Genomic DNA, 144,179 nt, shown 5'->3' on the forward strand with positions numbered 1-144,179 from the left:
ACCAAAATTGGTACAAGAATAATGTAAACTTGGCAAAAACATCAAGTAGGCGTGGGGCGGAGGGAGAGGGAGAGGGAGAGAGAGAGAGAGAGAGAGAGAGAGAGAGAGAGAGAGAGCATCTGATTGTGGAGGAAAAGAAGGTAACACTGAAATCACCCATAAAATAACTGATTTTTTAATGTCTCTAACAATACTACATGTATCACACCCTCCATCTTTTTATTCTTTTGATGATAGTGTCATAGTGTTATGTCTTTATTCCTGCAGTAGAACCAGAACGGCTTTCCTAGTTCACTCACCCAAATAATGCTAGACAAAGGTTTACTATTGTATTACTTGTTGTTGAAGCAGTCAATAACTTACGCTAGCAAGACAAATTACTTTAATTCTTCTAATTAAGAATTCTTGTCATTATCCCAATAAATTTATTTAACATAATATATGCACTGCATACAGAACAACTCCAACAATACAACTGTATTGTGTGGTTAGTGTTGTAGGAATTTCATGTCTATAAACAATTTGTGATTCAATTAACTATAACAAGAACGCATAACAAATATGCTTAAACATTTGATACATTACACTAACTTTTAGGTTTAGGCATTGGCTGGGGTACATATGATCAAGCAGGTAAACACTGTTCTCACAAGGTCCATAGTAATATGAAACAAAAGTAGATTTTTAGCAGTAAGGAACACACAATTTCATATAATTGCACACATCAATTAGCTACATACAGTTCTCAACTGGGGATTTCAATTTAAACCTCTCTGAAAGAGTTACAACTGACTATTAAACATATTACATTCTATCACATAATCTTGTCTTTTATTCTGTGAAGCAGTATAGTCAAATTTAACTTGTCATTATTAGGCCTGAAGTAACATTCACACATGTAGATAGGGGACACACTTCATAAACCTCATGTACTCCAAATATGCAACATAAATGAACATCACAAAATATACAGAGCACGAAACAGTGCAACCACTTTGCAAAAAAAAAGTCTGAAACTGTCTGTGTAAATACTACATACAAATTATTATAAAATATTTATGATGTTACACACTGATCAGGCTCTGTATATGTTACACACTGATCAGGCTCTGTATATGTTACACACTGATCAGGCTCTGTATATGTTTTCTTTTTTTTTTTCTTGGTGGGGAGGGAAGTACTCTGCATATTTACATATATTAATAAAGGTATATATAATTTTTCTCTTATTTACATTATCTGCTAAGCACAAATTCTGTACATCAAATGTTTTGTGGGATATGAACCTCAAAAATATGTAAAGTTCCATAATTTACATATGAACTCAAAATTCAATACAGATGTCAACTGAATCAGCAGAAGACTTATTTATTTTGAAAGGCTAAACTGACTGCATGTCATACCAATAAAGCTTGTAAAAAACCATAAAACAGATTATTAAAAGTGACTATTTCAAGTACACTTAATGTCTTTCTCTTATCAGTACAACCACTTTTGCATGGGTGAATACAGGATTCCTTTCTCACTGGACATAGTTTTGCTTAGGTACATCTCGCATCATTTCACTATTCCTAAAAGAAACTGGTTAAAGTTTAAAGAGAGTACATTCTGAATGAATTGCATAGGGTTGAAATTCATAAAAACTACTCACTTCTAATTTAAAAATCTCTGTAATCTACTGTATTTCTAATGCAGCACATAATTTAATACAGCAGTACCACATAGTTTGGTGGTTAAGTCTGACAATATGTCATTCCTCTCTGTCACCGTACAGGTCAGTAACTGTTACACACAGGGATATGATGGATGGGGGAAATCACAGCAGTGGAATACAGAGTTTAGTTTTTTTCAGAACATTATTTCTACTTTTTAGTAACAACTTTACAGGCTACTTACAGTCAATCACAGCTGTTTCCACACGAACAAAAATGGTTACAATTCTCAACAGAAGTGCAGGTAGTATTTTAGTCACTACTGATGGCAAATGTGAAAAATATGTTGTCTGGAAAATTGGTTTGTCAGCAGCAAAAGTAACAGTGCAATAAAGTGACAATTTTCAAATGAGAGACTTTCTCCTCTTTTCATTATCAAACTCATTAGACAATTCTTAGCCACTGAATTGTATAATAGTCAATGAAATCTCCTGAAAAACAGCTTACACACTTTATATTAGATTTCTGCAAACCACAAATGATAAAAAAATGCATAGCAGTCAAAGTCAAAGCTATTGGCATAATGGAAGTTATAATCTGTGGAAACTGTTGTGTAATGCATGGCAGTAATTGAGATAATAATGAACAGGGCAGCACACACACATAGTTAAACTATCTATGGAGCTGTATGATTAAGCATCCGCTAATGCTGCCGCTACAGTACATTTTCAAATCTTAAGATTTATACATATACTATAAACTACAGTTCACAGATTACTACTGAGGAACAAATGAAGTGAAACATTGCTTTTCTTCCCCGTGCATCACACTAGGAGCCTTAAAATGTAAATGATTACCTAATGAGGGAACAGTCACACATTTCCAGGAAAACAGTAACATGTAATTAGACACAAAAAATGCAGACAGTTTCACTTTAGCAAAAAATGTTCAACTGTAAGAATTACACTAATCTCCTGAACAAATATTTTATTTTTTTTTACATGCAGTGACAGAGAGAACAGGTCTTTTCAGAATTTCATTTACAACATAGCTATAGGTGCTTCAATCTCCATCCTTAATCACTAGGCACAGCCACAATCAAAACAACTTTTATACATATCATGCTATAGCTATAACGACATATGTACAACCGTCATAGAAACCGTTTTACTTAAGTAAATCCCAACAAGTGACTGACAAGAGTGCTCTTAACAGCACAACATTCAAATTAACGTGTTGTCGGAGGAAGGAGGGAGTGTACAAATTTCAGGAACACACCCTCTGAGTCCACAGTCCTTAGTGACCCAGTGCCAATGGGTTCATCGAAGCCAATGACTACCTCCGCTCCTTCCCCTTTGAGGATTTACGCTTCCGACATCTCATGTAGCTGCTGCACCTTCTCCCACCTGCGCCAATCGTGCCCTCAGTGCTGCATTTTCCCGTTTCAGCTCTTCATTCTGCCTTCTCAACTGTTCCAGTTCCTTTTCACGATGACGTGCAGTGTCTGTCATGTGGATGTTGGCTTCGCGCAGCTCATTTATGTACTCGCAGGCCTTCGCCAGAATTCCGCCTTTGCTCTGGTAGACAATACAGGAATCATAAATTTAGTATAAGCAGAACAATTTTATTCTTCATGCATATTTCATAAATCCACAGATGCAAGGATGCGGAACAAGTCAAAACACATATTTTATTCCTGCATGTCATTTATATATCATTAATATAGATATCACATATTGTGATACATGCAAACTGTTTATCATTCATACAAAGATAAAAGAGATCTAACTATGTGCTGCAGAATGTCATTAAGTAATTACATAAAGATTTCTCTAATAGTATGTTGAACTTAAGAGACTGGTAGAAGAAAGTGCTAATCTCAATTTAGCAGCAGTTACGATGATCACTTGTGTTTTCGTATAGTAACAAATAGTTACATATGTACTACTAGAATACGGCTGTCTAAAATATACATTGCTTTGTAAAAATGTGTGTGTGTGTGTGTGTGTGTGTCCATTTAGTTTATTATCTTTAGATCTATAAATGACATATCCTAATATAATAAATTCAAAGTGGCACTGTCAAGAGAGAGAAACAAAATTATATAAACACTGTCCAACAGCTAGTTAATTTTGTTTGTGTATCTTGATTATGCCATCGTGGCTTTGTTATATTAGGGTATATTTTAACAATATAGGAAAAGACAGATTGCTACTTGTTGAAAGATCAAGTTGCAGACAGGCACCATCAGAAGTCTTAATTGCGCCTGCAACAACTTAATGTGTAATCTTTACAGTAAGTCGCAATCTATCTTTTGCCACATTTCTGGTATTCCTAATTGGGGTTTCCACTGCAAGATTAGGAGGAATTAGTGAAGTTCAGTGGAAGGCAGGCCAGGTGAATACATGGTTGTAAATACAAAATCAAATATGGGTAATAAAGAATAAGAAAACAGGAGTGCGGGTAAGCTACTACGGGCAATTTAGAGAACACATTATTCTAGCCAAGACAGAAACAAAGCCAACACTTGCCATAGTAGTACAAGTTTATATGTCAACTAGCTATGCAGATGATGAAGAGGTTAGAGAAATGTACAATAAGGCAAAAGAAATAATTCAAGAAGAAGGAACAGATTTCAAACATTTATTGCTTCCAAACTACAGAAAGTAGGATCACAATCCAACATTCCTGGGAAGAGAAAAGTTCAAATTTTTATGCATTCAGTGTGAGCACCATGTGTTACTCGATAGATATGGAAATAATGGCTCAAATCCAGCCACACGCAAAGCAGCTGATCTCTTGTTATTGAATTCGTATGTTCAACAATGCAATGTTGCAGACTTTAGTGTCAGGAATGGGGGAATAAAAACACAGTCTTTTATGTAACCCCACAGATAGAAGTAACAAGGTGTGAGGTCTCCAGAACTCACACCTTGTGACTTAGCTGTGGGGTTATGTAAAAGACTACATTTTTATCCTCCTCAGTCATACCACTCTTTAAAATCTATGGCACTACATTGTTGAAACTGTAAATTCAGTGAGACCAAATGCTCCGTGTGTGGCAGGAAATGATCCACCATTTTGACACCTGTTGTGTAACATATGGTGCTCACATTGAATACATAAAAATTTGAACTTTTCTCTTTCCAGGAATATTGGATTGTGTTTCTATCTTCTGTAGGCTGGAAGCAATGAATGTTTGAAATCTGTTCCTTCTTTTAGAATAGCTGTCTTATTTTAAACAGATCTGAATATTTTCACCTCTAAGCAGAATTATACTCTGATAATTTTTGTCACCGCATACTGCAATAAAAGAAACAAATTTTACATTCATCATGATGTTACAGATTGTGGTAGTAGTATGTGTTGTAGAACGTAAACAAAGTGTTTGATACACCACATGCAACTAGCACAGGAACAGTGAACGGAAATGTGAAAAATATGTACCTGTCTCACTTCAAATAAGAAAATCACCTGCCTATACGATATGAGGTGTTTTCAAGCCCAAACTCTTCATGAAATTGTGAACAATTTATTACCTCCTAGGGCTTGTACCAATTTGAATTGAGTTATAGAATTTGGTGCTACTGTATTTCACACGTTTTTGAACTAAGTTGAAGTCACAGTGCAGGTCACATTTCCTTCTAGTATTATGACGTCTACAGCTTTTAGTCTGGTGGTTAGTGTCTCTGCCTCTAGATCGTGGGGTCTCTAGATTTTAAGAGATTTTCTTTGCTCGGGAACTGAATGTTTGTGTTATCCTCCCCATTTCACATCAACATGCAAGTCACTGACGTTGCATCAAATAGAGGCTAGAATCTTATGACCGAATAACTGCAAATGGAATCCAGCCAGTAATGCCATTCATTCTGTGGAATGTTTCATTTCTTTCATGGTGAGAATGGTTCCCAATTATGAAGTTCATGACTGAGTAGACTGTAGCAGGAAATTTTTTAAGGCACACCACACTATTCTGGTAAGCCCCTTATGTTCAATAAATACTTTTTTATGCTGGTGAGTCACTCCAAAACCTAATTTTGTAACACATAAGAGAGAAGAAATAACCAAAATAGGCAGAGCTTGAGATGTGTGTATCTCCAATGTTGGAAATTATCTACAGCTCCAACAATACTCCGCATGACACTTCACAGTGTCTGGTGGAAGATACTTTTCTGTACCAGTGTCACTTCCCTTTCCCTGTTCCAGCTGCAGATGGTTCGCAGGAAGAAGGATTGCTGGCAAGCCTGTGTGGGCTCTAAGCTCTCTAATTTTATCTCCACAGTCTTTCTGCGATATACATACAAGAAAACAACATATTGGCTAACTCTTTCAGGAACTTACACTCTCTGAACTTTAAAAAGGAAACCAAATTGTGATGCAGAACGTGTCTCTTGCAGCATCTGCCACTGGAGTTGGGTAAGCTCCTCTGTGATGCTTTCGGGCTTACTAAATTAACCTAAACAAATTGTGCGGCTCTTCTTTGGATCTTCTCTGTATCCTCCATCAATCCTATGTGGTATGGATCTCAGTTTGACAAGCAGTGTTTCCAGTAAGCTACTTTCTTTGTTGATGGAGTACATTTCCTGAGGATTCTTCCAATGAATCTCAGTCTGACACCTGCTGCACCTGCAATTTCATGTAGTCATTCCACTTCAAATCGCTCCGTATGCATACTCTTAGGTATTTTATGGAAGAGACCCCCTTCTAGTGGTTGTTCTGCTATTGCGTTTTCATTAATCACAAGTCTTTATGTATATGTACTCTTAATACATTACATTTTTTTTATGTTGACAGTCAATTGCCTCTCCCTGCAGCAAGCGCCAATTGTCAGCAGGTCTCACTGTATTTTGCTACAATTTTGTAACGTTTCGACTTCTCTGTACACAACAGCATCATCTGTGCAACGCCTCATTGTATTTCCGGTGATACGGAGTAGGCCGTGTGTGTGTGTGTGTGTGTGTGTGTGTGTGTGTGTGTGTGTGTTCTAAAAACAAAGATGATGTGACTCACCAAACGAAAGCGCTGGCACGTCGATAGACACAGAAACAAACACAAACATACACACAAAATACTAGCTTTCGCAACTAACGGTTGCTTCGTCAGGAAAGAGGGAAGGAGAGGGAAAGACGAAAGGATTTGGGTTTTAAGGGAGAGGGTAAGGAGTCATTCCAATCCCGGGAGCGGAAAGACTTACCTTAGGGGGAAAAAAGGACGGGTATATACTCACACACGCGCGCACACACACACACACACACACACACACACACACACACACACACACACACCTTAAAACCCAAATCCTTTCGTCTTTCCCTCTCCTTCCCTCTTTCCTGACGAAGCAACCGTTTGTTGGTTGCGAAAGCTAGAATTTGTGTGTGTGTGTGTGTGTGTGTGTGTGTGTGTGTGTGTGTGTGTGTACACACACACACACACACACACACACACACACACACACTCCCCTGGGGCACATCCAAATTTACTTTTATGTCTGAAAATAATTTTTTCCAGTGAGGATTACATGCTTCGTTCCGTTTTCTAGAATCTCTGAAGTTCAGTCGCACAGTTTGTCCGATATTCTCATTTTTCGTATTTTGTCCATTGGGCTGCAGTGCCGGACTGTATCCAAATCTTTCTGAAAGTCAAGGTACATGCTATCTACTTCGGCACCTGCACTGATACTTGGGTATATCATAATACACAAGCATAAAACAGGTTCCAAAATTTTATAACAGATGCCCTTCAGATAAAAAAAAGCCTATAGTTGTGTATCTTTTTGATGATAATTTTTGAAAATGAACTGACCTGTGTTTTTTCCAATTCTTAGGAATGCTATGCTTTTCTAGAGTCCCAAGGTACATTGCTGCTATGAAAGGAGAAAGTTCTTTCACATACCCTTTGTAGAATGTAACTGGTATCCTGTCACACCCAGTGGCCTTTCCTCTGTTGAACGATTTTTGTTGCTTTTATATCCCTTGGTCACTTATTTCAACATCTGTCATTTTGTCATTTGTGTGAAGATTTAAAGGAGAAACTACATTATGCTTCTCCTCTGTAAAATGATTTTGGAATAGATATTTAGTATTTCGGTCTTTTCTGTATTATCCTCCAAATCTCTTACAGTCAAAGTGTCTGAACAGATGGGTTTAATCTGTTTACCGATTTAACACAAGACCAAACTTCTTCATAAGACCAAACTTCTTAGGCCTCTCTGTCAAGTTTGCAAAGAGTGTTTTACTTTTGAATTAACTGAACAGTTCATGCATGGCCCTCCTTATGCTAATTTTGACTTCATTTGCTTTTTGTTTGTCTGTGTCTTTTGGTTATGTTTAAATTTGCAGTACAGCTCTCTTGGCTTCGTTTTGTTTTAGTGTGCAAAACACATGGCCATCTCAAACTGGAGAAAATGAAGAGGAATTAAAAATGACTACACATCAATCCCAATCAATGGAAGAGAAGACAGCTAAAAACAAGGACATGGAGAAAGATCTATAAACACACCCTAGAGAAATGGAGGTCCAGAACAAAAATTAAGTGGCCTTCACCATACTGCTACAATAGATAAAAAGTAAAATGTGGTCAACGGCCTGCACGTCATTTGCTAAAATGGCCGATAACTCAGACGGCAATCACAACTGAGAACATACGCGGTTAAAAAAAAAAGGGTCATTCTGCGAGGAAACTGCAGAATGGTGAACTGTCAAAAGCTGAGCACAATGTGCACAAAGTGGTGGGGGAGTACCACTTACCAAATGGCTGTGGCTCGAAAGACAGTGCCCAATAGGCAACCTAGTTAAAATGATCTCCTCGCGGCGAGAGGAGGTTGTCCAAGCTGATGGGAGAGGGTTAATTCCACAGAGCTTGTTCCCATGAAAGGAGTACGAGTGGTGATGCCAAAGTGACATCACTTGCTGGCAGACAGCAACACAGAGATCATCGGAAGGAAGGTAAGAACCAGTGGGCTGAGATTTGAGGACTGCAGCCTTGGCAGCAGTGACAGCAGCCTCATTTCCTGGCAGGCAGACATGACTAGGAACCCACATAAACATCACAGTGGCTCCACCAAGAGTGAGCAAGTGACATTTTTCTTGGACCCATTGCACTAAAGGATGGGCAGTGTACAGTGCACAGACTTTGAAGGACACTCAGTGAGAGTGAGCAGAGGACACAATTGAAAAAATGTGTGTCACCAGATGTACTCCGTGGCCTGACACAGGGCAAAGAGTTCAGTTGCAAATACTGAGCAGTGTACCAGTAGCCGATATTGAAAGACACAGGTGCTAATGAAGGCACACCCGACCCCACAGCAGTCCCAGAGCCATTAGTGTATACAAGGTACCATCGCGGAGTTCCATGCGAAGGTCATGAAACTGAAGGTGATAGAGCGAGGCTTGGAGTAGTGTCCTTACGAAGAGAATGAAGGCCAAGGTTAACATGGGCCGCTTCAAGTAGTGAAGATGTTGAAGGGTTCACACCCACAGGGAAAGTTGGAGGTAGCGTGAAGTTAAGCTGCCGTAGCATGTGCCGAAAGCGGACTCCAGGAGGTAACTGAGAAGAGGGACGTGCCCCGTACTGGTGATTAAAGGAATTGTCAAAGGAGGCGGCACAGGATGGGTGGCCACGCATGGCAGACAAATGGGGTGCATACCTGCCGAAGAGAAAGTCATGGTGGTAGTTAAGCAGCTTTGGCATACAGACTCTGAACTGGGATGGTGAAAAAAGTGCCAGTGGCCAAACAGATGCGACGATGGTGGATAGTGTTGGGATGGCATAAGAGGGATGGACATGCAGACGTACAAACAAAGCACCCACAGTTGAGTTTCGAAGGGAGCAGATACCCACACAAAAGGAGGAGGGTGGTTCAATTGGCACCCCCAGGAAGTACCATAGAGGACACGTAGAACATTGAGGAACCGTGGACAGTGGGCTGCCATGTAAGACACATGGGAAGACCAAGAGTGTTTCCCATCAAGCACGAGTCCCAGGAATCTCTTAGTTTCAACTAATGGAAGGGCAACAGGCCGAAGTTGTAAAGATGGTGGGAGAAACCATTTGCGCCACCAGAAATTCATACTGACAGTTTCGTCAGTGGAAAAACTACAGCCATTGCCGATGCTTCAGGAGTAAAGACGTTCAAGATATCGCTGAAAACACCGCTCAGTGAGACAGATCCGTGGAGAACTGCAACAGGTGGCAAAATAGTCAACAAAAAAGGGAGCTGGAGATGCCTGGCAGGAGACAGGCCATTATAGGATTAATGGCAACAGCAAAGAGGACGACGCTCAGGACGGAACACAGACACACCGTTTTCCAGGATCAAGGTGTCCAACAAGGCAGAACCCACACTCACCTTGAAAATGCATGTCTTTTAAAAGTTCCTGAAGGAACCAGGGCAGGCGGCCATGGAAGGCCCACATATAAAGAGTACGACAATACCAGTTCTCCAGCAGGTGTCCGAGGCCTTCTCCAAATCGAAAAACACAGCCACACGCTGGGATTTCCACAGAAAACCATTCATGACGTGTGGACAAAGTAACAAGATTGTCTACAGAACGCCGCACTCTAAATACACACTGTACATTCGTTAGTAAATTGCAAGACTTGAGCCACCATACCAGTCAGGCATGAATCATACGTTCAGTCACCTTGCAAACACTGCTGGTGAGAGAGATGGGGTGGTAGCTAGAAGGAAGGTTTTAGTTCTTATGGGGCTTAGGTATGGGTATGACAGTGGCATCACGACAAAGCCAAGGAAATGTGCCCTTTGCCCAGATACAGTTGTATGTGTTAAGCAGAAAGTGTTCTGCAACATCTGATTGTTAACATCATCATTTCACCCTGGGACGGAGGACTGGGATGAAGTGTGAGCGGGATCTAGATCCCTCATAGTAAAGACAGCATTGTAGCACTCACGATTCTGGGAAGAGAAGGGTGCTGCCCGAGCCTCCTAAAATCGTTTCCAATGGACGATGTTGGGAAGATAGTGGGACGACGGTTGAAAATGCGGAGAGCACATCTCCACGTGTGAATTGTGTTGCAGCATGCCTAAGTCACCCAAGAAACCGGACACTGTGCGGTAAAGAGGAAGTCCAAGGAATGGAACGTTCTGCGGCGGTAATGATAATGTTTGTAAGATATTCTACCTGGTCATGATGTTTGTCAAAGGTTGCCAGAGAGAAGCAAAGCATCCAATCGGCATTAGTAAGCTGCCTTTTGGGTGTGCATGTAGGTGGAGTAGGTGTCAGCAAACGGATAGCACACGAGAAAGGTTCGCTCAAGTATGTGTCAGAGAGAAAGGACCACTCGAGACGAAGGGCAAGCTGGGCAGAGCAGAAGGACAAGTCCAAATGGGAATGGGTGTGCATGGAGTCTGAAAGGAATGTGGATGCTCTTGTGTTAAGGCAGAAGAGGTTAAGGTGATTAAGAAGATCAGCCAAGAGGGCATCTCTCTGACAGGTGCTGGGAGAATCCCAAATGGGATGGTGCGCATAAAGTTGCCGAGCAGTGCAGAAAGGGGTGAAGTAGCTGCCCAATAAGCTGGAGGAAGTCAGCCCTGGCGACATTGAATGATGGAGTGATGTAAGTGGTACAAAGGTCAAGTGAGGAAGCAAAATGCTAACTGCAACAGCTAGAAGGTGGGCAGTCAGGGAGATGGGTTGACTATGAATGTCATCCCATATCAGCACCATGACTCCCCCACGAGTTGGAATGCCATCCTCAGGGAAGGTCAAAATGGACCGGGAAGAAATGCGGGAGCTCAAAGCACTCGTGAGGACGCAATTTTGTTTCCTGAAAGCAGGGAACAAGTGGATGCTGTGATTCTAAGAGCAGCCATGAATTATCTTTGTTGGATCAACAGGGTGTATACGTGGACAAGGAAAAAAAAATTCCCGGATTTTTCCCGGATTTCCCGGTTGAAAATGCACTTTCTCCCGGATGAAAATACACTTTTTCCCTGTTAAATGACAGTATACTTTTCCTCGGCACTGTAAAACTTATCAATCCTTAGAATTTTTATGGTTTTCTAAACAGACGTAGAATTTACCGGCACTTTAGAAAACGAAACCCAGGGGGAAAAAAACACGTTTTGGAAAGATCTTTGATGTGCAGCAACATTTACGCTGCATTTCTTCGTTTTACGGAGGTATAAATTCGAATTCCACCAAACACTGCATGTTACTTTCCAAAGCAATGAAATCGACATTGCGACGCACTTTTGTAAGTCAGTCATAGCTCATGTCACGTGATCTCGACAGCTGATGACAGTACAAGACACGTAGTGTAGTCAACCATCACTCTTAAGTAGCGCGAACACACAAAAAGAAAAGTTAATGGATTAAATTAGTACACATAGTTTTGATAGAAGAAAAACAAAGCTTTCACAAATAACATTGGTCTCTAAGATTAATAAGCTGCAAGAGAAGCTAAGCTTCCACATATAATGCTGATCATTTTGTGCGTATTACACTTTAAGATACATGACACAATTGTGCCAGTAAAATTTTTAATAACGACATAAATGTCTGATCTTCTAGGCTCTAAATTATTCTAGATGGTCGTCCTCAAGGAGTTGATTTTTACATGAGAGTCAAACGCTTTGTGGTTTAAGAAATTCATCGTACATGCTCCCACATAGTTCATCTTGCGTAAAAGGAAATTTACTTTGAAAGTAACACTTTTCGAACCATCATTCACAATATTTTCCCGTGACCTATTAGAAACTGGTTCGTTTCAGCAGTTGCCAGAGAGCGCCAGATAACAGGCGTCACCGCGCCAGCGCAGCTACGATGACGCAGGAAGCCCGTATGTTCGTACATGCAATCTTGCATTATGTCATAAAAGAAAAAAGACATCAAAGGATACTTCAGGAGCATCATAATTTTGTGAACCATACTAAAATGCGTAATTTGGCTTAAAGTGCAAAATGGTATGTCCAGATTTGGATGTAAATTTTCTAGAATACCAGTACTGTATTATCTCATGTTTGGTTCTTTATTATGGCATAATGTCATACGAGCTAGAAGATGGAAAATGTGCACTTGAAATGCAGCGAATAGTTGAAACTAGCCAACAGCGTGAGATTAAACACTTCGTTTAAAATAAATTGACTTCCTGAGTGCAAAATATTAATAAACGCCCAATCTCTTTAGCAAACCGACAAAAATAACTTCATTGCTCTGCAAGGTGATTAATGCTTGATTGTCAGAAAGGTGGAAACAAAACCTGGAACTAACAACATATTTTAGCCTTCCGTAATTATGCGGACGTATTTTAATTAATTTGGTAGCTCCCGGCCACAGAAATCCGTTTTGTTTTCATTTAATGTGAGAGCAATAAACGAAGAGGAAACAGCAAAATCACTAAACGTAAACACAGGTCACGTGGAGACTACCCACCTCCCCACTACAACTCAGACTGCTCTGTGCATCAGCCCTGGATCTACGATATTTACGAATCGGAGCGATTTAGATAGTGGCACTCAGCCACACATCTGTAGCCAGAAGCGGGAGAAGGTACTACCCATAGGCGACTCAACTGCGCATGCGCAAGAGCCCGCCCGCAACTCCTCAAATGAATCAAATGTAAACAGCTGTCATGCCACACTCATAGGAGGCAATTTGTTGTTAGGAAGCACTGCATATTCTTCCTAAAGCCTTTGACACACTTTGGTTGGCAGACGCTTGTATGAGCACTGTGTTTTGTTGTATATGGCGCAATTTCTTTGCCGCTTAAGTTTTATTTTCGTTTTTCTTCCTCTTGTTAATGTTTTGTTGCTGCAATATTATTCTGCAGACGTGGAATACAGTAATATCCTTTGTTGGAGTATTGGTTCTTACCAGTCAAAATAACAAAAATTCAACTGGTAACTAAAACAAGGAAAAGTTCCCGGAATTCCAAAAAATTCCCGGGTTTTTCCCGGTTTTCTCCCGGATGAAAAAATTCCCGGGTTTTTCCCGGATGTCCCGGGTCGTATACACCCGGATCAATTACCACGAACATTCCACTGAAGGAGAATCATGATGATGAAAAAATGAAGAGATGTTACCTCAGTGGCTGCCAAGAACAAGCCTTTGAAGACTCGCTGCTGCAGGGCACAGAGGGAAGAAGATACTGCTCGATGAGGTCTACAGAAGCGTCAGTATTCTCCTGTCAGCCTGCAAACTCTAGGGTAGAAAAATGGTTGGTGATGCGCAACGGTGACAAAGAGGTCAGCTGGGTGAGGGCAGCTGGGTGAGGGTATTACATGGCAACCCCGTCGAAGAGGATCTTTGAGTCTGCGAAGGAGATGACTGTTCGCCCTTGTTTGATTTCTTGGAGCTCTTCTGGTTGGTAGAAGACTCAAATGTTAGTTGGCTGGAGGGACGTAGGAAGTCTTCACGAGAGTATCCCTTCTGTCCTTTCCGGTCTGCCAGTTATGTAGATGGTGACTTCGCCCCATGAAGCGACAGTCTGGTGGCATGTTCCACGTCTGGAGGAGAAGACAGGGGCACTACCTTGAGGCTGGGTGATTTCACAACCACGGTGCTGAATTTGAGGTTGCACGTCTGCATGGCGATGTCCTTTGTGGACAAGACATAGCGAGAACAGTACTGAAGGTGCCAAATGGTATGTATGTATGTACCGAACTGGGGACCTAGAAACAATGGAGATGTTTCATCTCCGCTGTAGCCCACAGTGGTGCACAACCCCACAACAGGGTGCAGCAGTCCACTGACCCCACTGCTGCCCCACACCAAACCCAGGGTTATTGTGCAATTTGGCCCCCAGTGGACCCACTCCGGGAATGTCTCATTCCAGATGAGTGTAACTACAATGTTCGCGTGGTAGAGTAATTATGGTGTATGCGTACATGGAGACAATGTTTGCACAGCAATTGCCGACATAGTGTAACTGAGGCGGAATAAGGGGAACCACACCGCATTTGCCTTAAAAACCATCCACAGGCTGGCCAGCACACCGGACCACCAGGTGGATTTGTACCGGGGACCGGCACGCCTTCCTGCTCAGGACGCAGAGTGTTATACCGCACAGCTAGCTGGGCAGGCTGCCAGATGGTAGAATGCAGGGTTTCTGACTAGGCAACAACTTGTGAGGATCTTTGCTTTCATAGCAGCTTTCTAATGTTGAACCACGGTAGGTCTTTTCCATCCCTCACAACTTTGCTCCGCACATACCAGTCTAAAGCGTACTGATAATGCTCTTTAACTTTGCCCACTGATGCTTAACATTGTTAGTGCTGGAATGCAATGTTCAGGTAATCTGTCTCCTGTCACTCTTGCGAAACAGAAAAATCTTCCTGCCTCTCACTGTATTCGTATTTACAACTGTATTCAATGATGTTGCTAGGGCCTTATGATCAGCTTTCATGCAGAATCGAAAATTTGGGTCTGTGTAGCAGCTGATCTAAGATGATACCTTCAGAAGTTGGTTCTCTGAATACCTGCAACTGATTAACTTTTCGGATAAGGCACTTAGAGCAATTTCGCACATTACAACGTCCCTACTTCCTGTGCTAATCTCTGCCTGTTAGTAAAACTTGACCAAGAAATGTAAGTGAAACTGTAGTGTTGGCAGAAGAGCCAACACTGTGTTTCTAGAGGAGGCCGAAATGCACGCGTTTAATTACACGCTGACTGGCGTGAGGTCTGGAACAGGACAGTATCTTGAGAATTGCAAATAAAGTACGTAGATGATGTAATACTTAACTTTAATCCACAATTGTAGAACATCTCTCTTGACGGTACATGTTATAACCACAATATATATAGCAAAGGATTATGGCGCCTTGCTAGGTCGTAGCAATTGACGTAGCTGAAGGCTATGCTAACTATCGTCTCGGCAAATGAGAGCGTATTGGTCAGTGTAGCTTCGCTAGCAAAGTCGGCTGTACAACTGGGGCGAGTGCTAGTACGTCTCTTTAGACCTGCCGTGTGGTGGCGCTCGGTCTGCTATCACTGACAGTGGCGACACGCGGGTCCGACGTATACTAATGGACCGCGGCCGTTTTAAAGGCTACCACCTAGCAAGTGTGGTGTCTGGCGTTGACACCACAGAAACATTCTCCAAGCTTCCCCTCAACAGGTTTGTCAATACTGCTGCTGAGATGTGGGTCTATAAACACATCCATTGACCATATCTGATCCATCTTTAACACTTGTCTTCACACAAATTATTTCACGTTCTGAATCTGTAGTAATCTCAGTAGATATTATATTTTGTTTACTTCTATAAGCATGCCTCCACCATGATAGTTCTGCTTCTACTCTCTGCAAGTGAGGCTAGTTCTCTTAACCAAATCAGCTGGCCACCTGTAGGAACTGAAGATGGCCTGTGAACCCAACTGGTAGACATTCATGCTGTCATGAGCCCCAACTTGCAGCCAAGTGCATCCAGTGCACTCAATCACTGCCAGCAGAGCCTCTTTCACACCTCTGACAATATCCCCCAGCAAGCACAGTGGATACTGGCCTACTTTCTCGATGTGTTGGCTATTTCCCTGAGGGGCTCTGTCACCCGCCTAACATTGGAGATCCCAATGACAAGCAATCCCACCCTCTGCATTTATCTGGATATCTCCGGAAGGTCGGCCAAGGTTCCAATAGGCAGGGCAACTTGTGCTGGCTCAGACTTACTGTCAGCAGTCGGCAATACCTCAATCCCATTCTTGTCAGATTCCACAGCTGCCTATGGATATATAATCTATTCAAAACCTTTCGATATCTTCTGTCTCATTCACATATACCACCATTGCTTGGAATGACCTGCAAAGTGCAAAATTCTCTCCGGCATGTTCTCCTTTACCTCACCAAATGCATACTATCCTAGTCTTTTTTTCCCCTCTTCTTTTTCATACTAACAAATTCACGCCTCCGATCACAATTCGACTTTTGTTTCCCTTAATGCACTGAATAATTGCTCTTATCCCATCATACATTTTTCAGTTTCTTCACCTGCAGAGCTAGTAGGGACCTACTAGTTCTGTGAGAGCTCTTGCCTTCTTCTCTATCTTGACTACGATAATGAAATCACTATGCTGTTTATAGTAGTCAACCTGCATCTCTAGTTTGTTTAATTAGAGTCCTACACCATTTTGTATTGATAGCCCTATTTTCTCCTGCCACTGAACTTCAGTAATTCCCACTGTATCCAACTTAAACCTATGCATTTCTCTTTTCAAATTTTCTAACCTATTCACTCAATTAATGGAGCCAACATTCCTAACTCTAACCTGCGGAAGACCAATTTTTTTTTCTGATGACTACTTCCTCCCGAGGAGCTTTTGCCTGGAAATCCAATAGGGTAACTATTTTACCCTCTAAATGTTTTACCTGTGAGAACACCATCATCCTAAAGTACACAGTGTGTCCTTGTGAAATATTACTGCACCTACTGCAGCTCCACTTCAGAAATCATAAGTTAGCCTGCCCTCTCTACAGATACCTCACCAGTGTGGTTGCACCTACGGTATATTTATGAGTTATATATATTGTTGAAGCACACAAACCACCCCACAATGGCAAAATCTCTCTCTCTCTCTCTCTGTGTGTGTGTGTGTGTGTGTGTGTGTGTGTGTGTGTGTGTGTGTCTAGGGAGGGGGAGGGGAATGACACAAAGGTGCTGCCTTGTCAGTTATAATGAATAGCTATTTTTTCTTCTCTGTTGGTGATAAAGATTTACTTGACTGCACTGGTATTTTTCAAATAAAATTCTGAGCCCTGTTAACAGAACGTTTGATTTTGATGTAACTAAGGTGACAAAACAACAGTGGTCCTAGCCTCCTGTTGCCCACATTGAAACTGAGTTTATTGTGTAGTATCTCTTCCCATGTAATTTTAGAAAAGCCAACCATTAATACCAAATAGTAGTAGGAGCACCTCTGCTACATGTTAGCTACAATTTATTCAGAAATTAATGAACCATTTATTGTGTGTCTTGTCCTCAAATGGAATTTGGGAATGGAATTTGGGACATTACTGCTAGTCACACACCTGCTACCTACCATGTAGGTAACAGGACTTTTCAGTTCTTGAATGTAGACACTCAGTATGTTGAAAGCATTACTACTGAGGCACATTTGTAATTTTGCTTTGAACCTGTTTAAAATTCCTATTTCATGTTTTTTGTTAGATGGGAGCTTGTTGGATACAACTGTATCGAAGTCGGTAACACAACTCTAAGATCTAGACAAGGAAGTCAAGTCTACATTAATTTGTTTTGTATTGTGGTTGTGTAAGTCACAGTTCCTGTGAAAATGGTTTTTACTGCAAAAAGGAAGAGTAAATGTGGGGGGGGGGGGGGGGGGGGGGGAGCGAGAGAGAGAGAGAGAGAGAGAGAGAGAGAGAGAGAGAGAGAGAGTGTTACAAGATCCTTAGAAAGAACCCCGAAATATGTACAGTTACTTACCTCACGCCATACTGTTATTGCTCACTGCCACTGAATTATTAATACTATATTTACTTTGCATGTACTGCCTCACATGATGATTTCATATGGAAAATAGTAAAAGTATGCAACATAAGCCAACATCTTGTCCTTCGATGAGCACAATGATTTTGGTGCTTGGTTCCATTTAAGCTAGGAACATTGGACAGAAAAGTTTTGTTTTAGTCCATACCAGCAGCCATTTGTATAGCCATTCCGATAGCTGATTGTAGCTATGTTACAGTATATTAAGCAACGTTTTAATGTCAAACTGGAGCTGGTGCCAACAAAGAACTCCTCGACTGATGGTTCAAATTTGGTCCAACGGTGTATCCGACCTTCGTCTAAGAGAAGTTTAAATTGTTTGAAAAATCTGGCTTCTTTTGGATTTCATGTGCAAAAACTACATTTTTTGAGAGGTTCTTTACACACACCACTTCTATGCCTTAAACCTGTGTGAATCAGTTCAAATTTTGTAAGAAGTTAGACAAACACATGTAATTAATGGTTGTCCTGCACTGTGAAAGCTTTATCTGTCACAACAATATGACAATTTAAAGTTGCACATAAAATGTATGTAAAAACCAGATTCGTGCTAATCTCACATGCTGAGAAATTTTAAAGCAACACACATGATGATAAAAAATTATTCTTACAATAATTAAAGAAGCATTTGCAATAATCTTTCATCACTCAGGTTTTATGTGCGAAAAAGCATGCATCTGCACATGAAACAGTGTTTCATAGAAATACATTGCATTTTAAGAGTTGCATTTGGACATAACTGGTTTTTAATTATTACAGTTGATTATCATTTCACTTCTTATATGTTTAAGATTTTATTCACCAGTGGCTAAAAATCACTGATAAATTGTACAAGCACTGTTTTGCATGTTCAACCAAACCAGACTTATGCCCGGCCCTCTACAAAAAGATATATTGTTTAACAGAGCATTTAAACCTTTATCAATGACCAGGCATAAAATTGAACTAACCCAAAAATTGCTTCACAGTTCTTTTTTCAGCATTTAAGTTTGCTTTTTTGTGTGCACTGTATAAAGTATTTGTGGTTATTTTTGATATGTTTGTGTATACAGTCTCATGTGTATATGACTAAAATGTCTGTACAGAAAAAGAACAAAATTTAAAAAATTGAAACTAAAACATAAAACAACCTGCAGGAGTGTGACCTTGACGAGGGAGTAAAGCTTGTGTGCTCTGAGGACACATTAAGCTATACCGGACAGCTTCAGCTATAGCAGGCAGGTAACTGTAGAGACGTCAAAGTAACAATGCCCAGCTCAAGCAACATGGTCCAAAAGACAATTAAAGACTTGTACCCGATTGATTGTCATCTGAATGAACAAAAAACAACATTGGTTGCAAAGCTATGGTAGGCTAATATCAAAATTATGGTACAGTAAAAGTTGGGAACCACAATAAAATATTATACACTGTTTGCTACAGCTGGGGAATTTTCAGGATTTTGGGCACAGGATCAGGGACTTTAGGTGTACCAACATCTTGCAGCTGAGAGGTTAACTTGTAAAAAAAAGTGCAAATGTGTCTTTGAAGCTACCAGGTAAGTCAAAAAGCTAGTTCCCTTCTTTCATATCCCTAACTCTGCCCAGGACATGTTCACCTTTTTTGTGCTATGATAAAAGCAGTTTTCATTCTGGTTACTTTATGTTTCTGTTAACTTAAGTTGTAACTTGTTATCCAAATGGACACCAAGGAATTTTAAATAATCATTAACGTCTACTTCTGGTGCTGGCAGATAACTACTGTTTGTCTGAAATTGCAAATCTGAGTCTTTGGAAAATTACGGTTTAAACACTTGGCTGCTAACCACTAGTAGATCTGCTCAGCTATCATCTGAGCTGTCTCTGGCACAAGTTGAGTTTGTACCTTTGATTAGTCTGCTAGCCCTGGATAGTCTCATGATCCTGATTTCAGCCAAAAAGATGTATGTGCAGTGATTCATGATGAGGTGTGAACAAGTAGTGCAATATTAGTTTTGCAAGTAAATTGATGTGGCAAGTAATTACACCCCTGCACGTTTTCTAGCTTTTAATAATTTTTTGTTGTTTTATTAACTAAAATGTCTAACATTATTGTAAAATGATCTGTGGACGAATAAACAACAAATTTGTTGCCCCGCCTTATGAAAGTTATCACAAATAGAATTCCACTCATCCTGTCATTTAGTACTCAGTATATGTACACTCGACATTTAGACTTTAAAGTATCAATAACGGATGTTTACGCAAAACTGATCTTTTCGTGTCTCTGGCCTACAAAAGGATGTTCTGTATCATCAGAGTCTGAGTAACTCACAGTAGCTAATGATAAATTGTTAGTAACTAATTTTGCCTACTTCAGAAATTAACTGAATCACTGGAAAACTATAAAGAGCTTCCTGCTACTAAATAATCACTTATATTTCCAGCTATGATGACAAATTAATAGTGTACATTGGCTAAAGAATGACCTAACCTTTCTGCATCTCATTTCTTTTTTGAAATTCTGGACAGAACAAGGATACAATACAGGGAGCAAAAGGTTATATACAGCTTACACATAAACAAGACCACAGTTACAGGAGTCCAAGGACATGGAAGGCAAACAGTGGTTGGAAGGCAGTGAAACACTGTTGCAGCCTATTTCTGATATTGTTCAATCTGCACACTGAAAAAGCAGTAAAGGAAACCGAAGAACAATTTGGAGAAGAAACTGAAGATCACAGAGAAGAAATAAAATCTTTGACAGAATTACATTGTCAGGAGCAAGTGTTGGAGACAGCCAAGGACCTGAAAGAACGGTCTAACAAAATGAACAGTGTCTTGAAAAGGGGTTACAAGATGAGCATCTAAAAAAGCAGAACAAGGGTAAGGAATATAGTCAAATCAGGCAATTTTGAGATAGTTAGATTAGGAAAGAGATGAGATTTGCAATAAAGTGCAGACTGCCTATAGCATGGAAGTATTTCTGGGGGGAAGAAAAGTAATTCTTAACATCTGATACAAATTTAGTGTTTGAGAAGACTCTTCCCAAGTTATCTGTCCAGGGTGTAGCCTTGAATGGAAGTGAAAACGTGGATGACAAGCAGTTCAGACACACAGAGAATAGAAGATCTTGCAATAAGGCACTACAGAAGAACGCAGAAGATTAGATGGGTAACATTAACTAATGAGGAGCTATTGAAGAATTGATGGCAAAAGAAATTTGAGGCATAACTAAATGAAGGCACTGGATGACAGGACACATCCCAAGACATCAAGGACTTGTCAATTTGGTATTGGAGGATCGAAAATTGTAGAGAGATTGAGGGATGGGTACAGTAAGTAGGGTGAAATGGATGTAGGCTGCAGTAGTTTGAGACAAAGAAGCTTGCATGACAGGACACACTAGCACTGCATCAATCCAGTCTCCACACTGAAGATCACATCAACACTATCTGTACCTGCTGACCAAGTTAAATAACAATCTCCACAGCAGTATGGAGCTGTATGTTGTTTGTTTCATTGAGTTTTATTGCTAAACTCTGATTGAAACCACTCTGCGATTGATGTTTCAGCAAGTCAAGTGGTAGGGGGCCAGATACAAGCCGATCGTAATTTCTTCTCGAGTGCTGCAGGCTATCTGTGTTGCTAGTTTTGTAGGTACATGTGGAGCCCCACCTAGTGTGGCTGGCTCCACACTGGCAATATTGCCCTCATTCTGTATATCTGCACACAGCAATTTTTTCCTACAGTAGCATGAATGTCAGTTATGTCACCAGAATATCAATAAATAAAAAAGAATATTTGTACAATGAATATCATTAAACAGTGGCGTGTAATCTGTTTTGAAACATCCGCTTAGGTGGGAGTGAGGCAGGCAAATTTAAACTATCAGTCACGACTCATTGTGTCTGGATAGTTCTGCAGTCAGTACGAATACTGTCTGCTGACGAGAAGGGTTTGAGACCCTGTCCTGTGTACAGTTTTAATGTGACCAGAAATTTCAAATTATTCAACAAGGAATGATACTTCCTATAAAATTTTTTCCAAGCACAAAAATGTTCCAAACGCACCTATCGCAATCAGGACTTTGGAAGTAAATCATAGATATAACACAGAGACACTATTAGCCCTGTCAACTGAGTTCCTGCTACACCATTACTTTCACAACAGCTCCACCGATGTAGATTCCCACAGCTATGTGAAGGTTCATTCCCAACACAGGGTTCATTCTGTGAAGTGGTGTCAAATTCTATTCAAGTAATTGAATGCTTCACTCAGATTTAAAATGAGAGTTGAGAAATTATTATTAATAACATGGCAAAGATAAACTGTTACAGCATTACAAATTATTCTGAGACGTGTGCTCTTTAACCCCTTAACATGTTATTTCTCTTCAAATTATGTTCCAAAAAATGTTAATGTACTATGTCCTATAATGAATGACATTACATAGAGACATAGAAGGATAGTTTTTAAAAGCTCAAAATGATGAGTTACAAAGTTTTGAAGATCACCATTAATAAAATCCAAGTATACTTGTCCACTGGACTTTAACCAAAATATCCTGAAACTTAATAAATTTTAGTTTCTGGGTAGATATGAAGTCATACCATATATTTCACAATGATTTCCTGTGAACACAAATCTTTGAGGACCTGGGTAGAGAAAAGTGGATGTGTGTATTTTGTACCACTGGTGAACAGTTGTCAGTGAACTGATGTACTGTCGTGACTTTCAGTGACTTGTAAAATCACTTTCTTCTTAACTTTCTGCACTGCTAAATTCACTGGAAAACTCACAAGCACTGCCTAAACAACAATATAGGACACAGGCTGAAAGCACAACTTTTGTTGTAGGGTATCCATAGTTTCACACAGTAAAAACTACATTTTTGGTGGCAAATACCTCAAACAAAACATAGCAGTCAGGCTACAAACATAATACTGGATGTTCTCCAGTAGCTGAACATTTAACTATGAGCACTGAAATGCCTATAGTGAGCTATTCTTTCCAAAGTTGCCTGAGTATATCTGGAATTTTAAGTTTCTGTCAAAATAATAAAAAGCATACAACTCGCAATGTTAAGACGGTTAATGTTTGATTTTTCAATGTTTTAGTCACTGTTTAAAATTTTTATTTATTTATTCAGGTATGATCAGTCTGACAGCCCTGCAACCTAATAATTAAAGTGCGACTGAAGCCTGTATGAATGACTTTTAGGCATTTTTATGGCACCAGATAATATCCACAGAGTGACGTGCTATGAGCTAGATGGGCAATTTCCAGTTACCTTCTTGTTTTTCCTGGTCTTGTCTTGTGTCTTCATGGGGTCAGCATGTTATTCTGGATGTGGCAATGTTAGCGTTAGACGGTGGCCAGATGCCTCTGTTGGAATTCGTGCATTCCATCATGCTGCATTTATTGCTACCCCACGTGAAAGTGTGAACAAGTTTTCTAAATGTTTGCAAATCATTTAACTGAGGCATACTGTGGGTACCAGCCCGGTATTCACTTAGTTTGATTTGGGAAACTACCTAAAATCAATACCCAGGCCAGCCAGCACACTGGCCCTTTTAGTTAGTGTGTGCAGCCTATTGACAGATCAATGACCAATTAATACAGAGAAGATATAAATGATGAAACACTAATAGGGCTGAGGATTGTTACTTCTTTTTGGAAAGAGTCAGTGTGTAGTAGAAAGTTTGCCATGTGGTGAGAACTTTTAACTGCATAAACTTTAGTAAGGTCTGAGAATAGTAAATGTAGGGTTAACGAAGTAATGTCCATTTTCGGTCAAACATGGTATGTGGCAATATGTACCACTAAATAGGAGTGATGTGTGTCCCTACATATTCTTAATGACAAGTAATACTCGCAAATGAAAGCCTTAGAAGTTATTTTAAGAAGTGCACAAATATTGTGTGGACCTGTTATTTTTGCTTGCACATGGAGAATCATACAGAGATATGACACGTATCTTCAAGAAGGGATGGCAAAATACAGTAAGTTCCAGAGAGAAAGCACCCACAAAGACATGAATATAAAAAAGTTCTTATCATTACTTTGGATGAGACCTAAGTCCTTAGTGAATATATTGACAACAGTTTGCGGATGACGCTGTAGTATACAGAGAAGTTGCAGCACTAGAAAATTGCAGCTAAATGCAGGAAGATCTGCAGCGGATAGGCACTTGCTACAGGGAGTGGCAACTGACCCTTAACATAGACTAATGTAATGTATTGCGAATACATAGAAAGAAGGCTCCTTTATTGTAGGATTATATGATAGCGGAACAAACACTGGTAGCAGTTACTTCTGTAAAATATCTGGGAGTATGCGTACTGAATGATTTGAAGTGAAATGATCATACAAAATTAATTGTTGGTAAGGCATGTGCCAGGTTGAGATTCATTGGGAGTCCTCAGAAAATGTAGTCCATCAACAAAGGAGGTGGCTTACAAAACACTCGTTCGACCTATACTCGAGTATTGTTCATCAGTGTGGGATCCGTACCAGGTCGGGTTGACAGAGGAGATAGGAAAGATCCAAAGAAGAGTGGCGCGTTTCGTCACAGGGTTATTTGGTAATCGTGATAGCATTACGGAAATGTTTAGCAAACTCAAGTGGCAGACTCTGCAAGAGAGGCACTCTGCATCGTGGTGTAGCTTGCTGTCCAGGTTTCGAGAAGGTGCGTTTCTGGATGAGATACCAAATATATTGCTTCCCCCTACTTATACTTCCAGAGGAGATCACGAATGTAAAATTAGACAGATTCAAGTGCGCATGGAGGCTTTCCGGCAGTCGTTCTTCCCACGAACAACCTGAATAACAACTTTTTGCAGTGCAGACTGCTGTGAGACTAGTAGTATGAGAGTCAACGAGGAACCATGCCAACCCCAGGGCCATGCCCAGCTGCACTAGGTTTATCAGTGGAGGATCAATGATGCAAACAGCCCAATCGAAGTAGTCCCACACATTCTCGATTGGGTTTAAATCTGAGGAGTTTGGTGGCCAGGGGATTACGGTCAACTCATCCTGGTGTTCTTCGAAACATGCATGTACACTCTGAGCTGTGTGAAACATTGCCATCGTGCTGAGGAAAAACAAATTAAATGTAGGGTTGGACACGGCCCCAAAGACAGTGGCATGCTTGAGTCGATCCACTATGCTCTCCAGAATGACATCACCCAGCGAATGCCTGAACCCTTCTGATGATTGTTGCTCGGTGCTTGTTTTCAGATGTTTTACACCGTACATGCCAACGGCCACCTGTGTGATGGAGCACAAAACACAATTCATCTGAAAAGACCAGTTGTGATGTTGACATGCAAATTCCAATCTTTGTGATCAATGAACAACAGTCAGCATGGGTGCATGAACCAGATGCCTGCAGGGGAGGCCCATATGCAGCAACATTTGCCGAACAGTCGTGAAAGACACAGTGTTGGTAGCCCCTTGGTTCATCTGCATAGTCAGTTGCTCAACTGTTGCAAATCTATTTGCCCGTACACATCTCCACAGTCATAATTCATTCCTGTCATCCATGGTCTGTAGTGCACTACAGTCACCTCGGTGTCAGTTTTTTGGTAGTGCCATTTTGCCACACACAGTGACATATGCTCAGTTTACAAACTCAGCCATTTCAGGAATGCTTCCACCCTTGGCCCAAAAGCCAATGATCACGCTCTTTTGGACATCAGATAACCCACCGTTTCTGTATAACGACAACGACTGTACTGAGGAAATCGAATGATTTCTTTTTAAAATTTCGTCCATCTCAGTTGCACTGATATAAAATTCAGCTATAATAGTTATCAAATTCGGGCTGACACAACCATTTTCAAACCACAAACCTTGCTATTAATGGTAATTATTCTTATAAATTGGTGTCAGAAATCACAGCAAAGCATACAGTGGGCAAGAAGTGCCCTCTCTGATCTTAGTTCTGCGACCACTGCAACTGACTGACACAATCAAACTCCTATGAGCAGCATGCCTTGAATAAGCAAACAACTACACTGTTTTCTGCATCCCCTGCCATGCTTTCTATACCCTCCACTGCTAGTGCTACCATTTGCTGCCTGAGTGATTATGCACTTTGATGTCAAACATGGGCATTGTAAATATATTTATTTTCTAAACATTCTTTTATTTATTCTTTCCGTCAGGACTTTTAATACTGACCTTCACGCGAGTGGAAGAAGAGAGAAACTTCTCTGGCACACAATTATAGATACATTGTGACATTTAGGTTGCAAGCGGTTTTTGGTCTGTGTGCAGGGTTGTTGGTGGGCTTTCGTGTAACACTGACATCTGGTTTATTTGCGGATATGATAGCTATCGGTTTTCTGAGGCTCAATTTGGAGTTAGAAATGCCTAAAAGCTAAACCACACAGGTAGAATGGATGGAAATGCATTAGTTTAGTGTGATTAAATACAAAATTTCAGTGCGAAAGTTAATATAATAATCATTACACCTAGTAGACAGTTGCATGTGAAGAGTTTAGTGTAATTATCTTTGAAAAATAATCACTCTTTCTATACTAATTGTGTTTCAACATTATCAAACAGAACCTTTTGTGAACCATATTCCAGTAGTAAAGGATGCTGTGTACAACATTGGCTCTGTTTCAAATAGTGCAGTTCATGACAAGTTCATGGCTTGTAGAAAAAAAACTATGGCTAAATCACAGTAAGACTTAGTTTTTACAGTTTCTAACACACAATTCAACAAAATCTGATGTCTTCATTTCACACAATGAGCATTTGATTAGTGAAACTGAACAGATTAAATTTCTAGGTGTTCAGATAGATAGCAAACTGTCATGGAAAGCACACATTCAGGATCCTGTTCAAAGACTTAATGCTGCCATTTCTCTACTTGAAGAGTATCTGAAGTACGAGATCATTTGACACTAAAATTAGTCTACTTTGTTTATTTTCATTCATTTATGTTATGTGGTATTATATTTTGGGGTAAAACTTCCGTTTCTCGAACGATATTTTTGGCTCAGAAATGGGATATATATAAGATGCTGTGACTTACCAAACGGGAAAGTGCTGGTAGACACACACACACACACACACACACACACACACACACACACACACACACACACACACACACACACACATCAAGCTTCCGCAACCCACGGTTGCTTCATCAGGAAAGAGGGAAGAGAGGGAAAGACGAAAGGATATGTGTGGATGGATGTGTGTTGTGCGTGTGCGAGTGTATACCTTGGAGATTTGCTTCTCAATTTGGTACTATGGAGATAGACATGTAAATACAATAACAAAATTAAGCCGTCCCGATGAAAACAAAGAAATCTGAGAGACGAAAAGTCAACACTGACAGTCAACAATAGTTGGTAACTACAGGTAATGAACAGCCGGATAGTACTACAGCATACAAGGGAAGAGATGCCATCTTATACATTTTCGGTATAGACTTTCCATATCCAATTCCTGTATGTGTCATACTATTTGTGCTGTAAACAGTATATGTTGGCAACTCATGTTGTTAAGACTGTCAACTACAGCACAGTCACCCACTACATCTTACAAAGTTAAAAGTACAAGTTTCTTACCTGACCAGTTTTTGTAGATTCAGGCGAGCAGTTCGGTATAATCTTGCTGAGTTTCCCAATCCAGTTGTTTATTTTATCCCTGCGCCTCCTCTCAACTTCATTATGCGTTGCTCTTCTCCTGTCATCACGCTGAAACACACACTGATCATTTACTTAAAAATATCAACATGAACAGTACAATTTTTAAAATATTTACATTTGAGAAGCACTTCAATTTGCAATATCTTTAAGGGGAATTACATAGATATGATTTGTATAATACAGCCAACTGGTTGTAACAAAATTTCACTTTAACCTGGTTTCGACACCCACTATGAGTGGGTATCAGAAAATCCAAACAATTGCCTAAAAAACGATTACAAAACCATTAACACAGAGAAAACCAAGAATAGAGTGTTATTATACTGAACAAATTTATGAGAAGACTATACTAACATATAGAACAGATTAAGAACAAAAAGCTCTCATCATATAAAATAGATCATAAGAAGATAATATCTGAACTGCATACACTGGAACAGACAAAAACTTTGTAATTGTCAGTATAGTTATAGCTACATGGCATAGCACACCACACACCACTAAGGGCTGTAAGAGGAAACAGGCACTGGATGTGACATCAGACAGTCTCACTAGCTGAAGCTGCCACAATGTGGTCACAAAACAAGTTGTGCCATCTATTAACAGTTTAAGAAATCAGCTGCCGAAATTTAAAAAATAAACGATATACAGAAGTTTATCTCACAAGTCAATTGCCAGTAATACGCTAATTAAAATTTATACAGGCAATCCATAGCAATTATTCTATACATTTTGTATGAAAATGATTACAATGTAATAAATAAAAGGGAGAGAGGAAGGCAGTATTTTAAAGTCCGCTCTGACGAAAAAGACGAGTCAATTTTAGGTGTTTCTAAGTAAGGGCTTTATAATACTGGAGGAATTTTATTTTTATTACATAGTTGCAAACGTTCATTCAGAACTAAACTGTCACAAAGAGAAAAGTGTTTAAAAATTTTGTAACACTTTGAGTATATTAAGTCTAAAGTCATACTGTCATGAACTTATGGTCAACAACAGATGAGTTTTTGTACCTCTCCATTAAGGAGATGGGGCCTGGTTAAGTTAAAAGAGCCCGAGTTCGTTGAGGTTTTCGAAGTGACCTTTAGGCAACGATTAAAACAGGAAAAGAATGCATTAGAAGGTGAATGAGTGGTCTTGAGAGATGAAATAATGAAGACATCAGAGGATTGAACAGGCAAAAAGACAAGGCCTGGAGGTAATACTTGAAAACCGTACAAATCATTGAACTTAAATAACAAAAGTAGAAAATATAAAAATGTAGCAAATGAAGAGGGCACAAGAAAGGGAACACAGACCTCTAAAAAATAACACTGACAAGAAGTACAAAATGGCTTAGTAAAAATAGCTACAGGACGAACGTTGAACTGCAGATGTATGCAAGACTTTGTTAAGAAGAAATTTTTGGAGAAACACCAGTTTGGATATCAAGAGACTAGATCGTATTCCAGTACCAACCAACAGCGGAAAGGTTAAAGGAATATACAGGAGGGTTATAAAAAGCCAACATACTTGAAGGGAATATTATAGAAAGGAAAGAGGAAGATGAAATGGGAAATAATATATGAGAACATCTTTCATGATGATACTGTTGTGTAACACATTCTTGGACTTCTTGCAGTGTCAATTTAGGATAAAACCTCAAGCTTTTGATGATTACCTCATCACCTTTGTCAGGTGCCACTGACTGACTACACTGCTGCTGGGGTGGCTTTATATAGTCCATAGAGGGCTTCCAATTGATAGATAATTACATAATGCTGCCACAAATGGTATCAAAGCACGCACCTTTCGTGCCACTGCTCCCGTAATACCGTAAACATTGCGACTATTATATCTGCCCCTTCTCTGCATCAAGAGCTCGCTTCCATGCACCACTAAGATTGCATCCACTGTCACGGTTGGAGATCCTGTCATACATTCTTATTTCTACAGCCTCCTTAATTACAGAATCCCAGAATGTAAAAGTATAGGACAAAACCTTTGTTTTGTCAAACAGTATTTTGCATTTTCTGCGAGGCTGTGCCCAGCAATTGCAAATTTCTCCAGTTTTCACTTTTTAATAAGCCATTAATGTTCTGAACAGTGGTCAGAAATCGTTTGGATAAACTGAGTGATTTAATTGCTACCACACTCACAATGAATGTTACAAATCCCAGGGATCCTGAAGCTGAGAATATCATTAACAGATTGCAGGACCTCTATCTTCATAGGTGGTCAAAAAATAAGTCTTGTACCTCATCTTCCCACGATCCTGCCCGTTTTGCTCAATGTAGCACCGTAAAACGGAAGGAATACAGTCCGTAGCTCATCATGTGAACGTTTCAACATTTTTCACATGTAGTTCAGATGGTTGATTTCGGAATCCAAGTGGTCCTCAGCAGAAACAGTTTCTGCATGTGTACCCACATATTTACAATTGCTCTCTTCTGGATTGGATGATGAAAACTCTGAGCACTAAGATATAGATCTGTGTGTGTCGACTAGTTGTACACCGAGTGGCAAAGATGTACATCCAATTTTCATTGTACCAACAAATTTAAAAATGGCACATGTTTGTGCATACTGTTCATATGTTCAACAAAATGCTCAAGGGCGTCTCCATCAGGTGGCCAGACCATAAACATATTGTCAATGGAACAATAAAACAAAAATGGACATAGGGGAGTCAAACAAATTTGACGCACATTCCTGAAAATGTTCCATAAAAAAGTTGCTCACTGCAGGAGACAATGGAGAACCCATATACATTCCATCCACCATTTCATAAAATTTACCACTACACAAGAAGTAAGCATTCGTCATCCCATGTCTGAACAACTTTATCGTCTCAGGTGGAAAATGCTCTGACAACAGTTTTACTCTGTCCTCCACAGGAACTTTAGTAGATAGTGAGACCACATCCCGGCTGACTAAAATATTGTTAGGATCAACTCTTTACTTTTCTCGATGAACTTCTGAGAGTTTCTGATGTGAAGTTTGCGGCCAACTATCTGAATCATCAGCTTAGTTAAATATATGGCCGGCCCTTTAGTCTCAATAGAGTACCCTCCTTGTGGAATTCAGGTAATCTGTCCAGCCTTGGAGATATAGGAGCTCATACTCCAAGATTTTAGATGACATCCTCTGGTAGACTAGAGTTCTAGAGTAGCTCAACCATCTTTTCTGCTGCATGGCATATTTGAATACTTGTACATGCTATCTTTCAACAACAATACCAATTTTCAGTGATATTCAGTGGTACTAAGAACAACTGTGGCATTCCCTTTGCAGCCAGAAATTTGACAGTGTACTGAAACATGTAAGTTAAAACAAGGCCTCTGGAATACAAGATATTCCATCAGAATTATTAACATTCTTGGAAGAATTTACCTTGAAAAAACCAATCCACTTGGTGCCCAAGATATGAGACATGTAAAATTACTCTCAGACTTCAAGAAGAATGAAGGAACTACAGTTGCAAAATAGCGAGGTGCTCACAGGTGTTGTCAATATTACTGAACAATCAGTTTAATAAATCAAGGATACAAGTCCATTAACGAAGAATGGAAAAACTGATAGATTCTGACATTTGGTCAGATCAGTTTGAGTTCTGGAGAAATGTGGAAACACCCAGGGCAATATTGAACCTGTGAGTTATCTTGTTCAAAAAAGGCAAACTTACATTCGCACATTTATGAAAAGAACACACTCTTTAAAGTTCTGAAGGCAGTAGGGATAAATATAGGGAGCAGCAGGTTATTTACTATCTTACAGAAAATGATAGCTATTATGAGGGTGGAAAGACACGAAAGGGAAGCAGTAGTTGAGACTTTGAAATTCTGAAGATAGCCACGGTAAAAATACAGGGAATGAAAAGTTATTTACAACTTGTACAGAAACCAGATGGCAGTTATAAGAGTTTAGGGGCATGAAGGGGAGGGAGACAGGTTGTAGCCTACCCACGATGCTATTCAATATGCGCGCACACACACACACACACACACACACACACACACACACACACACACAAATGGAGTAGCAATTGAAGTTCAGAGAGAAGAAAAGAAAACTGAGGTTTGCCAATGATACTATAATTCCAGAGACAGCAACGGACTTGGAAGCGCAGTTGGACTGAATGGACAGTGTCTTGAAAGAATGATAGAAGACAAATATAAAAAAAAGCAAAACATGGATAACTGAATGTAGTCGAATTAAATCAGGTGAAGCCAAGGAAACTAGACTAGAAAACAAGACACTTAAAGTAGCAGATGTGTTTTGCTACTTGGGCAGCAACCTACCTGATGATGATCTAAGTAGAGAAGATATAAAATGCAGATTGGAGACAGCAAGAAAAGTATTTCTGAAAAGGTAAGTCTTAAAATTAAACATAAATTTATACATTAGGCACTCTTTTCTGAAGATATTCGTCTGGAGGGTTAATGGGGAACTTCCTGAGTTATGTAGGAATCATTAATTTTGTAATTTTGGGAGTGGGGGGTGGGGGAGGGAGGGGGTGGGGGAGGGAGAGAGAAGGAGAGGGAGAGGGAGAGGGAGAGAGAGAGAGAGAGAGAGAGAGAGAGAGAGCGGTTTTTTTTTTGTGTGTGTGTGTGTGTGTGTGTGTGTGTGTGTGTGTGTGTGTGTGGGGGGGGGGGGGGGGGGGTGTGTAAACATCGTAAAAGGAGACTAGAGGTTGATTACAGTAAGGAAGTTCAAACCGATGAATGTTGCAGTAGTTATGCAGAGATGAGGGTACCTGTGCAGTATGTATTAGCATGAAGAAATGCATCAAACATGTCTTCAGACTGAGGGCCACAATAACATCAAGGATTAAAGTTATGAGAAGTATATTATCACTATAATATCAGTAATGCTGCTGTACACAGCATTTAGTAATTATTTTTACCAGTGAAAGATCTTACCTTTAAGACATTCACACTAACATGAAAATACAGCCTACCAACTTAAAAAGTCAGTTCACAGCCATGCTTACATACACAGACAAATTATCACCAATGAACAGTCGCTTACAAAACTACATACCGTGGGCACTATCCCCCTTCCCAAACTTGATTCAGATGTTCGTGTAGCCACAGGCCTTGCTGTTTGTGTGGTGAATACCTCAGGTGTGCTGCCAATCACATATACTTGGCCTGCAATGAGGAAACGAAAGTTAATATTGTGAGCAGCAGGAATACATGTCCTGCTTAGATTCGAGCAGTTGAGAAGAGTACTGCACATAATAATTTCAGTTTTCAAATTACTTAAAATTTTCTTTACGTAATGTTTTATCTGCATTCAAACTGTTACTCAAATTCACATTTGTATCCATTTACAGTATCAACCAGGAGTGGGAGCGAGTCATAAGTAATAGGGTGGCAACTAATTAATTTTGATTGCACCCTTAATCATGCCATTTTGTGATTTCATCTACAGAGTCTGACAGAAAAATGTATACACTCTTTGTCAGGCTCTATTGAGATATCGATATTGTCATATGATTTCAGTTATGTGTGTGTCCTAATACGGGCTTTGGCTCAACAGATGTTAGTACTTTCATCTCAGTATTAAGAAAACAAGATAGCTGGAGCACACTTAACATTTGAGCAACAAAAATGTATTGGGAAGTGGTTTTAAAGTTTGATGATGCTGTTGAAGTGCACTGTCAGTGCAGGTGGGAGTTTGAAACAAAACCACCAACCAGCCTAACAATTGTAGTCATCATTGACCAGTTTGAATTGCATGGAAAAATTTGTGATATTCACAAAGTAAGATCAAGGAGACAGCATACAGCTAGCTACAAGCCCTGCTCTCGTGTTTGAAACTTTTGGTAATTCTCCATAGAAGTCTGCTACACAATATGCATGTGAAGTGAGGGTTAGCAGTACAAGTGTATGAAGAATTCTGAAACCTGTGAAGTGGAAAGTTGACATTCCACTATTACTGCAGGCGATTAATCGTGACAATCCTGATCGCCGAATGCAATTTTACGAATGGTATCAGCAAATGGTAACTGATGATGAATAATTTGTGATGAAGGTAGTGTGGAGTGGTGAGGCACAATTTAAACTTAATGGAACCGTGAATCAGCATAACTGTGTGTACTGTGCACTGGAAAATCCGCATGTTTATGTAGATAAAGCGGTCAATCTACCAGGGGCTCATGTATTGAGTGGACCATCATCTAGCCTCTTAGGACGACCCTTTTTCTTTGATGCTACTGTCACTGGAGAAATGTACCTGGAAATGTTACACACATCAATTTTGCCAGGTATACATGCACTTTATGGAGCTGATGAAGAGGTATTCTATCAACAGTATGGGGTGCTACCACACTACCACCTAGCCGTACAAGCTTTCCTGGATGGCGATTTTCCGGGACATTGGATTGGGCAACGAGGGCTCATCGAGTTCCCTCCACGCTCGCCGGATCTAATACCTATGGACTTTTACTTGTGGGGAACTGTGAAAGCTAGAGGAACTTTGCTGGGAGATTACAGTGAAATGTGCAGCAATTGCCACTGTAACAATGACTGACATAGTTGTGGTGACCACTCATCATTTTAAACATTTAAAGTAATGATGTGCTAAACTGAAGATTGTACAACATGTGTCATCAATCACTAAATGTAAAATAAACACTTTTTGTTCCTTGAAGTGTGTATACATTTTTCTGGCAGACTCTGTATTTCCTTAAGTATGAGGACTTGTGGAGACTCGGGAACAGCAATAATCCATGTTGTTACTGTATGGATTCAAATTGGATGGTTAACAACAGAAGGTATTAACAACATACACATTACTTAAAAGTTTAATCACTAATCCGATAAAACCTGCTGTCCATGATCTAAATACATCCATAACTAAATACATCAGAAATGACACCATACTTCCTAATATTTACAGAGAGCACCTTTGATGTCTCAGATGGATATTAGTATGAAGTGGATGCTACCACTGACCATCGCAATAACCAAACTTTTGATCGGAGATATGCCAATAATTTGTTCATAAACCATTTATAAAACATAACGGCTTTTAATCACATGTAGCATCAAGAATCAACTCTGAGCACCCGTCTACAGCTCCGGTATTTCTTCTTGTGATTTCACCGTGTTACATAAGTGAAATCTAGTGAAGACTATTTTGCATAGACAAAGAGGTTGTGCTAGTCTAAGTCATTTAATTTTCTAGCTGCCTCACAACACTCACAAACTCGTTTGAAAAGTGTTTACGAAGTCTGCATCTTACAAATTCAACCAATGGAATCAAGAATGGCACACTGGCAGTGTACAACGTGTGTTCAAAAAAAGTAAGGTGACTGTATTTTTATGAAAGAATATTTATTTATTCATCAATATTCATGTTGTTCCCTTCAATGCAATCACCCCACAGATACAACACACTTGTGCCAATGTTTATTCCAATCTTGGAAGCACTTCTCATAAGCACTTCCTGGTACAGACTCAACTAGTTCCAGCGTTGCAGTTTTTATTTCCTCAATTGTCGAAAATGTGTGTTCTTTCATAGGTCACTTCAGTTTTGGGAACAGGAAGTCACCAAATCTGGTGAATACGATAGCTGAGGCATGATTTTCGTGTTGTTTTTAGCACAAAAAAACACCCTCACAAGCAACGATGAATGAGAAGGTGCATTGTCACAATGCAGAAGCCATGAATTGTTTGTCCACAATCCTGGACATTTTTGCGTATTGCTTCTCACAAATGGCGCATAATGTCAGGGGTGCGGGGGGAAGAAGAAGAAACTTTGACATTTTATTTAACTTGGCATGCTTTTTTCAGTCTTTGCTCTCCGTGATGCTTCCATTTGGACAACTGGGCTTTGGTTTCCACCGTCATAACGATAAACCCATGTTTCGTCACCAGTTATGACCCCCCCCCTTTTTTTTTTTTAACTTAGAGTAGACTAAGCATATGCCACTGTCACCATTTCAAGTCTTTTAGAGCACTCGATACCATTTTTCACACGATCAAATTCTTTGCTCTATTTTTTATAATTGAAAATCGCCGAGTACATTGAAACATGTCTAACCTTTTTATTTGTCAAAAACAAACGAAGTATGCTGTACACCTTAAACTGTGAACATATTTCCAGGACGTGTAAAAGAGAGAGACACACAGAGAGAGACACACAGAGAGAGAGAGAGAGAGAGAGAGAGAGAGAGAGAGAGAGAGAGAGAGAGAGAGAGAGAGCAATTTGAAAAGTCACCTTACTTTCTGAACAGTCCTCGTATGTCACTGGAGTTTCCCTGTGTGTATGGGAAAGTTTTAACTGCAATTTAGTGCTGAATTTGAGGGAATTCTCAGTGGAAATGAGCATACAGCATAGTGGGCCAGGAGTTACCCATTTGGGGAAGTTCGGCTGCCGAGGGCAAGTACTTATTGCATTCGATGCCACATTGGGCGACTTGCACATTGGAGATGGGGATGAAATAATGAGGACAACACAACACCCAGTCCCTGAGCAGAGAAAATCTCCTGCCCCAGCCGGGAACCGAACCCGGGCTCCTTGGCGTGGCTTTCTGCCGCGCTGACACTCAGCTAACAGGGGTGGACAGGGAATTCTCAGTGGCTTCAGTACAAGGCATGGTAGTAGCTAATGGGGGAAGTGTACATTATGTAATGTCATGTCCAGTGCTGAGACTCGTTTACAAAGGACCTGAAATCTGAATTACTAACAGATGTAAATCAAATGTGTGCTTTCGGCTGATCAGTAAGTCAATTGATCCATTGTTGATGTGGGATAGCAGCTGGTCAAATATTCAACAAAGAAATTCGCCAAATGGTGGTGCAAATTGGGAAGTTATTTTATTTTTGTTACCTGTTTCGGTAATTTATTATGCCATCCTCAGGCCCCACATGCGCCTCTAAAAAATAATTGACACTGGCATACTGGAGCCATGTGTTCCTGGATGTCATGAATTTTCAGGTGCTGAAGCAGTCAAGTTTTCGAAGAAAGCACTTAATAATTCACAACATACGGAAACATATGGACCTAGTATGGCAGTATCTATTATTTTTGAGAGGTGCATATGGGGCCTGAAGATGGTATAATGAATTGGCAAAACTGGCAGCAAAAATAAAATAAAAGAACTTTTCAATTTGCACAGCAGTTTGGGGAATTTCTTTGTTAAATAAAGATCAGAAAAGTTGTTGATTCTATTTTACTGCCTGGTATTTCAACCAATGACCCAGTGATCTACATGTACTCCATGGACTCAAACCAGACTGGAGTAAACCTAGGAACACAGCTTGCAGCAAGTGAAAAAGTTGACTGAGCTGGTCACCGAAATATCAAGCAGAAAAATACAATCAATGAATCAGTTGAACACCGAAAAGCTCAACATTAATCAATCATGCCAAGGAATAGGGTGAGTAGCCACTATAATTTTTGTAATATTAAGGAGATAAAACTTAAACAGAACTCGCACAAACTTAGTCCTCTTACGCAAATGTTCCAAACACTGGCATAGGCCAAGAATGCAAACATTGTTATCAAAGCATTTTATACTAGTATGCAGCAGGACAGTAATTATGAATGTATGTTGACAGTATTAATTGAAAACTGTCAGTAAAATTCTGCAGAAATAAATTCAAGAAGTGGCTGGCTAAAACTGACACTAACTCACTGCACATTTATGAAACAAAAACCGACAGTTCTAGATATGAAGTTAATTATAATTAATTTCATAAAACACTTTGTTGCCTGCTGATACTTCTAAAAAGTACAGTACCATCCCTTTTGATCCCTGTTTATTCTGACTGCACACACATTTCCCACATCCTGGGATAATGGTAGATTTAAGTACATGTTTACCTTGAGTTAGAAATACTTCACTGCCTTTTACATATTTTTTGCTATCCAAAAAGAATGTTAGTATAGTCTCTGATGATAACTGAAGATCTCCTTTGAAGATACCATATTTGTTTTGTGTAGTGTTACACCACTGTTACCAATTTTTGTGTTTACTAGTATATTTATGAGGAAGATTATGCCGTATTTTCATCTCGTGCACTTCTTTTGTTAAGGGCAGATATAGGGCCAAGTTCTGAAAAAATTATTCATGCTTTCAGAATAACATCACAAAGTTTCATAATCTAATTCCGGCTAGAAATACATTTTTAAAAAGTTAGTTTGGGTGTCTGCACCTGCCAGATCCTCTCTCTCTATGCTGTGATCCACACCTTCTCTACACTAGAAATTTTTCGTGCATTAATTTTTTGTTCAGACCACCGAAACAAATTGCAGAGGAGTCTAAAAGGCTACAAGAAATATTATCTATGCTTGTTCCTTTGTTTGCAACATTTTAAAAAGAATGTGTGCTACAAACTTAAGTAAGTTTTTAGTTTTACATTCATCAACGCGTTTTGCTCAAAATGGGTCGTATGAGTGGACGCATATTCAAAGAAATGAGGAAATATCAAATGTCATGTGTACAAAGTACAGGAAATTTAAATAATGTTACGGACGGTGCTCCTAAGTGTGAAAAACAATTTTTGACAAAGTCACCGAGCTCATCAAAGAAGAAAATTAGTGAAGGAATGGAGGATGCCGCGTACAGTGCCGAAGACAAGTCTTCCGGTGGATTTAAATTGACTGACAAAAATACTTGCATGTGGTAACTGCGGGCCAAAGGACCCTTGACTGTACGACGACAGTGACAGAATTTGCATTGTTAAGTAATATACATATTTTGTGTAAAGTTTGTAAATATGGTGTTCAGTTCAAGACTTCTGCTCTCCATGGGAAGATGTTTGAGGCGAATACAAGATTGTGTTATGCCATGAGATGCTTAGGTATAGGCAGAGAAGGCACAAATTTGTTTTGTGGCTTGATAAACATGCCCGATTCAGTGATTACAACAGAACACTCCTCAGTCCTCTTGAAGTTAAGTGCGAGGAGAAGTGAAAACAGCTGCTGAGGAAGCTGTAGATATTAACAATGAGCTGTAGATATTAACAATGAAGGAGAAGAAGGACACTGTGTAGTGAAGGCAAATCGGTGTGTCTCTTGTGATGGAACCTGGATGAAGAGGGGCCATACATCACTTCATGGTGTATCACCTGTCATTAGTGTGGATACAGGGTAAATCTTATACTTCAAGTAATGAGCAAATATTGCTCTTGGTGTGACACAAGGAAGGACAGTGATGGCAGTGAAGAAGGAAGGTGGTAGCAGGAACACAAGGAAGTGTACAGAAGGAATTACAGTGGTAAAGTGGTGGGCTGGAAGCTGCTAGGATGAAACTAATATTCCGAATGTCAGCTCAACAACGTGGTGTTAGGTACGTGAAGTATCTATGTGATGGATATTTCAGTGCTTTTAAGACTGTTTCAGAGAGCAATACTTATGGCTCACAAACTAAAATTGAAAAACTGGAATATGTGGGGCATGTTCAAAAGTGAATGGGAGGTAGACTTCTCAGATTGAAGAATGAAATCGAAGCAAAAAAATCAGAGGATGAGAAGCCACTGTGATGCGTTACCACACTGGCAGGTATGGAAATTCACAAATACATTACGGAAAACTATCGGGGATAACTTACATATTGTGAAAACAATGCAGCAAGCCATGAGGGCAATGTTCTTTTACAAATTTTCCATATATGACCTCAACATTTCCTTTGTGACGTATTGTGTTGCAAATATCTTCAGGCAGTAGCAAGTGGAAGTCATACACCTACAAACATGGTTTGCTGCTTGCTGTTTTAGATCTTACAAAACCAACTTTCAGGCACCTAGCCAATCCCGAACTGTTGAAAAAATGTATACACAGAAAACACGCACACACGCACGCACAGAGAAAGCTACAATCACCTTATGTGGATGCATTGTACAAAAATAGTAATTGTGTCATCAATTGTTGTGAAGATAGCTGCATGTGATATCTGTCAACTGTTCAGTAGTGGAAACGTAGGTAGGATTAAGTGCCTGCAGAGACTAGGCTTCCATCCAGTGGCATTCACTATGAAGATACTCATAAGCACCAATGAAGTGCTACTGGAGAAGTTCAGTGAGCAGAAGCACCAATGAAGTGCTACTGGAGAAGTTCAGTGAGCAGAAGAAAAAAATGCAGAAGTTGGCTACCTGCGACTGAGCATCTTCGCTATATGGTGAGTAGCAATGTTTCTTTTCAGAATACTGTTACATTCCAGCCTGGATTTTCCATTGCTTAACTGTTGTAAACTGACTTTTCTCAGGAACTATACCAGCTAACATCCTGAAATTTGGCATACTTCTTGAGCGTTACTGAATAATCCCGTGCAGCACTTTTCAGTTCTCTCTTCTCTGAGAAAAGTTCTTCTTTAAAATTTGGGGAAAAAAGAAGCAATCCCGGATAATAAGGACTGAAGAATTAATTTCAAAGCAACTATGACTTTAAACAAAAATCTGTTCCACACATTTTATTGTCCTCTTATGCAGAAGTAAACTTTGAAATTCTCATTTTATGGAAACAATGATAATAACAAAATTAAAATCATTATAAAATATACGTCGATACGCATTTTCAAACAAAAATTTCACAGAATATCAATCATTATGTTGTACATAATAGTCTCAAGTTTACTATTTTAACTGTAATATTTTTGGAGACCTAAGTACAAGAATGCATTTGGTCCTATGTGTCTACTTATTTATAAATAAAGTGAAAACCGCGTGGCACTTTACAGTACCATCTGGCCATGTGCGCACTTTTTGTATACACTCTACACAAGCATAGTTTGTTGCTTTCTTTGAAGTTTTCCACTACATTTTACTAGCTTCGTCGATCTTGTGTACAGGTTTGGCTCCGTTTAGTCTTTGGATGATTCTCATCACTGGAAATGATATCTCACAGAAAAGCACACATTTTCATGTATCGACAATACTAACAGATGATGAAATTGTTGCAGCTCTTCTTGAAGGTTTGCCACAGTAATTACGTTATGGAAGTAGAGGACGACAAAGATGATGACTGCTGAAGCCAGTGATGCTAGTAATGTTGCAGCTTGAGGTTTGATGCAATTTTTGTAACAGCTTCAGGTTTTGATGCCGTTTTTGAGAAAGACGTGACAAGTTATGCACCAATTTTAGAGCAAAATCAGTTTACCTGAAACTGAATGAAAATGCAAAAAACGAGAGATAAATGATTACTAATATGAATACCCTCAAATACGTATAAAGATGCTATAGATCGAAACTGACAGAAGGTGAAGTAAACTAAGATAACTCAATCATATTCTTCAGTGGGAGAAGTTCATACAAACCTTACAGTCTAATGAAATCTGTATAACATGGGTACAAACTGTTGTGTATTGCAGAGAAGGTCACATTCATGCCATTCAGATATATCGAGGGACAAGTCAATCTGGAGAGGGAATCTGAAAACTATGTTTTAGGAGGAATGATTGTTTCAGATTTATCAAAGAAACTTTTTTTGGGTTGGGGGGGGGGGGTGGAGGAGGAGGGGGAGGGGGGGGGAGGATGAGGGGGAGGGGGGGGGGGAGGAGGAGGAGAGAAAAGAGAGAGAGAGAGAGAGAGAGAGAGAGAGAGAGAGAGAGAGACTGTACTTCGTCGACTACTTACTTTGCCCTGCCTCAAGACTAAAATCAGAGAAAACCTTGGCTTGTGGTGTAATGATGATAAAGAGGAAAGGTTTCACATTGGGCCATTCACTTTCTAAAGAAATGACTGATTATAGAATGTCAACCTCGAACCTCTGAAACTGGGATATTTTTCTGGAAAGTCAACTAAACAATGTGCCTTGTTTCCAATTACCATGGAATAGAAGTAACGTTTATGTGCAGAAAGCAGAAGCACAGCACTAAAATCAACATTCAGTGCTCTTCTGCAACAAAGGACTAGAGTTGTAATACGGGAGTTATGAACCACGCCAGCAGACTTAAATATGCTCATGGGATGGAAAGGAGAACCAAAAAGTATTTGTAAAACCATATGAACTGTGTTGTGAGCTGTATGGAAGGATTCAGCTTCTGGAGTTTAGCAGAAATGTTGCCCAGGACTGCTGGTTAGGACAAATGCAAAGCACACCAGTACCAGAGCTCCAAGGCTGTGTTCACAGAAAACAACAAAAGGGAGAGATCAGTCCCAAAGGATGTAAGATTAGAAAATAGAGAGATCATTTGGTCACTTTTACAGTGAACAGAAGGATATGAGGCAAGAATTTCAATCAAGGTTCAGTCTAGACAAAATTCAAAATGGTTATTTTATGGAGTATTTTTCAGCTGCAAAGCAAATAAAAATATGTTTACGGAATTCCACTTAGTAATTGTGTAATTGCCATCCTAAATATAACTGTAAAGGATGAGCCAGACAATAGGAGATTTTACTTTATTATGTGAGCCTCCAACCAGTAACTTCATTTCTCCATTACGGCCAAGCCACGGCCGGCAGTGTTAGCTGCCTGTAAATTCTTTCGTCCCACGGTCTAGTAACAGGAAGTCAGCACCGAGAAAGGGCACCTTGTTCACGCGCCTCTCTCGTGTGCTGACGAGGTAACGCCGCCCCAGGCGTCGCTTAGCAGGCAACGCTCTGGAAAGTTCCATGCCGCCCGCACGGTTTGCTCGGTCCTGACCAATCAGGGTGGAGGAAGCCGCGTGGTGCGTCGAACATACCCGGCCGCCCGTCGCCGGGCCCGCTCTCTTGTATTCTTGCTCACCCGCGAGTCGGATGCGCGCCCTGTAGCATTGATCATCTCCCGCTTCTCCCGGTGCTGCGGCACTGTGGACTTAGTTTTGGCAGACAACCACTTTCGGTAGCTTCGCGAACAATGTTCGCCAAATTGCAAGCTCTGGCTCACCCTCACCTCCCTAGGCCTATGTAGCCCCTTTCATCATGCTTTAGCCAATAAATGGCCTTTCTCTAAAAATTACACTATTATTCCATAACGCCCACCGCCTGCCCATACCCGCCATCCTGTACAATTGGTGTCAGAAGTTTGGATCCGTTCCCGTAGTGACTTTGTCGCTACACTAAATTTCTCCCGGCAAGACGCCGTACACTTCGCGCATGGAATGCGCCAACCGGCCGCCACGTTTGCTCCACGTGGGCCGTGGCTGCTCCACTAAACACGCACAGGGCGCGCGCTGCAGCGAGGCAGCCCACGCTAGTCAGCCACGTGAGCTGGACGCCGCCGCGCTGACCGCTGCTTGAGTTGGAGGGGCCTGCGCTGCGCTGCGTTGCGCGACGGGGCCGGGGCGCCGTCATCCGCCGTCGCCGCGCCGCCCACCGTCGCCCGCCGCTGTCAACGACGCGCCAGGGGCCTGCCGCCATCGCCGACCGGCCGAGCCAGCGCCGTCCGCCGCCAACACATTTGCCGCCGCCCACGGGTCCGGACGCCGCCGCCCGCCGACCACCGCTCGCCGCCACTGCACCATGCCGTCGCCGCCACCAATGCGTCGCACCATCGCCATCACCATGTAAGTCGCCGCGATGCTTACAACTATATCTTCGACGATCTTCCGCCGCTGGATTGAGAATCTTTGTGGCCGTCCTTTTTTTGTAACAATCATTACTTTTTTCTGGTCACTAGCGTCCCATAAAATTGTAAACATGCCGATGGGAACACGAGCGACGGAACGGGATACCCCCGTAGAGGCACCCGCCTCGCAAGACCCGCTCGAGGCCATAAATGCACAAATGCGCCAGTTATTCGCACAAAATCAGGAGCTACTTGAGCAAAACCGCGTCTTGAAACAGACTCTGGAAGCTAGTGCGCGAACTTCCATACCTGTGGCTAGCTCCGCCCCTGCAACTAACACTAATTCTGTCTCTAATACAAACGCCACAATTTCTGCTAACATGGCGACTGTAAGCAATTTTCCTGCGGCTGATTTCATTCCCACCTTTTCTGGGAAGTCCCACGAAAATGTGGCTATGTTCTTACAAAATATTCGTGATGTGGGTCGCACGTGTGCCTGGCCGGATGATCTATTGGTCAATGTAGCCAGACTCAAGTTGACAGGGGAAGCACGAATGTTCATAGAAACGGTGGACGAATTGCGTGACACGCATGAATTTGAAGTATTGGCCCGCGGATTGACTACGCGTTATTCCGATACCAGAGGTACCGCATATTACAGAGATCAATTATCAACCCTTAGGCAGAAGCCTAATGAGGATTTTGATGCCTTTGCAGATCGCATACGAGCAGTATCTTGTCGTACCTACAAGCTAGGTGAAAATGCCAGTGAAAACAGAATTTTGCGTTCAGAAGCCGAAGCGCGTGCAATTGATGCATTTGTCCGCGGTATTGACCCCCGCATCGGAGGAGAAGTCAAAGCTGCCTCCCCCACTTCTCTGTTTGAAGCTGTTCGTTTGGCAATGCTTCGCGAAGAGGTGTTGCGTTTTTGCGCTGCCGCCCCGCGCCCATCGGACCCAGTACCGGTCCCAGCAAAAGAAGTATTTTGTCAGCGTTGTGGGAAGCCCAACCATACGGCAATGCGCTGTCGCGCGCCGTATTGCACTATTTGCCAGACAGTAGGTCATGCTAATAATGTTTGCCCCACAAAGTCACCATTCTCTAATCAGATGCGCGGCCACCGCCGCAACGCAGGGTCGAATCAGGGAAACGCTTGGGGGGCAGGTTCCGCCACCCACCCGCGCCCCCGACAAAAATAATACACCCGGTTAGGACCGAAAAATGTAAAGAGGTGGAACACGTTAGTCTATTTGGCGTACTCGGGAACAAATCAGTTAGAATTTTAGTTGATACTGGTGCTCAAGTTAGTGTATTGTTTGTGGAGAAAAATGATCGAAGGGTGTTACAGCCACCCCGGTACAATATCAGTGGCCTTGGAGAGGAAGTAATTGTCCCTGCAGGTTCGTGTGTGGTGAATCTGCAAATAGACGGTGGTAAATACAGTCAGAGGATGGAGGTAGTGAGGCTAAAGAAGGGTGAATTTGACATCATACTAGGGAATGACTTCCTGCACCGTTATCAGGGGATAGTGGACTATCGAACGCGAACTGTGCAGTTCGGCGAAGCAATTCACCGATTTGGCAGTGCGCACCCCCGTCAGACGCGAGGGAGCTGCGAAAGGCGCCGTTCACAGTTTCCCATAAAACCGCAGATGTGGGCGATAAAAACCACTAACCCTGTGAGGATAAAAGGCGGAAGTGGAAAGATTCTCTGGATAGATGTCAAAAATCAAGAACGCCCCAAGACAGACATTCTGGTTGACCCGCTCACCCAGAATGATGTTTTAGATCGTCAGTCAGTACATATAAAGAAAAGTATCTGCCGACCGGAGAGGAGACAGAAGGGTTTTGCGATACCAGTAAGTATAGATAATTTTGGTATAGAAGATGTTGTGATACCGAAGGGTACTATTGTTGCCAGTGGTCAGGAAATTTTTGAGGAAATAAGAGGAGCTGAGAAGCAGCGAAATAAAGATAAGAAAGGAAGGAAAGGAAAGAAATGTTCAGTTAGAGAAGTGCGATATGTCGCGTCGACGATAAGGAGTCAGTTAGCAGAGAAGTTAGGTCATTTAAACAGTGAGGAGAAAAGGATGTTGCAGCCGGTATTAGAGGAATTTTCGTGGTTGTTTGAAGAGAGGCAGTTTCTACCGGCCACGGATTTGGTTCAGCACGGAATTCCGACCGGAGAAGCTCGGCCTATTACGCCAGTAGTTCCACCCAAAAAAGCAAGAAAGAAGGTAATACAACCGCCTAGACAGCAACGTAGATATGCTCTAAGGTCAAACCCCTATGATTTGCGTTCCAGAAAGTAGGTCTGAAATGGTATGTATACAGTTGAAAAAGTCCTGCATGAAGTAAGAGAATCAATTGACGGAAAACACCGTCGTTACTATACCTTTAATTAAATTGTGCATGTTACTTATAAGTAGACATAAGAATTGGCAACCATTGGTAACTGGTAATAGAATTTATGATGTCACATGCTAATGGAAGTGATTGAAGTTATGTAATCATTTTGTCTTGTCATTTAACGTCTCCAGTAATGTTATCGTAGCAGTCGAGAATTAAAACCACAAACATTCTTTAATCATGGAATTAAGGGAAAGTTGTCCTTTTCAACAGAACACTTAGAGAAAGAATCAGTAAATCTGGAATATATCAAAGGGATTCACATTTCACCTGTTAATTTAGTGAATAGTGCACGAACACAGCTATTAAAGCTTTACCATAAAAACATGATACTAATACGCCTTCGTAACTGCCAGTAGATCAGTGACTACATGCAGCCGTCTACCTGTACTTTGAAAGACGCCCTATTACATGTATGTTTTGCTAAATGATCACACAACGATAAAAACATGAATAAATACGTCCAAGTTAAACAACAAATAGGCTACTCTAAAGTAAAAGGAGTCTTCCTCAAGTGCTACTTTATTGTTTTCATGATGCGATGTTGAACAGACAACGAGGTAAGTTTTTTGGTACCACGTATTTCTGTATATTAAATGCCACGGAAGGAGTGCGTAAATACCTCCACTGTGGTCTACAGCTGTTCACATGCGCCGAGTCCCGCCCCTCCCTGTCAGCTGGCGACGCGGCCCCCTCCCCTCCCCATCCACCGGCCTGCCGAGAGACCGGCCATTGCAGTTCCCCCTTTCCCCACCCACCGCCTCAGTCCTTGGTGCGTGCAGCATCTGCACCTCTTCCCTCGCCCCTCCTCACCACCCAACCATCGCCCTGCAGGCCACCTGCCTCAGCCACGCTACACATTCCTATATTCGTACGTTGCAGTTTAAACAGCAAACCTAAAGTGATAGTTATAAAAATAAAATCACCAGCTTAATATTGCCCTACAGATTTTATTAGTCTTATCTAAAGACGGGAATCTATGTGTATTGTCTATTTGAATTTTCAGTATGGAACAAAAATCGTGAGAGAGAACGTTTCCTGGTACACATTGCCTAAACCATCAGGATTGGTAAATGTTGGAATTTCAGATCGATCTCCGGCTATGTTGTATTACCACCACGGTTAATAAACGGATCTATATGGCGTCAAGAAAGCCGGCACTTGCCGCTATATCTGTCCTGTAAACGACCGCTGTGTGGGGAACGCGTTAGCCAAGGAGTTGGGTTTGGAATGCCATTGCAAAATATAGTTTATATAGAAGCCTAACACCTGCCATTTACCTAAATTTTGAAGAACAGAGTGTTTAAGTAAAATAGTTGTAAGCCGATAGTTTTGTGACCTCTAGCGATTGAAGTTATTAGAGTCCCTTAGAAAAGAACATCCTCCATGCATAACTGTCGTGAACAACATAAGATAACTTTGGAAGGAAATTTTGTGACTGTACCGAGAGGTTAACTCCACGCGTAGTAAGAGGACGGACCCAGCATGAACGCCAGTTATGCTGCCGAGCCAGTGAAACCGGACGCAGCCGTACTGTCAGCTGTGCTGTCAGCAACTTACAATCTCACGAGCGCGACGCGTGTCGCACCTTAGCACCTCAAGCTGCACTGAATCTCAACACAGAAATTCTTAACCATGATATAACGAACCCTTTGAATAACCTTGCGCACATTTTCAATAGTAAGGAACATACTTTGCTCCCTACACACTCTTTATATGACAACTGAACTCTAATTTTATAAAAAACCAAAGCACCGACAGGTAAGTCATATCGACGTCTTCGAGATGCAACTAGCTTCGTCGAGCCGCCAATATTGATTATATGGAAGCAGGTAAGTGAGAGAATGAACAAAAGGAACAACCAATACACACCGGAACGATTGGTTGGGTGACTGATGATCGTCAATATTTGCAAATACAAATCAACACAGGAAACGGTTTATCACACGTTTAATAATTATTGGTCTGTCCATTGAAGGAGACATAAAATCATTTTTCATCAGAATCTTGTTACAGGAAGTATTAACGTGACATTACACTATTCCACAGCATTACACATAACATTGCCATGACTTAACGACAGTTTTCTTCTAGGTAAAAGTACCAAAGCCTATTAGTTGGTATGAAGACACAAACGAGAGCATAAAGGAATACCAAGGGATGCTTACATTCATTTTGCTACGAAATGTAACTGGAGAGTAAGGAAGTTTTGTTTGAAGGAAATAATATTTTAAACTTTTGCTTTTGTTACGGTTTTGCCACCGCTTATATCACTATGACGAGTTGCCAATTACTTATGTCAAATTGCTTGTGTCTAATTGATTACGTCCAATTACTTATGTCTAATTACTTGTGTCCAATTACTTAAGTCCATGTATTATTGTTGTTCATTTTGACTGTTTTATTACTACCTATTTAGAGAATTTTGCTAAAGTTTTGCCAGCACCAGTAATTTAGTATTTGTATCAACCTAGTGTTTCCATGTGTCGCTGTGTTACTATATTGATGAGGATAGTCATTTTGTAGGATTTCAAGTATGCTAGAGTAAGTTCCCGAGTACTGCCAATTATTTGTTTAATAATAATGATGTCTTAGGTAATAAATTGTTTTGGAAGGGTAATTTAGGATGTAACCATGCTTTATTTTCATTTGTATCTGAATGTTTATCTGGAGGGATATACCACATGCCTGCCGCCGTGATAGGTAACATAAACAGAGTGAATCACGCCCACAGAACGAGCAAGCTTTGGCTATATACCTAGTCTGTTGGATGGACAAGAGAACCACCCGCAAGGGCACGTACCGTACGTGACGCGGCTGGCACCCGCGCGGTCCCTTAGCTGTCTGTGTCGTTCCTTCACTTTTCCGTTTCGCGGCATAGTCCGTTCTACCCACTTTGATCTGTCAACTTTCAACACACAAAACTATTCAGCCCAGACTTTGATCTTCCATCTCGAAGAAGAGTTCACGAGAACAGTGTTCCGTGCTCTCTGACGACAGCTGATCAGGCAACGTCAGACGCTAACCGCGTCTAGCCCGCAGCTAAACGCCAGTAAGCGGAAATCTCTGTTCAAAACCTTGAGCCTTCTTTGTTTTCCCGTTGTATTTTCCGAAGGAATACCGACTATTGAAGTAGTAGCATTTAACTGTATGACGTGTCCCAGGACACTGCGATACAAGCAAGGATAGACGGAGTTTTAAGCAACCAGCTGGGCCCGAGGAGGCCAGCACTACGGAGTTACAGAGACGGCGAGTTTAGTCGCAAAATGTTGAGAGGATGAAGACGGCGAATTTTGTCGCAAAGTAAAGTTAGTCGCAAGATGTTGAGAGAATAAAGATGGCGAATTTTGTCGCACAGTAATGTTTTTTTTTATGTCAGGGAAGTCGAGTTTGACGAAGAAGTATGAAGCAACTATTTTGGAGTCGCAGAATTGTCATTTACACAGTTAAGTAGGCGATAATGTCGTGTCAACGATGCGCCGTGCACTAAACCTTCATAAAGGGAAAGTCCTTCAGAAATGACGCTCAACTTAGTCTTTTCTAATCCAATTCCTTATACTCTCTCTGTCCACTATGGACATCGTCGTGTTTTGTTTCTCTCCTCTCGTGAACAACAGCGTTGACATCCAACGACACAATCTACGCCCCACCTGCACCAAACTGGTGTCACTTTTCTTTGTCAGTCTCACTTTATGGTGTTCAGCAAATATATTGAGTTACGAGGAACTTCTTATCAAAATGTGAACCTTATTACACGTAGAGGGTCAGCCCTAAGAGGCACTTAACTTTCTTTGTTTACCTATATGGAATATGCAGTAAATTTAATATGATATTTGTGTACTTCGCTTTTATATTTTCATGTTTTTATAACAATTATGTTTGGGCTAAAATGGATTTCATAGGAACTTGGTTACGAACCAACTTACTAATGCATAATGTAATTTTAAACAGAACCCACTGAACAGCTCATCTAGCGTGATGACACGCGTAATCCCACTTCTATTTTGTTTGTCATCGGTGAATAAACCATATCGATTACGCATATCTATTTCCCTTTGGAGAGAGTTTAAAATACAGACAGCGCAATGAACAGCGTCGGTAAACTTCATCGCTCTCTCTCACTCTTACACCTGACGCTTGCTTACTGCACGTAGCCGCCTCGGCTTCGCTTCTCAGCTGCCGCGTGCAGCTTTGACGCGGCGCTGCCCTTGGAAGTTATCTGCCGCGCGCCTTTCTGGCGCAGCGCGAGATTCGGCCTTGCAGTCAGCTGCCACTCTGACGAAGCCTCCGCGCAGATCTTTAGCAAACGGTTCCTGTTGGAACACCACTTATAACCTTTCATGCCACTACGCCTTACTTAGTATTCGCACCCCTTTAATTATGCTTTTATACCTGAAAGCTCATTCATGATTCCCTTGTCAGCTAACGCTCAAGTTTTACCTAAAAAATCAAATAATCACATCCTAACGTCAATTGATGATTTGCTAAAAAAATGAAAAAAGGACAAATTTCTTACGTTCGCCTGTTGGCACACTTAAATGAATGGCAAACAGTCGCAAATTAAACCAAACAAAAAAGAGAAAACAAGAACCTATCAGGCATGTGCCCTCCCTCAGTTTTAAGAGTGAAACTGAGATATCAGTTAATGTGGAAAAACTAGCGTAGTGTAGTGAAGTGTTCCCTTAGTGATAACTCCCTTTTCAACTGTGTTTTGAAACGTGTGGACCTCCCTTCATACCCCCCCCCCCCCCCCCCCCCTGCGCTGAGTTCCAGTGCACGGACCTGGCCACGGCCACGCCCCCTTCCCGCCGGCAGCCTGCGCGCTGCCCGCTGAGGACAACACACCACGCCGCCTCGCGTCTGTCGCCCTCGCCGTGACTCATCAGTGGTGATGTGTTTAAATTTTCAACTTATTTTAACAAAAGGAAAAGAAAGACATTTTTACTTCAACTTAGCAACAAGAACACTTGGCATGTTTACCTAATTCACACTGTTATGTTTTGTTCTAATTTTGTGATGATTTTATGATGTTTTGATGTTTTATGATGTTATGATGTTCTGATGTTTTATGATGTTCTGATGTTTTATGATGATTCTTGTATACACACAATATTGTTGACAAGTGTAAGCTCCCTTGCGACCCTTAGGAGGTCTCTAGAGTCTCTATACCCTCCCATAGATTAAGACCCCTGCCGTCTTCCGTGAGAGCCAATGTTCACTTTCTCTCGCAAGATAAATTTGTTTACATTCAAATAATAATTGCATTGAGCGAATTCACATACGTTCTCCGCTCCCACGGAAGGGGGAGGAATGTAAAGGATGAGCCAGACAATAGGAGATTTTACTTTATTATGTGAGCCTCCAACCAGTAACTTCATTTCTCCATTACGGCCAAGCCACGGCCGGCAGTGTTAGCTGCCTGTAAATTCTTTCGTCCCACGGTCTAGTAACAGGAAGTCAGCACCGAGAAAGGGCACCTTGTTCACGCGCCTCTCTCGTGTGCTGACGAGGTAACGCCGCCCCAGGCGTCGCTTAGCAGGCAACGCTCTGGAAAGTTCCATGCCGCCCGCACGGTTTGCTCGGTCCTGACCAATCAGGGTGGAGGAAGCCGCGTGGTGCGTCGAACATACCCGGCCGCCCGTCGCCGGGCCCGCTCTCTTGTATTCTTGCTCACCCGCGAGTCGGATGCGCGCCCTGTAGCATTGATCATCTCCCGCTTCTCCCGGTGCTGCGGCACTGTGGACTTAGTTTTGGCAGACAACCACTTTCGGTAGCTTCGCGAACAATGTTCGCCAAATTGCAAGCTCTGGCTCACCCTCACCTCCCTAGGCCTATGTAGCCCCTTTCATCATGCTTTAGCCAATAAATGGCCTTTCTCTAAAAATTACACTATTATTCCATAACGCCCACCGCCTGCCCATACCCGCCATCCTGTACATAACTGAGTTGTAGCCTTAGTACATTCTAATGCATTTTAACTCATTACCAAGGAAAAGGGCTGTACTCAGAACTTTGGTCGGCAAGCCACTGGAGGGCCAGATGATACTTTGAAGCATCAGCTTTGTAAAATGGCGAAAAAATTTTAAAAAAATGTTGACTTGCTTCTACTTTCTACTGTGATCCACAACAAAACTGGAAAATCTGTGTTTTAGACAGTTCAGGCAACAAACATTTGGTGCTCGTCATATGCTGTCCAGTTGCATTAATGTGATCATCTGTCTAAAGCCTGAATAACCACATATTTAAAGTGAATCACTACAAGATGTGCAGGAAGAGAGTCAGCGAGTTTCTGGAAGCTATCAACTGGAATGTGGAGCCACGCTAACTCCAGCTGTGCTAGGTTTCTCGGCTGAGGATCCATGGTGCGCATTGCCCAATCAAGGTGTCCCACAGATTTTGATTGGGCTTAAATCCAGGGAGTTTGGTGGCCAGGGTAGTATGGTAAACTCATTCTGCTGTTCTTTGAACCACACATGTACCCTGCGAGCTGTGAGATATGCTGCATTGTCCGGCTGGTAGATGTCATCGTGCTGAGGAAAAACTAACTGCATATGTCTATTGATCCACTATGCATCACAGAATGGCAAGATCACCCAGGGAAAGTCCCAAAAACATACTACAGACCATAACGCCCTCTCCTCTGGCCTGGACCCTTCCAACTATCAACAGCCATCTGTCTGATGGCCACCACTCAGTGGAAATCCAATTGCGGTATTGGTGCGCAAATTCCAACGTTCATCGCTAGTGAACAGCAGTTGGGATGTGTACATGAACCATGAGCCTGCTGTTGGTAGCTCCTTGGTTCACCTGGGCAGACAGTTGCTCCACAGCTGCATGTCCATTTGCCCATACAGTTACCTGCAGCTATCAGGCCATCTATGGCCTGTGGTGCACCACAGTTTTCTCAGTGCTAGTTTTGGATAGCACCGTTTTGCCATGGACACACACAAAAGAGAGATTTAAAGCACAGTTCCAAGCACTGTGAGGAATGGGCACTGTGACCAGAGGAAGAAAATCTTTTTCAATCGGGCAGGTAGACACCCCCCACCTCCGCTACGCCCCCTTGAGGTCACCCAACCACCAAGTCTAGCAATCTTTCTACCTTGTTTGTTTGAAATACAGTTTGCGTGCCTATTATATACTAACAATGGAATATTACAAGTACGGAAATAAACAACTCATCATTTCCTTCATACATTTAAAAAAATCATGTGATAGCATACATACATCCACACTTTTAAAAATCCTCACATCACATGGTCTTCAGCAAAGATTAATGCGAATTATCAAACTAATTTCAGCCAACACAAATTCCAATGTAACGTTCATATAAGAAATTTCAAAAGCTTTCACAATAAAAGCTAGTATCAGACATGGTGCTGGATTATGCCCATAGCCTTTCAATGCAGCCCTCTATTGCACCATGAAGATTTGACAAAAACAAAACTCACCTAAAATTTAAACTGGAGCAACGTCATCAATAAGAAAAAACTGTGTAGGGTTTGTGTATTACTTAGCTCTCTTCATTGTCAAAATGGAAAAACTTTGCGGCTATATCACCAGTCCCTAAAAATATCACCTAAAATAGATGAAAAGTATCCCTTTGGGAAACAGACTGTGCCCAAGAAACCCTGTTTATAAGTAAAGTCTTCATAAGCAATCACAAACTTAAAATATCTTTGAGAGATCATTAAGCACAACTTACATGAGAAAGAACCACAGATAAAAAGAACCAACAAAATGAAAAACGCTCAATTCCAAACATGGTCACTGTATAATAAGAAATTTGTATCAACAGACTCGAGATCTAACACTATAAAACCATAAATCTCCTGGAAGCCACTTTGCTTGCCACACCCTGTTCCAAATTCAGAATGAAAGAACTGTCCAGCTCCTCAAGACTGAAAAAGGACTAACCAGAAGACTCATTTAAAAAAAAAAAAAGCACCCATGAAGGAATCTAGAGAATCCTCCCCTATGAAACTTCTTATTAAGATATCGGCCTAATAATCAACCAGAAAAATGAAGAAGAAAAATCTTTATTTCACATCTTTAACATTTAAGAAAACAGGATGTTGTGACAAGAAATCTTACACAGAAGACAGGAGGACAATAGATCTGAGGAGTCAAGCAAAATCTTAAGGGGAGTTTGCATGCAAAAATTCGAAAATTTTCACATTTTACAAAACATGCCCTAGAATATTATGTACTCTTTCCTGCTCAAAATAATGCATAAATAATCTGTGTGTGATGTTCAGAAGTATTTTATTTTTAATTTTGAAGTCTTACATGCTTATCTGCGAGATCACCTCACTTTGGATGTGCATCTGTTTATATGTGAATACCTCGGAAACTACATTTTATAGAAGGTTGTGATTTTCATCCCTGACAGAAAACATGTGGCGCTCTATGTCAATCACACTGCTATTTCGAAGTTGCTTGGAAACTGTTTGTTTTGTGTGAAACAGTGACTTTCGACGTAATCTGGTGCAGTTTGACATAAGATAAACATGCCTAGAAATGCTAGTCTATTCAAGAAATGCAAGTTTGGTGGAAACCAACACACTAGAAGTGTAAAACCGCGTGTTGTTCAAGAGTTGGAACATACAAGCAGTGTAAAATCAAATAACCTTGATGTGCCACCAGAGAACAAGGGAGATGCGACCTCACACAATGCAAGTAAAATTAACTTACATAAACAATTCGAGGAACTAGGATTACTGCAGAATAATTTAGTACTTCTGGTCTGGGCTATGTTTTATGCGATATGAACATTTTAATTCAGATGTGTGATACGTTGTGCTGTAATATTTGTGGTGGAAAAGTAATTATTGAAGAGATTTTTCTGCAAGAATAGGGCTGCACTGGCTGTGATAACAAAAAGTAAATTGTAATGTCAAATGAATGCAAGAATAATTTTTATGAGGTAAATATAAGACTTTTCTATGCCATGAGAGCTATCGGAAAAGGTCTTAGTGCAGCTCAGTCTTTCTGTTCGGTTATGAATCTACCACCACCACCACCACCACCACCACCACCTACAAAAATTCAGAGGTATACTGAAGTTAAAGAAGAAGCTGTTGAATCTGTCACTTACCTGTCAATGAAGGCTGCAACAAATGAAGCTGTTGAAGTGAACAAAGGCAACAATGATACACCAGTTGCGTTTAATGGGACATGGCAAAAGCGTGGTCACACGTTGAAAAACTCAGTTGCCACAATCACAAGTGTAGACACAGGTAAAGTAATTGATTTTGAGGCACAAAACATTGCTATAGCTCCTGTGACAAAAATGGAAAAAATGAACAAGAAAACTGACAGAAAAATTATGAAGGAACTAGCGGAGGAGTGGAAGCTGATGCCGCAATGAAAATGTTTAGCAGATCACTGCAGGAAAGGGGTGTATGATACATCCAATTACTTGGGGACGGAGATTCTAAGGCATATAAGTGTGTTATTGAAGCAAATCCGTATGAAAATATTGGGATAAGGAAATTGGATTGTGTTGGGTATGTGCAAGAGAGGATGGGCACACATCTCAGATAATTAAAAATCTCTTCACACCACCACACTGTCTGATGGCAAGCCACTTAGAGGTCAGCTGACTGATAAAACAATAGATCAGCTCCAGAAGTAATATGGAATGGCCATCAGAAACATCATAAAGGATATAGAAAGTATGAAAAAGCAGTCTGGGCCACATACTTCCACAAACTTTCAACCTACAGAAAACCGACACATGCACTCTGTCCACCTGGACCTGAATCGTGGTGTAAATTCCGGAAGGCTGAAGTTTCAGGAGTTTCTTTTGAACACAAGAACTCTATTCAAATGGTTCGAATGGCTCTGAGCACTATGGGACTTAACATCTATGGTCATCAGTCCCCTAGAACTTAGAACTACTTAAACCTAACTAACCTAAGGACAGCACACAACACCCAGTCATCACGAGGCAGAGAAAATCCCTGACCCCACCGGGAATCGAACCCGGGCGTGGGAAGCGAGAACGCTACCGCACGACCATGAGCTGCGGACAAGAACTCTATTCCTCAAGCTGTTATGGATGCAATAAAACCAATTTATAGGGATCTAGCACAGCCAGACCACCTCCGAAAGCGTCTACATAGGCAAACACAGAATCGTAATGAATCATTGAACAACATTATCTGGACACGAGTGTCCAAAAATGTTTTTGTAGGGCTCAATACACTAAAATGGGGAGTTAGTGATGCTGTATTGAACATTTATTGATGGAAATATGGGAAGAATACGAGTTCTAAAACACCTTAACATCACTCCAGGCTACCACATACTGTAAAGTGCTTGAAGTTATTGGAGAAGATAAGACTTGCCAAGGCACAGCATGCAGCTCAGTTCACCACCAAAGAAGCAAGATCAATCAGAATACAGAAGCTTTTGGAGAAGGAAGCTCACAAAGATGGTGATGCTGACTACACTGCTGGGTGTTTTTGAGACTTAATTTAAAATTACAAGCCAATTTTTATCACTTTATACTTTAAATGTGATTTTCTCAAAATAACATTTTTTATGCTTTATGTTCCTTTATATCAAAACCTACTTGTGATAGTTATATAAAACTTTGGCACCTATTTCATTATAATATATTGTACCTACTGAAGCACAACTATAGTAATAGCTTGAATAGAAGGCCATCCAGGGAATTATGTTACAATTATTTCTAATAAAAAATAGCATAATGGAAAATACATACATATATCTCTCCTTTTGTACCTCATCTCTTAATTCTGGTACAGCAGACATAAATAACATGGATAAGACAGCTGTAAAATTGTACAGTGTTATCTTCATTGGTTCCAGAGATAAAGGTACATGAAGTAGGGTAAATTAACTTTGCCCACATAGACCCTGCAAACTCCCCTTAAAGCAGATGTACTCCAGATAATAGATGCAAAAAAGATAAATTACAAATTTTCAGCAGAAATGACATGTAGGAGGACTACAGAAATTTCAAATAAATTGAGAAAAATACTCTGAGAAAGATCAAAACCGAATGAGCACACTGCAAGAACTGAACAGTGCAACCTCCAAAGAAAAACTGAATATGATCAACTGAAGCAGACCAATGTAGCTAATTAAGTTAATAACGTACAGTGTGCACTTTAAATCTCTGCATGTTATCTTATATGTAGAATTATGGGCAAAGAGAATGGCTAACAAACTAGAGGCAAAATTCCATTCCAACCAACAGACACATTTGAATGCATATAACACTATTTACAGCTTTACGTGACATTGGTTCCTTTCTCTAAATGGAAAGGTCAGTCTGGGAAGATTAGGAAGGAGGGGCAGGTCACTGAGACAGGCCTTCACCTGTCGTGGGCGTGAAGAGATACAACGGTGATGAGCGGGCGTCAGTTTTCTACTTTTAAATGTAGCCTTTGGCAGCATTGGAATTTTAGCTCCTGAAGAACATTTGCTTTGTCTCTCTCTAATTTTTCAGTTTCCCTTCTGTGCAATATAAACTTCCCATATCTATAAATAGGTTTAACTGCTTTGTACTTGTGAGAATTTTTGTCATAGAAGTTGCAGACAGACCATCTTATATAACCTCTTGTTTTTATATAGACTATGTAACTTATGTATCGTGTGATGAAATAACAAATATATCAAGTAACACAACTTACCATTGAGAGGATTCGTCAGCACAGCTTGGATGCCTGGAGTTGCAGGCCCCGCTGTAGCAAACGTTGTGCCATCCCCTGCAGTTGCCACAACCTGTGGCATCTGGTGCTCCGGGCTGTCCCCACCTGTCACCTGGACCACTCTGTACGTAACTGTGCCTGCATTAGAAAATTTTCTGCATTACACACCACTCATTATCTGTAATGTTCTGCTTCCATAAAGCAATCTACCCTTTATGAAAATAATGCAGACATCTATGCTGATGTCAAGATATGCCTTTAAATGAAAATTTTGTCACTTATTAAGACATTACACCACAGGCTGAAATACTATAATACAAAAATTAACTTTTGAGCTGAATGAAGATACCTGTTTTAAGTATTTGCCCTTCAATCATTTCCACATAATACAGGACGTTTCAAGAATGTTACTGAAGTATTTGCGTACAGGTTGAGGCATAAGGTTTTCCCCCAGTTGCTGGAGGTTATTCCTTAGGTTATTTGGAACAAAAAAATGTAAATACAGTAATGTGATCAGATCCATAATTAAGGAGTTACAAAACATGCCACGGTGTATGTGTTCACAGGACACACGATCAGTCTTAGGTAGACAATTGCAGCGAGTGGTATGTTTGCATAACAACCATGCTGTTGATACTGCAGTCACTGCTTACTGTTATTGTCTCTTGTGTACAATACACTTTCTGATACAGTACAAGTTTTCATCGCAGGAGTATGGAGAGATGGTATACATTTTGGGCTTCTGTATTGGTAACGCAAAAGATACTGTTGCCGAATATCACCATCGGTATCCTAATAGCAAGATTCTGAGTGCCAAACTATTTAGCGGAACATATCAAACATTGCTAGAAACTGGTACTCTCCCCAGAATTCGTATTCACTCCAAAAGACATTGTGGCATCCAGAAAGAGGAAAACATTCTTAATTCAGTAGAGCGCAGTCCTCGTTCAAGTACAAGATGCCTAGCTACTCGACTGAACATTTCACAATCAAAGGTATGTAGGATTCTTCATGAGAATGGGCTGTCTCCTTTTCATGTGCAGAAAGTTCACCATTTAGAGCTACATGATTGTGCCAACTGTTTGCACTTTTGTAATTGGTTAAATGGAAATCGGCAGCTGTATCGCCTCAATGTTCAGTGATAAGGTAACCTTTACAAGATATGGCAACAACACGCATGTCTGGGCAAACGAAAATCCCCATGCTACGATAGTATCTCAATTTCAATGCAGATGCAGTGTCAACGTCTGGTGAGATTGTGTGTGTGACCAATTACTGGGGCCGTTTATTCTCCCGGGAAATTTAAATGGTGAGAAGTATAGTAACTTTTTACAAGAAAACATACTGCTGCTTCTTGAAGATGTTCCCCTGGAAACAAGACACCGCATGTATGTCCAACATGACAGGTCACCTGCACACTTCCGCGATGTGGTAACAGCTTATCTTAATCAGCAATTCCCACATCAATGGATAGGTCACAGGGGCCCCATCAACTGACCAGCCAGATCCCCAGATTTAACATCCCTACATTACTGCATCTGGGGTGGATGAAATACATTGTGTACAAAGTGGAAACATGAGAAGAATTGATACAACGCATTTTCAATGCCACAATGTCAATAAGGAAAAAGTGTATGCAGTTACAAAATGCTACTACCGTGGTTCACTCCCGTGCGAATCTTTGCCTTCAAATGCAGGTAGGAAATTTTGAACACTTGCTTTAAATCCACTCTGTGCGTTTTTGATAGTGAAATCTTATAATAAGAGTTTTTTTCTGCCATTTTCCCGAGTTTTTCAATTACTGTAGCTCCTTAATTATGTATCTGATGCCATTACTTTATTTACATGTTTTGTTCCAAATAACCTAAGGAATACCCTCAGCAAACCAGGGGAAAACTTTGTGACTTACCCTACATTTGACTTACAAGTCAAGAGGGAATCTTGTAGCATGTAGGGCAAGGGAGGAGAAGGAAACCAACTGTGGCCTTTCCCACGGAATCATTCTAACATTCACCTTAGCAACTTAAGAAAAGTTTGGAATGAGATGGATGTGGGTTTGAACTCATCTCCTGCCGAATGAGAGTCGAGTTCTAAGGCTAACCCACCCCTCTCGGTAACATTCTATAATGGAGGATACACAACAATGGACATTTGTGATACATTAAAGCAGCTATTGACAAACTGCAGCTCTAAGTTGGACTGCAAAATGTGCTCACACAGATAGAACATTTTGATAGAGCACTGTCCAAGAAAAGCAGATTTTGGTTCAAGTAGTCTTGATCCATGCATGATTTTTAGCTTACTTGTAGTTTTTAGATGCAAAGGAAATATCTACGCATCTTCTAGATGCTACTATTTGTTAATGTTTTGACCTATGAGTGTTTCACTTTATGGGACAGTACAAGTAAGAGATACTATACCTTTACTGTCAGCTTAGCTACAGAATAATGTTCAGGATAATTTTCTCAATTGATTACAGAAGTCGGTTGTGAGGGAATGTCACAGATCATGTTATGTGGGTACACTAAAGAGGCTATGGAAGAGAATTGCAATACTTATATGAATGTACTTGTAACAATGATCTTTTGTAAACCACACCTTTCACAAATCCAATATTTACCCCAAATAAAATGTAATACAATATTTATGTACTTCCAAGTAAATAACCCATGCTGCATGGTGGTACAGGTAAATATTCTTGTCAGTCAGTGGACATAAAAAGTTTTTCTGGGCAACGAGCCACAACATGTTCTAATGTAACTGTCACTAAACAGATAAAAAAAACAGACATTATGGGCATACACACAGTGGTCATCATCAAAGCTGTCCATTGCAGACCAGTTACTAAGTGGATAAAAACTGATTTGCGGGCTTTGTTGTACTGCCCGAAACATGGACTTTACAACATGACATGGCCCTGCACATACAACACTTGTGTTACACCAAACAACAGTTTGATTAAAACCAAATACCTGAGATAGTAACAATGTAATCACTGCCAAGTCTATATAAATGTTGTAACACTGGTGTGTATAGAATGTGCATAAGCAGTCCTTAACAGCAAATTTAAATTCACACTAAAATAAAATCAAACATTACTTATCTTTAAGTAGGATCTCAGGCTCATAAAAATGGTTACAAGCATGACTTTTTCAACATTTATGTGGTCTTATTTTTTGCAACAGTAATTTTAATTAATCCAGAATTCTCTGTTAGTTTGAAAAAGTTTCTTATATGTCACACAAATTATGTGTAAGACGTCTCACTGTTTCATAGAGCAATGGATAGATGTGCTGTATATGAAAATGTTTTTCTGAATTGTGGGAATAGAATTAAGCATTGAACTCCTTTTGAATTTGCACGTGACTGAATTATTATTCAGTGATTTCTATAAATTAATAACAACATGGTTAGATTCTTAAACATTGGAAAGAAATCTTCAGACAAATCTGTCTATGAGGGACAAAAGTGAATCAACAGATAAGTTACTGCTACAAGTAACTCTCATTCTCCAATTCACAAACTGAGTCAACAACAAGAAAGCACATCAAGTTCGACAAAGTAACTATATCAGTGATATGCACTCATGAGCAGTGTCTACATAATTTTTTGAAGTATATACAGCAATAACAAAATCAAAGTCACTCTGTTCTATGGATAAAAGACACATGTATATTTAGGAAGGCAATTAATGTTGTACGACTGTTCAAGGAACGGAAATGGGGTCAGACCACAATCTAGTAATACGCACAATGAAAATCTAATTGAGGAAAGAACCTACAATGAAAATCAGACCTGGAAAAATGACCAAATTTGATCAGGAAAATTTAATAGGGACAGAAGAAATACCACAATACAAAGTTGGGGATTCAATTTGTTTCAAGTGAAATGAGAGAAAAATATATCAGTAATAAGTGTTGCAATAGAATAAAAGAAGTCATCTTCACAGGTACAAGCAATTACCTGAAGATAGTAAACAAACACAGAAAGAAATTGTTTGATAATTAAGAAAGTGAGGTAGCTGAAGACAATGGTATGAAATTACGCAGGAAATGATTAAAAGCAAAAGAGAATCCTGAGATAAAACTTGCTTATCAGCAAACATCACATCTCAAGAAAAAGGAAGAATACCTAAAACATGAGATTTAATTTATTTACAAATATGATTAAAATATTAACACTCAGAAAATACGTGGCTCAGTCAACAAAATTAGAAGAGGTTCACTTTATAAAACCCATATGATTCAGGACAAGGATTTTGGATACAGAGAAATGTTTGTTTGAGTCATTGGCTTTGATCAAATACACAGGAAACATACAACAAATGTTGTAAATAATAAGGAGACTTAAATGTGATGCTACTGGTGATTTTTTTTCAAATGAGCTAAGCTACAGAGCAGTCTGTTACCACAACCATGTTTCCTAGTAAAAAAATGCCCGTTTGTAAGCTTTACCAACCCACAACCAAACTGTCACCTTCCCACGCAACCTTGACCTTGGGCACAGCTACAGATTATTCAGTTGCCACAACCGGATTCTTCTTACTATGACATTTGTTGGCTTTGCCAGCATACAAAACTGTGAATATATGCACTAAAAGTAGACATGACAGCAGCCATGAACATTATGTCACAGGTCAAAGCCAACGACTCATACCGAACATTCCTCTTGACCAAACGATGGAAATTACTAAACAGAACAAAATTTTATTGAAAAGCAATAAATATTTTAACAATTTGTTTGAATTGTTCTGATTCAGTATTGCCAACTCCAAATTACAGCAGCAGCCTTAATAATGACCAAATACCAAAACCCACACATGGGAGGAGGTGGAAAGCATGAGACATCTAAGAAATGGCACAGCAGTCTTGAAAGATGCCAGCTACCTAGGTACAAAAATACGGAGAGGAAGCAATGTATAGATGTTTGTTTTGTTTGATACAGGTTATCTGGAGAAGACAGCACTAACAGAATAGAAAGAAACAGTAATCGTCCCAACATATAACAAGACAGGGAAGACAACAGAAACTACGGAGAATATTTTACAGTTAACAATTCATTGCTACACGATGTGAAATGATATGCAGTAAATATAATCACGGATTATCAAAATCAACTACTGACAATAATCTACATAATCAGAAAAATAAATGACAAGTATGGAAATGTAAACAAAAAATACATAACTTGTTTACTGATTTTTATGAAAGCATATCATTCCATTCACAGTCAAACATTAGCAACATAATGATGGAATCTGTAATTTTAATTATACTTATAAATCTTCGTAATATGTACATGGATGATAATATAAGAATGGTTTTGCTAAATGGAATAAAATCTGACCATTTTAAGAATAAAACTGGACCAAGACAGGGAGATGCTTCGTTCCCTTGTATATTTTGGAGAAAGTTGTTAAGAACTAAACTAGTACTTGCTAGGGCTCTCCAGACAAGGTTAAAGTGTACAAAGTAAAACAGAGATTATATAATTATTTGTACTCACAAAATGAACCTCCAAACTGTGTTAAAGCAAATGATCAGAAACAAAATTCTTGATAGAGAGATTTAGAGCTGAACAAAGCTTCAGCACTGAACAGTTCAAATTCCTGGGTGCAAAGATAGGTGAACAAATTGAGAGACAAGCTGAAGTGATAATGACAGTGCAAAATATTAATAGAGCCTACTATTCCATACAAAAACTTGTAGTATCTAATCTACTGACAAAGGAAACTATGAAGAAGTTCACTTCACTCTACATCTCACAAGGAGTTCACTGTAAACTAGTTTCGTTTTCAAGATCATATTCCACTGACAACAGTTACAACAGCTTAACTGAATAAACGATGGAAAACAAACAACCTGACCATAGTTAAGGGATAAATTGAACTCTGGCAGTTACATAGATTTCTGATGATGAGAGGATGAAGTGGCGTCTTCACATGTTACCAGTTCCCACACATACATACACGAAACAGCTACTCAGAAAATGTGTGTATCAAGTTTGTTGACAATTGGTCTATTTATTACAACAGAACAACTTATTTTATTTGCTGTTACACATTATCCAACAGATAACCCACAATAAAAGTTGTTAACAGCTGCTGCGGAAGATGGCCACGCAAGCAGACGTATTATTTTATTTATATTTCAGAACTCTTTTTTGAATTTGAAGAAACCTACACTAACATCTTTTTAATTCTCAAAACACTTTCAATTATTTTAAAACAGGTATTGTTACCATAGCCTACAGAATTGAGTGCAGTTACAAAGAGAGGGGGCATTTTGGATGAATTGTAACTTCAGTTACATTAAACTGTCAACAAAATATAATGCGTACTGTGTATAACACATACTGGAAAGGTGCGAGGTAAGAAGGGGGGAGGGGGGGGGGGGGGAGTGGAGATTTACACTGTCAAGAAACCAAACAAAGCCCCCTCTTCAGGCTATTACTGTAATCATCTAGTCTTTAATGACAATTGTACTAACACAATACAAAAGGAAACAATGTGTTTGCATCTGCTTACACAACAGGTTTTCACACTGCTCTAAAGCCACACAGCATGAGAGGTCCTCAGGATCATTCACTGAACGCATAATTATATCTCAATACAGTTAATCACCAGACCAGTCCTAACCTACGAGAGAGAAATGTGGAGTTTAACTAAAACTGACGAATGTTACTAATTTTTAAAAACAGAGTTTTATAAAAAAATCTTTGGTCCACACTATGACAATGAATTGCACAACTGGAAACGAAGACAACACAGATATTCACATGCAATTACAACAACTATAATGAATTCTGAAAGAGTTCAATGGGTAGGCCATCTGATGAGAATGGCAAGCGGTGGCATTTGGAGGCAGCCACTAAGATTGGCACGGATGAAATTCAGTATTATCACCTGCCAACATTACTCACATCAGCAAGGGAAACATTCTCACATACACTCGGTCATACTTAAAATTCCCCTGGCATCTGATTAAGATGCAAAAATAAGTAGTATAACAAATTAAATCCAACAGAAAATATACTTTAGGCATGATTAATAATGAAGTAACAGATTTAATATGATGTGTGAACTGAATCCACGAGAGACCGTCTATCAGTGCACATTTCTGCCGGTATCTACTGTTGTAAAACACGTTTTTATGTCTTTTTACACTAACTCACCTGAATCTGCTGCTCTAAACTGATATTGTACTTCTTCATCACCGGCTTCCAACAGCCCTTGAGTTTGTGCCAGCTCCGCCACTGCACTTTGATCTTCCACAGACCCAAGCGATCCATCCTCTTCGACTATTGTCAAACTCTGTGCAGCTATAATGTCTTTTGAGTCAGTTACACAGTCTTCACTTCCATCACCGTCCTTCTCCTGACTAGTTAAAAAGATGAGGGGAAATCTTTCAGATTCCATTGTATCAGCCATACGCTCACATAACTTACTGCACCATTAACCTAAGAATTCACATTTGAGTCTCAAATTTGTACACGTTTATCGCTATCTTACCGCAAGCGTAACACAGACTTCATAATTTCCGACTCAAGTGATATCTGAAACACAGTATGAAGCTCATGGAGGAAATTACGTAGTACTATCAACAAACAGCTCAGGCAGGCTTATCAGGACTGGCCACCCAACTATTTATGTCAAAACTCATTTTTAAACAACACAAGGTGACCTTCAGCGGGAGATTGAAGATGATAACGCCCAAGATCCATCCTTAGTCTGTCTTATCACTCCCTGTCAATAAACATACCTGTTCTCCAAATCATGATCGAATATATCCATCGTAAACACCTCACAGCAATTTGAATTTGCCAGGAACGTGCCGACTGATCACGGGGCCAAACAACAGGGTCATGTGAGCAGCATGTAATGGCTACCCGCCCTATCGATGTAAGCAACAACAGGAATAAACGTGCTTTCAAGGATTTAACACATTGTAATCATATGCGCATCATTACACATTCCAGGATCTCATTAACTTATATGCTTCTACTTCCATGAACATTCTGCACTTCAACTCATAATTTATCTGTAAATACGATTCGCAGCCGCCCTGACCACTGCAACCACCGTTTGCACATAAACCTGTCATGGTTACTAGAACTCCTTCAATGTTGGGCCCCAATAAATGTTATAGCAACCCGTGTTGCTGACGATAATCCTTCAAGTGCTTGATGCAGCCACAAAATCAAAATTTTGTGACTTTGAACGACTATTTTGCGAATCAATCGTCAAAACTATAAAGAAAAGAAATAAAGGACTTCATTAGCAGTGCGTGGTACATCAAATTTCATATAACCATGATTTTTTAAAACTTTTGATCATTTAAGAACGTCTATGCGCGTTTTCGAAGTACTGACAAAATTACGGAACAGATTTGCTAACGGCAAATGCAGCAAAACTTTTTGTATTATTGATGAACATATGTTTTTATTGGATGGTGATATAAGATCAATTTTGGTGAAAGTGGTTGATTATAAATTAGGTCAAGAGGCAGAGCTTTTCCTGTTTTTTATCATAAATTTAAGTCTTATGTTTTGGCAGTAGCCTGAAATTAATAAAAACTTAATGAATTATAGATTGCCTTCCAGAGGTTGGCTATCCTGGCGGCATTCCTTCTCGCGTTGCTGGAAGCTAGGCGGTTGTTGAAAACCGCTGTGACCTGTGAATACGCGCGGTGGCTACGTCCCCATAAACTTCGTTTATGATGTTGCCCACGGTTTTTTGTAATTTTTATGGGACTTCATATGATTTAAGAATAAACATATGTTGTTGTGTTCGATCACAAAAACAAGACCGTTAAACCGATATAGACTAGGAAGGAACGAACGGAACATGTCAAAAAATTAAAAAAAAGGGAGTCTTCACCTGAGTACTTTGTTTTAAATTATTCACAACTGTATATCGCGGTTACGTAGCTCCTTTCGCAGTGTAAATCTACGAAAATAACTACGTAACCGCAATACATTTCCGCGCAACAAAATTGCGTTCATAGATTAAAATGATGCGTCAACTCAACAACCAAACTCTCAATAGTTACTGATGGATAGCTATTGAATAATGTAAAGAAGGTCCTTAACAGTCCAATATCTAGAAACATCTATAAAATAAGGTAAAAATCACAATAGACATAATACTGTTTTAGACTTATTTCGTTACAAAATTATTACTTAAAATATTTTTACACGGGTGCAGATCCAGAAGGAGAAGGGCCAGTCTTGGCATCTATCCCTATCTCAAAAAAAAAAAAAAAAAAGACATAGAAAAATACTATACTGACCACTGACATAAACAGCTTGTTATGACAATATTACAACACTTTATAAAATTCATTTTTCTTGTTATTAATATCCAAGGTGTCGGTTATGGACTTACATGTGGGTTTGGGGGTAAGTTATATTTGATGGTAGGGGGGGGGGGGAGGAGGGGGAGAGAGATAGTAAAAACCTGTTACCAATCCCTCACCCCTCACACAGCCGAAACCTGCATCCTTGACTGTTTTTGCATTTTACAGAACTGAATAAAATTACCCACTGAAGCTGGCACAAAGGTGCTGAAATATGTTTGAGTACTGAAAAGAACTGCTGTTTGCATAACAGAACCTGAAATTCCATAGTGTAGCCTTCAAATACAGCTCCTGTTGGAGCTTCAAAACTAAACGATGATTATTGCTCACTTTTATTTTTCCTGTGTGAATAATGTTTCTGCAATCTGATGAGCAAATATAAAATCAATAATTTGTGTAATATATGAATAAGTTTTAAGGGTCTGCTTAAATTACTTATCTGTAGCTTAGCAATGTTGACACTATTTTCAGCAGTATTCCACCAGCTTGGCAAAAAGCAGCCGTATAATTCTAATATGAAAGAACGAAGTTTCTGTGCCATCAGAGGTGATGTGTTAACTGTTCTTCAATAGGTCAACAAACTTGTCGACCTCCACACTTGTCGGATCAAGTACATGGAAGTAAGTTTTTGCACTGGCAAAGATAGGTTTCATGCCTTTCCTTGCATGCATTATTGCGCTACACACATCACTGTTTATGAAATTGAAGAGAGTTGTCCTCAGAAATACTTGAGTTAAATGGTGGCAATGTAACCCTCCATTTTCGAACATAACAATGGGAACCTTGAAGCTGCCTTCAGCTTACAGCCACTGCAGGAAGTAGATTATTTTTTCAAAAGTCCTTTCCAGTATTATTACAGTTTCTAGAGAAAGTTTACCCACAAAGTTCTGATCACTAGAGTTTTCTCAGTCCTCTTTAAAACTGCGCAAATAATGTAGGACTTGCGGAGAATTGATCTGATGCACAATGGAAAATATCTGTGCAAGGGTGGCACCACACACATTAAACGGTGCACACCTGCACAGAATGTAATGGAATGTTCGTAGATGCACACTATGGTTTCAGTGCGCCTATGCGACAGTAAAACTGGAGGATGAAACACTGAAAACTGCAATTTTTTTGTAGTTGTTTATCATCATCTTAAGGTGGAAAAAACATAGAAAATGTCGTCAGTGGGTGGCAAGTGCTACAAAGGCGAAGGATATCTGGCAGAAAAAGTCTTTTAAGTGGTTTATGTGTAGGTAGTGATCAGTAGGATTTCAAAGGTAAGATTTACAGATGATAGTGCTGTCCTCAGTGAAAGCGATGAAGACTTATAGGACTTATTGAATGGAGTGAACAGTCTGATGAGTCTAATGAGGATTAGTACAAATGAGATTTGTGAGAAACTTAAAATGATCAAGTAGACAAAGTGAAGTGATTCTGCTACCTTCGAAGTAAAATAAAACGTGACCAACGACGCAAGGAGAACATAGAAGACAGATTAGCACAGATGAAGAAGTCATTCTTGGCCAGAAGGTGTCTGTTGTAGTGTGTGGAGAATACTGTGGCCGCTAGATGCACAGACAACAAGGCACACATGGGAAGAGCGGTAGTAGTGGGGGTTACAGGCAGGCGCTGTAGGCGAAATGCTGAATGCTGGAGGGGTAGTGCCATTCTAAACTGAAGCCTACGCTCACATTTAGTGTAAATATTAAGTGGGGGCCCTCGACACCCTACTTGTATGGTGGCCATTCAAAAAAGTCTACCATCATCTCTGCTTTGGTTAGTTTCAAAAAAGAATTTCGCCGAAAATGCAGTGATTTATTTTCTCCTGACTTGTTAACCATTAGTAACTTTCAGAGAAGCATGATGAATGGCGAATTTTGAGTAAAACCTAGACATTTCTCTTATTATCATGTTAAAATTTGCTGCTAAAACACAGTGGAGTTTACATAGCCTCATCTCATTACCATTTCGTGCAGACGCAATTGCGAAAGAATTCTGAAAACGCGGTTTGTTAAGTGAGGAACTCAGGAAAAATAAAGTCAGTAGCTTATGAGAAAGCACGTTTTCGGTACAAAATAAACGTGTAATGTCTTCACCTATGTTGTTACAAAGCACATAGCATTTCCCTTTTCACCAGCTCTTGATGGTCCTTAAAACTTGCATTCTTTGATCGAAAAAGTCTGTAGTTAGTGGAGTAACATGTTAGATAATGAAGTTTGCATAGTAACCATACAGAAAAATACTCTCCTCTTTGCATGCTATTATTTGCCAAAATCTCATTTCGATATTTCAAACCGTTTACGTATGATTAATGTTGTGGATATTTCATTCTGCCTTTATCGGCGAGATCGCAAAAGAGTGTGCTGTGTCAGATCAATTTATCCCAAGATTTGTGGTAGGTGACAGCCAAACATATAGAAAAATTCAGTATGTTAGCTAAATTCCATACGCTGCAACATATTATGCAACATGCACCAAATACAAAATCATAACGACCACTATTTTTCATTACAAATATTTTAGAGTTTCGCGCAGTGTCTTACTTCCACGTAAATATCACAATGGCTGTCACCATTAACGAAATGATGGGCATGCCATCATTAAATTGACATATAAAGTTATAAGTAAAGCAAAAATGGTCTTTTTTTTACCAAACAGTTTCTGTAAAATCGTCTGAGAAGGGCAGGTGGGCGTGCTCCTCGTTTCTGTCATCGCCACGTTTAAGACACTTTGGACATTTTGGACGAAAATTGGTCACTGCCCATCAGCCACCATTAACTGCATGGGCTGTAGTTTCAAACAAGGAAGAAATTTGTGAGAATGTGGATTTGGTGCACAGTGTTGCATCAGAGTGAATCATGGACTTGTGAGAACATGAGAAAAGAAGAGAATTGAAGGGTTTGAGATGTGGTACATTGAAGGTTAGGTGGACTGATAAGGCAAGGAATGAGGAGGTTCACTGCAAAATTGCCGAGGAAAGAAACATGTAAAAACACTGATAAGAAGAGGGGACAAGAATATAGGACTTGTTAGGACATCAGAGAATAACTTCAATGCCACTGCAGGGAGCTGTAGAGGAGAAAATCAGGAGGGGAAGACAAAGATTGGAATGTGTTCAACATATAGCTGAGGGTGTTGGGTGCAAGTGCTATTCTGAGATGAATTAATTGGCACTGGATAGGTATTCATGGCAGGCCACGTTAAACAAGTCAGAAGTCAGATGACAATCTTCCCCCCCTCTCATTCCCCCTACCAAAAAGAGGTGATGCAAATTTTGAATATTTTTATTGCATGGCATCAGAAGATATCGATCACTTGGTCAGTTGGATTGAACCCATAGGAGACCATCAAAAATTTTAATATTTACAGAGCGTATTAATGTGGCACAAAACCAACCATTACCATGCTGGTTCATTTCAGCATTAATAAGACTACAACACACTGCTAGGATAAGGATTCGGACTTATAAAATTTTGGGTTTTTGAGACCCTATGTCATGTGATTGATAGCATCAGCTGAGTTCACTGACCATACATCGAGAACCAGCAGCTCAAGGATGCAACATTATAAAAGGCCAACTGACACTGACTGCCCATCAGTCTGGGTCTGGTTGCTGCACAGGCAACTGTGTTGAATGGAGTCAACAGGCCTCACTACAGGTTGAGAAAATAACGAGCACTGTCTACAATCTACAAGTCCACAGATAACATCAAAATTAAACCCAAACCATATTGCTCATGATTCTTCTTGCTGGATCCACTGTATTTGTTGGTGGCATTTTGAATTATAGTCTTATTAATGCTGAATTGAACCAGCACAGTAATGATTGGTTTTGTACTGTAGGGGAGAAAATCGGTTGGAGAACACAAAGACTGGAATATATCTAACAAATAGCTGACAGCATTTGATGCAAGTGCTATTCTGAGATGAAATAATTAGCAACAGATAGATATTCATGACAGGTCCCAATGAACAAGTCAGAAGTCAGATGACAACTTCCCTTCCATTCCTCCCCTCCCCCCAAAAAGAGGTAATTGAAAGTTTGAACATTTTTATTGCACTTCTTTGGATGATATCAAATTCTTGGTCAGTTGGATTGAACCCATAGGCGACTGTAAGGGGATGAGGAGGGGGGAGGCAAAAGTGGGCATTTGGCTCCCTCACCCCTGGAATTTGGAGTACTGAAATTTAATTAATTATATAATTCTCATAAGCTATGGAGAACCATCAGTTCTTTGGGATTACAATAAGTTTTTGTGACACATATAAAATATAGTTCTTGTGGCATGACACATCTCAAAACTGACCAACTCATTTATAAAAAAAGGACATCCTGTCCTCCCTCCCCTATCGATAAATTTCTGTGAACTCCCATTACCAAACCAATAATGAAGAAACATGACATTAATTGTAGAAATGCAATATGTTGCAAACAGAAAATGGCAATAACAGTGTACTGTTAGAATCATTTGAAAGTCTGATATATGTATTCAAAGCAGCCAAGCAAAGCATCTCAATGGTTGTTCCTCAAGTGTGTGGGGCTCTTCATGATGCACTGAAGAAATACGTATTCTTTATGTCTTGAACATTTGATTTAGACAAAATCAGTGAAAGGACAGTCTAGATGGCGATGGTACTTTATTAAAATGAGCAGTTTCGGCCTAGGCTTAGGCCATCTTCAGACAGCCACATCAGCTGAAGTCGATGAAGTGTAGAACAGTCAGCTGATCTCAGTCGCCAAAAAGGAGCAATCTAGACTTTTTTCACTGGTTTTATGTATATTAAAAGATCGCTGCTACGCGGAAATGTTACCAAAAATTTTGAATTTGATTCAGAGATGTTCAGCTCCATGACTCATTGTGATTTGTGACACATCATTTTCACACTATGGCCACATACCCACTACTGAACACTGCCTGCTCACAACTGACTGGGCAAATGCATATCTTTTGTACACAACTGTCAGTTCAAGCTGCCACTATAGTTACTGTGATAACATCACTTATACTCCAGGAATAAAAGTAGTCTCAGAACTTTTTGGAGAGGCAGTGTAATGCCAAGAGATGACCAAAATCAAGTCCAAATACAAAAGCAAGGTCGTCTATGAAGTACAGCACTTTATTACGAACAACAGCTTACAACCAGAACTGAACTAATCTCCTGGATGCAGAATACAACTATTTATGGAAACACTGAATATTCCACAATGTTAAGAAACTTCTAGAAACTTCAAATAACAAATAGAGTTAGTAGTTGGGATTGAACTGGTGACATACAGTACATGAGCCAGTGACACTAAGCACTACACTACACTGTGTACAGCACAGGTGGCGGAATTGGTTCCTCTCCTGCTACCCACTGTTTCAGAATTTCTCACTGGAGTCGATTTCAGCACCTTGGATCTAGATCTTGCCAGTGGCCATCTGAATGGCCACATGAGCGGATTCTCGCATTGTGATCTTGTTGTCACATCCTCTTCACTACGGTGGGCATTGAAGACAGCCTCTCCCACTGAAGCTTATCCTGCATCAAGCAGGTCTCTAGTTTCGCTGAACGAGAAAGCCTCAATGTCGATTTGTCCATCAGGATTGTAGTGGGGTTTCGTGTGGAGGACATGGTCGACATCCCTGCAGTTTTGTCTTCTTGATGAAGGATCGTAATTCTCGACTTAGTATGTGAAGTCAGACAAGAGATGAGCAATACGATATGGGCCAAAGTGCCACATTAGTAGCTTTTACAATTCTCCCACTTTCTGCAGAGGCGTAAAAATCCATACCAAGTCTCCTGGGCTGTATCTCATTGGGTGTCCATGGATCGTATGTGTTAGGAATTACAGGAGCTAAAAATTATAGGTAACATTCCCAGACAGAGACAAAACACTTTATTTTAATAAGCATAAAATTTATGATTCACAATTAATGTCCATAAATGTACCAACTTAGCATATTAGCTGGACACTAAGAGCCATATTCTTTATTGATACTTAATGATTGTCTCCTACAGTCTGTATGAAATATGCTAACACTTGTCTGAACTAGATGTCAATCATTGCAATGTGTATAGCAGTACAAGGCTAAGTCCAGACTGATGAAATGTTTGATAGTAGTCCTTGAACACAATCACAAATGTCAATATCAACTAGTGGATACCAGGTGCTAATACCCAGAGTCCACAGGAGGTCAGTGTCAGAGAGGTACAGGCTCGGAGATGATGGCTGGCCACTAGTAGTAGCTGCAGACTCATAACCTCCAGGTTGGCGTTGTGACTGGACCTGCATCCTTTTTTGGCTCAACGAACTGAACTGACTTCATAGCAGCCACATGGCGTCCTAAATACATGTCAGGCAGATGGTTGTCTGCTTGGCGTTTCGGAGGCAAAGTAGAGGCTGAGACCGCAATGTTGCTGCCAGTGATACTCGCACTGCTGATGGTGCGGTCGGTGCATCTCATAGTTAAGCCAGTGCTGCACATTTCCCCGGTATATGCTGGAGTTTACATCAACAAACTGATATGTTGATGCTTTTGGCTGGAATGTTTATGTTCGATCTTCCTGAAGTAAGGTCGCCAGTGGGCTGGAGCTTTGGCTACCCACATGCCTGTATTGCTGGAAGCTGCCATCATAAGCGACAGTGTGAGAATGTGGCCTCTCTCCCTATCCCCCCTCTAAGAAAAGAGACGGCAGAGCCACTTTTGTGTCAGGTGATAACTTAACTACCTTTTCACTCCCTTCCAATGGCGATGGACAACAACATTATTATGATGATGGAAACTGTGGAGCTGACAGGATGTTCTCACAGAGGAGGCACCCTGGGATTGTCATAGATGTTGTCTCACACCTCTGTCTCTGCTCCCAGGTTCTTCGAATTGACCTTGGGAAAAACCTTCAGATGCTGACATGAATGGCCTATGTATGGCTGAAAAAACTGGAGCACGCGTGGATAGAAACACCTGGAGCAGATCTACAAAGAGAAAAATAGTAAGATATAAAACGCATATCTGAACCATTGGTTGTTTTTATTTTAAACCCAAATATCTACCGGTTTTGGTCTTGGACCCTCTTCACAGATGAGGGTTGAAATGATTAAAAGCCATTATATTGCATTAATCATTACTTAAAAAGTGTAGTGTCTGGCATGAATGTAAATATAAGACACAGGACTTTAAAATGAGTACTAGAGCAGTACTGAAATGAAGATCAGGACTGTAATACTCTATACAAAATTTTGTAAAATATAAAAATGAGCAAAAAATTTAAAATTTATTTAAAATTCAATAACATCAATAGGATGATCTTCATTTTCTTTTTTACCTCAATAAATATAATATAATCCAACACTTTTTTCTAATTTATCATCGTCATTTGTAATGTTCAGGAAGAGCAATTTTAAATTTATCATCTAAGAGTAATGAAACTTTTTCATCAAATTTAGTAGATAAAATTTCAACTTTTGAAATGATGTAAGATTTATGTTTTTCAGCTCTGATATTTAGTGAACACTTCTGCACAACCATTACTATAATTACTAAGTTCTCTTAATAGATTTTTAATACTACCATTCATGTTCATTTTTGCTTATATAGAAAGACTTCAAAATTTTCAAACATTAAAACGTTTTTCAAACGCTTGGAATATGTTTTAATTTTTGAAAATTAAAGTTTTCAGTTTTTATATTATCTAGTTTTATGAAAATATTTCAAAAGGAAATGAAAACATGAAGTTAAAACTTCTTTAATTTTTTCTAATTTTTCGTTCATTTGTGTAATTAAAAATTTTCAATATATGTTCTTTTTACCATACATATGCAATTATATCATTAGGTATACTTTCATTATGGTTGCACATAATTTCATTGTTGTTTTTTGATTATGTACAACATTCATTCTTCTAGACATATTTATGAACTAGATAGGATAATTTTGAATAAAATTGAATGAACTTACATTTACATCATTATTGAACAGATTTTTTTATTAGTTTGGAAAACAATGAAAATAAAGTAAGGTATATCAAATTCGGCAGAATTATAATAATTAGTAATATCTAGTTCAATTTTTATTTAAGCCAGCAAATTCAATTGTTTGTAGTTCAAATAAAGAAATTGGAGTTTTTGGATTTTTAAGTCCTTCTCGTTCAAGTGAATATTCAGGTTCATATTGAAACAGGAACACAAATTTCTTTACTTTTAACCACAATTTTACCTTCTTTTGGAAGTATATTACTATTATTATCAGCAACTGAATGAAGAATAGAATCTTTTTGACCCTTTCTAGAACTCAAAGTAATACAATTAGGATGAATCCAACCCTCACCAATTTTAATATTAATTTCTGTTTCCTTGTTAGATTTTTTGTTTTCTCATTAACAGGAAATGAGAAAAAATTCATAACTTACGATTTTGGTTGCATAACTTATTAAGGGAAAAATTTATTAATTCATTTCTAGAAAAAACATAAGCACCATTGAAATTAATCAAATTATCATTTTCATCAGTGACAGTTATTTCTATATTCTGAATAGTACCAAAAAGTGGAATATATATATGATGATTTAGTTCATAAATCTTTGACCTAGCAGATTTATCATTAGGGTTAAACAAAGTAATTATATCGGTTTCTCAATGAAAGTGATCATTAAGTTCATCAAACATCCCATCAGCCAAATTAAAATTTACATTAATTAATTCAAATGGAATAATTTTAAGAACATCATTAGAAACAGTTTTTCATTACTTTCCAAAATTTGATTATTAAATTCTAAAACTTGACTAACACAACCTTTTTTTCATAAATAATTTATCATAACATTCAGTAAGAAATCTGTTTAAAATTTTATCTTCATTAATGCTTATATTAGGTTTTTTCGATTGAATAATTTTTTCTAAATTTTTCAAACTTAAGTGACCTACAGTAATTTCTATCGTTTGTGCATTAGTATATAATTTATTATTTTTTGATGTAATATTTGGAGTTAAGAGGGTTGAATAAAACCCAGTTAGAGAAACACCTTTATAAGTTTATTTTATTGGAAAAGTTATCTTTTTGTCAGAACAGATGAATTATCACTCAGTTGTAGTAATCTACTCATTTACATTTGTAAAAATTGTGTAAATAAATGACGGATTTGGAACCAAAATTAAGAATTCCAGAAAAGAAATTAAAAAAATAGTCATGATAAACTTCTGCCAAATTCTATTTGATGAGTAATCATAGGACCAAGTAGTTGTGGAAGAGAGACTTGAATGATTGATGATTATATTCTAGCTCCAGGAAGGCTGAATTGGAATAAAATTTATCATTTATGCAGTCATTCTAAGAGTTTAGAGCAATCAAGGTATCAAGAAATTATAAAAAGGTGTGAAAACAATTAAGGTGAAATTAATGAAGATGGTGCTGCTTTTATTGAAAATAATGATAAAATAATTCCATTAAATGAATGTGAAAAATATTCAGCTGCCGTTTTGATAAGTTCTTCTTAAAAAACCAAAATATAATTAGAGAATATTTTGCTAGACGTAAATATAAACGAGTAGACTGTTCTTATGTAAGTAAAATTTAGTGAAAAGTGTCAAAACAATTAGTTAGAGATAATTTTAATTATTTAAATATTTTGTGAAAAGATGATGCAAATTGACATCATATTTATCATGATTTTGTTGGGTGAGATTTAAATTTTAATGAATTTAAAGAATTGTATAGTAAATGTTTGAATAAAGATGATTTTGGTTTTATTATGATAGATATGACAAGAAATTTTAATGATTGTAAATATCCATAGAAGATTTAATATTTTTAAATTGTGAACATAAAAAAGTTAAATACAAAAACGTTGAATGTAAATGTTGAACATAAGCATTGTACATAAATGTTGAACATAAAATGAAAATGATTATCATAGTTATTATTCTTAAAAAATGTTTGCCAAATACAATCCAGAAGTTGTTAAAAGCGCCAGATGAAATACAAGGGTAAAGGAACAATTAAAAGAAGTGTTTAAGAAATGAACAGAGCCAAGAACAGAATATGACAAATTTAAATAAAGAAGATCAACCAGTTATCGAATTGACAGCTTAGGAAAACATAATTTAAAAGCAATTAAAGAAAATAGATATGTTAAAAAATAAATGGTTCCTTATAAAGAAAAATATGATGATTTGTTTGCTATTCCATCAACACTGTTGGAATCTTTGTTTGAGGAAAGTTTATTTCATACTGAAAGGCCATCACCACAAAGACAAATATAATTCCAAGAACTGTAGGAAAACGTAGAAGAAAAGGAAGAAGAGAAACATATTTTACCTAAAAGTACATATATTAGTCCACGAATATCGCAGTATATTGGGGTTTGTATGACAAACTTTTTGGTTTGCATTTCAATATGGTAAACTGAAGTTAAATTTAACAATGATAACATTTTATCATGGATAAAAATTATACAGCAAGTGATGATTTAATTAAACTGTTGACTAAAAATGAAGTTGGAGATGAATATTATGAGGAAGATTTAGATAAATATGAAGATACAATAGTACCAATAAATGCTATTTTTCATAATAATGATCCTCATACTAATCAACCTAAATCAAGTATAGGTGCAAAATATGATAGAATAATCATACCACATGGCAGAAAATAAGAAATCAACAAGCCCCAAAAAGAAATTAGGTAAAGGTTTAGTAAAGAAATGTTCAGAGAAACCAGGTGAATATGTTTGGATGAATGATGTTAGAGATGTAATCAATAGATTAGCAGTATTTCATGATGTAGAATTAGCTGGATATTAAAATTATCATAATGAAAATGTTGAAATAACTCAAATGTTAACTAATAAATTTAGTAATTTTATTATTAATGATCCAGAAGGAATTCCATATTGAACCAGAATTTTTAATAATTTACACATACGTTTTCGAAAAGTGAAAATATGGAAAAGGATTTGATAATACATTGATTAACAAAGTACCATTTTAAATGAACATTCTATGTTATCGATTATTTGGTTTGGGATTGAAATTAGTAGGAAGATAAGCTAGCACATGACATTTCTTATAACGATTTAGAAAAAATACAGATAAAAAACCTCAGTTATTTGCAAAAGAACGATGATATAATTTGTGGAAATTTGTGTCTATTTGTTTTAAAAATCTATACGATTTATTCATAAATGAAATTAAAATTTAATAAACAGACATTTTTGGAAATATGTTATATGCTAAACTCATAAACGATTTATAAAAAATAAAAGATTTTCAATCATTACAACCAAAAAATAATAATAAATTATTTTCGTAATTTGAAGATTTTCAATCAAAAATGAAAAATATTGAATCATCAGTAGACTGAAAAATATTTAATATATTTAAACAATTTCAAAAAGAATTAAATGCCATTTTTAAAGTAACTAGAGGTAGCATTGCTTATAAAGGTAGATGAATTGGGAATGTAAATCATCCAATAGATGCAAAAGATGTAGTGAACAAACAATACTTGCAAAATGAGTTATCCAATCTTGTTACAAAATCCAAATGCACAAGTACTCTAACACAGTTGAATAATTGTATTACTAACCAGAACTAAGTAAATACTTTACAAAAAAGGAAACTGAAGACGTAATTTCAAGAACAGATTTTATCTCATACTTAAATGAATTAAGAAATTTTTGTCGAGATTATACTATAAATAAGTTATTGAATTTATCTTTATGATTGGAGGTGAGCGAAAAATTCACTATTTCACTGAATATGATTTTATTCTTGAAAAGTGATTTAACATTTAATGATTTTGATATTTGGATGAGTGTTCTTGACAATATTACCAAATAACTCCTGGTGTCCAGTCGGTAAAAATAGAACACAAGCAAAATTTTCTAACTGTCTCATTAAAACATTCTGTTAAAACTGTACCAGTTTATGATTGCATTTGATAAAATAATGGAATTTTTTTATTCTAAATCAATGAGGAATGTCAATCACATTTACTGTAGGTGTGCAAAACGTTTACTGAAATATATAATCCTCATAGATTAGAAACTAAAATCAGGAAACAGAGGAGAGAAGGCCTTCGTCTAGTATGTAAAAGTAAAAAGAGTATATTTGTTGAAAAAATTTTGTAGGTGATGATCTAAATATCAGTGAAGAAATTATTAATGAATTACATAAACCAAGGAAAAAAGTTTAAAAGTAATAAATGTGATTTGTTTTGGAATAGATGATTTATGTCCAGCTCATTTAGTCGAAATGGATTCAAGTAACCTGAATGGAATTACAAAAAAAAAAAAAAAATACAGGATGTAAATATTTAATAATGTTATACATATTTTGACAAAATTTTCTTGAGCTATTCCAGTCAATGATAAAACAAGTTAGATTATAGTTGATTCTTCCAAAAAGGTGTGCATCACTAGAAACAGATAATGGTAATGAATTTCATAATTATGAATTCAAGAAGTAATGAAAAAATTTAACATTCATCATTATTCGACTTTTATTAAATGAAAAGCATCTGTTGTTGTATGATTTAATAGAACATTGAAAGAAAAGCTGTGGAGAGTACGTTGGAGGCCAATGTCAGAGAGACAGAGGGTTGGAGACGGTGGCTGGGACCTCGTAGTGGTTGCAGAGGCGCAAGTTTCAGGTTGTTGTGGTGGCTGGAACTGTTTGGAAAATGTGTTAAGACCCTTGTTTGGCTCCACGAACTGCACTGACTTCACAGAAGCTGGATGACGTCCTAAACACACGCTGGCGAAAGTGTATCCACTTGGCACTTGGAGTGGACGTGATTCATAGATGAAAGTATTGCCTGTGAGTGCAACATTGTTGATGGTGATATTTGCTTCACTGGTGATGAGGCTGGTGTGTTCGTGGCAAAACTATCCCCACATGGTTCTGTGACAGCTGCTGGATTTCCCTCGACAACAAACTGGTATACTGACATTTTGCTCCAGAATGTTTATGTTTGGTCTTCCTGAGGTAACATTGCCATCAGGCCAGAGCTTCAGCAACATGCTGAATATGCATTTATCGCTGGTAGCTGGGGATGTAGCAGTATGTGAGTCAGCTGCGTTGTTTCTTTGTTGCTGGTGATGAGGTCTTTCATGTAGTTGTGCTGAGCATTGTTCAGTTGGAATGGGAACGGTGTATCCATTGTGGTTTCAGTCCCTTGGGCACACAGTAGAAAGAATGGTGTGAAGCTTTCTGTTTTGCTTCACTGTGTTGTGTGTGAATGCCTTGATGCACAGTATTATTTTCCAGTCTCTTTGTGTGACATCAACATATATTACGAACATATCTGGCAACATCCTACTAAAAAGGTGTCTCCAAAATACGACCAACAGGCTGCATCCATTCAATGAAGAGATTTAATCCAGCTCATGCAGTAGGGAAAGTTTTTTCTTAAAGTAATGCGCTATTCTTCTCACTTATTTATAGAGGCCGCTGATAACACTGCACAACTGAAAGCACGTAAAATCTGCTTCACTTCTTTATAAATAACAGAGATCCAGCAGTGTGCCCTCTGCCTGCAACTGTATGTGACTTCCTGACTGTGTTTGTGGCGTTGTTATTTCACTTTTTTTCGTTAGAATACATGAGCAATATGTCTGTTCAAACCAGAAAGAGAAAAGTCGATAATGAGTATCGTATCTTTTGTACAACTTGCTGTGAATTATTTTGCTGTAGAGAAGAGAAGAAACCTATTTGTGGTATATGTAACGAAGTTATTACTGTTCTTAAGGAAGAACAAGGTGCACAGTTTATAGTGCCATTGCTAGGTATTTTGGTGCCTTAGGCCAGAACTGAAAAATGATGCTCTTTCTTTTTTACTACAATCAGTCTCCCCAACACCCTCCCTCCCCACTCCACCACCACCAATATCCAATGGCACAACAATGCAAATCTGCCATTAATCTTTTCATCATTAAACTAAGGTGACCAGACTTGGTCATTTTCATTCTTTGTCCTCAATTCTCTTAAAACTGATTAAGGATAACAAAAGTGCTCTGTTTGTTATTTTTTGCCCTCAATTTGCGTTGAACATTTTAAACTAGAACTCAACAGAGTATACCTGTGCAATGAGATTAGGTATCAATTATATATTTAATTTTATTACAAGAAAATGAACTAATAAAGGAGGCAAATTATTATGTGGTATGAATGAATTTGTCCTTGATTTAGAAAATATGCTTTATTGATGGGAGACATGTTGAGCATCAAACTAGGTTTATCGATTTCTGTTTTAACTGAAATATTTTTAGAATGAGTAATAAATCTCATCTTTTTCAACATCCACTTTCAATCGATTAAAAAAATTCAATGACGTTTTGTTTTCCATTATCTATTGAGAGTTCTGCAACTTTTATTAGCGGCCCCAGTGATGCAGTGATCTAAGCGATTTGTGTTTCTTACTCAGTAGTGGCTGCTTCAGTTTTGAGATAGGTAGAGGCGACGTGATTACTTTTGTCTAAGCAAGTAAGAGTTCTTAAGTAACTTTTCTGTATGCTTTTGGAAACAGTTCGATATTTTAATTTTTCCTCTTTTCCATTTTCTCTCCTCATTTGCTCAATTTTTTCACTGTTTGAACTGAAATTAATTGTTTCTACCCACTGCTGCACCTACAATTTGGAGCCTTAGGTGGTCATCTAGTCTTGCCAGTTTCTTATTTTTTGCCCTCAATTTTTGAAATTTTCCAAAATAACTGAAGTAGGAAGAATGTCTTTAACATTTTAAACTAGAAAACATTTTGCAATAAAACATTTTTAGGAAGCATGTTCTGGGAAGTGAAGCCATTACGAAAGTAAGTTTACAAATTGCCAATGAAATCACCAAACTAGTCAACCATTCACTAGTGGGGATTACATAGAGACAGTCATTTTCAGATCAGCTTAAGAAGAACCTGCCAACAAAACCGAACAATGCAAATCAGTTACTCTTTCAGTAAATACAGTGGCGTGTTGCGTTGATGACATTTCTTGTAATTTTTCAGATCAACTACAAGAAAAGGTCTATATTTTTCGATGACTCTCCAGACATCTCTGATACTATTCAAGTCTGGTTCCTTGTTTTAGAGATGTTAACATAGATTTCGAAGTTAGTAAAGAACAGCAGATCTGGTTCCCTTGTATGAGACAACATCAGGTGAGGAAACTTGCAGGTGGAATTTTTGCCAAGCGTTCTCCCATACCACATAACAGTAAGGTGGTTAGCATGGAGGACAATTCTGGATAGTACCTTTTCTTTCTTCACCACTGCAAATGGAAATCAATGATCTTCAACTGTTGATGACATGGACCAGTTTGAAGAAAGAACCCTTGCTCGATTTTAAAGTTTCCTCCAGAACAAAACTATCCCAAGATTAAAGATTTTGCATGAAGGCACTACCTACAGATGTGAATAAACATGTTCTTTCAGAAATTTAAAAATATCTAAACACAGAAGTGACCTGGGTAACTAACATTTAAGACATATTTTACTCATATGACAAACCATGTTAGAGGCACAGTTTGAGAAAATTTTCGATTCAAAAGATAAAAATATGACTTCACAGTAAGAGTACTAAAGAGCAATCAAGTCTGCCAGATGTTTCGAGTGAATGTTGGGTTTGTAACAACCAACAATAAATTTCGTTATAATTTTCTTCTTTAATTTCTGTAGCAATGTGTTACCTGGCCACCTCACTGAAATCTTCAGCTTGATATGTGGCTTTTGTGATCGAGTAATTTGGATACTCTTGTACTAATGAGTTCTGTGAGGCCATTCTTCTGCGGTGGTAGGTTGTTATCCTGTGGTTGCTGCTGCAGTACGAAATTACCTCTGATACTAGTCTCAACTGGAAAACTTTTCCATGATCAGAGATCATCACACGGGAAACTCTGCAGTTCACAATGATATCTTCTGTAAAGAAACCTTCAAAGTTCCAGAGGTTCAGCAGTTCGTGCAACCTTGGTGATGGCATAGCAGGAGAGGTAGTCAGTGTACAATATTACACATCGATTTCTGTTTGGGAACCACACCAAGAGGTCGATTCCAGTGCGATGGAATAGTGCTGCTGCGACTGGTGTAGCATTTCCTGGGGCCATAGGTTAAGAAAGGTCGGAGATGACTTGCTGAGTCGCAGCTACATAAACACATCGCACACTTGTTAATATTGTCAGTAATTTACAACCTGTACTCTACACAATTTCTCTTAAAATTTGCCTACACTACAAACATTTAGCAAATTAATAAAGCTGAACCATGATGATTACTCACTGCAGGAATCCAAAAGTAAGCAAACTTTCAACATTGCTCAAAAAACTAAATGTGACACTTATCCTGGAACCTAGAAGATCTATAGGAAAAAAAAATTTCTTAAATTACTTTAAGGGGAATAAGAAGGGAAGATTTACTCTCAGCTGAAACCTTACAAGGATGAAAGTAAATTGTACAGAGCTCTACAGACTGTTTAACTCACAGATAAAAATTCGAAATGGCTTGCTATAGCATCCACTAGTGAACACTGTGTAGAAGTACTATTTGGAACGGTTCCTCCAATTTTCGAACAGCTTGTTTAGGTTGGAGGTGCTGCGTCGTTATGTGCAGTGGTTATATCACCAGCCTTCGAATTCCTTCATACAACAGATAGAACAAGCACTACAGAGTTTCACTGATACATGCGCCCTGCACAAGCGTATTACTACCTAAGAAATAAGCAAGCATACAATGTACATGCTTTAATGACATATCTATAATACCACATACATAATCTGGATACTACTGAGTAGTTTAAATCAGGCAAATGGCTCTGTAATAAAGTGTGTACACAGAAGTAGTAAATCTCTACAGCACAAGTAGCACATGAAATGAATACAAACTGTTACATGAGCGAATAACAGTACACCATAAGAATGGAAAATCGTGCAATGGCGACACAACCATTACAGTACGTAGCACCTGAAAGAAATGAATGACCAAAACAGTGTCGACATACAATTCCCAAGTGCTCGGCTTATTCACATTCCGTAACTGCACACTGCACTCGTGTCAAGAATACATAATCACAGTCCTCCGTGTGGTGGACCATGTACTACTGAAAGTATCAGCAGCCATTGACATTTCCCATCAGAGAATAAAGAGAATGAAGAATGCGGAGGGAAATGTTGTTACAGGGTTCTTTGCTCCACGAGACTAATACATAATGTTCCCGTGACACAAATAAACAATGTCTAACATTAAAGTCACTAGTTCTGTTAATCAAAGAAAATAACGTGACTTAAAGGAAACATTTCATAATTATGGTCCCTATTACATAAGTTTGTCTACAGGTACTCTTTTGTTCCTATCTCACTGCCACGGATTTCTTTTCTCCCCAGTTCTGTTCAGCACCCACACATTAGTTATGTGATCTACCCACCTAATCCTCAGCATTCTTTTGTAATACTACCTTTCAAATGCATCTACTATCTTCATGTCTAAACTGTTTATCATCCATGTTTCACTTCCATACATAGCTTCACTTCACAGAAATACTTTCAGGAAAGACTTCCTATCACTTAAAAGTATATTCGATGTTAATAAATTTCTCTTCTACAGAAAGCTTTTCTTGCAATTGTCAATCTGCATTTTATATCCTCTCTATTTCGGCCATAATCTAATAATTCAACTAAACTAAACTCCCTGCGAATAGGCCTTGGAAGGCCCATCGGTATCGACCGATCGCCGTGTCATCCTCACCAACAGGCGTCACTGGTCGTGGACATGGATGGGTATGTGGTTCACACACTGCTCTCTCAGCCGTTTTCGTGACCAGAGTCGCTACTTCTCACTTAAGTAGCTCCTCAATTGGTCTCACACGGGCTGAGTGCACCCAGCTAGCCAACAGCACTCGGCAGAACATGACAGTCACCCATCTAAGTGTTAGCAAAGCTCGACAGCATTTATCTCTGATGACCTGATAGGAACCACTGTTACCACTTCAACAAGGCCGACGGCCGTTATTACTTTACGTGTCTCATTTTCTAATCTAATTCCCTCACCATCATCTGATTTAATTCGATCACAATCCAATATTTCTGTTCTATTTTTGCTCATGTTCAGTATCTTCATATCAAGACGCTGTCCATTCCATTCAACTGCACTTCCAAGTCCTTTGCTGTCTGTGACAGAATTGCAATGTCATCGGCAAACCTTAAAGTTTTTATTTCTTATCCCTACTCCTACTCCAGATTATCCTTTGTTTTCCTTTACTGCTTGCTCATTTTACAGATTGAATAACTTTGGGGATAGGTTACAGACCTGTCTCACTCCCTTCTCAACCAATGCTTCCCTTTCATGCTCCTCGACTCTTATAACTGCCATCCCGTTTCTGTACAAGTTGTAAATAGTCCTTTGCTCCCTGTATTTTACTCCTGTTTCCTTCAGAATTTCAAAGAGAGTATTCCAGTCAACATTGTCCAAAACTAAGTCTACACACGCTACATGCTGCCTTTACTTAACCTAACTTCTAAGATAAGTTATAGGTTTCAACATTTTCTGGAACCCAAATTGATCTCCACAGAGGTCGTATTCTACCAGTTTTTCCATTATTTGTAAATAATTAATCTTAGTATTTTCCAATAATGACTTATTAAACTATTAGTTCGGTAATATTGGCACCTGTTCGCTCTGGAATTTAAATTTTTACGTTCTTCTTGAAGTCTGAGGGTATTTCACATTTCACATAGATCTTTGCACACGAGATGGAAGAGTTTTGTCATGGTTGTCTCTCCCAAGGCTATCAGTAGTTCTGACAGAATGTTGTCTTTTCCGAAGCCTTGTATCGACTTAGGTGTTTCAGTGCTCTGTCTTCTCGCAGTATCACATCTCCCAATTCATCTTCATCTATGTGCACTTCCCTTTCTATAACATTGCTTTCAAGTTCATCTCTCATGTGAAGGTCCTCTATATACTCCTTCCACATTCAGCTTTCTCTTCTTTGCTTAGGATTGGTTTACCATCTGACCTCTTGATATTCATACAGCTGCTCTCTTTTCCCCAAATGCCTCTTTAATTTTCCTGTAGGCGGTATATATCTTTTCCCTGGTGAAATATGCTTCTTAATTCTTACATTTGCCATCTAGGCATTCCTGCTTAGCCATTTTGCACTTCCTGTCAGTCTCATTTTTAGACGTTTGTAATTCCTTTCGCCTGCTTCATTTGCTGTATTTTTATATTTTCTCCTTTCGTCAATTAAATTCAATATCTGCCGTGTTACTCTAGGATTTGTACTAGGCCTTGTATTTTGCCTATTTGACCCTATCCTGCGTTCACTACTTCATCTCTCAAAGCTATCCATTTGTCTTCTACTGTAGTCCTTTCTCATGTTCCACTTAATCGTTAGTTAATGCTCCCTCTGAAACTCCCAACGAGCCCTGGTTTTTCGTCTTATACAAGTCCCAAATCCGTAATTTCTTAATTTTTTTTGCAATTTCTTTAGTTTTAATCTAGAGTTCATAACCAGTAAATTGTGCTCAGAGTGCACATCTGGTTCTGAAAATGTCTTAGAATTTAAAATCTGGTTACAGAATCTCTATATTACCATAATATAATCAATCTGAAAATTTTGGGTGTGTGTGTGCCACATTATTTTGCGCGACCTCTACCTGCGTTGGTCGAATGCTGCGTTGTCGTTTGATGACTGTGGCGTAAGTCCGAGTTGGCCAATATCATTCTTCGTGGCGTGTCCGACGAGCGGTGGAAGTTGGAGCCAAAGACCGATGCAATTCTTTAGAACTGGCTATTACCTCCTGACGTATGTAGATCGAGTGTCATGGCCTTTATCTCTTGTATATTCGGTCCCGCAGTTTTGGCTGCCATAAAATGTGATATCTCTTCTCTTACAAACTGGCCTCTGGGAGAGGCGAGGTGACGGTGGTCTTCCACGTCTGACTGGGATCCACACACGGGAGTTAACCATTCTTCTGAAGTTCGACTCTTTCTTGTTAAAGTTCGTCGGTAAGGTGGCACTATTTGGTGAGTTCTTCTGTTGTTGTGACATCCTTTCCCAGAAAAGCTTGGTACATATCTTCTGTGACACCCTTCATCAAATGTTAGGTTCTGTCGGCTTCTGTCATATTCAGATTCACGACGGTGAAAAGGGACGAAACGTTGTCGGTATGAGTGCGCCGACATGCTTACGAATATGTTCCAAAAAGGCCGCGCTTAAAATAGGGGTTTTTTGGTGCCCATACCTTGGGTTCTATTGGTGATAAAAAGGTAGGGTCAAGTGTTTTTTATAGCCTTTGGACTAGGGACCATTTGTATTCTCAAGAGAAGAATCGTCTTAGTGTCACTGTACTACAGTACAGGGTCAAAGTATGAATATTATACACTTCTTCTTGCTTAGACAAATGGAGTAAATCGGTTGGTTCCCTTTGCATTTGATGTGGTCAACGGTGGGCTTGATGGGACTTATGGGAGGCACCATTATTTCATGGACGGTTCCTCGGAAAACCCCAAAAAAGGGTTTTTTACTATATTTTCTGTTGTGACGTAACAAGACTGTTACGCCACTTGAAGTAGCCGTAGGATAGGCACGCGTACACACACGCCGACGGGCGTCAAGTCTGGAACAGGCTACGTAATTAATGCTATGAAGAAAAGTACGTAGCTGGATTAATACTTATCTTTAATCAATCATTGTGGTACATCGCTCTTGACTATACACAGGAGACTTTAATTACAATCACTGTAAGGCTAATGGCGCCTTGCTAGTTCGTAGCCATTAACTTAGCTGAAGGCTATTCTGTCTCTCGGCTAATGAGAGAGAAAGGCTTCGTACATCTAGTCGCTAGCTAGGTCGTCCGTACAACTGGGGCGAGTGCTTGTTCGTATCACGAGACCTGCCTTGTGGTCTGCGATTACACAGTGGCGACACGCGGGTCCGACATGTACTAAATGGACCGCGGCCGATTTAAACTACCACCTAGCAAGTGTGGTGTCTGGCGGTGACACCACATTTTCGCCGTCACCACCGGACCAAAAGCCAGCCAGGGATTCGAAGACGGTAATGTACAGACAATGGCTGGAATTTTTACGATGTATTCCTAATATCCCGTTCTCAATATGAAAATTTTCTTGATATCTGTATTCTCTTCCCAGGTACAGAGGTTCAAAGTTATCCCATTCGTTAGGTAGATTGATTGGTGACTGGAATACCGATGATAAATCCGTGTTTTAATTAAACTGACAGGTGTATCAGTGAGTGAATGAATGAATTATGCAATTGTGTAAATTCGTTGTCGGTTACCGAGGAACTCCCCCCCCTCCCCCCCCCCCCCAAAAAGCGTCATCCACCATTTTTTCGCCGTCAGCAGTAGGCCAGATCCGAGCCGCGGATTCCAAGGCGAACGACCATGAACATTTTCTTGATATCTCTATACCTTTCCAGGATACAGAGGTTCAACTTGTATAACTAAAATAACATGGAAAAATTATTAAATAAATTAATTGATGATGATGGCTATATGTGTGATATTCCCTGATTTAAATTTAAGGGTATACTCGCGATGAATGACTGCATTATGCATTTGGATTAATTTTGCGGGTACATTTCGTCAAAATTGTTAAAAATATGACTGTTTGGTAAGAAATCCCAGACGCGAGTTCCAAGACGGCTATGCACAGCAAATAAGTCTGTCTCTCATCATCCCTGGCGCTCACCCACTCCCATTGCCTCCTCTTCCACTGGCACTGTCTCCTCCACTCTTTACCTAGCACTACATCACAGTCACTGTTCACTATCTTCCATTATTTACCACTTTTCCATCTCTTTCCCATTGCCACTGCCTCTTTCTCCAGAACAAAAAAGCACGAATATTTTTGCATGCCAAAATTTTTGGGTACATTTTAAAGGTGCTGAGAAAGATAGAATGAGGCAGCTGTTACCGCACCTTTCAGTCAGAGTGTATTTTTAAAGAGGAGCATATTCACCTTTTTTGTGTTCCGACCTATCGGTCGGTATATGTATGACTGTATCATTTCACCATGACGTTGGGCCACTTTTTCAGTATTGTTCTTCTGATAACCGGACTTCCTATTGAGTGTCGTCACTGGCTGGAATCCATACGAACTGTTCAGATTCACTTCGTTGTTCTCGAACGGTTGCTCGGCTGTGGCGTCTAAAAGTATGCATATGCCAAACACGTCATGTCACCTGACTGTCGTATTTGCAAATTCTGTCGAGTTCTGGTATTCCGGCCAGCCTGTGGATGGTTTTTAAGGCAGTTTCGATCTACTTCGGCGAATGCGGGCTGGTTCCCCTTACCCTACCTCAGTTGCACTATATCGGTGATTGCTGCACAAACACTGTCTGCATGTACACGTACACCATAATTAAATTACTCTACCATGCAAACATTTGGGGTTACACTTCGTCTGGTATGAGACGTTTCAGGGGGGGTGGGGGTGGTCCACTGGAGGCTGAACCACGCAATACCCTGTTGGGTTCGGTGTGGTGCGGAGGTGGGTGGGTGTGCTGGTGTGTGGGTGTGCTGGTGTGGGCTACGGCGGGACAAAGCCTGTCCATCGTTTCTAGGACCCCGTTTAATACACAGTACACACACCTCCTAACGTCGTGTCGGACTAAGCGCAGCATCTCAACGAGGCATAGACTCCCCTTCAGAAATACCGAGCTGTGCTACCTCTATAGCTGTCCATGATTGCGAAATTGCAGCTGGTGCAGGATTTTGTGTACGAATTGAACTCTCGATTACGTCCCATAGAAGTTCGATGGAATTCATGTCTAGCGATCTGGGCGGTCAAATCATTCACTCTAATTGTCCAGAATATTCTTCAAATATTTGTGGCCTGGCGACAATGCGCCTTGTCTTGGGAACACTAAGTCCATAATGGCTGAAAGTGGTGTCCAAGTAGCCGAACATAACTATTTCCATCCAATAGCTGGTTCAGTTTGACCAGAAGACCCAGTCAATTTCATGTAAACACAGCCTACACCACTGTGGAGCCACCACCAGTTTGCACACTGCCTTTGTTGAAAACTTTGGTCCATGGCTTCATGGAGCCTGCGCTTCACTCCAACCCTACCATCAGCTTTTAGCAACTGAAATCGGGACTCATCTGACCAGTCACCGTTTTCCAGTAGCCTATGGTCCAACCGATTTGGTCACGAACCCAGGAGAGGCGCTGAAGGCGATGTTCTGTTGTTAGCGAAGGCTCTCGCGTCACCATCTGCAGCTATAGATAACGCCAAATTTCGCCGCACTGTCCTAATGGATACGTTCGTCGTACGTTCCATATTGATTTCTGCAGTTATTTCACGCAGTGTTACTTGTCTGTCAGCACAGACAACCCTACACAAAAGGCACTGCTCTCGGTCGGTAAGTGAAAGCCGTCGCCCACTGCATTGTACATGGGGAGAAGTGATGCCTGGAAGTTGGCACGCTACATCTACATCTACATCTACATTTATACTCCGCAAGCCACTCAACGGTGTGTGGCGGAGGGCACTTTACGTGCCACTGTCATTACCTCCCTTTTCTGTTCCAGTCGCGTATGGTTCGTGGGAAGAACGACTGTCTGAAAGCCTCCGTGCGCGCTCGAATCTCTCTTATTTTACATTCGTGATCTCCTCGGGAGGTATAAGTAGGGGGAAGCAATATATTCGATACCTCATCGAGAAACGCACCCTCTCGAAACCTGGACAGCAAGCTACACCGCGATGCAGAGCGCCTCTCTTGCAGAGTCTGCCACTTGAGTTTCCTAAACATCTCCGTAACGCTATCACGGTTACCAAATAACCCTGTGACGAAACGCGCCGCTCTTCTTTGGATCTTCTCTGTCTCCTCCGTCAACCCGACCTGGTACGGATCCCACACTGATGAGCAATACTCAAGTATAGGTCGAACGAGTGTTTGTAAGACACCTCCTTTGTTGATGGACTTGACACTGTGGATGTGTGTCCCATGCATCTAGCTCCAACTGACATTTCGTTTTCAAAGTCTGTTAATTCCCGTCTTGCGACCATAATCACCTCGGACTCCTTCTCACTGGGTGCAAATGACAGCTTCGCCAATGCACTACCATTTTATACCTTTTGTACGCGATACTACCACCATCTTTATTTGGATACGAGGCATGCTTTTTAAATAAGGTCCGTTTTGTTGTAGACACTAGCAGTTTGTACGCATACGGCGAGCTTGTGCGGCAAGCCTCGGTAACAACTGTGCTCAGTTTCAGTTCTGTAGCTAACCTGCACGATTCTGTTCTGTGCTTTCAAAATGTTTAAGGCTATCAACTCGCCCGCCGCGTGTGAGGTTCGCTCAGTGATACGGTTTTTGTCAGCAAGGAACCTGTCTGCTGCAGAAATTCGTCGACAGATTTGCGATGTTTACAGTGATACTGTTATGAGTGAAAGCAAAGTGCGTAAGTGGGTACGAAAATTTAATGATGGCCGCGACAACATCCATGATGAGGACCGCTCCGGTCGCTCTTCTTTGAATACAAACGATTTGGTGGCTTCAGTTGAAGCGAGGATTCGTGAGAACAGGCGCATCACAATAATAGGTCTCTCAAACGAATTTACTGACGTATCGAGATCAGTGCTTAACAACATTGTTTCTGAACATCTAAAGTATAGGAAACTGTACTCCAGTTGGGTCCCGAAACTCCTAACAGAGGACCACAGAAACCAAAGATTAAGTGTGCGATGAAGTTCTTGACTCGTTATCACGAAGAAGGTGACGGCTTCTTGAGTTAGATCATAACTGGAGATGAAACATGGGTTTCGCTTGTCACACCCGAATCGAAGCAACAGAGCACGGAATGATGACACACACACTCGCCCGTGAAGGTGAAGGCCAAACAGACTCTGTCCCAGCGCAAAATCATGACGTCGGCGTTTTGGGTTCAAATGGCTCTGAGCACTATGGGACTCAACATCTTAGGTCATAAGTCCCCTAGAACTTAGAATTACTTAAACCTAACTAACCTAAGGACATCACACACACCCATTCCCGAGGCAGGATTCGAACCTGCGACCGTAGCAGTCCCGCGGTTCCGGACTGCAGCGCCAGAACCGCTAGACCACCGCGGCCGGCGGCGTTTTGGGGTAGGCATGGTGTTTTGTTGATCGACTTAATGCAACGAGGAACTACTATCAATGCAGAAGCAGTCTGCGAAACCCCGAGAAAGCTAAGCAGAGCAATTCAAAACAAAAGACGCGGCGTGCTGACAAAGGGAATTGCCCTTCTCCATGACAATGCATGACCTCACACTGCAGGTCGGACCCGCGATTTATTGGACAGTTTTGGCTGGGAAGTTTTATACCACCCACCCTTCAGTCCTGATCTTGCGCCGAGCGATTACCATCTGTTCCACCACCTCAAACAACACCTCAGTGGCAACCGTTACAATGATGACGACGACGTGAAAACGGCAGTGAACTCTTGGCTGTCGGAGCAGGAGGCAAGTTTTTATGAAGAGGGTATTTTAAAATTGGTTAAGAGATGTGATACGTGTTTGAACAAACTTGGCAACTATGTCGAAAAATAGAATGAAGTATGTACTTTCTGAAAAGAAATTTACTTTTTTGAAGTAATCTTTCGTAGTGTACTTATGTTCAAACGGACCTTACTTAAAAAACACGCCTCGTATGTGGGTTTCGCTATCGCATGACTTTTGTCGTCTAAATATAGAGCTGATCTGCTGGAGGAGAGGGCAGTTATTTATACCAACATCAAATATTTCAGAACGCTGGTATTTATACAGACATCGAAAATTCCAGAGAATACAAACATGATATTGTAAGAAATGCAACTTTAAGAACGTTAAAAACATTTGTTTTGACAGAGCACAGAGAAACTATGTGATTGTGAAACTGTTGCGTTCATTTGTTGCAGTTTATAATAAACTGTTATGCGTTCATCATTTCCTTGAGAGTGATCACATTCAAATTCATACGAACACCTAACTCGGGGAAGCAGGCATATCTCACTCGCGTACCAGGCGTACAAATTAGGTGCGTCGATAAGAGATTCCTATCATATGACACACGTACCGTCACTAATGCTGTGTATGACACACAATACGTGTTTTCCGGTGAACGATTCGGTGGACTTGTCGACTGTTCCTCAAACGTTTGCGGTTCCCATTCCAAAGCCACTTCTTTTTGCCTGCTAACAGAATAGTTGTGCAGAATCAACTGTCATTGTAGGTCCCTTCCTTACACTTCGCTATTGCAAACGGAAGTTACACCAAGACATAGACACAAGTCTGAATACAGCGAACAACGAAAAAAAAATCTGGCAATTTGGAGGCTCGAATATGCATCGCCTGCACGGCAATTCAACACTGTGACCACTCCACCGTGATGCTGTTACCATTTTGTACTCCTCTATATTGCACTTCTTGTCGTTGGAGCGTTCACTGTTTCTATCTTGCTTTTTTTTCAATGCTCAGTACGCCTTCTTCCTGTTTTCATGCTTGATCTGTGTTCAGTTTTTGAATGTGCTGTCCATTGGGCTCTCTTATGACTAAATCTGAACGGGGTGCGTTGAGGAGTTTCCCTTGTAAGCATCGCTCATCCTCCTCAACGATTTTTATGTATTTCTGCTCTGTTCGCAGTACACGGGATGAACTGCTGTTACAACCCAGTATAGGAGCTCTGAAAGCAAAAAGTAAAGTGTTTTGTTAACCTTCCTTGACACGTACGCTATCGATATTGCAACGGTAAGCCTCGGCGTAGAATTAAAGTATACGTTTGCTGTTATAAAGGTATACACTAACGGCAGTGTTATATAACTTCCGTTTAGGGCGAGAGACTATTACACAGTACGGAAGTGACGTCAAAGTGACGTATCACTCGATGCCGGAGGCGCCGTATTGATTTTTGTGTACTTCGCTGTTTCGTATTATAACTTGCAGTATGCTGTTTCAAGACAACGGCGCATTGAAGATTTATCACAAATACAGCATCCTTATAATTAAATGTCAATTAATGACGTGTGAACGATGTAAGCCATGAATAGATACTACATTGAATGACACGCAAGACGAAAATCGCATGTCTTTGATGTAACTTCGTGAATAAGTATATGGATGACGGAGCCCAAGGGCGTCGGTTCGTGCCCTGCTGTATATTAATTTATTCTTAGTTTTTGCGTTTTTAATACATTGTGGGACTTTCCTGTGAATATATTCTGCAATATTTGATGTCATTTTCACATAAATACGGATCCCCTTGATCATAAGTTTCTTTGCACTATTTAATTGGGAAACGAATGACGAAATAAATATTTGGCTGTTTATTTTCGAATATGTGGCGATTTCCGAGTGTGTGGTTATTAAGGTACCTAACAGGACAGCTTAAAGTGCAGCAAGCGAAACGAGCGGCAATAAAATCCATATTTTTCCTTGCCACAATTAGGTGGCTATTTATTTCCGAACGCAAAGATCATGAAGAGAGAGGCACTTCACATGTCACAGCCACTTACAGGCACTTCCGGTGGTATAATTCTGCCGGCAACGACTAGTTTGTATCAAATGCCTCTCTTATAGCGCCTGCCGCGGACTTGACGAGTATCCAGATGTCGTCCTCGCCATTACTAAACAGTAACAAAATGACCGCTGTTCTTTGGATCTCCTGTATCTGTTCTATGGATCAATGCCGGTAAGAATTTCTGGCCGACGGGCTATACTTAAGGAATGGCTACACTAGTGATTATTTTCTTAATAACCCCTTTCTTAAGTATATTTTCTTACATCCCTGTCATGAATGGCATATATCATCCCTACAACTACATTTCTGGTCATTAAAATTGCAGCATCATCAGTTTCTTACATAAGCATACGATTAACATTTTGGAATCGTCGCAAGAAGTAGACAGGCTATACAGGATGGTCCATTGATCGTGACCGGGCCAAATATCTCACGAAGTAAGCATCAAACGAAAAAACTACAAAGAACGAAACTTGTCTAGCTTGAAGGGGGAAACCAGATGGCGCTATGGTTGGCCCGCTGGATGGCGCTGCCACAGGTCAAACGGGTATCAACTGCGTTTTTTTAAAAATAGGATCCCCCATTTTTTTTACATATTCGTGTTGTACGTAAAGAAATATCAATTAGTTGGACTACTTTTTTCACTTTGTGATAGATGGCGCTGTAATAGTCACAAACGTATAGGTACATGGTATCACGTAAGATTCCGCCAGTGCGGACGGTATTTGCTTCGTGATACATTACCTGTGTTAAAATGGACCGTTTACCAATTGCGGAAAAGGTCGATATCGTGTTGATGTATGGCTATTGTGATCCAAATGCCCAACGGGAGTGTGCTATGTATGCTGCTCGGTAACCTGGACGACATCATCCAAGTGTCCGGATCGTTCTTCGGATAGTTACGTTATTTAAGGAAACAGGAAGTGTCCAGCCACATGGGAAACGTCAACCACGACCTGCAACAAATGATGATGCCCAAGTAGGTGTTTTAGCTGCTGTCGCGGCTAATCCGCACATCAGTAGCAGACAAATTACGCGAGAATCGGGAATCTCAAAAACGTCGGTGTTGAGAATGCTACATCAATACCGATTGCACCCGTACCATATTTCTATGCTCCAGGAATTGCATGGCGACGACTTTGAACGTCGTGCACAGTTCTGCCACTGGGCACAAGAAAAGTTACGGGCCGATGACAGATTTTTTGCACGCGTTCTGTTTAGCGACGAAGCGTCATTCACCAACAGCGGTAACGTAAACCGGCATAATATGCACTATTGGGCAACGGAAGATCCACGATGGCTGCGACAAGTGGAACATCAGCGGCCTTGACGGCATTACGGGAGGAAGGATAATTGGCCCCCATTTTATAGATGGCAATCTAAATGGCGCAATGTATGCTGATTTCCTACGTAATGTTCTACCGATGTTACTACAAGATGTTTCACTGCATGACATAATGGCGATGTACTTCCAACATGATGGATGTTCGGCACATAGCTCGCGTGCGGTTGAAGCGGTATTGAATAGCATATTTCATGACAGGTGGATCGGTCGTCGAAGCACCATACCATGGGCCGCACGTTCACCGGATCTGACGTCCCCGGATTTCTTTCTGTGGGAAAAGTTGAAGGATATTTGCTATAGTGATCCACCGACAACGCCAACGCCTGACAACCTGCGCATGTGCGAACATTACGGAAGGCGAACTACTCGCTGTTGAGAGGAATGTCGTTACACATATCGCCAAATGCATTGAGGTTCACGGACATCATTTTGAGCATTTATTGCATTAATGTGGTATTTACAGGTAATCACGCTGTAACAGCATGTGTTCTCAGAAATGGTAAGTTCACAAAAGTACATGTATCACATTGGAACAACCGAAATAAAATGTTCAAATGTACCTACGTTCTGTATTATTTTAATTTAAAAAAAACCACCTGTTACCAACTGTTCGTCTAAAATTGTGAGCCATATGTTTGTGACTATTACAGCGCCATCTATCACAAAGCGAAAAAAGTGGTCCAACTAAAACATTCAAATTTCTTTACGTACTACACGAATATGTAATAAAAATGGGGATTCCCATTAAAAAAAAAACGCAGTTGATATCCGTTTCTCCTATGACAGCGCCATCCAGCGGGGCAACCATAGCGCCATCTGGTTTCCCCCTTCAAGCTAGACAAGTTTCGTTCTTTGTAGTTTTTTCGTTTGACGCTTATTTCGTGAGATATTTGGCCTGGTCACGATCAATGGACCACCATGTACATAAGGCTGTATATAAGGAAAGATTCCGAAGAGGGTTTCCAAAGCATAAATCACATTTGAATGTTGTTTATTCGTGAGAAATAGTGTTATACCTCACGTAATATATCAGGCTCGAGGAAAATTTGAGTAATGGAACCCACTACCTTACATCGGACGGCGAATGTTTCACAGAAACGAAAGTAACAGAAGGTGTACTCCAGCGAAGCGTAGAGGAGGACCCTTCAAAAAATAAGTTATACGGCGTCATGTCAGACAAGTAAGTTTTACTGGATGCTCCACTAATAGCCCTTTTATACATTGACGAAATAAAACGGCAATATCAAATTTGGGGAATTCATTTGTCTAGGTAACATATTTAAGTCATTAACGTTGCAAGACCACAGGTTAATGTATATGCGAGGTAAGTCATTTCAATACGTTAATAACCAGTGTAACCGCCAGACTGTTAAATGCGTGCATGCATTGTGTCGTACAGGTGCAGGATGGAGTTCCATGCCTGTTGCACTTGGTCGCTCAATACAGCGACGGTTAAATACAGGGACGCTGGGGGTTGTTGATACACTATAGTGAATGTTGGGTTACAACAGCGGTATGTGGGCGAGCGTTATCCTGTTAGAAAACACCCCTGAGCCGTGGGTGGCTGGGTTTCCCGCCATCATGTATTTTACACCCTGTTTTTAACATACTTCCACCTCACCACGTTAATTTAAATTACTACTGTCACTGAGTGGTTGCTTTGCCTGACTGTGACGGGTGCTAGCAGCGTGTATCGGTATATCCCCTCAGTAGTATCTGCTCGACTGTTATTGCTTCCCGGTCGTTGCCTGTCGTAAGAGTTCGGCAAGTGAGTTCAGGTCTGCCAGTCAGTTGGAATGTGTCTGGAGCGCAGTCCGGACCTGCCAGTCAGGGAGTTGCATGTGGCACTAGTGCACTAGTGGAGTCGGGTTGGAGCAGTGAGGTCTGCGCCAACATGGCTCGCCCGACCATTGCCGCCACGCATCACTTGAGCCGGGCCACGGTCTTGAAGGATCGTCGGTCGGTCGTCCTACTGGACGACGCGGTTTGGCTCGCCGATGGTTCATCAGTCAGCTGTGTGTGTGAGCATCGACTCCCGATTTGTCTTCGTGTGTGCTTAGTTGCTGTTGTATCGTTCAGGTCATCGTTCAAGTGTTTGTCAGGTTGTGTGTGTAGTTGGCGTTAGTTCCATTGACGACGATTTTAAATGTTGTCGACATACTGGCTCTGAGAGGTCGGTCGCCTCATCGGGCGTCGCGTATCTGGATCTCTGAGCGCTTCTGGGCCCCTTCAATTACCGTCTTGTGGAACTTGGATCTGTCCTTTCCTGGTGCAGGGATGTTGCTTACCCTGTGGGCGTGTTTCGTCTGCGTGGTTGGGTCTGACCCAGTATTTCTGCCATCGTGTGTCTGGAAGTAAGTGGGAGACGGACCAGCAGTGCAGTGGTGATGGAGTAGCGGTCGCGTATGGACCAGCAGGAGTCGGTCGGTAGCAGTGGACCGGGAAAGTTATCTCCACTCGGTGCAATCGGCTGGGTCCGCTGGCGGACCTGCGCAGTGATGGAGCGTGTGTGGAGCTGTCCAATTGCTACGAACTTTGTGGTTCACCAACCCAAGACGTCAAGGTTGAGTAGTGGTTTCAAGTACCCAAACCACGTCCATTCATATTGTGGTTAATCTCGGTGGTTGGCTGTTGGGGAGGTTTTCCTCTGAGCAACACTGTTTGTGTTTCTGAAATTTAGCTGCCATGCGGTGGAATTAACTATATTGGTTGACCAGTCAAGTGCATCAGCGGAATTTTCTACCTTGTGGCCGTTAGTGTTCCGGTTACGTGCCCTGGCCATTAACATAATTTCAGGCAGTGTCCTTTCCTCACCTGTTGTTGCTGTCCAACATGGTGTGTAGTTTTGACAGCTTAATGCATATACATATTTGATTGTGGATAGTCACGCCCATAACATTATATGTTTGAGTTCTCATGTTCCGATTGGTGGCAAGCAAGTCGTTTGTCGGTCGGTCCATGGCTGTCCCTTGGTTGGGTTCTGACGGATCAAGTGTAGTTGGGCTCACCACCTGTCTCACCTAAGTGAACAAGGGCAGACTGACCTCCCTGGAGGCTTCTGTGCCATGTTCTTTATTGTCCTTCTCACCGGCGTTTAATTGATTGTTTATAATCTATCATAGCGAATTATTTAAAAAATTCTTGTTTTTACTGGATTTTATGCATTTTTGAAATTTGAAAATTCAATTGTGGTCCTTCAGCCACTTAAATCCTTATTCCAAAAAAAAAAAAAAAAAAAAAAAAAAGTGGCCTTCTGCCTTTGAAAGGGTATGGTAAATTATTTTAAAATCTTGAAAATTTTATTGTGGGCCTTCAGCCGTTCGTACTGAATCTTGTTTATGTTTGTCTATTCACCCTTGCCTTGAGGTTCTCAGCCTCACTGTGTATATTTATGTGTTAATTATTGTATTTGCAATTTTAACTGAATGTTTTTACCACTTGACATTCATCTGGTTGATTTAAGGTTGTTGTTTGAAGGTCTTCAACCATGAAATAATTGCCTTTTCAACCTCGTAGTTCTAAAGGTTCGGATATGCGCCGTTTTGGTTTAAAGGTGTTATTAAATTACAATAAATTACAATTTTCAGTGAACCTGACTGACACCTTGTTTGGCCCTTTCCAGAGTCCTAATAATCTGTTTTGCCCAGTGGGTTTAGCAAGCGTTTTAACCCCCTTGAATCCTGTTCACAAACGGCAGCACCACAGGTCGATTCACCAGATCGACGAACATATTTGCAGGAGCATGTGTGGGATAACCATGCGAATGCTCCTGCTGTCATAGGAAATCATACCTCAGACCCTCAGACTGTAACTCCAGGTGTAGGTCCAGCGTGTCTTGTACGCAGACAGATCTCTTGCAGGCCCTCAACTGGACATGCTAACCAACACACGCCGTCATTAGTAACGATGCAGAACAGCTTTCGTCAGAAAACACAAGAGATCTCCACTCCGTCTTCCAGTGAGATCCCACTTGACACCATTGAAGTCGCAACTGGTAGTGGTTTGGTGCCAGTAGAATACACCCTACAGGTCGCGTGGCTCTGAGCTGTCGTTGAAGTAACCGATTTGCAACAGCTGTTTGCGTCACTGTGGTGCAACTGCTGCTCAAATTGCTGCTGTAGATGCAGTATGATGTGTCAGAGCCATACGCCGGACGCGATTGTCTTGGCATGGGACGAAATGTCTGGCTTACTTTCTGAAGCTCCTATGTGCTAAAAGATGGCCAGTGGTTATATATCATTCAATGCTGAAAGTCGCAGGAATAAATGGCCAAGTCGTATGGCCTGTTTTGCAAGCGAGTCGATGTAAGGAGACGTCGAGATTTTCGTTGAACTGGAAGATATGGATTGGCTCTAGAGCACTTGTAGAGGTTATAACACTATACCTCAACAGAACAAATAGTCCTGCTACGGGAAAATACTATTATACCAGGAATTGTGCATTTATTATACACCTGTTGTATAATGTAACCCCTTTTACAGGAGTTGACTGTGATGTATGACTGATGGATATGGAAATGAGACTATTAGTTCTTTTCTTAGGAGTTTTCTAGCTGTTAGAAAGCAACAGAGTAAAAAATGGAATAATACTGAATCTAGGACCTTTCTGTACCTAGTCCATTAAGTGGTTTCTCTAACGGATTTATGATCGCCAGCCTATCTAGGCAAAGAAATAGTTAAGATTCAGAAGAGCAGAAGAAGTAAATTTGACCTATTTTTCTGCTGTTCCCTAACTTAATTTCACAAATAAATATAACTTTTCAGAATATTGTTCTGAGAAAGACACAGAATTCTTTTAGCTGTTACACCCACATACATACATAGTTTTGATCTCGAATTTTTAGTCATCACTATGTGCTAAAGAAATTTGGCTAGAAAAATCTACATTTAAATGTACTCAGACACTTTGTTTTTATCATTCTCTTAACAGATGATCTGTCAAAAGCCAAAGGCAGAATGCGGTCACTCTATATAGTCATTCAGTATTTTTTACAACCCTACTTCAGTGTTACTGGACCACACAAGCGACTTCCTTTATGTAACTCTGTACTTTACTGAATCGCATTTATAACTGAAAGAGTTTTATCTTTACTTTACTCAAAGCTTATTTACTAATTTTCACTTTACTTATTGCTACAAAGAGTGTAAGAATATTAAAACTGTTAAATTTGTCTGAAAACATCTACTTTAGTACTGAAGCAAAATTTCACTTCAGCACTTCTACTACGTAAATCAACAGTACTTTTACCTTCACTTTAGAAGTTAGTTCACAACCATTATTTTCAAACATTTATTGGAAGGTGAAAATTAGTGCTTATTATTTTTATTATTATTCACGTGTCAGAAACGTAGGGGTACATGTACATAGATTTTACGCAGTTATGATCAAATTATTTTTGACCAGAACTTAGTCACTTCCAGTGCATTTTCTGTTGCTTGTTGAAGATCATCTTCTGTACGGGAGACTGGGCACAATCGAACCGAAGCATGTGCCAAACTGTCTGTTCTTTTCCACAGTTACACCGAATATCATTTGAATCAGTGTATCTCCACCCTGACAAATTAATTTTTGACCTTCCAACTCCGGGTCTCAGTCTGTTCAGGGACTTCCAAGTTGTCCATTCCCCGCCATGGCCTGGAGGTAGAGCTTCAGCAACTCTTTTCCAACCAGGCGGAAGCTAGGTCGTAGCTGTCCATAGTTGTAACCTAGCTTTTTCAGCAGTGGCTCCAAGTTCCTTTGATGTATTAAGGAAACTCTTCCTTGACTTCAGTCGTTGCGGGTGCGGTTCATGCCCGCACAGAGGATGGGTAATTTCCTGTTCCACTGCCTTTCTTTCCTTGTTCGCAGCTATCTCTCTTCGAACAGGGGGTAGTGCTATTCCTGCGAGGTGGTAAAGCCTTTCGACTGGAGTGAATTTCAAGCAACCTGTCATAGTACTGCAGGTTTCGTTGAGAGCTACATCCACCTTTTTGGCATGAGTGCTTGTAGATACTGTATGAAGCACTTTAAATATTTTTATAACAGATTTACTCGGAATAATCAAACACCAGGAAAGGACTCTATATAGGTCAATGATTAGGAATAAAACAAGTGGGTGGACCAAATGTTGTTTGTTGTTGTTGTGGTCTTCAGTCCTCAGACTGGTTTGATGCAGCTCTCCATGCTACTCTACCCTGCGCAAGCTCTTCATCTCCCAGTACCTACTGCAACCTACATCCTTCTGAATCTGCTTGGTGTATTCATCTCTTGGTCTCCCTCTACGATTCTTACCCTCCACGCTGCCCTCCAGTACTAAATTGGTGATCCCTTCTTCTACCAACCGATCCCTTCTTCTAGTCAAGTTGTGCCACAAACTTCTCTTCTCCCCAATCCTATTCAAAACCTCCTCATTAGTTATTTGATCTACCCATCTAGTCTTCAGCATTCTTCTGTAGCACCACATTTCGAAAGCTTCTATTCTCTTCTTGTCTAAACTATTTATCGTCCATGTTCCATACATGGCTACACTCCATACGAATACTTTCAGAAACGACTTCCTGACACTTAAATCTATACTCGATGGTAACAACTTAATCTTCTTCAGAAACGCTTTCCTTCCCATTGCCAGTCTACATTTTATATCCTCTCTACTTCGACCATCATCAGTTATTTTGCTCCCCAAATAGCAAAACTCCTTTACTACTTTAAGTGTCTCATTTCCTAATCTAATACCCTCAACATCACCCGACTTAATTCTACTACATTCCATTATCCTCGTTTTGCTTTTGTTGATGTTCATCTTATACCCTCCTTTCAAGATACCGTCCATCCCGTTCAACTACTCTTCCAAGTCCTTTGCTGTCTTTGACAGAATTGCAATGTCATCGGCGAACCTCAAAGTTTTTATTTCTTCTCCATGGATTTTAATACCTACTCCGAATTTTTCTTTTATTTCTTTCACTGGTTGTTTAACACAATAATTATTCAAAAAAAGTTGCCTTTGAATTATTGGTTCATTCTAATCATACAGTTCGTAACCTGTTGGCTGTAGGCGTTGGGTGTGGAGGGTACTAGTGGCGGTTAAACTACACATGTTACGAAGTAGGGACTAATTAATTATTCTGAGCGTCGTTTTAACGTCCGTAACTTAGCCCAACAACTAGTACCAACGCCGTAATAACTCAGTAGTCGCCATCTGAGGCTACTGGGCAATAATTTCCAGGCAAGGCATTACCTGCGCAGTCCGAGTGATTTCTCTTTCTCTGCTGCCTAGACACTGCGCCTTCACGTTCCCGCTCGCTCTATAGGTAGCGCACCAAAACCTAAATCACGATTTACGCTTCCCACAGGAATTCCTGTACAGTACAAAAGCACACCATCTTTTACATATCACACATCCTACACATCCCTAAGCGTGCACCATTTGATACAAATGACAACTTGCCAAATATATAAAATTACATACACGAACGTTTTCACTTCATTAATCCATATCAAAATATTATTTAGTAAATTGTACATTTCACATATTTCTTTACACAAGTTACAAACAGACGTTAGCAAAGCATTCTAACATCACATGTATCATGCTTTCCAAATAATCTTTGCGTATTACTCTTTAAAAGCAAAAACATTATAAATTAATGACTGACTGGATAATACTGTTAGAAGGTGAATTGTAAATCCAGGTATTCCTTTATCTTTTTCCTCTAGCCTTGGGGAAATTCTAAAAACTGATGGGGAAAGGAGGGAAATCGGCACTAGTGCAACCAATCAAAATGTTGAAAACTTGATGAAGAAATGCAGACAGTGGCAGAAGGAAGATATGCACTTGCAACTCACGCGGTGCTTATTTCTGTCTTGCGGTTATTTTATATGCAAAAACTACTGTGAGGACGAAACTACTGATTCAGAGAAAATATACAATACATAAAACGACTAAAAATCACTTTTTTTATCACAGATATACTCAAAACCATCTGTGAACTAAAAATCGCAACATAGCTAATGCTTTTATCTGTTTCGATTTGCTGTGCACCTATTGTACTATGTCTTTTGTTAAGAAAAAAGTAATGAAGTTTGTTACAGTTAATCGAATGGTTTCATTCCGTCCAAGACTATATCCACGATTTGAATTTATCCAAACAGAAACAGTAAATGAATATCAGAGATGTCCTGCGATCATTAATAGTAGACCAAAGAGAGAACTGGCCTATTTTGGTGCTGTGGGTTGCCCACATCAGGGACAGGTATGCACTCAGGGGCAAACCTATTGTTGTCCTTTGATTGACAGATATTTAACCTATTGTTCTCCTTTGATTGACAGATACGTAACCTATTGGAAATGGAAATGCCGTGTGGCTAGGGTCTCCTGTCTGGTAGACTGTTCGCCTGGTGCAAGTCTTTCGAGTTGATGCCATTTCGGTGACTTGCGTGTCGATGGGGATGAAATGACGATGATAAGGCCAACACAGCACCCAGTCCCTGAGTGGAGAAAATCTCTGACCCAGCTGGGAATCGAACCCGGGCCTTTAGGTATGACATTCCATCGTGCTGACCACTCAGCTACCAAGGGTGTACACTTAACCTATTGATCTCCTTTGATTGACAGTTACCTAACCTATTGTTCTGCTAAAAGTATCATTCCTTTTGATTGACAGCCACTTAACTACTGTTCCCCTGCCCCCTCACCATCCCCCCACCCCTCAGGAAACCTCCCCCCTCACAGCTACAGGTACACTTTCAGGTCTGAGTCATTTTAATAGCCCCTCTCACTCTTATCAATTTGATTGACTTTTTCATTAAATTGATCAATTAATTAACCTCTCCCCCTCTGGTAAACCCCTTCACCTACCACCATCCATCCTGGCAATCGGTAGGAAAAAGACTCAGTAGATTGGTCATTTGGAGGGAATTCGGTTGCAGACAATGTATAGAATATTATTTAATTATTTATGACAGTGTATGGAATATAGTTTATTTATTCAGTTAAAGAATTTGTCTGGAAATCGATTGCTATGTATGGAATATTGTTTAAACAATTTAGACAAGGTGTGTAATACAGTTTATTTAAACAATTTTGGGGTTCAAGGCACTTTATGGGATATATAGAAATTGGTGGCTCCTTGGTGGAGTGGAAGAATCTCATAACAGGAAATTCTAGGGTATATTGTTTATTTATAAAGAATTCACTTTGTGGGGGTTGGATTTCTCTTGCTCATCATTCTGTGCTGATTGGAAACATGTAGGTGTTGTAAGAAGTAATTACATGGGGCAAACATGTTGCATAATCTACTGCTGGGCACTGTAGTCTGGGCATCTTAAGCTAATGTTCGGCCCTTTGTTGGCACCTAACCTATTGTTCTGTTAAGTGGTTTTCCATGTCACCCCCATTTCCTTAAACTATCGTACCGCCTTTGATACCAAATTAAGTAATTAGTTATGTCCTCCCACCATTTTCTGGTACTCTTCGAATTTCACATGCTTTAGAACGCCATTTCTGCTGCATTCTTCTTTGTCACCCACCACCTTAAACTAATGCACTGTGTTTTACATAAAAATTATGCAAATTAACCTAGTATTCTGCACTACCTGCTGTTCTGCTTCATGTCACCCAATCACCCCCCCCCCCCCTCCCTCAACTATTGTACCACTAACACCATGCTGATAAACAAAATTTATGCAAATTAATTAAATCGATATTCTTCACATGTATGGGGTAGTTTCTTTAATTTGCAGCATCCTATTTGTTGGTAAAATCGATGAAATATAGTTTAGACAAAATATCGCTAATAAAAACACATCCCACCACCCGACGGCTGACGCCGCCGACTCCGCATGTGCCCGTGGACTTGGGGTGCTGTAGACCTGAGTTAGCATTCAAGGGTGGCTCCAAGCATGCAGCAGCAAGAGGTATCCAAGAAAACATCATAATATGGCGATGTGTATAAAATAGTTTTTTGCTGCTGAAAGAATCGCCTGCAGAAAGAAAAAGGCCAGGCAGTGCTCCCACACTGGCAAAAGCAGCAGTTTGATGGGTAAACTCAGTGATGAACGGTGTGTCCCATTAAGATTGCTAGGAAGAATGCAGCCTGTGCTATTCTGGGGAGCATTGCAACGTCTCTCTTGGCACTGGACCCGCATCGCAGCTATGCGTCATGGCACCAGCAACGCTGCCTAGGTGAACAAATGTTTTGACACGTATTTCTTGGGTGTCATGTATGAAAGAGATGCCACTACCTCATCCTTGCAGGGCCTGAACTGACACCTACACGTGGTTTGGCAGCTTACGGCCACGTCATCACTTCGCAAGGACTGCCAGTGCATCCCAACTCCTGGGGGCATGTGTGGAGTTGGTGGCGTTCGCATTGGGGGTTGAGTGGCAGAATGTGTTTTTTATTAGCGATCTTTAAAGTATATTACATCTATTTCACCGACCAATAAGCATCTGCAAATTAAAAAGAAACTACCACATACATGTGAAGAATATCAAATTAATTAATTTGCATAAATTTGTTATATCAACATGGTGTTAGCAGTAAAATAGTTAAGGGGTGCGTGGGTGTAAGTGAGTGACATAGAGCAGAACATCAGGTTAAGTGCAAAACACTAGGTTAATTTGCAGAATTTTTATGTAATACGCAGTACAGTAGTTTAAGGGGGGTGGGTGACGAAGAAGAATGCGCCACAAATGGCGTTCAAAAGCATGTGAAATTCCAAAAGTGTACCAGAAAATGGTGGAAGGACATAAATAATTACCTAATTTGGTATCAAAGGTGGTACAATAGTTTAAGGAAATGGGGGTGACATGGGAAACCACTTAATAGAACAATAGGTTAAGTGCCGACAAAGGGCGAAACATTAGGTTAAGACACCCAGAGCACAGTGCCCAACATTAGGTTATGCAACATGTTTGCCACATGTAATTACTTCTTACAAGAGCTACATGTTTCCAAACTACAGTGAATGATGTGCAAGAGAAATCCAACCCCCACAAAGTGAATTTTTTATAAATAAACTATATATCCTTGAATTTCCTGTTGTGAGAACCTTCCTCTCCACCGCCAGATTGCCATCTTGGATTATGTCATAGAAGGGACAAAAGTGCCCTCTGGTGGCAGTACTGTGTACTAGGTCAGTTGGACACACTTGATGGTGGTACTGCCTTTAATTGTTTAAATAAAGACTGAAAATTAACACTTATGCCCAGCACAGCCTGAGTCCTTCTCCAGCCAGTTCCTAGGAAGAGGTGGTGGTAGGGTGACTTAGGTTAGTGGAGGTAGCCCAAGTGCCCTCTTTCCCCCCGTTTTTGTACGTTAGTGAGGGTAGCTGTGGTGCGTTGCATTCTCCTGATGGAATTTGAACTTCCGCCATTTTCTAAGGGAGGGGTGGGGAGGGGAGGGGAGGGGAGGGGAGGGGGGAGGGGATGGGATTTACCAGAGGGACGATAGGTTAATTAATTGCTCAATTTAATTAAGTATTCAATCAAATTGATAAGAGTGAGAGGAGTTATTCCAATAACTCAGACCTGAAAGTGTACCTGTAGCAGTGAGTGGGGAGATTTCTGAAGGGCGAGAGGAATGTGACGGGGTGGGGAACAATAGGTTAAGTGCCTTTCAATGAAAATGAAGGAACCTTTTAGCAGAACAATAGGTTAAGGACCTGTCAATCAAAGGAGAACAACAGGTTGCATACCTGTCAATCAAAGGAGAACAATAGGTTTGCCCCTGAGTGCATACCTGCCCCTGATGGAGGCAACATGCCTCAACAAATGGACCAGAACATAGCTTGTCTCACTACTAGGAACCAGGTTTTAAATTGTAAGACATTTCCAGGGACAGATGCGGACTCTGACCACAATTTATTGGTTATGAACTGTAGATTAAAACTGAAGAAACTGCAAAAAGGCAGGAATTTAAGGAGATGGTACCTGGATAAACTGAAAGAATCAGACGTTGTAGAGTGTTTTGGATAGAGCATTAGGAAACAATTGAGAAATACAGGGGAAAGGAATACAATAGAAGAAGACTGGGTAGCTTTGTAAGATAAAATAGCGAAGACAGCAGTGGATCAAGTAGGTAAAAAGACGAGGGCTAGTAGGAAACCTTGGGTAACAGAAGAGAATTTAGTTGATGAAAGGAGAAAATACAAAAATTCAGTAAATGAAGCAGGCGGAAAGGAATAAAAACGTCCTAAAAACGAGATCGTTGGGAAATGCAAAATAGCTAACAAAGGATGGCTAGAAGACAAATATAAGTTTATAGAGGCATATATCACTAGGGGTAAGATAGATACTGCCTATAGGAAATTAAAGATAAGTTTGGAGAAAAGAGAACCACCTGTATGAGTATCATGAGTGCAGATGGAAAATTTTGAGTTCCAGACTTCAGCAATCGATGGCGTACAAACGACTGAAGGTCTAGTTCTGTGGTCCCCATTTCCAGAATCGGCATACTGTTTGCCAGCTTGGCCTAATGGTCAGATCGTTCATTTCCCGAAATCCCATCATGACTGGGGATCACACTATAACTGTCCTGGCCAGCAAGATCAGCAGATCGCTCGCCAGCTGAACACACATTGGACATCTGCAAAGAAGGAAAGCAGAAAGGTGGAAGGGGTATATAGATGGTCTATCTATATAAGGGTAATATACTTGAGGACGATGTTTTGGAAATGGAAGAGGACGTAGATGAAGATGAAATAGGAGATATGATACTGCGTGAAGAATTTGGAAGAGCACTGAAAGATATAAAACAAAAAAATGCCACGGAAGTAGCCTTGGGAGTGCCAGCCATGACAAAACTCTACCATCTGGTGAGCAAGATGTATGAGACAGATGAAATACCCTCAGACTTCAAGAAGAATATAATAATTCCAATCCCAAAGAAAGCAGGTGTCGATAGGTGTGAAAATTACCGAACTACCAGCTTAATAAGTCATGACTGCAAAATTCTTACGCAAAATCTTTGCGGACGAATGGAAAAACTGGTAGAAGCCAACCTCGGGGAAGATCAGTTTGGACTTCGTAGAAATGTTGGAACACGCGACACAATACTGACTTATCTCAGAAGATAGATTAAGGAAACGCAAACCTACGTTTCTAGCATTTGTAGACTTAGAGAAAGCTTTTGACAATGTTCACTGGAATACTCTCTTTCTAATTCTGAAGGTGACGAGGGTAAAATACAGGGAGCGGAAGGCTATTTACAACTTGTACAGAAACCAGATGGTAGTTATAAAAGTCTAGGGGTATGAAAGGGTGATTGAAAAGGAAATGAGACAGGGTTGTACCCTATCCCTGATGTTATTCAATCTGTATATTGAGCAAGCAGCAAAGAAAACAAAAGAAAAAATTGATATAGGAATTAAAATTCACGGAGAAAAATAAAAAATGTGAGGTTTGCCGATTACATTATAGTACTGTCAGAGACGGCAAAGGACTTGGAAGAGCAGTTGAACTGAATGTACAGTGTCTTGAAAGGAGGATATGAGATGAACATCAACAAAAGCAAAACGAGGATAATGGAATGTAATCGAATTAAGTCGGGTGATGTTGAAGGTATTAGATTAGGAAATGAGACACTTAAAGTGTAAAGGAGTTTTGCTATATGGGAAGCAAAATAACTGATGATGGTCGAAGTAGAGAGGATATAAAATGTAGAGTGGCTCTGGCAAGTAAAACCTTTCTGAAGAAGAGAAATTTGTTAACATCGATTACAGATTTAAGTGTCAGGGAGTCTTTTCTGAAAGTGTTATATGGAGTGTATCCATGTATGGAAGCGAAGCATGGACGACAAATAGTTTAGACAAGAAAAGAATAGAAGCTTTCGAAATGTGGTGCTACAGAAGAATGCTGAAGATTAGGTGGGTAGATCACTTAACTAATGAGGAGGTACTATATAGAACTGGGGAGAAGAGGAATTTATGGCACAACTTGACAAGAAGAAGGGATCAGTTGGAAGGAAATGTTCTGAGGCATCAAGGGATCACCAAGTTAGTACTGGAGGGAAGAGTGGAGAGTAAAAATCATAGAGGGACACCAAGAGATGAATACACTAAGCAGATTCAGAAGGACGTAGGTTGCAGCAGTTACTCGGAGAAGAAGAAGCTTGCACAGGATAGAGTAGCATGGAGAGCTGCATGAAATCAGTCTCTGGACTGAAGACCACAACAACAACAACAACCAGTTTCTTCGGAGCTTCAGTGTAGAAGCACCCAAGGACGGAAAACATGCAAAATCGCTATCTAATTATTTGTTTAAATAATAAATGGAGGGGGGGGGGGGCTCTGAAGGGTCCATGACCCCAATGAACCTTGCCGCTCGTACCGTCTCCCTGGACTCGTATCTGTTGTTTTTTAAGAGAGAGAGAGAGAGAGAGAGAGAGAGAGAGAGAGAGAGAGAGAGTGAACATATTTCAATATTAATCATGGGAAAACAAGAAACAAGTAGCTAATCGTGTAAATGGTCGTGTGCAGGCATATTTTTTAGACTAAAAAACTGTAATACAATACCGTAAATCAGAGAAGTTCAACTCTATAGCGAGAGGTCGCAGTTATGGACCAAGAGGCATGGAAAAGATTGAACGAAACTACAGTTACACTGAAGCGTGTTTCACCCTTTAATTGTGGTCTGTTGTCGCCTCAGGAGCGGATCTACATCTACACTCTGCAAACCTCCGTCAGGTGCACAGCAAAGGATACGTCCCATTTTACCAATTATTACGGTTTCTTCCTGTTCCATTCACGTATGGAGCGCGGGAGGATGATTGTTTGAATGCCTCTGTGCGTGCAATAATTATACAAGTCTTATTCTCACGATCCCCCTGTGAGCGATACGTAGGGGGTTGTAGTATATCCCTAGAGTAATCTTTTAAAGACGGTTCTTGAAACTTTGTTAAAAGACTTTCTCGGGATTGTTTACGTCCGTCTTCAATAGTCTGCCAGTTCAGTTACTTCAATATCTCTGTGACACTCTCCCACGGATTAAACAAATCTGTGAGCATTCGTGCTGCCCTTCTCTGTAGACGTTCAGTATCCCCTGTTAGTCCTATCTGGTATGGGTTTCACATACTTGAGCAATATTCTAGGATGGGTCGCACGAGTGACATGTAGGCAATCTCTTTTGTGCACTTTCCCAGTATTCTCCCAATAAACTGGTCTACCACATTCTTTACCCAGCACTGAACCTATGTGATCATTCCATTTCATATACCTACAACGTGTTACACTCAAGTACTTGTATGAATTGGCCGATTCCAACAATTGGTTGGTTGGTTGTTTTGGGGAAGGAGACCAGGCAGCGAGGTCAACGGTCTCATCGGATTAGGGAAGGACGGGGAAGGAAGTTGGCCGTGCCCTTTGAAAGGAACCATCCCAGCATTTGCCTGGAGCGATTTAGGGAAATCACGGAAAACCTAACTCAGGATGGCCGGACGCGGGATTGAACCGTCATCCTCCCGAATGCAAGTCCAGTGTCTAACCACTGCGCCACCTCGTTCGGTACTCCAACAATGACTCATGCACAGGATACTACACTTTTCATTTTGTGAGGTGTAAAATTTTACATTTCTGAACATTTAGAGCAAGTTGGCAATCACTGACCACGTTGAAATCGTATCAGGATCTGACTGAATATTTATGCAGCTTCTCTCAGATAGTACTTCATTATAGACAACCGCATCATCTGCAAAAAGCCCGATTTTGCTGTTGCTATTGTCTGCAAGCCCATTAGTATACAACATGACCACAAGAGTCCGAACACACTTCTCTGGGGCACACCCGAAGTTACATCTACATCTGACAATGACTCACCATCAAAAATAACAAGCTGTGTCCTCCCTACCAAAAAGTCCTCAATCCAGTCACAAATTTCAGTTGATACCCCATATAATCGTACTTTTGACAATAAGCAATGGTGTGGTACTGAGTCAAATACTTTTCGGAAATCAAGGAACACTGCGTCTACCTGGTTGCCTTGATCGAAAGCTTCGAGTATGTCATTTACTCACTGAAAAAACTGTGGACAGGGTGAATTGACCTTAAAGGTGACTACGTTGAAAAATAAGGAAATTTTCGCCCGATAGCACTATTTTAAGTTGAGAAACTGAGAAATTTTCAGCTCGTGTTCCTCGTTATTTTTTTATCCTCTCTTCCGTTAATAAAGAGAATGGTGGAACGAGTCGTTTTGCTTCAGACCAATGTTCAGAGTTCGAGACTCGTTGCACGTGAAGAATTGATTGTCTGAGCAGCCGTAATACCGTCCTCACATCGACAGGCTTTCATCGAAATGTCCCGCATCGACTGCCCTCAGGCAAACCGCAGGGAGCGGTCACTGGCGCGTGTACACTCTTGCTCATAAATTAAGGGTGATTACAGAATGTGGTGCCACACAACGTGGCACTACACAAAACTGGCGCTAATACCGTAGGCACATAGGGAACACACACGACACAGATCTGTAAGTCCACGGTATTGGTGATAAGTTGAGAAAACCGTCCCGAAACACATGTGCTACAAAACGCCACTGTTTCCTGAGCATGTACCCTGACATCAATATGGGATATGATCACCGTCCACATGTACACAGGCCACACAACGGGTTGGCATACTCTGGATCAGGTGGTCGAGCAGCTGCTGGGCTATAGCCTCCCATTCTTGCACCAGTGCCTGTCGGAGGTCCTCAAGTGTCCTAGGTGTTTGAAGACGTGCAGCGATACGTCGACCGAGAGCATCCCAGACGTGCTCGATTGGGTTTAGATCTGGAGGACAGGCAGGCCACTCCATTCGCCTGATATTTTCTGTTTCACGGTACTCCTCCACGATGGCAACTCGGTGGGGCCGTACATTATCATCCATCAGGAGGAAGGTGGGACCCACTGCACCCATGAAAAGGTGGACCTACGTGTGCAAAATGACGTCCTCATACACCTGTGCTGTTACAGTTCCTCTGTCAAAGACATGCAGGAGTGTACCTGCACCAATCATAATCCCACCCCACACCATCAAACCACAACCTCCATACAGGTCCCTTTCAAGGACGTTAAGGGGTTGGTATCTGGTTCTTAGTTCACGCCAGATGAAAACTCCTGTTCAGACTATACCTGGACTCGTCTGTGAACATAACCTGAGACCACTGTTCCAATGACCATATACTGTGTTCTTGACACCAGGCTTTACGGGCTCTTTTGTGACCAGGGGTCATTGAAATGCACCATGCAGGTGTCTGGGCGAACAGACCATGTCTGTTCAGTCTGTGTCTCCGGAGACAACTCTTTCAGTGTCTGCAGTAAGGTCCTGAGCAAGGCTACCTGCAGTACTCCATGGCCGTCTGCGGGCACTGATGGTGAGATATCTGTCTTCTCGTGGTGTTGTACACTTTGGACGTTCCGTACTGTAGCGCCTAGACAAGTTTCCTGTCTGCTGGAATCGTTGCCATACTCTTGAGATCACACTTTGTGGCACACGGATGGCCCGTGCTGTGTTTGACCAGCCTCCAGTCGCCCTAGAACTCTACCCCTCATAACGTCATCAATATGTGTTATTTAGCGATTTTCAACACACAGTCACATTAGCACGTCTGAAAACGTCTGCACACTTACTCGCTGCATAGTTCTCTGACATGCACCAACACACCTCTGCGTATGTGGACTGCTGCCAGCGCCACCGTGCGACGATCACAGGTCAAATGCACCACATGGTCATACCCCAAAGTGATTTAAACCCGCAGACCGCTCACCAGAGCGTTGTTTCACCATGTATCAGCATTATCCTTAATTTATGAGCATGAGTGTAGATCGAAGAGTCGGCTCAACACTCAGGAGGTGGGTTCAGAGCACATACACACGGCCCTCCCAACTCGTTTTCTGCACAAACCCAGCAGGGTGGCTGAGGAACTGGTATAACGCAGGCTCTGGAGTCACGTTGTGGTGGATTACAATTAGAAACTGCTTAAACAGGAACCGTCATAAAGAAATCGATTTGGGGAAGGCGAACCAAAGACTGCATGTGGCCAGCAGAAAAATTAAAAGAGGCAGTAAACCTACTAAAGAGATTGCTTGAACTACGCTTTTCCGTTCTTTTCTGGAGTATGCTGCGCTGTGTGGGATCCTTCCCACACAAGACTTGAAAGTCGGACGTTCATATTCTTTTTTTGGAAAGTTAACCACTGATTCTGTTGTCGCTTGCAGACACAAACTGAGTCCGAGATATTATTATCACGAGTGGTAGCGAGCGAACGGTTGTTGGTAACAGGCCGCGCACGATAAGATGGCAGATGTGGAGATACAAGTTTTCGTCCAAAGAGCTGGGCGAGTTCATTCGTTTGTTCAGAAGGGGAGGCCGACAACCGTTTGCCGCCTATCGGCCGGTCGGCGATGACAGAATCGACGCGCACGATTTTACAGAAACGATTCGGTAGAAAAGATCATTTTTGCGTTACTTGTAGCTTTATATGTCAGGTTCATTATGACCTGACGATCACTTGACCTCTTGACCCTTTATACCTCTTAGCAACAAATAATCCTGAGTTAATAACGAGCGTCAAAACCGATTCAGGGATTAGTGAACACAGGGTTGTCGTAGCGAGATTGAATATTGTAATCCCCAAATCCACCAAAATTAGCGAAAAATGTTGTTGTTGTTGTGGTCTTCAGTCCTGAGACTGGTTTGACGCAGCTCTCCATGCTACTCTATACTGTGCAAGCTTCTTCATCTCCCAGTACCTACTGCAACCTACATCCTTCTGAATCTGCTTAGTGTATTGATCTCTTGGTCTCCCTCTATGATTTTTACCCTCCACGCTGCCCTCCAATGCTAAATTTGTGATCCCTTGATGCCTCAAAACATGTCCTACCAACCGATCCCTTCTTCTGGTCCAGTTGTGCCACAAACTACTCTTCTTCCCAATCCTATTCAATACCTCCTCATTAGTTACGTGATCTACCCACCTTATCTTCAGCATTCTTCTGTAGCACCACATTTCGAAAGCTTCTATTCTCTTCTTGTCCAAACTGGTTATCGTCCATGTTTCACTTCCATACATGGCTACACTCCATACAAATACTTTCAGAAACGACTTCCTGACACTTAAATCTATACTCGATGTTAACAAATTTCTCTTCTTCAGGAACGATTTCCTTGCCATTGCCAGTCTACATTTTATATCCTCTCTACTTCGACCATCATCAGTTATTTTACTCCCTAAATAGCAAAACTCCTTTACTACTTTAAGTGTCTCATTTCCTAATCTAATCCCCTCAGCATCACCCGATTTAATTTGACTACATTCCATTATCCTCGTTTTGCTTTTGTTGATGTTCATCTTATATCCTCCTTTCAAGACACTGTCCATTCCGTTCAACTGCTCTTCCAAGTCCTTTGCTCTCTCTGACAGAATTACAATGTCATCGGCGAACCTCAAAGTTTTTAATTCTTCTCCATGAATTTTAATACCTACTCCGAATTTTTCTTTTGTTTCTTTTACTGCTTGCTCAATATACAGATTGAATAACATCGGGGAGAGGCTACAACCCTGTCTCACTCCTTTCCCAACCACTGCTTCCCTTTCATGCCCCTCAACTCTTATAACTGCCATCTGGTTTCTGTACAAATTGTAAATAGCCTTTCGCTCCTTGTATTTTACCCCTGCGACCTTCAGAATTTGAAAGAGAGTATTCCAGTTAACGTTGTCAAAAGCTTTCTCTAAGTCTACAAATGCTAGAAACGTAGGTTTGCCTTTTCTTAATCTTTCTTCTAAGATAAGTCGTAAGGTTAGTATTGCCTCACGTGTTCCAACATTTCTACGGAATCCAAACTGATCTTCCCCGAGGTCCCATTCTACCAGTTTTTCCATTCGTCTGTAAAGAATTCGCGTTAGTATTTTGCAGCTGTGACTTATTAAACTGATAGTTCGGTAATTTTCACATCTGTCAACACCTGCTTTCTTTGGGATTGGAATTATTATATTCTTCTTGAAGTCTGTGGGTATTTCGCCTGTCTCATACATCTTGCTCACCAGATGGTAGAGTTTTGTCATGACTGGCTCTCCCAAGGCCATCAGTAGTTCTAACGGAATGTTGTCTACTCCCGGGGCCTTGTTAGGACTCAGGTCTTTCAGTGCTCTGTCAAACTCTTCACGCAGTATCTTATCTCCCATTTCATCTTCATCTACATCCTCTTCCATTTCCATAATATTGTCCTCAAGTACATCGCCCTTGTATAAACCCTCTATATACTCCTTCCACCTTTCTGCATTCCCTTCTTTGCTTAGAACTTGGTTGCCATCTGAGCTCTTGATATTCATACATGTGGTTCTCTTTTCTCCAAAAGTCTGTTTAATTTTCCTGTAGGCAGTATCTATCTTACCCCTAGTGAGACAAGCCTCTATATCCTTACATTTGTCCTCTAGCCATCCCTGCTTAGCCATTTTGCACTTCCTGTCGATCTCATTTTTGAGACGTTTGTATTCCTTTTTGCTTGCTTCATTTACTGCATTTTTATATTTTCTCCTTTCATCAATTAAATTCAATATTTCTTCTGTTACCCAAGGATTTCTATTAGCCCTCGTCTTTTTACCTACTTTATCGTCTGCTGCCTTCACTACTTCATTCCTCAGAGCTACCCATTCTTCTTCTACTGTATTTCTTTCCCCCATTCCTGTCAATTGTTCCCTTATGCTCTCCCTGAAACTTTCTACAGCCTCTGGTTCTTTCAGTTTATCCAGGTCCCATCTCCTTAAATTCCCATCTTTTTGTAGTTTCTTCAGTTTCAATCTGCAGTTCATAACCAATAGATTGTGGTCAGAATCCACATCTGCCCCTGGAAATGTCTTACAATTTAAAACCTGGTTCCTAAATCTCTGTCTTACCATTATATGATCTATCTGATACCTTTTAGTATCTCCAGGATTCTTCCAGGTATACAACCTTCTTTTATGATTCTTGAACCAAGTGTTAGCTATGATTAAGTTATGCTCTGTGCAAAATTCTACAAGGCGGCTTCCTCTTTCATTTCTTCCCCCCAATCCATGTTCACCTACTATGTTTCCTTCTCTCCCTTTTCCTACTGGCGAATTCCAGTCATCCATGACTATTAAATTTTCGTCTCCCTTCACTGCCTGAATAATTTCTTTTATCTCGTCATACATTTCATCTATTTCTTCATCATCTGCAGAGCTAGTTGGCATATAAACTTGTACTACTGTAGTAGGCATGGGCTTTGTGTCTATCTTGGCCACAATAATGCGTTCACTATGCTGTTTGTAGTAGCTAATCCGCACTCCTATTTTTTTTATTCATTATTAAACCTACTCCTTCATTACCCCTATTTGATTTTGTATTTATAACCCTGTAATCACCTGGCCAAAAGTCTTGTACCTCCTGCCACCGAACTTCACTAATTCCCACTATATCTAACTTTAACCTATCCATTTCCCTTTTTAAATTTTCTAACCTACCTGCCCGATTAAGGGATCTGACATTCCACGCTCCGACCCGTAGAATGCCAGTTTTCTTTTTCCTGATAACGACATCCTCTTGAGTAGTCCCCGCCCGGAGATCCGAATGGGGGACTATTTTACCTCCGGAATATTTTACCCAAGAGGACGCCATCATCATTTAATCATACAGTAAAGCTGCATGTCCTCGGGAAAAATTACGGCTGTAGTTTCCCCTTGCTTTCAGCCGTTCGCAGTACCAGCACAGCAAGGCCGTTTTGGTTAATGTTACAAGGCCAGATCAGTCAATCATCCAGACTGTTGCCCCTGCAACTACTGAAAAGGCTGCTGCCCCTCTTCAGGAACCACATGTTTGTCTGGCCTCTCAACAGATACCCCTCCGTTGTGGTTCCACCTACGGTACGGCCATCTGTATCGCTGAGGCACGCAAGCCTCCCCACCAACGGCAGGGTCCATGGTTCATGAGGGAAGAAGCGAAAAATATACCTACGTAAAAAAGCAGATAAAAATTCACTTGACGCCTTCCTGAGAGACAATCTCCACTCATTCCAAATTAATAATATAAGAGTAGACCAGATGTGGCTTCGATTCAAAGAAATAGTATCGGCAACAGTTGAGAGATTTATACCAAATAGATTAACAAACGAAGGAAGCTGATCCTGAGAACATTATTGCAGCACGTCAGCAATCGTGAATAATTTAATGATTATAAAGAATCCGCCTCCGGTTTCTGTTTGCAGTCGAGGCGGTTTCTTTGTAATCATTAGAAGCTGATCCTCCTTGGTACACAAAACGGGTTAGAACATTGTTGCAGAAACAGCGAAACAAACATGCGAAATTTAAATAGACGCAAAATCCCCAAGATTGGCGATCTTTTACATAAGCTCCAAATTTAGCGCGGACTTCAGTGCGAGATGCTTACAACAGTTTCCACAACGAAACTTTGTCTCGAAACCTGGCAGAAAATCCAAAGAGATTCTGATCGTATGTGAAGTATGTTAGCGCCAAGAAACAATCAATGCCCTCTCTGCGCGCTAGCAATGGAGATACTATCGAAGACAGTGCTGCCAAAGCAGAGTTACTAAACACAGCATTCCGAAAAGCCTTCACAAAAGAAGACGAAGTAAATATTCCAGAATTCGAATCGAGAACGGCTGCCAACATGAGTAACGTAGAAGTAAATATCCTCGGAGTAATGAAGCAACTTAAATCCAGGCTGTATACAAAATAGATTCGTTTCGGAGTATGCTGATGCATTAACTCCGTACTTAATAATCATATACAAACGTTCGCTCGACGAAAGATTAGTACCCAAAGACTGGAAAGTTGCACAGGTCACACCAATATTCAAGAAAGTTATTAGGAGTAATCCACTAAATTACAGGCCCATATCGTTAACGTCGATATGCAGCAAGATTTTGGAACATATATTGTGTTCGAACATTATGAATTACCTAGAAGAAAACGATCTATTGACTCACAGTCATGGGTTTAGAAAACATCGTTCCTTTGAAACACAACTAGGTCTTTATTCACGTGAAGTGTTGAGTGCTATTGACAAGGGATTTCAGATCAATTCCGTATTTCTGGATTTCCGGAAGGCTTTTGACACTGTACCACACAAGCGGCTCGTAGTGAAATTGCGTGCTCATCGAATATCGCCTCAGTTATCTGACTGGATCTGTGATTTCCTGTCAGAGAGGTCACAGTTCGTAGTAACTGACGGAAAGTTATCGAGTAAAACAGAAGTGATTTCTGGCGTTCCCCAAGGTAGTGTTATAGGCCCTTTGCTGTTCCTTATCTATATAAACGATATGGGAGACAATCTGAGCAGCTGTCTTTGGTTCTTTGCTGTCGTTTATCGACTAATAAAGTCATCAGAAGATCAAAACAAACTGCAAAGCGATTTAGAAAAGATGTCTGAATGGTGCGAAAAGTGGCAGTTGACCCTAAATAACGAAAAGTGTGACGTCATCCACATGAGTGCTAAAAGGAATTCATTACACTTCGGTTACACGATAAATCAGTCTAATCTAAAAGCCGTAAATTTAACTAAATACCTAGGTATTACAATTACGAACATTTTAAACTGGAAGGACCACACAGAAAATTTTATGGGGAAGACTAACCAAAGACTGCGTTTCTTTGGCAGGACACTTAGAAAATGTAACAGACCTACTAAGGAGACTGCTTACACTACGCTCGGCCGTCCTCTTGTAGAATACTGCTGCGCGGTGTGAGATCCTTACCAGATAGGACTGACGGAGTACTTGGAAAAAGTTCAAAGAAGGGCAGCACGTTTTGTATTATCGGGAAATATGGGAGAGAGTGTCATAGAAATGATACAGGATTTGGGCTGGACATCATTAAAAGAAAGGCGTTTTTCGTTGCGACGCAATCTTCTCACGAAATTCCAATCACCAACTTTCTCCTCCGAATGTGAAAATATTTTGTTGACACCGACCTACATAGGGAGGAACGATCACCACGATAAAATAGTAAAATCAGAGCTCGTACGTAAAGATATAGGTGTTCATTCTTTTCACGGGCTATACGAAATTGGAGTAATAGAGAATTGTGAAGGTGGTTCGATGAACCCTCTGCCAGGCACTTAAATGCGATTTGCGGAGTATCCATGTAGATGTAGATGTAGATTTCGTTAACGGTCATGGTTACTGGGATATTTGCGTGGAAGGAAGATACTTCGCGAAATTCGAAAAAAATTACAAACGGAAGTTGAGGTCACTATGATTTTGCGTCTGGTGCATATTACATAATATATTGCTGGATATGAAAATTATACCGAATGTTTCTTTAGACTTGGTTGGAGGCCTGTATCTGTCACCAGTCTCGAAAAAAATGATCTGACGTAGCGCACTCATTTGCGATCGCACCGCGCCAGTGATAAGGCCAGAGTGAAATTCGAGATATCGAAATGAGATTTTGGCAAATAATAGCACGCAAAGAGGAGAGTATTTTTCTGTATGGTTATTATGCAAAACTTCATTATCTAATGTGTTATTCCACTAACTACAGGCTTTTCCGATGAAATAATGTAATTTTTAAGGGCCACCGATAGATGGTGAAACGAGTTGCGGGTCTTGGAACAACATAAGTGAAGTCATTACACGTTTTTTTACACCGAGGATGTGTTTTTTCATAAGCTACTGACTTTAGTTTTCCTCAGTTCGTCACTTAATGGAATACTGTTTCAGACTTCTCTCGCAGTTGCGTCTGCACAACATGTTATTCAAGCGACGCTGTGGAAACTTAGCTGCGTTTTGGCAAAAGAAGCAATTTTTAACATGGCAGCAAGAGAAATGAGTAGGTTTTAGTCAAAGTTCTCCACTCGTGATTCTTCTCTGAAAGTTACGATTGGTTAGCAAACCAGGGGAAAATAAATCGCTGCATTTTCGGCGGAATGCTTTTTAGATACTAACCAGAGAAAAGGTGACAAATCTTTTCGAATAGTCACCATGCAGGTGTGGGCATGGAGGGGCACCGTTTAATATTTGTAAAATGTGAGTGTATGCTTCAGTTTAGAATGGTATTAAAGCTTTTACTAATAAAATTGCCTAAGGAAAAGAAAGGTACGAGTAATTCTTGTCAGAGTACGAATCTTCAGTTTTCAGAATACAGTAAATTAAAAGTTTTTATAGATTCCTTTAATTTTTTACACTTTTTCACGCTTGTTGACTAATCCCATCCTGATCATTTCATTTCTATAAAAATAAAACAAAGGAACACTTGCATCAGTAGTTGTGACCCTGCATTGCACTCTGCATGGATCGAAGTACTTGTTTTGAGGTGTGGCCGAGCGGTTCTAGGCGCTACAGTCTGGAACCGCTACTGTCGCAGGTTCGAATCCTGCCTCTGGCATGGCTGTGCGTGATGTCCTTAGGTTAGTTAGGTTTAAGTAGTTCTAAGTTCTAGGGGACTGAAGACCTCAGATGTTAAGTCCCACAGTGCTCAGAGCCATTTGAACCATTTTTGAACTTGTTTTGAATTATTCTGGCACTTTCTAGGATATAATATGTTTATGCACTTGCAGTGGCAAGACGAGGTAAATTTTCTGTTCCCCGCAGGAGCATTGCAGTATAATTGTTAGGAGACGTTATATTTTTAAACTCCCAGTCAGATACTAGAGACTTGAGTTTCCATGATTTATAGGAGGAGTAATTAAATCCTGTTTTTGAAACTTCCTGGCAGATTAAAACTGTGTGCCCGACCGAGACTCGAACTCGGGACCTTTGCCTTTCGCGGGCAAGTGCTCTACCATCTGAGCTACCGAAGCACGACTCACGCCCGGTACTCACAGCTCTACTTCTGCCAGTATCTCGTCTCCTACCTTCCAAACTTTACAGAAGCTCTCCTGCGAAACTTGCAGAACTAGCACTCCTGAAAGAAAGGATATAGCGGAGACATGGATTAGCCACAGCCTGGGGGATGTTTCCAGAATGAGATTTTCACTCTGCAGCGGAGTGTGCGCTGATATGAAACTTCCTGGCAGATTAAAACTGTGTGCCCGACCGAGACTCGAACTCGGGACCTTTGCCTTTCGCGGGCAAATGCTCTACCATCTGAGCTACCGAAGCACGACTCACGCCCGGTACTCACAGCTCTACTTCTGCCAGTATCTCGTCTCCTACCTTCCAAACTTTACAGAAGCTCTGCTGCGAAACTTGCAGAACTAGCACTCCTGAAAGAAAGGATATAGCGGAGACGTGGCTTAGCCACAGCCTGGGGGATGTTTCCAGAATGAGATTTTCACTCTGCAGCGGAGTGTGCGCTGATATGAAACTTCCTGGCAGAGTAAAACTGTGTGCCCGACCGAGACTCGAACTCGGGACCTTTGCCTTTCGCGGGCAAGTGCTCTACCATCTGAGCTACCGATGCACGACTCACGCCCGGTACTCACAGCTCTACTTCTGCCAGTATCTCGTCTCCTACCTTCCAAACTTTACAGAAGCTCTCCTGCGAAACTTGCAGAACTAGCACTCCTGAAAGAAAGGATAGTGCGGAGACATGGCTTAGCCACAGTCTGGGGGATGTTTCCAGAATGAGATTTTCACTATGCAGCGGAGTGTGCGCTGATATGAAACTTCCTGGCAGATTAAAACTGTGTGCCCGACCGAGACTCGAACTCGGGACCTTTGCCTTTCGCGGGGAGGTGCTCTACCATCTGAGCTACCGAAGCACGACTCACGTCCGGTACTCACAGCTGTACTTCTGCCAGTATCTCGTCTCCTACCTTCCAAACTTTACAGAAGCTCTCCTGCGAAACTTGCAGAACTAGCACTCCTGAAAGAAAGGATATAGCGGAGACGTGGCTTAGCCACAGCCTGGGGGATGTTTCCAGAATGAGATTTTCACTCTGCAGCGGAGTGTGCGCTGATATGAAACTTCCTGGCAGAGTAAAACTGTGTGCCCGACCGAGACTCGAACTCGGGACCTTTGCCTTTCGCGGGCAAGTGCTCTACCATCTGAGCTACCGAAGCACGACTCTCGCCCGGTACTCACAGCTGTACTTCTGCCAGTATCTCGTCTCCTACCTTCCAAACTTTACAGAAGCTCTCCTGCGAAACTTGCAGAACTAGCACTCCTGAAAGAAAGGATAGTGCGGAGACATGGCTTAGCCACAGTCTGGGGGATGTTTCCAGAATGAGATTTTCACTCTGCAGCGGAGTGTGCGCTGATATGAAACTTCCTGGCAGATTAAAACTGTGTGCCCGACCGAGACTCGAACTCGGGACCTTTGCCTTTCGCGGGGAGGTGCTCTACCATCTGAGCTACCGAAGCACGACTCACGTCCGGTACTCACAGCTGTACTTCTGCCAGTATCTCGTCTCCTACCTTCCAAACTTTACAGAAGCTCTCCTGCGAAACTTGCAGAACTAGCACTCCTGAAAGAAAGGATAGTGCGGAGACATGGCTTAGCCACAGTCTGGGGGATGTTTCCAGAATGAGATTTTCACTATGCAGCGGAGTGTGCGCTGATATGAAACTTCCTGGCAGATTAAAACTGTGTGCCCGACCGAGACTCGAACTCGGGACCTTTGCCTTTCGCGGGGAGGTGCTCTACCATCTGAGCTACCGAAGCACGACTCACGTCCGGTACTCACAGCTGTACTTCTGCCAGTATCTCGTCTCCTACCTTCCAAACTTTACAGAAGCTCTCCTGCGAAACTTGCAGAACTAGCACTCCTGAAAGAAAGGATAGTGCGGAGACATGGCTTAGCCACAGTCTGGGGGATGTTTCCAGAATGAGATTTTCACTATGCAGCGGAGTGTGCGCTGATATGAAACTTCCTGGCAGATTAAAACTGTGTGCCCGACCGAGACTCGAACTCGGGACCTTTGCCTTTCGCGGGGAGGTGCTCTACCATCTGAGCTACCGAAGCACGACTCACGCCCGGTACTCACAGCTGTACTTCTGCCAGTATCTCGTCTCCTACCTTCCAAACTTTACAGAAGCTCTCCTGCGAAACTTGCAGAACTAGCACTCCTGAAAGAAAGGATATAGCGGAGACATGGCTTAGCCACTTTGGAAGTTTCGCAGGAGAGCTTCTGTAAAGTTTGGAAGGTAGGAGGCGAGATACTGGCAGAAGTACAGCTTTGAGTTCCGGCCGTGAGTCGTGCTTCGGTAGCTCAGATGGTAGAGCACTTGCCCGGCAAAGGGAAAGGGCTCGAGTTCGAGTCTCGGTCGGGCACACAGTTTTAATCTGCCAGGAAGTTTCATATCAGCGCACACTCCGCTGCAGAGTGAAAATCTCATTCTGGAAACATCCCCCAGGCTGTGGCTAAGCCATGTCTCCGCTGTATCCTTTCTTTCAGGAGTGCTAGTTCTGCAAGTTTCGCGGGAGAGCTTCTGTAAAGTTTGGAAGGTAGGAGACGAGATACTGGCAGAAGGAGAGCTGTGAGTACCGGGCGTGAGTTCATCTTCGGTAGCTCAGATGGTAGAGCACTTGCCTGCGAAAGGCAAAGGTCCCCAGTTCGAGTCTCGGTCGGGCACACAGTTTTAACCTGCCCGGAAGTTTCATATCAGCGCACACTCTGCTGCAGAGTGAAAATCTCATTCTTAAATCCTGCTTTTGTTCTCTGCCAGATTACTGAGATGTCCTATAGTAGGGGGTTCCAGAAAATGTTTGGATACTCATATACGGTATAAGGCTTTTCATAATACAAGTTGCACTTCTACGTATCAGATTTTATGATAACAATAGTAAAGGTTCACAAGCCCGCCCAGTTAGCCGATTGTCTCACGCACTGCTTTCCGGACGGGAAGGCGTGCCGGTCCCTGGCGCGAATCCGCCCGGCAGATTAGTGTCGAGGTCCGGTGTGCCGGCCAGTATGTGGATTGTTTTTTAGGCGGTTTTCCATCTGCTTCGGCGAATGCTGACTGGTTACCCTTATTCCGCAATAGTTACACTAAGTCGGCGATTGCGGCACAAACACTTTCTCCACACACGCGTTCACCATAATTACTCTACCACACAAACATGGGGGTTACACTTGTCTGGTGTGAGACGTTTCTGGGTAGGTCCACTGGGGCTGAACCGCACAATCACCCTGTTTTCGGTGTGGGGCGGCGGTGGGATGAGTGGACTGCTGTAGCTTGTTGTGGGGTTGCGTGCTATGGCGCGGAAGAATCCTCTCCTTCGTTTCTAGGTCCCCAGTTCCATACATTACAATACAAAGTTTCACAGGATTGTCTTGCATTTTTTTTTTGAGAAAAAGTTTAGGTAACGATAATACTGTCAGAGATATAGCTTTACACATTTACATACGTTGCATGGGGGCTTAATTAAATATGATTGAAAATATTTTTAGTATTTAGTATGTCCGATTACGCTGTTTCGTAATCGGTTGGCCCTGACTAGTATTATTACGCAATCTGACTGCAACAAACAATGAAAGAAAATTTTCGTAAACACAGTTAATTAATTAAGTCCCCAGCAACTACAAAATCTACGAAACCAATAAGCACAAGAGTAACTGTTCTGTGTGTGGGAGTGTGACTCAACGTACACATCTGGCACGGTTCTTCTTCAACAAGACAAGAAATTTTAAATACCATTTATACTGAAGTAATTAAAGGCAATAAAAATACCATAATTACTCAAGAAAACCAGAATTACACTCTAATACAAGAACACAAGCCAGATGCTTGTTGACTGAACCTGTAATGACACATTATTTAAAACATGGAAATAATGAAAAAACACGCAATATTTTACCTTCATATATATTGACGAAATGCACTCTGATCATTACAATATCTTCATTAGAATAACATCTGCTATCTCTCCCATCAAATAACTGGATAAAACATGGAACAAACACTCCCTACTACCACATATCCACTCCGACTTCACGACAAGCAGTGCCCACCACAACTCCTCGGCAAGAACTGCCTGCCGCTACCTCTCAATAATCACTCTCTGCTACAACATCTCAACACAGACTACCCCGAGTTCTCGACAGGCACACTTCTACGAGATCTTAACAGGCACTGACACTACGAGCTCTGCCCACGCACTGACTTCTACGAGTTCTCTCCAAGCACTGAGGAGGCGGCAGAATAATACTCTTTGGCGCAATCTCTGGCGCAGTGGCTCAGTGTAGCCACCTTTCAACGTCTTTCACCAGGACAATATAATTACAATCGTCTTGTCAAAGAAAAAAAAAAGTAGGCTGACAGAGGAAATAGTTCAAAGAAGTTCGTTTTCAATTTTATGATAGTGGGGAGAATATCACGTATCTACGAGGAGCGTTCATAAAGTAATTCAACACACATTTCTTTTGAAAGGAGTTTTTTAAGGTTCCAGTGCACCACATTATTCCCCAGTCTATTAGCTACAAAACCCTATTTTTCAACATAATCTCCGGTCAATACGACGGCCTTGCGCCACCTTACTGCGAGGCCCTGATGCCACTCTATTGGTCAACGTCGGAGCTAACGTCTTGCAGCAGCAATAACCTCACCATCACCCACGTACTGTTTCCTTCAAAATGGTTCAAATGGCTCTGAGCACTATGGGACTTAACTTCTGAGGTAATCAGTCCCCTAGAACTTAGAACTACTTAAACCTAACTAACCTAAGGACATCACACACATCCATGCCCGAGGCAGGATTCGAACCTGCGACCGTAGCGGGCGCGCGGTGCCGGAACGTAGCGCCTAGAACCGCTCGGCCACCCCGGCCGGGTACTGCTTCCTGCAGAGTGCATCCTTCATTGTGTCAGATGGAAGTGGGAAAGTGCGACATTCAGGCTGTGGCGTTGCTGAGGAAGAACTGTCCAGTGAAGTTTGCTGGGCTCGTCTTGGGTGCCGTGCTTATCAAGGAGAAGTTCGTTAGCATTTCTTTGGCGACGAACAACCTGGAGTCGTTTCTTCAGTTTCCTGAGGCTAGTTGAACCATGAGGGAGGTCATCGAACAGAATACCCCATCAGTGTCCCTTAAGACTGTCAACTCTATGGGCTGAGATTTCGGCTTTTTAGCTTTTTCTTCGAAGTAGAGGTGGTATGCTGCCACTCCATTGAGTGCCCTTTTGTTTATGGTTGGATGTGATGAACCCATGTTTCGTCGCCTGTGGCTATCTTCGACAAAAAATTGTCACGGCCAGTCTCTTAGTGCATAAGCAATTCCGCGCAGATAGTCCTTCGTTGCTCTCTATGGTCTCCTGTTAGGCGGCGAGGAACCCACAGGTCTCACACCTTTGTGTATTCCAACTGGTGGATGAGTGAGTCAGTCCTACCAACAGAGACGTCCAACTGAGCAGCGAGGTGTTTGATTGTGATGCGTCGATCACCGCGAAAGAGAGAGTCCGCACGTTCCAACATTGCAGGAGTCACCTGATGGTGCGGCCGACCGGCACGCCAGAGATCTCCATAACATTCTGCAAGCCCCAATGAAATTCTCGAACGTCTGGTTTCCCGCCAAAAGAAACTCAGTGACAGCTCTCTGCTTGGAACGCACCAGTTTGAGGATTACGTAGGGCCGCCACCTATCATAACTTACACCACGGACCATTGAAATTGCTACACCAAGAAGAAATGCAGATGACAAACGGGTATTCGTTGGACAAATATATTATACTAGAACTGACATGTGATTATATTTTCACGCGATTTGGGTGCATATATCCCGAGAAATTAGTACCCAGGACAACCACCTCTGGCCGTAAAAACGGCCTTGATACGCTTGCGCATTGATCAAACAGAGCTTGGATGGCGTGTACAGGTACAGCTGCCCATGCAGCTTCAACACGATACCACAGTTCATCAAGAGTAGTGACGGGCGTATTGTGACGAGCCAGTTGCTCGGCCACCACTGGCCAGACGTTTTCAGTTGCTGAGAGATCTGGAGAATGTGCTGGCCAGGGCAGCAGTCGAACATTTTCTGTATCCAGAAAGTCCCGTACACGACCTGCAACACGCGGTCGTGCATTATAATGCTGAAATGTGGGGTTTCGCACGGATCGAATGAAGGGTAGATCCATGGGTCGTAACACATGTGAAATGTAACGTCCACTGTTCAAAGTGCCGTCAATGTGAACAAGAGGTGACCGAGACGTGTAGCCAATGGCACCCCATACCATCCCGCCGGGTGATACGCCAGTATGGCGATGACGAAGACACGCTTCCAATGTGCATTCACCGCGATGTCGCCAAACACAGATGTGACCATCATGATGCTCTAAACAGAGCCTGGATTCATCCGAAAAAATGACATTTTGCCATTAGTGCACCCAGGTTCGTCGTTGAGGCGCTCCTTTCTGTGATGCAGCGTCAAGGGTAACCGCAGCCACGGTCTCCGAGCTGATAGTCCATGCTGCTGCAAACGTCATCAAACTGTTCGTGTAGATGGTTGTTGTCTTGCAAACGCCCCCATCTGTCGACTCAGGGATCGAGACGTGGCTGCACGATCCGTTACAGCCATGCAGATAAAATACCTGTCATCTCGACTGCTAGCGATACGAGGCCGTTGGGATCCAGCACAGCGTTCCGTATTACCCTCCAGAACCCACCAATTGCATATTCTGCTAAGAGTCATTGGATCTCGAGCAACGCGAGCAGCAATGTCGCGATACTATAAACCGAAATCGCGATGGGCTAGAATCCGACCTTTATGAAAGTCGGAAACATAATGGCACGCATTTCTCCTCCTTACACGAGGCATCACAACAACGTTTCACCAGGTAACGCCGGTCAACTGCTGTTTGTGTATGAGAAATCGGTTGGAAACTTTCCTCATGTCAGCAAGTTGTAGGTGTCGCTACCGGCGCCAACCTTGTGTGAATGCTCTAAAAAGCTTATCATTTGCATATCAGAGCATCGTCTTCCTGTCGGTTAAATTTCGCGTCTGTAGCACGTCATCTTCGTGGTGTAGCAATTTTAATGGCCAGTAGTGTATATATATCGTTGTCAATCAAAAATGCTACCTCTACACCGGAGGTTGTAGTACAATGGTTATCCATTCAAAATTTGCAAGTGTACAAAGAGAATAACGATACATTACATCCAAAAAATTGGATAGCTCAGTACGATACAGTGCTACCGGAATCGTGGCCACAGAAATACAAGCTGCCATTTAGCTGCGGATTTTTACAGGGGTCGAACGAGGGACATACGCGCAATGTTGCTGAGAACTGGCGCTCATATAAAGAGTTCAGAGACTCGTTCCTTAACACATACTGGCCGCAAGACATGCAGTAAAGTAGCAGGCGGGAGCTTATGCCGGACAAGGCTCCAGAAGTGTCAGGATTCCGTTGTCCGTGGAAGTTCTTTGAGTCGCTGGTTAAGAAGAATTGGTTTTTGGACAAGACGTAAAGTCTCGAGGAAATTGTGAGGCATTTTACGTCAAACTAGCTCTGCGCTACCAACGGCTCCTCGTCGGAAGGTGCAGCGACTCCACTGAATCATCATTGGACTACTTCAAAGAAATAAAAAACGCAAGAGACAGAAACAGAAACTATGAACGCAGTTAGCAAGGGTCGTCAGAAAGGAATGAGCAGACGAAATGGGGGAAATTATAGATCACTGGGGAAACAACAACTCGAACTATAGGGGGAATAGCCAGTCACCGCGAGAGAAGAGAAATAGAGGAGCAAATTACAGCGATAATTACATCGAATGGTAAAACGGAAACTGGAGCGAAAAACGAAATCCAAAGCAGTTCTAGAGGGATACTGGAAACCACAGCCTAAAGAAACAACTGGGAGTCGATGTTAGCAACAAAACCAACACGATAATCACATCCAGCTTAGGCCACCAACCCTTCACAGGGGAAACGTCGCAGAAGTTCAAAGTGGTTCAAATGGCTCTGAGCAGTATGGGACTTCACTTCTGAGGTCATCAGTTCCCTAGAACTTAGAACTCCTTAAACCTAACTAACCTAAGGACATCACACACATCCATGCCCGAGGCAGGATTCGAACCTGCGTCCGTAGCAGTCGCGCTGTTCCAGACTATAGCGCCTAGAACCTCTCGGCCACCCCGGCCGGCCGTCGCAGAAGTCTAAATAAAAACTTACGCTCGGCTGCTGCGGAAACAGTTCGAAACAAGGCCACAGGAACCGCCGGAACGAGCAACATCAACACGATAGAATATGAAGACAGCAGATTTATAGAACAGGCTTTTATAGTAGTTCAATTAGTTTAGAATAAGTTTATACATAGCTCTCCAATGGATTAGTAAATTCTGAATGACATTTTGTTGCACGGTCTGCATTACCCATTTACTGAATTTCTAAAATTGATGTATTTGCTATTGTCATTCATCTGTTGAAGGACAATGTGACTGAGGTTGTTTCGACTGGGCCGCAGAAGTTTCGCTGGGAAGCCCTTACACACTATCCATACGGTCCCGATCCCCCCCCCCCCCCCCCGCTCCCCCCGCCCCCCCCCCCCCCCCAATCCGATTTCTATATTTTGGAGCCCTGAAGAAAGACATTCGTGGCCGACGATTTGCTCGGGACGAAGAGGTGCCTGCCTAGGTACAACCTACACACACATCAGACGTCTTGTCACACAGTGGGATAAATGTTATGCTACGGCAGTTACTTTGAAATAACAGTTTGCTTACTTTTTTCCATCTGTCGCTTAGGGTATGGTTCAATGCTTAGATGTACCATACAGTGACAGAGAGTTCATTAAATTATGCGCGATGAAGCTACCATTGAAATACCAGCAATCATTAGTAGGTCGCGGAGGCAATGACGTCGAAGCATTTAAAGGTATTCTAATGGAACTAGAGTTAATATTTTCGAAAGATGACGCAAGAAAAAGACGAAGCGCACGTGAAAAAAAAAGCAAAAAGCAGTGGAATCCACAAGACACAGTACGAAGAAACAATAATTACGAACCATGTGATAACTTCGCACCAAGAAACGACAATAGATTTCAACAAAGAACCGGTTATGGATTTAGAAGAGAATATGGCAATAACTATAATTCACACAGGAACGGCAACAACTATTACAGAGGAAATAACGACAACCGGAACGGGTACTGGAGAACCAATAGACCGACAAATTATCAACAAAGAAACCACTATCAACAAGCTGAACAAGAAAAAAGAATACAGATAGAAGAGTTGGAGGTAAGACCACCAAACCCCGATAAACGTTCGAATTGACAGCTAAGCGCCCATGCCAAAGAGAATGACGCACCAACCCAGGACAGTTGCAGCACCTTGAACAGAGAAGTAAATACTTTTCACGAGAAGAGAAGAAGGAAGAAACAAATCCGCAGGGACCAGATGAAAACGAAGACAAGAAAATAACAATATCGTGTTGGGACAAAATTAATTGGGTGAATACTGATGAGGAAGATGAATTACCAGAGGCATGCACAACGAATGTAGCAGGAAAGGACGAAGTAATGAGTATTGCAGAGCTATTTGAGATGGAAACCAGGGAAAGCGAATTCAGTGAGGATAATGCACAGTCGACAGAAGTTGAAAATAAGTTACGAGTGGGCCCACAACCCAACGTATATAACGAAGGAAGTTATGAAGCGATAATTAGAGCCTTCAGATGCGATTATGTGGAAGTAGCGACGAAGAAGGAGAAGATAGACGAGGATGAGGAAAAAGTAGAGGATGTTGAAGAAAGCGTAAATGAAGGAAGAAATAGAGAAGAGGAAATAAAAGAGAGAGAAGTAGCAGTCGAAGCTTATCCTACAGAAAGTTCGAATTCACAAGGGAAGTTCCTAAAAAGACTAATGTATGATTCAGTGGAGGATTTCGGAACACAGTAAAAAGAATTAGAGGGTATTTTACGAGATAAAGCAGAGGTATTTTTACCTAAGACTGGCAGTATTAAACACTTTCAGTACAAGTTTGAAGATTAATTTTATTACTGGTAAATAATCGGCACAACATTTAAAGATTATGTTGCAGATAAGATCATCAGGAGAAAGAAGAATGAAAAGAGAGGAAGGTGGGAAAAAGAAAGTGGTTTCAATAAAAACAGAAACAAAAATAACACCAATAGTACCATAGATTAAGGTGAAAGGATGAAGCGTAGATAGTCTAATGGCATGAAATACTAAAATGCTATACACCACGACACTACACAAAACTAAAAAGCGAATTTGAGGTTTCTTGTAGAAGTTAAGACTCAAAATATCTTAGAATTGTAACATGGAAAGGGTGCCAAAATTTGTAAAGCTTTTTGAGGAGTAAAACAATGTAGGTGCTAGACATATGTTAGATGATTATAAGTAAAACTTTTTGTAAGAACCATTGTAAAAACTCCAGCAAGGACAAGATGCAACGACCCACAAGTTGCAATGCGAGAAGTATCAAGAAAGAAAAGGACATAATTAGCAAGGCACAATTCCTACAAGGCAGAAGCGTCGAGAGAAGGGAAAGGACAGCGAGACCAACAGAAGGCCCTTGTAGCTGAAGTGGGCTGTATATCTGCTGGGACAGAACACAGAACCCTGCAGAGACACGACAGGCCATCGAACGCCAGAAGGGACCGGTGCAGGGACTGACAAGCAAACACCGGACTTTCACCGCTCGCAAACCTCCGAGAGCCCCAACTCGGTGGAGCAAGCAAAAAACGGCCTGACGAGAAGACCGCTTGGGCAAGCCACCACTGGCAAAAAAAAAATCATGTGTAAAAGTCACACTACTGCTATTAAACAGCACGCTGATGCACGAAACTGAAGAAAACGTCCACAAAGCAGAAATGACATGTCCAAACCATTTATCAAACTGTTACTAAGAGGAGAACTTCAAAGTGACTAGTTATCAATAAATATTTCCATGTCCTGCCCAGAGAAGAACCAAGAAGCAAGTAAGAAGCAGAGAAAAAGCAGGAAGAACAGAAGTGGATATTGGCAAGATTGAGACCAAGAAAGAAGATGGGTGAAGAACAGACAACATACCTTCCCAAATCCCTATCCTATTGTAAACTAGTCGTTTGCGAAGTATTACAACGAAAAACGACCGCTTTCAGTGACACATAACGATGGCGTTCATGCATACAAAGCCAGTAAACCACGAGATTCTGCACTCACAGCTCCATTCCATTATGGGACCTCCACAACAGCAACACACACTTGCAAAGCCAACAAGGAACGTTAAACGAAGCTGTACATCAAATACTTGCCAACATCCATCTCGCTCAAGTCCATCACCTTCGTGCAAAAAACATTCGCCAACCTCATGCTTAAACATTCATAGGATTGTGTGAATGTGCGAAATCAAATTATGCAATGTAGGAATTGTGCAAAAGAAACGTGTGAAAAACTAAATAAGTTAAGCACACCAGACAGCTAATAAACTACAAAATAACAGTCATTGACTATGGACTTTAGTAAAAAATAGACTGTCCGTAAAAATAAGTCACTGGTACTGAAATGAACCCTATATAAAGAACAAAAGTAAGGCATAATAAACACTAAAACTATATGCCACTTATTTTCTCCTCATAAAAATAAAAGAATAACTATATTTTACTTATTTTCTCCTTATAAAAACAAAGAATAAAAAATTATCTTGTTGGATGTTTTCCCCTTTTTTTCAACATTTGTACCATTTATTAGGATAATATCTCAATACTTGTGTATGTATATTTCTTTGTCAAAGCAATTCTTGGAAATAATTCTGATTTGTTAGTGTAACAATGTTGAAATGAGTGTCTAGAACCAAAAACATTGTACTTGTACATGATATTTAGAAAATGTGTTAGGAATAGATTTTTCTTAATTACTACATTTATAAAAAAATATATTTCTAAGAAAACCGATGCGAAAGACTCCTCACTTTCGATAACAAACTTCTTAAAAAACAAACTTCACACTTAAATAAAGAAAGAAAATAATTAAAAATTAATAATAGCATAAAAATATTCTTCTCTTGTCATTTTTGAGAATAATGTGGAAGAATATAAAAATATATATAGTGATACAAACTAGCATAGAACCAGAATAACATGGCTGAACAGTAGGCAACAAAATTTAGATAATGGAATAATTTTTGACTGACTTAGTCAACAATTCAATCATTGCCTAACTTCAGTGCAAAAATTAAGTTCGAAGGGTGGTGATATGTAAGGTGTCAGGCTAATCCAACACCTTCCATGAAAACCCTGACATGATAAGCAAATCCACTAGTATGTCACATAGCTCCGAATAAAGCGTGACATTAAATTAACCAAAGTAATACGAGTAATGAGTGAGCAATTGGAATACCACAGACTAACACAAGAATGCCTAAATGCATGTCATACCTTCCCACCGTGAGACAGATGCAGTTCCGAGGGGACAAGCGAGAACAGAAGCCGAGAGCAGAACCGTGTTAAGCGAGAAGGCCCTACGATAAGGGACGGACACCCACGTCGCCAGATAACTGCTAGGACCACACCCCAGCCGTAAGTTTTAGCGTGAGACTTTTTCGCATCTCTGTTACGTCAGGACGACCCCCCAGCCCATGTTAAAAGGTAGAGCCCTCTAGAAGAACAGTATAGATCTTACGATAACGCTAAAAGGACCACACCAGCTGCAAGTTTTAGTGTGAGACTTTTGCACATCTCTGTTACGTTGCAAACTTTAAAAACATTGCCCCACCACGAAAAGTATAACGTTTCTCATTGGATAGACAGAATTTTTGCAGGCAAAGCTTAAGGTTAACATTGAGACCCTGATTGGTCAGATGAAAACACAGCCAGATAGTTTTTTAAAGCAACTGCGGTAAATTGTAGTAAGGAGAAGTTAGGAGAGAGTTGCTTCCGAGACGGCGAGGTGAGCGGAGCTGTGCTGACCTCCGCCCCCTGACGAACACCGACAAGGTAATGAACGCATGTGATGCCGCATAACAGCGCATAAAGCTTCACTCAGAACTGCAGATGTCTCATCTGTTACACCCCCTTTTTGCGTAATACTAGTGTCGATCGTCAATTAAAGCTCATGGTGTTCACATTTGCCACTTGAAGTAAAAATCTGAAACGTGATGATTTTTCTGTTATATAGTTATTGAGAAGCCACATCAGCCACTGTAATTTACGACAAGTTAGATAAGTAATTAAAGATGATTGAGGGTCACTGTAGACCATTTTGATAGTTTTCTCTTTTGTGAAACTTAATTTAAACCTAGATTATAGATGTGATATGGCATAGGTCATCCTTCGATCCATTGTAGAACTTGGAAACCCACTCAGGGAATATTCGTTCACATTTTTGTTGAACGCAGTTGGTTTTTACCATCCTGTATTAAAACATTTCCTTTTATGAATAGTGCAATTTATAAACAATGTTTTGTGAGTAGAATAAAGTTTCCAATGGTAAACTTAACTGCTTTCTCGACGTAATTTTATCAGCTAACTAAAAATAGGAAAGCCTTGAACCCCTTCCACTAAATTTAGTTAGTATTAAGATTCTTTTACAGGGAGTGCAGTGGAGCTGATGCTGAGATCATTAAGTATTTGGTTATATCATCGCTAGTCTCACTGAACTCTTCTCAATTCTACATGTCTTGTGTGGTCTGGCGTCTCCTTGCCAGCAACAGGTCCCAGGTTCAAACTAGTCAATTCCCTAAAAAACACGCTGAGAGCGTCGTTGCGCGAAAGTGGTAGGGAGACACGATATAGAACAAACAGACACCACACAGAATGTTCGAAAATGGCGACCCTGGCAGGATGGTAAAATACCATGATTGAAGGTCGACCACATGCCTAACTAGGTCAGAAAAATATCCTGTTGAAAAATTTTCGTAATAAAAAAAATTTTTTTGAACGTTATAAATGGTCGAAAACTGTAGCTGCAGCGATATATAGTAAGAAAGTATTCAATAAAAGTGAGACATTCTGGCAGAGACAATAGCATAATTAAGTTATGTATTTTAATATTGTTAGAATTAAGTTTTCTCTCCAGTGCAAGCGCACAGGTGGGGGATACATTGTTGACATGTTGGTTCTGACCCAACAAGTTAGTGAATTGATTGTCAAGTCGTGTGCGCAAAAAGTTTATGAAACGCGTGAGATTGTATGAGCGCATGCTGACGCGAAGTAGGGCGCGTGAATTGCTTTTAAAACAGAAAATAAGGGATTCGGAAAGATTAGCAATGGCAGATCGAGACCTTGACCGAACTGAGGTAGAGACCCAGCATGAAAATGGACAGAGAATAGAGGACAGTACAACAGACGATGCAGTATCGCGAGAAATAGGACATATAACGCACCATAACGAGGATAATGTACGTCAAGGCATAGAAAACGCAAGTCATCATACGACAGAGGAGCAGGAAAGTAGAGAGACAGTCGATGAGGATTCTAACTTGCGTCTTGAATATGTAGAAACCATAGTACAAGTAATCAGGGCTCCCTCACCACAGAGTACAAGGAATGCGAGCAGAAACGTGTCACAGCACAGTTCAATGCAATCGGTTGCGAACCAACACTTGGGCGAAAACACAGAGCGTAGGACGTCGGAAGAAAACGTAATAGGACCCACCAACCTGGCAGAATTAATACAACAAATTACGGAAACCATGACAAGGCAAAATAAAGACATAGCGAACCAAATTCAAATTCAGAATGCAGAAACCACGAGACAAATGCGTGAGGTTAAAGAACAAAACAAAAAAATTCAGTTACACCTAAATCGTATTGAAGACGGGGCAAAAGAATCTCGAGAAATGATAGGAAACTTAATAACAGGTCACAATCAATTGAGAACAGACATTGGCAAGGTACAAGCGGACGTACAAACATTGCGTAATGACATTCAGGACGAGATCAAAACATTACGTAACAACACCCAGGGAGAAGTCAGGAAACTAGAGAAACAGATAAACGAAATTACTAGACAAGCAGCAGGTACAGCGGGTGAAATTGTTGAAAACAGTGTGTTACACAAACGTATCACAAAAGCAGCGTTGAAAAGATATGACAACCGCATAGTCAAAATAGAAGCGCAAACGAAGCGACAATTTCAGAAATTGCGAACAGAGTTGTTGCAAACCATTGAAGAGCGTAGTGAACAGGCTCGAACAAGCACAGAATCTGCAACCATATCCGTATCTGTAACAGCACCGGAAAAACAAGCAATTAACGAAGATATTACGCATTTGCGATTCCAATCACAGGCGGAAAGAAACATACGTGAAATCAGACAGCAACAAACACGTTTCGAAATTCTTGATGAACAAACGTCATCACAAACACATGCGGAACCACAAATGTATGTTTCAAGACAGTTTGGATCGTGCAATGAAGCAGCAAGGTTAGCCAGACAAGATACCGAACCAATACCTCACAATGGAAAGCCAGGTCGCGAAGAGTACAGTGCAATGCATTCAGCTACACGTTCACAACCGATGGAAGAAAATTATTGCGTACCACTCCAACGATACTACGCAAGGGTAGGCGAAAGTTACAGTGGACAATATCCAATGGATCTACCACAACCGGAAAGAACGACGGGAGAAATGATCAGAAACAAAAGTGGCGAAGAATCGCGAATTTCATATGGAACTATGACGAAGTACGACAACGATCATTTCCTCACAGTCAGAAAATTTCAACACTTTCGAAAAGGAAACTCATTACAGCCGCGAACTTTTATTGATCAATTCCGAGTAGGATTACCAGAACACTGGACGCTAGCACACAAATTAGACTTTATATGTGCACACATGTCAGGAACAGTCGCAGAAACCATGCAGAATGCTGCAGTGACATGCCGATCGTACGAAGATTTCAGAGAGAAGTTTCTCTCACGATATTGGTCCAGCGAAGTACAGAACAGAGTGAAGTACGAATTATTACAGAACCCATATTTTGAAAATTCAGGAGAGAAGAGTCCCGTGAAATTTTTCGAATTAATGGCAAAGAAAAATCAATGCTTAGATGTACCATACAGTGGCGGAGAGTTGATTAAATTATGCGCGATGAAGCTACCATTGAAATAGCAGCAATCATTAGTAGGTCGCGGAGGCAATGACGTCGAAGCATTTAAAGGTATTCTAAGGGAACTAGAGTTCATATTTTCGGAAGATGACGCAAGAAAAAGACGAAGCGCACGTGAAAACGAAAGCAAAAAGCAGTGGAATCCACAAGACACAGTACGAAGAAACAATAATTACGAACCATGTGATAACTTCGCACCAAGAAACGACAATAGATTTCAACAAAGAACCGGTTATGGATTTAGAAGAGAATATGGCAATAACTATAATTCACCCAGGAACGGCAACAACTATTACAGAGGAAATAACGACAACCGGAACGGGTACTGAAGAACCAATAGACCGACAAATTATCAACAAAGAAACCACCATCAACAAGCTGAACAAGAAAAAAGAATACAGATAGAAGAGTTGGAGGTAAGACCACCAAACCCCGATAAACGTTCGAATTGACAGCTAAGCGCCCATGCCAAAGAGAATGACGCACCAACCCAGGACAGTTGCAGCACCTTGAACAGAGAAGTAAATACCTTTCACGAGAAGAGAAGAAGGAAGAAACAAATCCGCAGGCACCAGATGAAAACGAAGACAAGAAAATAACAATATCGTGTTGGGACAAAATTAATTGGGTGAATACTGATGAGGAAGATGAATTACCAGAGGCATGCACAACGAATGTAGCAGGAAAGGACGAAGTAATGAGTATTGCAGAGCTATTTGAGATGGAAACCAGGGAAAGCGAATTCAGTGATGATAATGCACAGTCGACAGAAGTTTAAAATAAGTTACGAGTGGGCACACAACCCAACGTATATAATGAAGGAAGTTATGAAGCGATAATTAGAGCATTTAGATGCGATTATGTGGAAGTAGCGACGAAGAAGGAGAAGATAGACGAGGATGAGGAAAAAGTAGAGGATGTTGAAGAAAGCGTAAATGAAGGAAGAAATAGAGAAGAGGAAATAAAAGAGAGAGAAGTAGCAGTCGAAGCTTATCCTACAGTAAGTTCGAATTCACAAGGGAAGTTCCTAAAAAGACTAATGTATGATTCAGTGGAGGATTCGTTGATGCAAGAAGAAGAAGAACAGAACCAACCATTCCAAATTCAACCAATTGTGAAGGCCATGGTAAAGCATATCCCAGTCAATATTGTAATTGATTGCGGAAGTGAACTGACTGCGATCTCAGAAAATTTATTCACGCAGTGTAACGCCAATGAGGAATTGCCAGTTCTGAAAACACGTAAGATTAAAGTAAGAGGTTCTATTAGAAACAATGCTGCGGAAGTTACGAGACAAACAAGGTTAACTCTTTCGTGTCAAGGTCAAAAGATCGAAGCCAGCTTCGTGATTATACCTAAACTAACTGTAGATTTGATTATAGGTGCAGATTTTTTAAATGAGAGATGAGCAATAATAGATATGGGGAAAGGTAGCGTAACATTCGAGAATGTCACACTTCTCTTTGAGCAAAAGCTAAAATTAGAAGAAATACCAGTTATGAACAAACAATTAAGAATGACGCGAGATAAGGAGGATGAAGAATTAGAATGGTATGCACAAAAGGGGGAATCGCCTCAGTTCATGTTAGAAGAAATTGACAAAAAATTGCAAGAAGTTCAAGGTATTTCGGAACACAGTAAAAGAGAATTAGAGGGTATTTTACGAGATAAAGCAGAGGTATTTTTACCTAAGACTGGCAGTATTAAACACTTTCAGTACAAGTTTGAAGATTAATTTTATTACTGGTAAATAATCAGCACAATATTTAAAGATTATGTTGCAGATAAGATCGTCAGGAGAAAGAAGAATGAAGAGAGAGGAAGGTGGGAAAAAGAAAGTAGTTTCAATAAAAACAAAAACAAAAATAACACCAATAGTACCATAGATTAAGGTGAAAGGATGAAGCGTAGATAGTCTAACAGCGTGAAATACTAAAATGCTATACACCACGACACTCCACAAAAATAAAAAACGAATTTGGGGTTTCTTGTAGAAGTTAAGACTCAAAATATCTTAGAAATGTAACATGGAAAAGGGCGCCGAAATTTGTAAAGCTTTTTAAGAAGGTGTAAAACAATGTAGGTACTAGACATATGTTAGATGATTATAAGTAAAACTTTTTGTAAGAACAATTGTAAAAACTCCAGCAAGGACAAGATGCAACGACCCACAAGTTGCAATGTGAGAAGTATCAAGAAAAAAAAGGACGTAATTAACAAGACACGATTCCTACAAGGCGGAAGTGTCGAGAGAAGGGAAAGGACAGCGAGACCAACAGAAGGCCCTTGTAGCTGAAGTGGGCTGTATATCTGCTGGGACAGAACACAGAACCCTGCAGAGACACGACGGGACATCGAACGCCAGAAGGGACCGGTGCAGGGACTGACAAGCAAACACCGGACTTTCACCGCTCGCAAACCTCTGAGAGCCCCAACTCGGTGGAGCAAGCAAAAAACGGCCTGACGAGAAGACCGCTTGGGCAAGCCACCACTGGCAAAAAAAAAAATCATGTGTAAAAGTCACACTACTGCTATTAAACAGCACGCTGATGCACGAAACTGAAGAAAACGTCCACAAAGCAGAAATGACATGTCCAAACCATTTATCAAACTGTTACTAAGAGGAGAACTTCAAAGTGACTAGTTATCAATAAATATTTCCATATCCTGCCCAGAGAAGAACCAAGAAGCAAGTAAGAAGCAGAGAAAAAGCAGGAAGAACAGAAGTGGATATTGGCAAGATTGAGACCAAGAAAGAAGATGGGTGAAGAATAGACAACATACCTTCCCAAATCCCTATCCTATTGTAAACTAGTCGTCTGGGAAGTATTACAACGAAAAACGACCGCTTTCAGTGACACATAACGATGGCGTTCATGCATACAAAGCCAGTAAACCACGAGATTCTGCACTCACAGCTCCATTCCATTACGGGACCTCCACAACAGCAACACACACTTGCAAAGCCAACAAGGAACGACGAACGAAGCTGTACATCAAACACTTGCCCACATCCATCTCGCTCAAGTCCATCACCTTCGTGCAATAAACATTCGACAACCTCATGCTTAAACATTCATAGGATTGTGTGAATGTGTGAAATCAAATTATGCGATGTAGGAATTGTGCAAAAGAAACGTGTGAAAAACTAAATAAGTTAAGCACACCAGACAGCTAATAAACTACAAAATAACAGTCATTGACTATGGACTTTAGTAAAAAATAGACTATCGATAAAAATAAGTCACTAGTTCTGAAATGAACAGTATATAACGAACAAAAGTAAACACTAAAACTATATGCCACTTATTTTCTCCTCATAAAAATAAAAGAATAACTATATTTTACTTATTTTCTCCTTATAAAAACAAAGAATAAGAAATTATCTTGTTGTATGTTTTCCCCTTTTTTTCAACATTTGTACCATTTGTTAGGATAATATCTCAATACTTGTGTATGTATATTTCTTTGTCAAAGCAATTCTTGGAAATAATTCTGATTTGTTAGTGTAACAATGTTGAAATGAGTGTCTAGAACCAAAAACATTTTACTTGTACATGATATTTAGAAAATGTGTTAGGAATAGATTTTACTTAATTACCACATTTATAAAAAAAAAATATATTTCTAAGAAAACCGATGCGAAAGACTCCTCACTTTCGATAACAAACTTCTTAAAAAGAAACTTAACACTTAAATAAAGAAAGAAAATAATTAAAAATTAATAATAGCATAAAAATATTCCTCTCTTGCCATTTTTGAGAATAATGTGGAAGAATATAAAAATATAAATTAGTGATACAAACTAGCATAGAACCAGAATAACGTGGCTGAACAGTAGGCAACAAAATTTAGATAACGGAATAATTTTTGACTGACTTAGACAACGATTCAGTCATTGCCTAACTTCAGTGCAAAAATTAAGTTCGAAGGGTGGTGATATGTAAGGTGTCAGGCAAATCCAACACCTTCCATGAAAACCCTGACATGATAAGCAAATCCACTAGTATGTCACATAGCTCCAAATAAATCGTGACATTAAATTAACCAAAGTAATACGAGTAATGAGTGAGCAATTGGAATACCACAGACTAACACAAGAATGCCTAAATGCATGTCATACCTTCCCACCGTGAGACAGATGCAGTTCCGAGGGGACAAGCGAGAACAGAAGCCGAGAGCAGAACCGTGTTAAGCGAGAAGGCCCTACGATAAGGGACGGACACCCACGTCGCCAGCTAACCGCTAGGACCACCCCCCTGCCCATGTTAAAAGGTAGAGCCCTAAAGAAGAACAGTATAGATCTTACGATAACACAAAAAGGGCCACCCTAGCCGCAAGTTTTAGTGTGAGACTTTCTCGCGTCTCTGTTACGTCAGGACCACCTCCCAGCCCATGTTAAAAGATAGAGCCCTCCAGAAGAACAGTAGAGATCTTACGATAACACTAAAAGGACCACACCAGCTGCAAGTTTTAGCGTGAGACTTTTTCGCGTCTCTGTTACGTTGCAAACTTTAAAAACATTGCCCAACACGAAAAGTATAACGTTTCTCATTGGATAGACAGAATTTTTGTAGGCGAAGCTTAAGGTTAACATTGAGACCCTGAGTGGTCAGATGAAAACACAGCCAGATAGTTTTTTAAAGCAACTGCGGTAAATTGTAGTAAGGAGAAGTTAGGAGAGGGTTGCTTCCGAGACGGCGAGGTGAGCGGAGCTGTGCTGTCCACTGCCCCCTGACGAACACCGACAAGGTAATGAACGCACGTGATGCCGCATAACAGCGCATAAAGCTTCACTCAGAACTGCAGAAGTCTCATCTGTTACCCCCCCCTTTTTGCGTAATATTAGTGTCGATCGTCAATTAAAGCTCATGGTGTTCACATTTGCCACTTGAAGTAAAAATCTGAAACGTGATGATTTTTCTGTTATATAGTTATTGAGAAGCCACATCAGCCACTGTAATTTACGACAAGTTAGATAAGTAATTAAAGATGATTGAGGGTCACCGTAGACCATTTTGATAGTTTTCTCTTTTGTGAAACTTGATTTAAACCTAGATTATAGATGTGATATGGCATAGGTCATCCTTCGATCCATTGTAGAACTTGGAAACCCACTCAGGGAATATTCGTTCACATTTTTGTTGTACGCAGTTGGTTTTTACCATCCTGTATTAAAACATTTCCTTTTATGAATAGTGCAATTTATAAACAATGTTTTGTGAGTAGAATAAAATTTCCAATGGTAAACTTAACTGCTTTCTCGACGTAATTTTATCAGCTAACTAAAAATAGGAAAGCCTTGAACCCCTTCCACTAAATTTAGTTAGTATTAAGATTCTTTTACAGGGAGTGCAGTGGAGCTGATGCTGAGATCATTAAGTATTTGGTTATATCATCGCTAGTCTCACTGAACTCTTCTGAATTCTACATGTCTTGTGTGGTCTGGCGTCTCCTTGCCAGCAACAGGTCCCAGGTTCAAACTAGTCAATTCCCTAAAAAACACGCTGAGAGCGTCGTTGCGCGAAAGTGGTAGGGAGACACGATATAGAACAAACAGACACCACACAGAATGTTAAACAACGTGTTATTGGGAGAAAAATTAAAAGATACAATTAACGTCCTAAAGAGACTGCCTGCACTATGCTTATCCGTCCTACGTAGCATCAGATCCATACCACAAAGGGCTAACCGAGTGCACCGAAAAAATTCAGAGAAATTTGTTTTTTTTATTTTGGCGAAATAGGGGAGAGAGTGTCATAGATATAATACAGGAGCTGGGGCGGTATCATTAAAACAAAGGCGGTTTTCGTTGCGGCGAGATCTCTTCGTGGAATTTCAATCACCAATTTTCTCCTCCGAATGTAAAAATATTTTGTTGACTCTCATCTAGATGGATAGAAATTACCACCGTGGTAAAACAACGAAGAGATTGCGGGAACAAATTTAGTTTTCAATAAATGAAAAGCACCAGTTTCCTTTTCTTCTACAATATTACCTTTATTGTTAAGCAGTTTTCGGCTTACAAGGCCATCTTCAGACATTTACTGAGTATTATCACCAATGAAGTTACAATGTTTGCAAACACCATTGGAAGAGAAGTAACACGTCTAGACTGAAGTAGAAACATACAGTAAGTAACATCTTTGACAGTGTGGTGGTAATGCAGTGAAAAAGTAAAAATTGAACAGTACATAAATAACAATGGAGGAGACAGGAAAACCTTTAACACAAAATAGGAATAGCATGCCTACACAACAGTTTCTATTAATAAACAAAATTAATAAAATAAATATTTACTATTAATAAAATAAATATTTATTGTATTAGTTATTATTAATAAAATAAATATTTATTTTAGGGATGCTATTCATATTTTGTGTTAATTTGTTATTTATGTATTGTTCAGTTTTTACTTTTTCACTTCATTACCACCACAATGCCAAAGATGTTGCTTACTGTATGTTACCTCTTCAGTCTAGACGTGTTACTTCTCTTCCAATGGTGTTTGCAAACATTGTAACTTCTTTGGTGATAATACTCAGTAAATGTCTGAAGATGGCCTTGTAAGCCGAAAACCGGTTAACAATAAAAGTAATATTGTAGAACAAAAGCAAACTGGTGCTTTTCATTTATTATAATGTTGTTCTACCAAGAACCGACGGAAGATTCTGTTACCAATTTAGGTTTCTCTTTTGCCACGTTCTATTAAACAACGGAATAAATAAATTAAAGGTGAATCGTTGAGTAATCTGGAAGATGTACACGGCAGCTGACCCCAAGCCCTGCTACTCGACTATAGTTTCCCTAAATTGCTTATCGGCAGCGGTAGACAGTTCCTTTAAAACAGTCACGACCGTTTTCTCTCCCATCCGTCCCCAATTAGCCTCTAATAACCTCTAACGGTCAGATGTTAAAGT

The 144,179-nt window shown here is 40.6% G+C and overlaps 1 protein-coding gene across 4 annotated transcripts; it reads right to left on the reverse strand.

Annotated features, from left to right (window-relative positions):
• Positions 1–402: 402 nt before the first annotated feature.
• Positions 403–65,351, reverse strand: LOC124717111 (upstream stimulatory factor 2). Of its 4 annotated transcripts, none has more exons than XM_047243828.1 (6): positions 65,020–65,351; positions 64,433–64,638; positions 57,242–57,397; positions 32,770–32,879; positions 27,667–27,807; positions 403–3,229 (listed from the first exon to the last, which is right to left on the reverse strand). In XM_047243828.1, exons 1-6 carry the CDS (start codon positions 65,049–65,051, stop codon positions 3,032–3,034), a joined length of 843 nt encoding a protein of 280 aa, XP_047099784.1. In that variant the 5' UTR covers positions 65,052–65,351; the 3' UTR covers positions 403–3,031. The 4 variants fall into 4 exon arrangements, with proteins under 4 accessions (XP_047099784.1, XP_047099785.1, XP_047099783.1 ...); XM_047243829.1 differs by having other exon boundaries at positions 64,770–65,351; XM_047243827.1 differs by having other exon boundaries at positions 27,667–27,795; positions 64,433–65,351.
• Between the last annotated feature and the right edge of the window lie 78,828 nt (positions 65,352–144,179).

This window comes from Schistocerca piceifrons, chromosome 9 (assembly GCF_021461385.2).
Source record: "Schistocerca piceifrons isolate TAMUIC-IGC-003096 chromosome 9, iqSchPice1.1, whole genome shotgun sequence".
NCBI classification, from domain to species: Eukaryota; Metazoa; Arthropoda; class Insecta; order Orthoptera; family Acrididae; genus Schistocerca; species Schistocerca piceifrons.

Coding starts and splice junctions, on each gene's coding strand:
- LOC124717111 (XM_047243826.1), bottom strand. CDS start 64,688: ATGGCTGATACAATGGAATCTGAAAGATTTCCCCTCATCTTTTTAACT. Junction 57,398..64,432: donor GTTTAGAGCAGCAGATTCAG/GTGAGTTAGTGT, acceptor TTTCTAATGCAG/GCACAGTTACGTACAGAGTG. Junction 3,230..27,666: donor AATCTACAAAAACTGGTCAG/GTAAGAAACTTG, acceptor ATTGTCTACCAG/AGCAAAGGCGGAATTCTGGC.